At 45.4% G+C, this 144179-nt stretch overlaps 2 protein-coding genes across 5 annotated transcripts in view; both read left to right on the forward strand.

Annotated features, from left to right (window-relative positions):
• The first annotated feature begins 32081 nt into the window (after positions 1–32081).
• On the forward strand, positions 32082–98267 carry SLC6A5 (solute carrier family 6 member 5). Of its 3 annotated transcripts, none has more exons than XM_045484778.1 (16): positions 40896–41186; positions 42598–43158; positions 45802–45940; positions 48643–48774; positions 49120–49293; positions 57637–57778; positions 60287–60419; positions 68204–68338; positions 70068–70171; positions 73091–73215; positions 78145–78257; positions 79004–79135; positions 80071–80170; positions 87610–87710; positions 92251–92418; positions 94628–98267. In XM_045484778.1, the coding sequence occupies exons 1-16, from the start codon at positions 41184–41186 to the stop codon at positions 94781–94783; spliced, it is 2418 nt and encodes an 805-aa protein (XP_045340734.1). In that variant the 5' UTR covers positions 40896–41183; the 3' UTR covers positions 94784–98267. The 3 variants fall into 3 exon arrangements, with proteins under 3 accessions (XP_045340736.1, XP_045340734.1, XP_045340735.1); XM_045484779.1 differs by lacking the exon at positions 40896–41186 and adding an exon at positions 42297–42520; XM_045484780.1 differs by lacking the exons at positions 40896–41186; positions 42598–43158; positions 45802–45940 and adding an exon at positions 32082–32191.
• Positions 98268–111420: 13153 nt separating this feature from the next.
• NELL1 (neural EGFL like 1) overlaps positions 111421–144179 on the forward strand; it is an 879943-nt gene continuing 847184 nt past the window's right edge. Inside the window, exons 1-2 of one of the 2 annotated variants that reach the window (XM_045484781.1) lie at positions 111421–111664; positions 120130–120258. In XM_045484781.1, the coding sequence (XP_045340737.1) occupies positions 111610–111664; positions 120130–120258 (184 nt within the window). In that variant the 5' untranslated portion in view covers positions 111421–111609. The remainder of the gene's footprint in view (positions 111665–120129; positions 120259–144179) is intronic. The other variant, XM_045484782.1, reaches the window with a different exon arrangement.

Genomic DNA, 144179 nt, shown 5'->3' on the forward strand with positions numbered 1-144179 from the left:
ATCCCAACCAGAGTTTGCACTGTCAGTGTAGAGCCCGACATGGGGCTTGAACCCATGAACCATGAGATTTTGAGAAAAAAATCAAGAGTCAGATGATCAACTGAGCCACCCAGGCGCCCCATGAGAGGCAGTTTATATTTAGTCACGTAAATCAAAGGTTCTTAAACTTGAGTGTGCACCTGAGTCACGTGGAGGGCTTGCTGATACACCCCCTGCTGCACCTTGCCCACAAAGCCTCTGATTAAGAGGGTCTGGGCTGGGGCCTAAGAGGTAATGTTGATGCTGCTGATCTGGGGCCACATTTTGAGAAGCACTACTGTAAATTAACACCCATACTACCTCTTGCCAACTAACAGAACTAAACACGAGCAACTTCTAACAAATGTTTTCCAGGTTGCTTACCGCAAAAGTCAATTTCCAAAGTCTTTTGGTTGAAATGTTTTTACACCAGGTTGAATGTTAACATTACGTGTTCAACCTTTCTCTTTATTGAAAAATGAAAAAAAGCAAAAAAACACCACTGTAATTGTAGCCTCGCCCCACAGTTACGTCTGGGTGAACAAATGTCAAAGCCCTGTAAACAACGCTAATGGAACCTTTGAAGGGGAAGATGAGTGCCTGACCTCCAACACGGCAGTGGGCGCAGACCCAGATGAGGGACGTGCTGTGCTGGCTGGGGAGGGGGTTGGTTTGGGATGATCCTATCATTCATGGCAAAGGAATTCTGTTCCTTGGAGGCTGGGGAAAGGAAAAACTGTCAACCATCAACCACTGATATATTTTAATACAACATCATCATACAAGAAATACGTGAATATATTGCCATTCTAAACAAACTAAAGCGGTAGAGATAACGCCTCCTCAGTGCTCGTTCTTCTCTTCCTTTCTCCAGAACTAATTTATGTTGTCAATTGGCGTTTATGTTTTCAGACCCTCTTGTATGCAGTTTCTATGGGAACAATTGATTGTGGTTTCCTGTGAAGGTGTCATACTCTGCATTGTTCCACAACTTACTGTTTTTTTCCCACTCATTTGTATGTCCTATGGATTCTTTCATGTCTGTACATAACTCCACCATGCTCTTCTTTTTGCATATTTCTGCAGAATACAGAACTAATGAAGTTCATTTATAGGCAGACATTTAAGCTGCTTCCTCTTCTGCCAATTTTGTTGCTATTTTGTTCTGGTTTTTAGTACCTACAAGCAATGCTGGAGTGAACATTCTTGCATGTGCCTCACCACAGGCAGGTGTGGGTGCTTCTTAAAGGCACATATTGGGAAGGAGAACCACTGAGGCCCAGTATTTGTTTTACGTTTTAACAGATAATTGCCAGATCGGGTCCCTAATCGCACCCACAGGGGTCACTGGCTTCCTTATACATATGCCAATAATTGGTAATCCCAAATGTCTTTCGGGCCACCATCCTGGTGGGCGAGAAAACAGTATTCCATTTGTGTTTTAATCTTCATTCCCTTCATTGGTAGTAAATTTGAGCATATTTTCATATTCCAACTGTCCACTTGATTATCTTAGCTATGAATCACCTAGTCATGATCTGCTCATCTTTCTTTTGGGTTAACTTTTTCTTATTGATTGGAGGCATTCCTTATGTAAACATGAATCTTTTGTCTCTGTGTGTTTTGCAAATACTTTTGCCCACGTGTTTTCATTTTAACTTTTTGTTTATGGATATCTCTTCTAGGATGGAGAAGTTTTCATTTGGAAGTAGTCAAATTCATCATCCTTTTCCTTTTAAGGGCTTTGCTTTCTGCATCTTGATTAAGAGATTTTTATTTCCATCTGCAACTATCTTGGACCCACCTACGTGAGTTACCTTTCATGTCAGTGAGTTGTAGAGCCAAAAGTGGTCTTACAAATGTGGCAGTCTAAAGCTGAGGAAATGAGGCATGAGCAGGGGATGGGGTGTGTAATGCCAACACCGTGCCGCCGCCCTGTAGCCGAGTGACGGAGCCAGGCCCCAGCCCAGGTGTTCAGACCCCAAGGAAGGTGACTCTAAATCTGTCCTTGATGCATCCACCATGACTTTGAACAAGCTCACACAGAGAGGCCTCTGACAGAGAGCAGTCCACTACAATTGGCACCAGGCACCAGATGGTCAAAGGGCCTGGGGGAAATGTAAGACCCTCCCCAGAGCCAGGCTGCCTATCCACTCTGTTATGGGGATTCAGCATGTCTCCACTACCTACAAGCTGCATGACCTTGAAGAGGTGACACGCTGCCTCAATTTCCTTGTCTGCATGGTAGAGACCAATAATAACACATATGGCAAAAGGGTATTGTGAGGTTAAGTGAAATGATTTATCCATAAGGATTTAGCATGTAATTCATGTCCAATAAATACTAGCTATTATTTATTAGTAGCAATGACAGTGTATCATTATTCTTGCTTGTTTCTAGAAATTTCTCTAAATCAGAGAGAGGCCTCACCAGCTCATGGGTGTCTGTTTTGGGCACCTCTTGTCTACTCTTCCAGATCCCGCCAGCCCACTTTGGACTCCAGCCACTGTGTGGTGACCACTTGAACATAGACTTTGGCCTGCTTTGAGCAGGTGCATCTGTCACCCCTTGGGCCACCTCTCTTGGGCCCCTTGGGCCACCTCTCTTGCCCCAGGCCTTCTATGACTTCCTGGGTGGGACTCCTGAGAAGTTGCTGGAAGTGCTAGGCAATTAAAACCCATGGGTCACTGTGACCAATGGGGGACTGAAGCTTGCCCCTTTCTTCCCTGGGCAGACAGTCCTGAGATGATGCCACTGGACTCACAGAAGCTCCCATGCATCATGGGGTGGCTGACCCAACAATACATCCTTTTATAGTGATCCTTCTATGTTTCACTTGTCTCTCCCTCCTGCTTCTTGGGATCACATTCCCAAATAAACTAATTCCATGTAGGCCTTTATCTCAGGCTCTACCTTCAGGGAGCCCAGGCTAAGACGTAATGGGATAGAGGTATCTGTCACATATCAGTCTCCAGCACAGGACCTCAGGCTCAGCCCCCTAATCCAGCACCTTCCTCGTCCTGCAATATTTCTGGGATTCCTCAAGGTCAGCTCACTTGTTTCCATGCATGAGTCTCCCTCATGTGTTCTTTGTCCCAGGACCCTCACTGATGGTCACTGCCTGAGAAGCCACTTAAGGTACTATATTGTCCCTTCCGGTCCTGCCTGTGCCTGGTGAGGATGCATTCCTCCTTAAAGCACTGTGTTCTGGTGTTCCCAGACCTCAGCCCGAAGGAATGAAGGCACCATTTTGTTCCTGGAATGCTCCCTCAGTGGAACCACAAGAACATATGGGAAGAAGGACAGGCCCTCTGACACTCTCGTCACCTGTCGACCTTCAGCAGGCCGCTAAGGTCCCCAGGTCTCACACAGTCCCTCATGAAAATGGATCCTCCAGCCTCCATCTGTCCTCTGTACAGCTCAGACACAAGTCTTTGGGACCAGGCTGGGGACCAAGAGCCTGGAAGATACCCTACTCCCCTCCCCAACCCTGACTTTTCCCCTAAACTCCAACCACTTTTCAGGATTAGGAACCCCAACTCATCTGTTTATCTCACAGATGTCTGAACCCCATTTCAGACTATAGCCAAGACCTCTGGTATACTTGAAAGATGAAAGGCTGCAAGCATTTTATTGGTGCTGATGTCTGCATTTCAGAGAGAATCATTTCACTGGGCCTGAGACATACCTGGTAATTTTCATTCACTGGGACTTGGTTCAGCTGTTATGGCCCTTGTACCCCTCCTCCAGGCAAGGTTTAGAGTTCCCTTTGATATCAGACAGAACCCTATATGGGATCTGACTCCTTTCTGACTATGTTGCAATCATTTATAGTGCTGACACTCCTACCACATTGGCCAAATCTTGAAAACAGATGGTCTTGCTTGCCTTTAAATTACCAGTTTACAGGCTGGCACTTCTAGGCACTCAGAAAATGTCTTTCAATTGAATGAATAAGGCAATAATACGTTGAGATCTTCTGGGGAGTGGAACTATCACTAACAACTGGGTTCAGATACAGACCAGCTCAACAAGGCAACAAGGCAGGGTAGCACAGAGGCATCTAAATGCTTGCTTGTTGATTGTCCCTTCCTCTAGGCTGTATGTTTCATGAAAACAAAGAGTCCACATTTACTGCTGTATCCTCATATCTAGAAGAGCTGGGAACATATATGCCTCCCATCAATATTTATTGAATAAATGAATGAACTATAGATATATTTCCATCTGTTTTCTCTCTGGATGCACTAATGGTCTTGATTTTCTGGTTTTCCTCCCCCCCCCCCCCCCCCGGGAGGAAGAGAGCATGGAGCTAATCTTCCCCCTCCCAACACAACGGTGTACTGCAGATACATTTTTGCAGATGTAAGCTTGAACCTTAATGTCAGGCAAGCCAGAAGTGCACCCCAGAGAGCCAGGGTGAGCAGTCATCCAGAAACACAGTGCTATAGATGGGCTGAGGGAGGGCAGGTGAGAATCTGGCCAATGAACTGAAACTGTAGGGCAGAAGGTAGTGGGTTTTGTGGTATATTTTTCTTTTAATTTATTGCTTTTGTAAGAAGTGGCTCATGTACCCAGAGAGTTATGAAGATAACGTAAAAATCAGTACAAATCCTGCAATCCTGAGGGAAACACTGTTAACATGATGAACATCCTTGAAGGAATTTCTGTATGCGTGTGCACACCCACATGTTTGCATGTGTTAGGTTACATTCGCCTACAAATGACAGACGACCAAAATAATGATGATGCAAACATGACCAGCTCATTCCTCTCTCACATGGAAGTCTGCGTAGGTGGTTCAGGATTGACAAGGTTCTCCCCAGCTATCAGTCACCCCGGCTCATCCCGTCTTGTTGGTGTATTGTATGTGGCTTCCACCTCATGGTCCCGAGGACAGCATCTGCATTCTAGAAAACAGAGGAAGGAACAAAAAAAGAGAGGTTGTGAGAGAGGCCAAAGGAATACAAATATTTCTGCTTATATCCCATTGGCCCAAACTAAGTTACATAGCTGCAAAGGGCATTGGGAAATGTAGTCCTTGTTTTTGGCAGCCATATGCCCAGCTAAAAATCCTATTACCATGAAAGAAAGGAGAAATGAATATCCAAAGGTATCCGGCAGTCTCTGTCAGTGTTCATGCAGTATTACGTAACAGGATCAAAGAGACAGTGTAATACAGATTACAAGCTCTGGAGATAACCATGGGCTGACATCTGGCTTAGCCACTTGCTCTGGTTTGCTTGTCTATAAACTCGGGGATTATAATGGAACAAATCTATTTCATAGGACTGTTGTGATGACTGAATGAGCTAACGTATGTAAAAGGGCTTAGCATGTTGCCTGACAATAAGCTCTCAGTAAAGTGGCCTGTTAATCTGCTTTTTTTTTTTTAACACTCACCAATATAGCTTTGCTTATCTTATCCTTTTAATGGCTGCCTAGGATTCCATTATGTGGAAAGAACATAATTTATTTAGCTAGTCCTCCCTTGATCACCATGTTCCTAATTTTTGCCATTATCAACAATACTTGCATCAACATTATTTTGTACTTGCATGATTATCTTCTTAGGGTAAATTTCTATATGTGGGACAGCTGGATCAAGTTCATGCAAGCAATTTTTACAAGTAATGACATATCACCAGATGTGAGTATTGTTAACAGCTAGCGTCTGAGGACATGGGAGCGTTCCATTATAACCAAGTTTTGAGCACCTACTCTATGCTGAACCTTGTACTAGTTGCTACAGAGGGTCCAGAGATAAATACACCATGCCCTGAAATCCAGGAGGAAATAACCAGTCAGGATTTGTGAATACAAAATTCGGATGCTGTGAGTTGACCTGGGGCTCGAGCGAGGGTGGGAGTCTGAGAGGGTCTCTGTGATGAAATGCTATTTCATCTGGGACCTGATTCCCAAAACATGTGTGGGTGTGAGGAACAGGAGGATTGGAGCAGAAAAGCATATTCCAAGGTGGGGAAAGAATGTGTGTTGAAAAGGATAAGATAATGGTTAAGAGCATACACTCTGAAGCCAGAGTGTCTGGGTCCAAGTCATGGCTCTGCCACTTGTTACCTGAGAATGACCTCTTTATGCCTCAGTTTTCTCATCTTTACAATGGGGGTGGAAGTAATAGTAGGGCTATTATAAAGATTGAATAAGTTAATGCACGGAAGTATTTAGAAGAGCTCCTGGCAGCTAGAAAGCACACTGTACCAGCTAGTATTTTTCAAAAATTTTTAAGTTTATTTACTTTTGAGAGAAAGCAAGAGCATGAGTGGGGGAGGGGCTGAAAAAGGGAGAGAGAGAATCCTAAGCAGCACGGAGCCTGATGCTGGGCTCCAAGTCAGGAACCTGAGATCATGACCTGAGCCAAAATCAAGAGTCAGACGCTTAACCGACTCTACCACCTAGGCGCCCCTGTGTCAGCTAGTATTAATGCTTTCAGCTTCCCACCTCTGCATAAAAGTCAGCTCAAAACTGAGAGTTCATCAGTATTAAAGCCACTTATTCATTTCCCCCAAGGGTTTCCTCTTTTCACTCTTTCAACATGTATTACTGAACACCTCCTAGAGTGTAAGCAAAATAGTCCCAGGCCCAGGCCTCAAGAAACAACCGTCTGGTGGTGAGAGATATCAGTAATAAAAAATCTTACACAAACAGAAGCCCAGTTACCTAGGAACCAAGCTGTGTTGTGCAGAGAAGCACAGAGTGAACTGTGAAAGGCAGGATCCAGAGGATTAGGGGGTTAGGAGACCCAGTAGACCCTCAGAGGGAGCAGCCAATGATGGGAGGACCCAGAGGAGGGCATGTCTAGCCCATGAGAGGGACTGAAAGAAGCTAGAGAGGGCAGAGGCACAGAGGGAAGTGCAGTGGGAGGCAGGGGCTGGATCACAGGAGGTCTCCAGCCCCCAAGCAAAGACAATCCTTGTAGTCTCGGAGTGAGCAGGCCAACTGAGTCCTAACATAAACACCTGGGTAGCCTCTCCAAGGTCTTCATTTTTACCAACCGAAAGGTACCCTCCTTCCAGCCAACAGTTTCTCAAAACTTTCCTTGTACTTGGCTCCCAAATAATCCTGAAGCCCAGCAGAGAAGTCCAAGGAATGCTTGGACCAAGGAATGCTCTTAGCTCCTAACCCATCTTAGCTCATTTACTGCCTGATAATCCATGCAATAAGTGGTATTACCTTCTTTTGATAAATAAAACAGAGATCCCGAGAGCATAAGTAACTTGCCCAAAGTCATACAGCCTACCAGACAGTAGAGTCAGGTCTCTGAGGGCAAAGTCTGACCAAAGTCAGACCATAGGGCAGGGATGGTGTTTCACGTGGGCGTGTTAGAATGTCAGGAAACCACTCCACTGTGCAGTATGATACGGTTTCAGGCAGCAGCAAGCTGAAAATTATAGAAACCTCTTTTCAACCAAGTGTAGAGTTCATTAAGCTGCAGGGAGCTCTTAATATCTTCGGCATTTCAAGGCAGCTCTATGCTCCATGAATAAAGGAAAGAACGAATACCCTCCCTAAAAAGGTGAATGAAAGCTTCTGCTAACTAAATACTGCAGATAAGCATCTTCCCCATTTGGCCGCAATTACCTCGGTTGGTCCCAAGTTACATCATTGCTAGTGAAATGATTAACAAAATAATGGTAATGATACCGACGGTAAATTAAATGCAAATAAAAGGAGCTCAGTGTACTATTCAATTTCCCACTTGGGGACCACTCCTAAGTTGTGTTCTTCAGCTTCCCACTGGGAATTTCCACATGTAAATAAATATGCCTGGTTGAAACTGAAAACTTAGACCTCTGTACGGGGATAACACTGAAATCTACCCCTGGGATTGCTTCTTTCTCATCCCAGGGACAGTTCCTGAGGCTAATGTCAGTGAAGATGGATTCCCCCTCCCCCCAGAATGTTCCAATGAATTATGTAAATAGAGACAAACACCTTATAGGACTGACCTCTGTCACAGAATTTGACATCCTCGTGCCCCAGCCAAACCAAGTGGAAAATTGGATTTAAAGAAAATGAATCAGGACTTCCACTGCAACCCAGATGCTTTGTGGTATCTGGGTTCTCACCACCACAAATCAACACAACCCCACCAAGAGAAATTACCAACAGATGTGACAAGAAATGGGCATATCACTTGGGGTCCAGTTCATGTCATCAGCAGGTTCCTATCTTGTCAGAAGCCCTTTTTATTAGGGTTTCAGCCATAGTCATTAGTTTTTTTAATAGTTCACCCTACCAGAAGAATGAGAGCCCCGGGTTTAAAATTTAGCCCTGCCTCTTATTAACTGTGTGATTTCAGAAATGTTACTTAAAAAGCTTTTTGAGAACTATTTCCTCATCTTTAAAATAAGGATAATAATAGTAGCTATTTACCATGTGGCTTTGAGAAGTAGAAAGAGAATACATGTTGCAGTGCCTGACTGAGACTAATTGCTCAAGAAATGAGGTCTGTTCTTATTACTATTAGCCTTCAATTAAAGGGTGATTCCATTTCAGGATGAGCATAAATTTGGTTTTAGACTCTGATTTTTAACATGACTTGAGACCCTCTTAGGTCTTGAAGTTACATTGATATCAGGTTGTATAAAATTAAACTGTTTTTTAAAAAATTACTTACCTGACATGGGGCGCCTGGGTGGCTCAGTCAGTCAAGTCTCTGACTTTGGCTCAGGTCATGATCTCATGGTTTATGGGTTCAAGCCCCGTGCTGGGCTCTGTGCTGACAGCTCAGAGCCTGGAGCCTGCTTCGGATTCTGTGTCTCCCTCTCTCTCTGCCCCTCCCCTTCTCATGCTCTGTCTCTCTCTCTGTCTCAAAAATAAATAAAAAGATTAAAAAAATTTTTTTTTAATTACTTACCTGACACTTATTAGCAATGCAATTTGGAGCAAATCCTACCTTCATGGGGTCTCAGTTTCCTTTTTTGCTCAAGTGAAATTGAACAACGATAGATAAACTTATAAGACTCTTAGAAGATAAAATTATAAGAGAAATGAAGTTATAAGACTCTCAGAAGAAAACATAGGAGTAAACTTTATGACTTTGGATTAGGCAACGATCTCTTAGATGTGACAAAAAGTGTACAAGCGATAAAAGAGAAGATTTACCAGTTGGACTATATCAGAATTGAAAAGTTCTGTGCTTCAAAGGACACCATCAATGGAAACCAATTTGACAATAAATTTCATATATTGAAAAAAAACAAAGGACACCATCAAGACAAGAAAGTGGAAGGGCAACCCACAGGATGGTAGAAAATATTTGCAAGTCATATATATTAGATAAAACTTGTATCCAGAATAAAGAACACTTACAGCCCAACAACAAAAAGGCAAACAAAACAATTTTAGAATGGGCCAAATTTTGAATAGATGTTTCTCCATAGAAGACATGCAAATGGCCAATAAACACACGAAGAGATGCTCGATCAACACCATTGGCCAGCAGAGAAATACAAATGAAAACCATATGAGATAGTACTCTGCACCTATGAGAACGACTGTAACGAGGACAGACAATAACAAGCATTGGTAAAGATGTGGAGAAATCAGAACCCTCATACATTGCCAGTATAAAAGTGAAAAGGTGCAGCTGCTTTTGGAAAACAGTCTGACAGTGCCTCAAAGGATAAACACAGAGTTACTTAGTCACCCGGGAGTTTCATTCCTAGTAGCCAAGAGAGATGAAACCGTATGTCCACATGAAAACTCGTGCAGAATGTTCACAGCAACATTATTCATAATAGCCCCAAAGTGGAAACAACCCACAGGTCTACTGACTGATGATGAACCTTGAAATCATTAAGGTAAGTGAAAGAAGTCAGTCACGAAAGACCATCTATTATATGATTCCATCTTTATAAAATGTTCAGCATAGGCAGATGGGTGTAGACAGCCTCCACAAGGCTGGGAGGGAGAGGGATGGGGGAAAATAGGAAATGATTGCTGGTGGGTATAGTTTCTATTTAGGGGGCTGATGAAAATGATTTACAATTCGATTACGGTGATTGTTGGTCAATTCTGCAATTCAAAAAGCATTGAATTTACATTTAAAAAATTAAATGGTCTGGACAAGATGAGTTATTTGGATCTTGCCCAATTTAAAATTTTATAGAATAGAAGCAGATCTTGAAATGACGCTGGGTGCTACAGGAAAAGAACGAACCGCTTCATGTTTGGGCACAATGAAGGCTGAGGAGTGAACTTAGCCCGTGCACAGTGACAAATCCCACCACCCTACTACAAAAATTTGCTAATTCACAGGTTAGCTGCTGCTTATGCAAACCAGTGGTCAAGCGCTTACTCGCCACTTATGTTTGATGGGATACTCATCGTATGCCTGGTCCTGTTCTAAGCACTTTCCATGTATCTCATTTAATCACAGCAGCCCTGTGAGGGTTCCAAGATACTGAGGCTCAGAGGGCTGCAAAGATAAGAAGTTGAGGGGTTATGTGCAAATGCAAACAGCTTGACTCTAAGGCCTGTGGCCACACTCCCTTCTACCCTGCCTAGCTTTCTCCATCCATCTACCTGGGTACAAGGAAACTGTGTGCTTAATCAGCAGTGAGCAAATAACTACGTTAAAAATAACCTTATCATCCCTTGCGCTAGTTCTTAAACGCGGGTGGTATGATCATTTCGTATTTTAAAACCGTGAAGTCAGCTTTCCCGGATGCTCAGGCAGGCACTGTGATTTGCTTGCAAGGCACACACTTCCGGCTTCCCTGGGCTAGATACGCGCCTCTTATCTAAACCAGGCTGACTGTTCTTTTTAATTTTTCCTTTGTAAATGTCTGTAATGGAGCGGCTTCCCAGAGGGCTCCTGGAGCTCCGGATTACTCTACAGCTGGGAAGTAGAAGCTACAGGAGCCCTAAAGAAGCCAGATTTCAAAGTGCCTGTCCCACAGTCCTTGATTCCTCCATCATAAACACAGGATAATGACTCCTGGAACTTAGCGGTCTGGAGGAGGCAGCAAATTCTGAAGCCCCGCCTTTACCGCAGGCTGTCGGGCTGGGCCGGTGGGGGCGGATGCCGCTTGGGCTCGTGCCCCTCTCGGACCTCCTCTTCCTGCGCGCACTGGAGGCTGGGCCTCGCGCTGCTGCAGCCTCTTGTAGCTCAGGCCCAGGCCCAGACCCGGGTCTAAGGCCAGCGGAGGCTGTCCAGAGAGCCCGACTGTCGGCTTACTGCGTGCCTATAACTGAGAAAGCTCAATTGAGCTCTGGATCTTACCATAGATAAACGGAAGGTTGGAGCCCACCGTGGGCGAGAGCCGCCAGGCTCCACATGTGCACCTGGGCCTCCACCATGTGCGTGACCCTGCGAGGCAAGGCGAGGATGCCGTCCAGCCCGGGTCCCTGCCAGGGCCCTTGCCTGGTGCACGTGGCCTGTGGCCGAAGGAGATCAGGCAACGGTGTCCTGGGTGGGCTCCCCAGTCGCCAAGGCCCAGTGGGCTGCTTTGGGCGCCAGAGGCTCCATTGGAATGACGCTTCCTTAGCAGATAACCAGCGCTTGTAAGAAGTTACAAGGTGTGTGTGTGTGTGTAAGAGTTGTTTTTTTTTTTAATTTTTCATGTTTATTTATTTTTGATAGACAGACAGTGTTAGCAGGGGAGGAGCAGAGAGATAGGGAGACACAGAATCCAAAGCAGGCTCCAGGCTCTGAGCTGTCAGCACAGAGCCCTGTGCGGGGCTTCAACTCAAGAACTGGGAGATCATGACCTGAGTGGAAGTCGGATGCTTAACTGACTGAGCCACCCAGGCACCCCAAGGTCTGTGCTTTAAAAACAAGAAAAACCCACCCAAACCCTAAAATCCAGAGGTGTATGATGGCCTCACCTGGAGTGACAAAACAGCCCCAGAACACTAGATCCCTACCTCCTTCCTACCCTCACTTCCAAGGAGGGCTCCCTGGGGGTGCTGAGTCCAGCCTCTGCATTCCCTGTCTACAACCGATTTACAGGAGGGGCTAGAGAGGGCCCCCTCCCGGCATGGCCTGATCTCCCAGGGTCAGATGTACTGCTCTGATGGATGTTCGTCTCTTCTTTAATTGCTGAGGCAGCCCAGAGAGTGGGAAGAGCCCGACAGGATGCAGAGCCAGATCAGGTTGCCAATCAACTGTGTCCAGTCCCTGCGTGGAGAAGCAAGAAAGCCCTGAGGAAGGGAATGCTCTGGAGAGCATTTAATTTTCCGGGACTTCAGAGAGGTAAGGTAACACAGGCACATGCTTTGATAAACCGCTTGAAGTGGGTGCAGGTGCTGAAACCTCCCAAACTCCCTTGCCTGAGTCGCACCAGGTAAGTGCTGCCTTCTTCCCTGGGAGGGTCTGTCAGGTTAACTGGAGAGGAGGCAAGTCTCGGCCAGAGCTTCTTGAACAAGGAGGATGGAGCCTGAGGCCTGGTCTCTGTGTTCATTTCGGCCTCTCCCTTCCCAGGCTCAGTCTCTTCTCTAAAAGATTAAAGAAGGTCCGATGGAACGCATCTAGTTATGAGGCTTCCAGGATCCCCCAGACCTGGTTAGCTTTTGTGGCCTGTCAGTCTTCCCCTCCCCCCACCTGTGTGCAAACGGCGCTTTCTGCATTTGTACAATGTGGGGCTGGAGTTGCAGGGTCAGCCCGTGAGCATGTGTGTGCCTCACAGTGAAACCCAGAGTAATAGAGTCTGAAGCTCTTCCTGTACATTTAAAAAAATTTTTTTAATATTTACTTATTTTTGTTTTTTGGGTTTTTTTAAAAAATATAATTTATTGACAAATTGGTTTCCATACAACACCCAGTGCTCATCCCAACAGGTGCCCTCCTCGATGCCCAGCACCCACTTTCCCCTCTTCCCTACTCCCCATCAACCTTCAGTTTGTTCTCCATATCCAAGAGTCTCTTATGGTTTGCCTCCCTCCCTCTCTATAACTTTTTTTTCCCCTTCCCCTCCCCCATGGTCTTCTGTTAAGTTTCTCAAGATGCACCTATGAGTAAAAACATATGGTATCTGTCTTTCTCTAAGTGACCTATTTCACTTAGCATAATACCTTCCAGTTCCATCCATGTTCGTTCTTTCTCATTGTCAAGTAGTATTCCATTGTGTATATAAACCACATCTTCTTTATCCATTCATCAGTTGATGGACATTAAGCCTCTTTCCATAATTTGGCTATTGTTGAAAGTGCTGCTATAAACATTGGGGTACATGTGCCCCTGTGCATCAGCACTCCTGTATCCCTTGGGTAAACTCCTAGCAGTGCTATTGCTGGGTCATAGGGTAGATCTATTTTTAATTTTTTGAGGAACCTCCACACTGTTTTCCAGAGTGGCTGCACCAGTTTGCATTCCCACCAACAGTGCAAGAGTGTTCCTGTTTCTCCACATCCTCGCCAGCATCTATAATCTCCTGATTTGTTCATTTTAGTCACTCTGACTGGCGTGAGGTGGTATCTCAGTGTGGCTTTGATTTGTATTTCCCTGATAAGGAGTGACATTGGGTATCATTTCATGTGTGTGTTGGCCATCTGGATGTCGTCTTTGGAAAAGTGTTTATTCATGTCTTCTGCCCATTTCTTCGCTGGATTATTTATTTTTTGGGTGTGGAGTTTGGTGAGTTCTTTATAGATTTTGGATACTAGCCCTTTATCCGATATGTCATTTGCAAATATCTTTTCCCATTCCGTCGGTTGCCTTTTATTTTGTTGATTGTTTCCTTTGCAGTGCAGAAATTTTTTATCTTGATGAGGTCCCAATAGTTCATTTTTGCTTTTAATTCCCTTGCCTTTGGGGATGTGTCAAGTAAGAAATTGCTGTGGCTGAGGTCAGAGAGATTTTTCCTGCTTTCTCCTCTAGGGTTTTGATGGTTTCCTGTCTCACATTCAGGTCCTTTTCCATTTTGAGTTTATTTTTGTGAATGGTGTAAGCAAGTGGTCTAGTTTCATTCTTCTGCATGTTGCTGTCCAGCTCTCCCAGCACGATTTGTTAAAGAGACTGTCTTTTTCCCATAGAGTTCCCAAAACTCTTTCCTGCTTTGTCAAAGATTAGTTGGCCATACTTTTGTGGGTCCAGTTCTGGAGTCTCTATTCTATTCCATTGGTCTATGTGTCTGTTTTTGTGCCAATACCTTACTGTCTTGATGATTACAACTTCGTAGTAGAGGCTAAAGTCTGGGATTGTGATACCTCCTGCTTTGGTTTTGTTTTTCAACATTACTTTGGCTATCGGGGGTCTTTTGTGGTTCCATACAAATTTTAGGATTGTTTGTTCTAGCTTTAAGAAGAATGCTAGTGCTGGGCGCCTGGGTGGCGCAGTCGGTTAAGCGTCCGACTTCAGCCAGGTCATGATCTCGCGGTCCGTGAGTTCGAGCCCTGGGTCAGGCTCTGGGCTGATGGCTCAGAGCCTGGAGCCTGTTTCCGATTCTGTGTCTCCCTCTCTCTCTGCCCCTCCCCTGTTCATGCTCTGTCTCTCTCTGTCCCAAAAATAAATAAACGTTGAAAAAAAAAAAAAAAAAAGAAGAATGCTAGTGCAATTTTGATTGGGATTGCATTGAATGTGTGGATTTCTTTGGGTAGTATTGACATTTTGACAATATTTATTCTTCCAATCCATGAGCATGGAATGTTTTTCCATTTCTTTATGCCTTCTACAATTTCCTTCATAAGCTTTCTATAGTTTTCAGCATACTGATCTTTTACATCATTGGTTAGGTTTATTCCTAGGTATTTTATGGTTCTTGGTGAATGTTTATTTATTTTTGAGAGAGTGAGAGCAGGGGAGGGGCAGAGGTAGAGGGAGACACAGAATCCAAAGCAGGCTCCAGGTTCTGAGCTGTCAGCACAGAACGCCACACGGGGCTCAAACTCAGGAATAGTGAGATCATGACCTGAGCCGAAGTCAGATGCTTAACCAACTGAGCCACCCAGTCACCTCTCTTCCTGTACATTTTCAAGATGTTTTCTTGGGTTGGTTTGCTCCTCTGTCTCTGATTTTGGTCTGAAAGAGCTAGGCCATAATCAGATGATCAAAGCCCCCGGTGTAAGACGATTGCTTTGATTTGCTGTTTGCTTCAAAATCCGGATTACCAGCCTTTCTAATGAAGCCACTGTGAGCGCAGGATTTAAAAACTCCCAGGTATCAGCGCCCTGACAGTCATTAGTCCTTCCCCATCTGTCTCAAGACCCCCTTTCTCTAAAAAATATTTTATACACCCTCTTTACTGTCCTGAAACTCGTAAATAATATAAGCAATCCATATACATGATTTTAAAAAATCATCCTCATACCCTTATTATATAGGAGCAATTAAAAGAAAGTAATTTATTAGAAATAATACATACTTTAATATAGGCATGTTTGGGTACAATCCAACTAGAGACATCAGGAAGAAGTCAGAGCCTATACCAGCCATGAAATCATATATATGATTCAGTGTATATACCTGTGTAAGCTGTACATGGATGCAAGAGTGTTGTATTGGTGATGCGGACACCATTAGTAGTGTCAGTTTTCCAGAATGAGTTCCAAAAGAGCTTAAACAACTCTTGATTAAAGTAATAGTAATAATAATAAAGTAACCCAACAAATCCTACCCTAAGTACGTGTTCAAGAGAAATAGAAACACATGTCCATGCAAAGACTTGTACAGCAATGTTCACAGCAGCGTTAGTCACAAAACAGAACAGGGGAACAGTCCAAATGTCCATCAGTTGGTGATGGACTGAAAAGAAATGTGCAGTACACTTCAGTGGGATACTATTCAGCAATAACAAGCAGCAAACTAATGATCCATGGCACAATACACATGAACCTCTGAAAACATTATGCTAAGTTAAAAAAGAGAAATACAAAAGACTACATATTGTATGGTTCTACTCATGTAAAATTTCTAGAAAAAACAACTCGATTGAGACAGTAATCAGATCAGTGGTTGCCTAGGGTTGGGGTGGGAGTGGGAATTGACTGCAAACAGGTGCAAGGGATGGAAATGTTCTGAGTCTGCATCATGGTGATGGTTGCACGACTTACCAAGCTTACCAGCACCACTGAACTGATTAAACACTTAACTGATAATGCTTTAAAAATGAGTGAATTTTATAGTATGTAAATCACAACTCAATACAACAATTTTAAGATGTACTCTACCCTTGATTTATATGATAATTCCATTTTTCAAAAACCTGATGTATACCAGTTGTGCCAAAAATGAATTGTGTTCATATTTAAAGCAGAGCTAGATTTCAGCATCAGGTAATTATGAGCAAATTTTTCCTGCACATGAGTGTCCAGTAGGACATGGGACAGATGTGAGGGACAGTTCACTGTGAGGGACTGTCCTACATGTAATAGATTATCTACCATTCCTGTCTCCTGCCCACTGACTTTCAGAAACAGCCTCTAATCACAGTGACACTGAAAATGTCCCTATAGAAATACAAATCGCCCCCTAGGAAGTGGTTTCATCCCCACCAACGATTCCTGATGTAGCCCATCATCACATGGGGAAACTAAAGCCGAGTGAGGGGTGAAGACTTGCCCAGGGTCATAGAATGAGTTAGTGCTTAGTGGCATTCGACCCAGACATTCTAAACCACACTTCAGAGCTCTCTGGCCTATATCGGATCTTATCAGCCTTGTTTTTCTTTCCCTCCAGACTGCTCCATCCTTTGGTACCTAGCGTGTAAAAAGCTCAGCCTCATTCAGAGTTATGGAAGAGGCAGGTAGGGGTCCAGAGATTGTCAGTATTATACTAGCACAGGAAATTCACCTTCAGGGAGCTGTAATGGGGGCAGCTGGTTCTGTGAGTCTCAGATGTGAAGCTTCAGCCAGTTTATGAGCCCAGGAATGTCAAATATCCACCATACAGGCTGCAGTTCCAACCTTTCCTCCTATGGCAAACATGACTAATTGATTATGGCACGCCTGCCTTCTGAGGCTGGATACGGACTCTGCCTCTTTCTCAAGGCAGCCATTGTTAATTAACTGAAATTTTCAGAAGAGGCAAATCGTTATTGTCCTAGAAGTGCTGGGCCCAAAGAAAGGAAATGGGCTGGATGCAGGTATGAGACAAAGAGCCACTCTATACTCCGGGAGGAGGAGAAGGCTTCTGGGTGTAGTAAAGAAAGGAACAGACCAAAATGAAAGACTAGACAAGGACACTGGAAACAACATTTCAGGCTTTGGTTCAGACAGAGTCCTCAGAGAGCAGATGCTTAGTAACTGTGTGATGAATGACCACTGAGAGAACAGGAACTGTCTGTCCTGGTTGTAGAGTAATCTCTTGGTCAGAGCCCAAGTAGGTAGGCGTGCGCTGCTCCCCAAAGTGAGGCTGAAATCCAAAGGTCTCTGAAGCTGAGCTCATAGCCTAGGCTCCCTGGAGAGTCCTTGTTTTATATTTGAGGAGATTCATCCTTGACCCAAGGAGTTCTCCAGCACAGAGAGATGTGAACACAGGGACAGGTTTCTCTTAGAGGGAACCAGAGACCCATGCAGTGTCTAAGATTTGGGGAATAGAGTCTAGTGGCCAAGTACCTGAGCTTTGGAGTCAGATAGACATGGGTTTAGATTCCAGAGCTGCCAGTTACTAGCTTTGTGATCTTGAGCAAGTTGCTTAACTTCTCAGAAGTCATTTTTCTCATCTCTCCATGGGATCTAATTCACAGAGTACTGCAAGGATCAAATGAATGGACATTCATCTTGCTCTTACGTTTATCTCTATGCCCATTTGAAAGTAGCCATTGCCATTTAGTAAGGATGGCCTGCATCCCAAGCTTCAGGGATAGGCCATGACTGATCTAATCACACAGGACCATCCCAGCCCTGTTGCTCCACTGATGGTTCAGGGATGAGTTACTTAGGCTATGCCAATCAACATGTGGTTTTCTCCTAGTTAGTTCAGTCTGGTTTTGTTGGAATAAAGTTTAGAAATGGTGTGTGGTAGTAGGAAAAGGGCTGACTCTGTCTCTTTCTCTTTGTCTCTCTGTTTCTCTGTCACTCTTTTTCTTTCTTTTCTCCTCCTGGATATGAATGAGGCATTATGTGGCCTCAGTTTCTGCCAGAAGCTATTTTGCATCCATGAATTAAATCTGGCCTGTGGAAAGTCAACATATGGAATAGGGCAGAGCTAAACCACAGAGAAACCGAGCCAGACCCCTCATCAAACCTCACGTGACTCAATCTGAACTGTCCCTGGACTCTTAAAGCAAAATATGGATTGGGCTTCCTGTTACTTAAAATGTAAAGGGTTAGCACACTTAAGTGCTCAATAAATGCTAGTAACCAAAACCATTTGTATTTTGATCAAAATAATTACCAATTAAAGACCCCAACAGGGCTTGACAGTTTCATCCAGAGATACAGCACAAGTTCCCAATGGTATTCATTTATGCCACAAACTTATCAAACAAATTCATCAACAAATGATGATCCAGTTCCTACTGTGTGACGAGCCTCGTGCTAGATGCAGTTACGGTGGTGAGCCAGACACACTTGGTGCTGCCAAACGCACAGCCCCATTGGCCTGGGAAGCCCCACCCCGTCGCCACCCCTCGGAGAGGTCTCCTTGCTGAGCTGAAAGGGTGACCTGAACACTCACAAAAGTGTGCATACTTGAAAGGAAAACCTTGGAAAGTGATTATACATGTGGAATCTCTGTGTGAAATTCAAATGGTTTTTAGTGTGGGGAAGGCAGGATTCACTCTTCTTTATTTTTAATTTTGTTTCAATGCTTATTTATTTATTTTGAGAGAGAGAGAGAGAGAAAGAGAGAGAGAAAGAGAGAGAGAGAGAGAGAGAGAAAGAGAATCCCAAGCAGGCTCCATGCTGTCAGTGCAGAGACCAGTCTGAGGCTCGGTCTCACAAACTGTGAGATCATGACCTGAGCTCAAATCAAGAATCAGATGCTTAACCGACTGAGCCACCCAGGCGCCCCCACTCTTAGTTCTTCCTGCCCCCACATACTGCAATTCAGCCAGGTATACCCTCCTCCCCTTCCTCTCCCTCTTCACCTTCATCTGCCTTCAAGACTTCAACAGAAACTCTAGAAGAGGCTCCCTGGCTGAAGCGGTTCACTGTTCTCCTCTTGGAACCTCACATCTGTTTCCTTTGCATCTCACACTTCTCTGAGCCCTTAGTCACCCTGGGTCTCCTGGCTTCCAGCTGCCCATTCTTCCAGCTGTCACCTTGCCTTGCCCTCCAGGCTCTGGCCTTTTTTAGTTTATACTTAACCTGTGATTTCCAGCCCACTGCTCTGCCCCAAGGGCTCACTTTTAACCTGCCCAGATTCCCACTTGCCTACTGGTGGCTTCTAGGGGTTCTGAAGATAATTCCATGGTGCCTAGATTGCTAACTTCTATTGTAGCTCCTGGCCACCAGCCTAGACTTGCCTGGTACCTAAATAAATTCCTACCTTTAACATAATGGGGACAGTGCCTTGTCCTGACTCAAAAACTACATTGCGGAAAAGAAAAAAAAAAAATGCTACAATGCTGTCCCATTTACCCCAGCCTTGCTTTTTCTTTTGTTATATACACTTAAACAAACAAGTAGCACATGTTTAAGGGGGAAAACTCACATGATAGCATTTGATAAAGTAAAAAGTGAAAGCCTTCCATCTGCTTTCCCTCAGTCCCTCTCCCCAGAGGCGGCCGTGCTACCATTTGGCTGTGTAGCTTTGACCCAAGGTAGTCGTGGGCTCTAGAGGCAGGTCACCTGGATTCAGATCCCAGCTCTACCACTTATTAGCTATAGATGTTGAACCATCTAGCTTACTTCCTTGAGTCTGGGTATACTTACGTGTAAAACTAGGATAATAACAGGACCTCCTCTTGAGGTTACCCAGGGTGAGGGTGGGGGAACTGAAAATAAAAAAAGCAGTAAAACACATAGAATAGTGATTGACATATGGTTAAATGCTTCATAAATGTAAGTTATTATCTACCTCATTTTTAGTAACAGCCATGTAGGGTTCCATAGTTGAATGTCTTTTATTATAAGCCCATGCAGTTTATAGAGTCACTGACCAGTTACTCCAGACTCGTGCTCCAATGCCAAGAATGTGTATTTGGAGTTGGGCATGCTTGGAAAACCCAGAATATATGGTTTTGGTTTTCTTGTTTGGAACCCAGTGACATTGTTCATCCAAGCTTCCAGGTGTTCACATCCTGGCTAGAAGGTATGAAGAGACCATATTTAGCAAAGGTCACTTCTGCTTTCTTCTAGACATGTTCTTGAACCACACACCCTTCTTTCCTCCCAAGGTCTGTGTCCTGGGTAGCCAGCACCCTGGATGGCGAGCTCTGCTCTGAGCCGAGCTTACTACCAATTAGAATTAGAACAGTTTTTCTCTCTGCTCTTCAACATGCTGGGCAAGGCAACACCCTGGCTTCCTAGCAGGTTAAAGCAATCACAAGGTATCTTTGAATAGTTCTTTCCTGGAGAAAAAGAAAGGGGAGAAGCAACAGACCAGATGGATCTAAATTGAACACACTTTTCGCGGCACTTAATTTCCCTTACACTGAGCACAAGAGTCATTTGGCGGCCTTTTGGGAATACTTCCCAAGCAATGCCTGGAGTTTTAACCATTTGACAGCCGTTAACCATATTGAACCTCACAGGGCTTAGCTCCCCACCCGCCACTGAGGAGCATGATCAGAAACTACCATTTACCCTGAGAAAACGTCCTGTATGTGGCACCAACCAATCTTCCCCAATACAAGCAGACCACAAACAGTGCTGACAACCATGCTCAGCAGAACCTTGATGTAGGGGAGAACAAGAAGGATCCGGGATAGCCCCTCAGAAGCACATTTTTCACCTTCCCCAATTAAGATGTCCATGCCTCTGTTGTCCCCTTTTGTCTGTGGTGCTATCCCATGGTCGTGGGATTCACAGTCATTGTTTCTTTTTCACCTCTCATATCCAGTCAGCCAGCTGGCCGAGTCTACTCAATGATGCGTCTTACATCCATCCCTAGCTTTTGCAGCTCTGCCATCTATTTTCTCATTCAACAAAGCCTATTGGAACTACCAGGGGCTTTGTTAATACTCAGCTGAGAGAACAAATGTTAGCAATGCTCCTTATTAATTGTGTGACCTCCAGAAAGTCCCTTCACCTCACTGAGTCTTGGTGGTCTCATCTGTTAAAGGGGAAACCAATGCCTAATGCAGTGTGTTATTGTACAGATTAAATGAGAGCTGCATTACAAGTGCTAATATCCACTAGGTCTCGGTATATAAGAAGTGAATGGAGACTTGCAGTTGAATGTGATGGAATTGACTTGAATGTCTACTTTTATTTCTTTCCAAAACCATAATAAAATGGAGATAAAGGGATAAAGAGAAGTGTAGCCTTACAGGAACACATAGAACAAAAACAGCTTAGCCTTGACTTGTGATCCCTAAATACACAGGAAATAAACGAGGAAATTTCAACGTGACACCTGTGTATCAGTTAGTACTTGCATAACAAACCACAACAAAACTAATGGCTTAGTACAAAAATCATTTTATTTGTTCACAAGTGTGTAAGTCTGTGGTTTGGGCTGGGCTGAGGTGGGTGGCGCTTCTGTTGATATGAACTGATTTCACTTTTTTGCAGTCAGCTGGTAGCTGGTGTGACTGAGGGCTGGGATCTGCTGGGATGGTTAACTTCTCCCTCCCTATTGTCTTTCACTTTGCAGGAGGCTGGCTTTTGCTTCTTCACCCTGTGGTCTCGGGGTTCCTAGCAATCAGAGAATAATACCCAGTTATCAAGCTTCTGCTTGACTCATATTTGCTAATATCTCATTGGCAAATCACAGATTCAGTGTGGGAGGGGGCTACAAAAAGTCACAGATACCTTGATTCATTGGGGGACATTACTGCACAACCTCTGAAGCATATCCCCCATCTTTCTCAGTTAAGACGATCATGTCTTTGTTGCCTCTCGATAGAGATACTCTCCAGTGGTACTGACAGAGTCAAAAGTAGATTGAAAGAGATAAAAGCAGGTGGGCAAACGAGATCGACTTAGCAGACCAGAGAAAATGGAAAGCAAAGCCTAACATGGGGGACACCAAGAAGGTAACTAGTTCCTGCTATAGATTCCCAGAGATTCAGAAATTGAAGGCACCAAGTATATCTGGAATTCAGAGCTCAGGTGGGGCTACCAACAGAAGAACGGGCTGAAAGTCTGTGTAAGAGGAACTATTGTGACTCTCTGTGTCTTTGGCCCTGCCCCACACAATCAAGTGAATACCTGTCCATATCCCAGAGTTAAGATGTACCCTGGGAGAGGTGAAACCAGAAGGATTCATATCTTGGAATACGAGGCACTGCTCAAGGTAGGGGCACCTTATTAAACTACAGGAGGATTACTCAGTTGACAGTAAAATAGCAATATTAAGAAAATTAGATGATACCACAAGTGATTAACAGAAATACCATAGAGAAGGGGCGCCTGGGTGGCTCAGTTGGTTGAGAGTCCGACTTGGGCTCAGGTCATGATCTCTGTGGTCTGTGAGTTCGAGCCCTGCGTCGGTCTCTGTGCTGACAGCTCAGAGCCTGGAGCCTGCTTTGGATTCTGTGTCTCCCTCTCTCTCTCTGCTCCTCTCCCGCTCATGCTCTGTCTCTCTCTCTCTCTCCATCAAAAATAAACATTAAAATAAAAAAAAATACCATAGAGAAAAAATAAGTGAAGTAGTTATCAAAGACTTCAATAAATTTCCATAAAGTTTCTCAGAACTTAAGGAACTGAATTTCTAAATTGAAAAGGCCCACTAAGCACTTTGCAAAATGAAATTTAAAGGGAAAAAAATAGAACTAAGGCAAATCACTATGAAAGTTCAGGATACTGGGAATAGAGAAAATCCTAACAAACAATCAACAGTGAAAACATGGTAGTGAAATACACATGGCATCAGACTTAGTGGCCACAGTAGATGCTAGAAGATAATGGAGAGATGCTTTCAAAATACTGTAAGGATATACTCAAACTGTAATTGTGATGGTAGGTTGATGATATTTTAGACATTAAAGACCTAAAGAAAATTATCTTACACGCATCTTTTTTAGGAAGTTGCAACAAATAAGGAAGACATAAAAAACAGAAAACAGGACCTGCCCGTTATTAGCATATTGTCTCACAACTGCAAACTCATATTTCTAATACTCTGCTACATGATGCTGAGGTCCAGACTCTGAAAATCCCTTCTGCCTTGGCCAGCTGGCTCCCTGTTAAGTTGTGCTAATGAGGGAGGGGCTTGCTAGAAGGAAACTGGAGGGCTGGAGAAGGAACAAGGGACTTGCTTCTTCCTGTTTGCTTCCTGTCTCCTTGCAGTTCCTGAGAGGATCACACTGGCCACTTCTTCACCCTGGCAGAAGAACCTTTTTCTTGAACAACAGCTAAATCCAGTCTTCCCAACACTTGTAGAATCTACAGTGCCCTCAGAGATACCAGCACCAGCTGAGCCACGACCTTCACCCCCACCCCCCTCAACCCCGTCTTCCTGCGTATGCAGTTAAAATCACTGCTATGGTTTCAGAAACCTGATGGTAGTGAGAGGAAACCCCAGCACAATGGCTATGCATCAGACTGCTGAGTTGCTTCAGTTGATAGCCCCAGTTTGTGACCTTCCCATATCTGTGCTCTTTGCAGACTGACTTTCAGAACCTTTCACTGAAACTTGGAATCTGTTCTACCCTTTGATTCTAGACTGCCATTGTGACTTGTTTGGCCAGTAAAATGTGATGGAAGTCATACCAAACCAGTTCTAATCCTATCCTCGAGAGGTCTTGGTTAATTACTTCCTCTGTCTATGCAGCCCTTGTCTCCACCACGCAATCTGGGCTAACCCACTGGAGGATAAGAGATCATGGGGCATACCATCCTATAGCCAGCTACTCCACCCGTAGCCCCATAAGCAGGGCTGCAGTTAACTGCAGATGCCTAAGGAAGTCCAGCTGAGCCTAGGAGGACCAGTGTGCAGAGCTCAGCCCAATTCACCAACCTGCAGAATTGAGCTGAATAATTGTTGTCTTTAACCACCACATCTTAAAGCAATTTGTGGTGCAGAAATAGCTAATTGGTGCACAGGCTTAGTTAGAGAGCAGCCAGTCCACATTGGAATAGGAGGACTGAAGGCTCACCAATGGATGTATTCAAGAAACAAAATGATATCATTAGATAAGCTAATATGTTTGGATATATTAAAACAATATTTACATTTCTAGGGGAGAGTTACATAATGATTTACTTTTAGATCATAGAAAGCTACGCAATTTATAATAAAAAAAGTTGTAAAGGAAAGAAAATGCATCATAATGTTCAACATGTCTCCCCTATGAATAATATTCACACAACCATAATAAACGCTGAATATTGTTTTAACCCCAAATTATGATACAGTGATATTGGGATATCATTGTGAAGCTTGGGGGCTGGATGTGACATGTGCACATGTGTGACGGAAGATGGAGAGGTAAAACAGGGAGAAATCTAAATCCTGTCTTCAATAATTGGAAGTCAAGAAATAGTATGATTATGTTGAAATCATAGAGATAGATTTCAGAAGAGACAACTAAATTAAGTAGGTGCCTCCATGGAGTAACAATGTTAATGGGGTGAGTTGGGATTCTTATTGTAAGCCTTGAGGAACTATTTAATATGAGTGTCTGTGTGTGTGTGTGTGTGTGTGTGTGTGTGTGTGTGTGTGTAAAATAAATTTCAAATTTACAAAACTGAATTACCTTTGTGGTTTTCTGTCTGTAGTAATTGCCAACTCACTATTGTGAACTTGAATCCCAAGGCTTGGTTTCAGCAGTTCTGTCTTTTCATGAAAGTGTTTTTACTAACAGAAATACAGATAATATCCCTCACAGTTCTCTTGTGCCCCTGGGCCCTTGCTCTCAAATCCAATCATCATCTTTAGCTCTCCCTCCCAAATATGGCTGCCTACCTCTCTCCACCACCATGTATGTGCAAGAGCTCAGGACATCTTCCTAACTAGTTTCCCTGCCTCTCGTCTTTCTTGTTCCCTTCAAATATTCTTAACTAAGCTGCTAAAAAATGATAAGTCATCTCAGGCCATGCCCTGTCCACAATTCTTTATTGATTTTCCTCAGTCTACAGGACAAAGTGTATACTCACTAAGATGCCATGCATGGTCCTTCATGGTCTGGGCTCTCACCTTCCCAGCCTCACCTCTTGCCATCTGTTAAGCTTATCTCCAGACACACCAAACTTCTTCCCACCCCTTGTTTTTGTCATGTTCTGGTTTTCTGCTTAGTTTTTGCACTTGGGATTCCCTTTGGCAGACCCTATTTGTTACCAACTCAAAATTCGCCCTTCCTTTTCTTTTTCCCTAACAGAATCCTAGAAATTTGTTGGTCTCAGGGAAGGTGGGCCCTTGTCCTAGTCCAGAGGTGGGCATATAACCCAGTTCTGGCTAATGATTTGTAAGAGGAAGTTGGTATAGGACATCTGGAAAGATTTTCCCTTCTTGATAAGAGAAAGGTATGCAAGCAAAAAGTCTCAGCCTCTTGTCCCCCTAGCTTTCTTTTCCAGAGATCGGCTAAGGACATGGACGTGTGGTAGAGCAGTGGGAGGCCCCTCCTGGAACCCAGACTTCCTACACCCTCTGCACCAATGCTAGAAACACCTCCAGACGTTTTACTATAGAAAAATAACTCCCTCCTTGTTTATGCCACTGTTGGCTGAGCATTACTTGAAGCTAAAAGTGTTTATGTTGGATATACTTACACTTACCTGACTAAATCCTGCTCATTAAAGAGCTCTGTCTGCTGACCTTGTGCACCTAGAGCTTCTTTAATTATAGCATAATGGCTAAAAGCACCAGCTCTGAGGCCAGACTGCCCAGGTCCATCACCCAACTCGACTGCCTACTAGTTGGTAACCTTAGACAAGTTATTTATCCTCTCTATTAAATGGGGGTAAGAAATTATTAACTTTATCTAATGTTCATAGGGGGTAAATTAGTTAATGTATATTAATGCCCTTTGTAGTTCGCTCCCGATAATCATTCCATTAATGTTTGCTGTTTTTAACACAAGCTCCATCATACTCCGTCACAATAGCCTTATAATCCTCTTCCCTGATAGGTTGTAAAGTTAATGAAGTCAGGGGTACATCTGTCTAGTTTATTATATTCTCAGGGATACTTTGCCTAGAGAAACTGCCCAATAATTATTTACTGAATAAATAAACATAGTTCATACAGTGTGAACAGTGTACAGAAAGTAAACCAAGTCAAACATCAACCCAATTGGGAAGTCTTTTTCACATGAAGTCAGTGAAAGGAGTTATAAATTGGCAGCTTTGTGAGTTCTAGAGGGCTACTGTGGGAAAAATTCCCATCGTTGCTTCAAAAGACAATACACCCATGTGCTTATAAGACCCCCAATGAACAAACGTGATTCCATTAAGAAAAACCACAAGATCAGCCAAAAGATATTCAACAGCCTGTGTTGGGCCAAGTGTCCATAAGCAATTGCGTTGACCTTGTCCACATTTGGCTTTCTAAAGATGGAGGCTGTAATCAAAGACAGGAGGTAGGAACTAACAGTAGTTTAAAGGACATCAACTCCAGATAACTGTTCCTCCAGTATCTTTCTTGATTTCTTTTGTTTTATCCTGCTTTTCCTTGCCACTCACACCAGTAGCAGAGGAACACCCACTGTCTGGGCTTTCAACTCATCCTTATCCCCCACTTTAGTTGGATTGTCCTGACAAAGTTATCCTTTACAGTGTGTGTGTGTGTGTGTGTGTGTGTGTGTGTGTGTGTGTGTGTGTAAATATAGGAGAAAGATCTAGCACAGGAATGGTTGCAATACAAGTATTTTCTAGCTAGTATGCAATTTTTCTTAAAATTTTTTAATATTTTATTTATTTTTGAGAGAGAGACAGAGTATGAGCAGGGGAGGGGCAGAGAGTGAGGAAGACACAGAATCTGAAACAGGCTCCAGGCTCTGAGCTGTCAGCACAGAGCCTGATGCGGGGCTCGAACCCACGGACCGCGAGATCATGACCTGAGCCAAAATTGGACCCTTAACTGACTGAGCCACCCAAGCACCCCATTAGTATGCAGTTTTATTCCCTCGTGTCTCTTGACAGGCAAGACAGGGGAAAATACTTCCTGGGCCTTCAGAAAGCTTCTACCGTCTATCCTCATGATAATTTACTTTCTTACCTCTTTCTTTTCCCTTCACCTTGAGCAATTATGGCATCTTTCTTTTCAAAAGCTCAGTAATTGGAAAACTGGTTTATGAATCTGGTAACCCTTTCTTCCCTAAAGGTTATCCCCCACCCCCATCACACAGAGAGCTACGGAAAAGAGAAAAGAAAGGGAGGTGTATGTATTTTGTGAGATCTAGAAGGATGAAAATTGAATTTACTTAATAATCCCACTTCTTGCTTTTTAGGAAGAACTTGGAAAGGAGCACAAGAATTTGTTTGGGTAACAAAAGGGCTGAAGCTACATGAGACATTTTCTTCTGAAAAACATGTATACTTTTGGGCTGCCTGCGTGGCTCAGTTTGTTAAGCATCCAACTCTTGTTTTAGGCTCGGGTCATGATCTCACGGTTCATGAATCTGAGCCCTGCATCAGGCTCTGTGCTGACAGCGTGGAGCCTGCTTGGGATTCTCTCTCTCTCTCTCTCTCTCTCTCTCTCTCTCTCTCTCTCTCTGTCTCTCTCTGCCCCTCCCCTAATCTCTCCCCCCACCCCATCAAAATAAATAAACTTTAAAAAATTAAAAAGATATGTATACTTTTTGTTTTTTAAGTAAGCTCTAGGTCCAATCTGGGGCTTGAACTCATGACCCCGAGATCAAGAGTTGCATGCTTTACTAACTGAGGCAGCCAGGCATCCCCTCTTAAAAATATTTTTAAAAGTTTGGTAGTCTCTGAATTGATCAGATTTAAACCACCATCACCAGACGGCATCAGCTCTAGAGGTCACTCCATAACAAAGAGAAATAACAAAAGTAATAATATTAGCAACAGCTCATATATATCAAGGACTATGCTAAGCAGTTTTTATATATTACTTCATTCATTCCCAACAAATACATGGCATAGGTCCTATTATCTCATTTCCCAAAAAGGGAACTAGAGCATAGAGAAGTTAAAAATTACTTGCCTGAAGTCATAGCTAGTAGTAGAGGAGCTAAGACCCCAAACTAGGTCTGACTTGAAAGCCCACACTCTCAACCAGTATAGGAACTTCTATAACATGCATGACCTGTATAGGACAGTCATCTGAACCCGTTGTAAAACTGCATCCAGTTTTCCCAGGGCTTCTTCCTTCTGCGTGTTCATGCTTTGAGAAGCCTGGTTTTCATCAAAGAGGTAACCACAAAGAGTGGAGAAAGGAGGTGCGAAGTACAGCTGGCATGTGTGCTTTTTTGCTCTAGAAATATTTTTAAAGACAATATTATTAGGCAGGTATTTTTCATTTGCAGCAACAGTCTCCATACCTTTCTGGGACCTTCCATAAACCCAGAGAACATCTGTGGAGGGGGTCCCTGCAGTCAGCCTGGGGGAACATCACCCTCATCAGCCTCTCACTGGCTATATGATCTTGTGCAGGTTCTTTACCACTTAGTGCCTTTTTCTTATCCGTAAAGTGAACATATCAATAGCATGTGCCTCAAGTCATGGGCCCAGATGCAGCACCTCCAGCCATAGAGGATTGTTCCCAGCCTTGACACCTGATGGAATTTTCACTGATGGGTTTAGAAATTTTGAAAGGTTGACCTCTTTCTTCTTTCCATCTTCTCCCTTTTGGAATGGGAATGTCTATAACCGTCTGCCCCACTGTTGTATTTTGGAAGTAGATAACTTGTTTTCTAATTTTATTGGTTCCAGGATGGAAAGGAAGTTAGTCCTAGGATGGATCATACAGTTTCATGGAGATGATTTATCAATGATGAGATTTGGGACTTCTGACTTGATATTTAGATGAGATTTTGGGTTTGAGCTGATGCCTTAATGGGTTGAAATTTTGGGGAATGTTGGGGGGGGGTGACTTTATTGTGCATGCCATCTATGGCAAAAAAAAAATCCCCCCAAAACAAAAAACCTCTTTGCAGATGTGATGAGGTTAAGAACTTGGAGATGTTAAGATTATCCTGGGTTATCCAGAGGGGTCCAAAATGCAATCACACGTATCCTTATAAAAGGGTGACAATTTTCACACACAGAGAAGGTGATGTGGAGACAGACACAGAGATTGGAGAGATGTGGCCCCAAGCTAAAGAATGCTAGCAGTCTCTAGAAGCTGGAAGAGGCAGGAATAGATTCTCCCCAGAGCATGTGGAGGGAGCACAGCCCTACGAACACCTTTGCTCTAGCCCAGAGATATTGATTGCAGACTTCTGGCATACAGAACTTTGAGAAGATAAATATCTGGTTTTAAACCACCAAGTTTATTGAATATTTATTAGAGAAGCATCCCACTTCCAAGTACCAAAATCTGTATTAGCTTCTTGTGGCTGCTGCTGTTACTGGAAACATTAAATGATTACATACACGTAAAGCCCTTAGAACAGTGTTTTAAAACAGTTCTTTGTTTTTGTTAGGATTGTCATTATTATGGACGTTGGAATGTTTTCAGGAAACGGAACTTTGCAGTGGTCCTTCAACAGGGGTCCGTGGATGAATCCCCAGAATTTGTGTGCAAAACTCATGGTGTATGTGCATATGTGTAGTTTTATATCATTTTGCCGGGACCACAGATTGGGTGGCTTAAACAACAGAAATTCGTGGTCTCCAGCTCTGGAGGCTAAAAACTTGAGATCAAGGTATCAATCAGTAGGGTTGATTTCTTTGAGGGCCGTGAGGGAGAAATCTATTCTAAGCCTCCTTTGATGGCCATCTTCTCTATGTCCCTTCACAAGATCTTCTATGTTTGTCTGTTTCTGTGTCCAAATTTTCTCTTTCCATAAGGATACTGGTCTTATTGGATTAGGACCTACCCTGATGACTTCATTTTCACTTGATTACCTCTGTAAAGACTTTCCTCCCAACAAGGCCACATTCTGAGTTACTGTGACTTTGGACTGCAAAATATTTTGGGGGGAGGACACAATTCAACCCATAACGGTGTGAATGTTTCCATAGCTTTCATCAGATCTCAAAAGTACCCAGTACACATGCTCATAGGTACATAGTCACACTTGCTCACAGACATTAAAAATCCTCTCACAGTATAAAAGCCTAGAATGGTTTTGGGGAGGGACTAGTGAATGGTTTGGGGGAAGGACTTCCAAGCCCTAGGATTCTCATCTCAATAGGTAGATGCCAGCTTTACTTAAGCAACCTCAAACCATACTTGGAAGTAGGCATTTTATTTGAAGGCAGTTCATGTAGTAGAAGAAGCACAGGCTGTCGACTGAACCAATCCACCTTGACACCTAGGCTCTGTATTGCATCACTCAACCTCTGAGACTGTTTCTTGGTCTGAAAAATACCACCTGCCTTAAGGCTATGATATGAAGTACCAAACTCAGTGTCTGGATCCTAGCAGGCACACAAATACCTATTCTCATGAGTGGGGTACAGCTAACTAATGGGAGCCAGCTCAACAGCACACAGAATGACGGAGTATTCTTTGACACATGCTCTGCCCTTAATCTGATATAGACATTGCTTGCCTCTTGTAGGTGACCTTGGCAGGGCAGGCTGACAGAAAATGGCTTTTAAGAAAAATGGCCCATTGGCCTTCCAATCAACCAGAATGGCAGGTAATCCTGTTGTCGGTTGCATGGACACTGCCTCAACTTGACAGAAGACTCAAGCTCCCACCTAGGGCAAGCTCAGTTTCACATTGTATGGAACACGCAGCGTGTTAGGGTAAAGTGTAAGTTGCTATAACAAAGAAACCTGAAAGGACACCCGTTTAACTAGATACATTTATTTGTCTTTCGTGTCCTAGCTAAAAGATGGTAGGCTGCCTGGCCATTCTTAATATATAGCTTTTACTTGTGGGTCTAGAAGTAGTTGCAGCTCTCATCATCTCTCAGCCAACAGGAAGGGGGAGCATACGCTCAAGGTTTTTAAGGCAAGATCCTGAAGGTGCACATCATTTGCTCACACCTCGTTGGCAGAATTTAGTGACAAGGGCTCATTGAGCTCTAAGGAAGATAAGGATATGTCATCTTTAACTGGATTGCTATGTGCCCAGCTAAACCCAATTACTATGGAAGAAAAAGAGTATAAATAGTGGAGGATTCAGCTAGCAGATGGCCACATCTGGCTCATGGGATCATTTTCTTGTTCTAGGTCTATCAGTGGCCCTATCCTTAGGATAAGTGACTTTCTCAGTCATGCTCCTCTTCAAGAAACACCCTTGTCTTGCAACACACATACATACATGGACACCTGTGTGACTCAGAAAGGATCTATGGGCCTCAGATCCATGAACAGTGGAATAGCAGATTCAGGTTCTTAGGACTGCATGGTATTTCACAATTGACTAGCTCTCTCCATTCTGTTATCTTATTTGATCTTCACCTCCGTTTTGAGAGTTGGGCAAGATTTATTATCTCCATTTTACAACTGTAGAAACTTTTTCCAGCACTATGGAAACCTGCCCAGCTCCAGTGCAGAGTGCCCACAAGAACTGGGGATTAACAGCCTCAGGAACAATCTTCAGCCAGGAAGCGATGAGAGTCTGTGACAAATTGCCTCCTACCTTCCTTGTCCCTTGGTGGGAGAATTCTGCCATTGTTCCACATGGTGCCTCAGAGGGTCCCCAGTGGGCCTAAACTACAATTTCCCACAGTGGTAACTCACTCACTCATTAGTGCTCTCCTTACTGACTCTTTTCCCACCCCTGTCTTACTTTCCTTGCTCCCTCATCTAGGACACCCTCCCAAATTATCCACCTACATCAAAGGCCTTGTCTCAGGGTCTGGCCTTTTGCAATCTTTTCCCAAAACTTCCCAAACTGAAGTAGAGATATAGCTTTCTCTTTCCCTGTAGATGATAGTCTATGAAAATGGGAATTAGAACTCTGGATAGCATGACTTCTATGCCATGACAATCTGAAAACATGTGGCAGATGGACCAATGGGGTCCAAGACTCAGAGCGAGGATCCTGATACTGTGGGCAGCCTGGGATCCAGCCCACCTTGAAGTCCATTCCATTTGTACCTTGACCTCGCCATTACTTGGTACCTTGTGCTTCAGGTAATTTTGAGTTTGTTTCTGTCCCTTACAAACAAAAGAGTCCTGGTGAGATGATGTTTATTTTCTTCCTTATGCTTATATTTTTCTATAGTGTAAAACAAAAAACCCATTTTAATGCCCAAAATGGCAGAATAAAGTTCCAAAGGAGAAAACAATTTTTGGAAATGTCTTTGACAATGTCACCTTGAATAACCCATGTGGGGGCACAATCCACATTTTTCTCTTAGTATCAGTGAAACCAGGCCTTCATGAAACAATGGAATCACTGAACCATGAGTTGTCATAGGCAATCACACTCTCCAAATGCTCCCACAGTGCTGAGTGACAGAGGGCCTTTCCTTTGTCAGCTCCACCAATCACCCAGACTCTTAGAATGGTTTAGATGTAGCTTCTCATTTGGCCCCAAAGCTGTGCCCAAGTTAATGACTTGGAAAAACATGCCATCATCCATATAATCTGTAAAAAACAGAGAGAGCCCTGAATCAGGCATTTCCTGCAGAGGAAGGAATGCAGAGGAAGCATTCACAAATCCTGCACATTTCAATGATGTTTGCATTATTTCTCACAACTGTTTAATTAAATCCTGTGTAAACAGATGGGCTTATCTGTTTGGTCCTAATAGTTGTAAAATTTGGATATTGTGTGATACTGACAATTACAAATATTTGTATTTACCAAGTAATATCCTTTCCATTAAAAAAAACCTCCTTTATGCTAAAGAGAAACTGATTTAGTCTTTATGGAAGCATACTATAGCTTTTTGTTCCCATGGCCTTTTTATAGCCAGAGGGATTCACAGATTGCTGGGCATCTCTGGGAAGAGAAATGGAAACAAACCACAGAGCACTGTCACCCTCTGCTCGGAGCTTAAGTACGTCTTCATAGGCAGCTCCATGTCCGTGTCTTGGGGTCAGACATAAAAAAAATCTGGTCCAGATAAGATAGGTCCAATTTTCAAAAATATGCAAGTCCTTTAAATAGTAATTTATATATAACTTATATTAAATATTGGAAACAATCCAAATGTGATGTAATTATTTTTTAGTTAAATTGTGGTGTACAATGAAATCTGTGCAGCAATTAAAAATGGTTACAAATGATAATGTACATTTTATGGTAATAGGGCAGAGATATATCAACTCTATAGTATAAGTGAAAAAAAAAGTCACAAAAAAACTATGAATAGCATTATCTAAGTTTCATAAAAACAAAAGCCATCTTTCTACACATGAAAGTCTAGAAAATCTTACAGCGAAATGTTAATAGGATGTATTTTTGGATGGTGGAATATATATGTTTATATTCTTTGAGCTTTTCCAAATTTTCTGTAATAAACATGTATTATATTTGTAATGAGAAAAACAAAAATGAAAACTAATAAAAACACAAAATAATATGTTTTAGAGAAAGCAGTAAGGTGACATATAAGAAATTAGGAGGCTTGGGGCACCTGGGTGGCTCAGTCGGTTAAGTGTCCAACTTCAGCTCAGGTTGTGATCTCACAGTTTGTGAGTTCCAGCCCTACATCAGGCTCTGCGCTGACAGCTTGGAGCCTGGAGCCTGCTTCAGAGTCTGTGTCTCCCTCTGTCTCTGCCCCTCCCCACTCAGGCTCTGTCTCTCTCTCAAAAATAAAATAAAACATTAAAAAAACTAAAAAAAAAAAGAAATGAGGAGGCTATTCTAGGATTTTTAAGGCACTCATTCAAAAGCACTAAGTGCCTACTGTGTGTCAGTCCAAGTAGAAATACATAGGCTTTTAAAAAATCAAGCTCTTCTGCCTTTGAAGTGTTCACAGTTTAGAATAGCACCATCTAATAGAATTTTCTGCAATGATGGAAATATTCTCTGCACTGTCCAGTGCAAGTTGCTTTTGGGTACTAAGAATGTAGTTAGTGTGACTGAAGAATGGAATTTACACTTAATTTTAATTTAAACCTAAGTATCCACAAGTGGCTAGTGTCTTCTGTAGAAGAAAAGACATACATAGAAATAATTAGTATTCACTAAGTGCTAGGGAAGCACACGGGATGGAGATATTAACTCTGTTCATTAAAAGCCTCTGAGAGGAGATACATTTTTGGCAATGGGTCTAAAGGTGTAGTTAGAAATTCACCCTGGAGGGAAGAGCATTTTGGGTAAAGGATACTGCAGATGCAGAGGGAGAGACATGACTGGGCCTGACACTTGTAAGAAAGAAAAAAAACAAAAAAACAAAGCAAAAAGGCACTAGGCAAAGTTCATGTCCCATCAAGAAAGATAGGAAGAATAAAACCTAGACAACAATCCAGTAATATTAAGATCTACAGAAATGAGTCCTTTTCTTACTTGTCCAGGGGAATAATGTCACAATTCAGGTAGTAACTTTCAAGTCCACTAAAACTGGATTATCCCAAGGGAGGAGGAGCTCTTTGAGCCAAATACTATTACAGAAGCTTTCATATACTTTATCTCATTTAATCACTACAAAAAACCCATTTTACTGAAAAGGGAAGCAAGGCTCACAGGATAAGTAACCGCCCAAGAACACACAGCTAGTAAGTGGCTGGACTTAGGTCTAATATTAAATTACCATAAAAAGATCAACATATGTAAACATATCATGTTAATCCCACCCAGGAAGACATTGAGATTGAAAATAGAAAGACTCTATTTTTAATAGAATGTAGAATGTAGACCCTGAGAGATTATGTTAAAAGATTTCATGGATCATTTCTAAGCTCTAATGGTGATATCCCAGGAGACAACTACCATCATGATAAATTAACTCTGGGCTGTCTGTCAAAGATCGTAGACTGAGCTGGCCAGTGTTTTATATAGCCTCATCTTGTATCGAATGCTGCAGATTACTAAAACCAACAGTACCAAATTTGATGCCAATGTCCATGGCCCCTCTAAGCCCAATTTACAAGGGTACCACCAAGTGACAAAATTATAAGGTCCTGAAACTTATCTGTGTTGCCTACTGGTGTATAAAGAGTCTTGAGTTTTCAAAGTCCCACATCCTGGACCATTCTCTTCACCATTTCGCCTTTCTGAACCTTGTTCAGATTCGACTCAATAGCCTTGGTTAACTCCATCAACTGCTTTTATGGTGATGCTTCCCAACATCTGTTCTGCTCTACTTGTGGGAATTCCTGCTAGGTTTGCATGACGTTGAACTCAATTTTTTTTAATCTCCCTAACTAGGACAGCAACAGAAGGCTAGGGGAAGAAAGAACATTCAAGAGAAAAAAGAATCTTCTTTACTAACACTGTAAACATAAAATAGCAATTTTCTTGTACTTCATATATTAGAAATTTCTTATTTCCAGTAATGTGAGAGTTGACCTCGGCTACAAGGCTGATATCTCCCATTTTGGGGTTTGAGAAATTTGAGCAGATGAATAAACATAGAAGACTTGAACCTGGAAGGAGAATACTAATTAGTAAATGTATACAACTAGTAAAGCAGTTGTATAAAGGACTAGCCAAAGAATGACCAGAAAAAGGGACAGAGGAAAGAAATAAAGATGTTGTTTACCAGAAAACCATCTATGTTGTCATTATGGAAGGATTAGAAATCAAATTTTCTGATTTAGTTTAGTGTAATTTTAGTTTATTTCATAGTTTAATGTACTCTACAAGGATGGGGGTGGGAGACTGAAGATCATCTTCGTATTCCCCAAGACCATGTTCTTTAAAGGTTCTACCCAACAGAGCTAGGAGATAGAAATGCCAGGACTTTAGGAGGAAGACTAGCCAAATATTAGTGGCTCAGGTCCTTAATTAACTGAATTCCTTTTTCAGAGCTCTGCTCCTCAGAGGAGGACAGTAAAATAGATGGAGGCTGAGTACTTCCTAATAAAAGTAGCCTGTTTGGTGAATATCCTCATTAATTAAACTAGTAGTTTCTAGCACTGAATTAAAAAAAATTGTTTATACATTTTTTACATAAATTTATAAATATGACAATTACAACACTGATCGCCAGTCTGTGTGCCTTTCTCCCTCTCTCTCTCTCTCTCTCTCTCTCTCTCTGTCTCTCACACACACACACACACACACACACACACACACACACACACACAATGGGATCATATTATACACACTTTAATGCATCTGGCTTTTCTCACACAATGAAAATTTCTCACACCTCATAAAAATCCGAGCCAACTGTGTGGCTCTAAATCACTCTTTTTAACAGCTGGAAATCATTCCATATTTTAGCTATACTATTGATCTAATGTGGATATTTCTCCCCTAGTCCTTTGTTTATCAACCATGCTATAATAAACATTCTTGCACCATGCTGTTGTTTCTTTTGGGTGAGTTGCCAAGAGCGAGATTGCTGGATCAAAGGGTAGCATAGTTTTTTTTTTTTTTCTTTTTCTCTCCCTTTTAAAGAATAGATGCTACTATTTGTTTCTAATTTGCAAGTAACCTTGAGCACTCACTTTTCCTCCCTTGACCTCTGTTTTCTCACTGCAAAAGGAGACGTGTGGGACTATAGATGACCTTGAATGTCCTTTGCAGCTTGTTCTAAACTTGTCTGCTTCTGCGCCTGCGCCCACTGCCCTGTGTTTTGCTGCAGTGTAGTGAGAATCATCACTACTGCTGACTCAGGAACAAACGCCCTGCCTGTCTGAGTCTCAGGATTTGAGACCTACATTTTGCACACAGACTAGTCACTTCACTGAGCCCTTGATTTTCAAGTTCAGACTCTGCTGAAATGCCTTGGTGAGGGAAGCTGCCTTTGATTAGTTGGGTTCTCCCTGACACCCAAGGTCCAAATGAGAGCTGGACAGCAAAGCTGATTACACAGCTCTAAGCTTCTGTCATTTTTGTTGAGATTTACCTTGATCTAAACAAAAGGTGTCTCAGGACACATCCATAGCAGCCTCTGTGTTTGAGCACTTTTTCAGAATGCTCCCAATTTTCCTTTAATGAAGATAAATACTGGATTATTGTGTGACCAAACTACTGAATGAGAAGGGGAAATGTTGCAAAATGATGATCTACTCTGTAAGGCTTTCTGCTCCGTGCATGTCTATCCATTTTAAGCCATCCGGACCAGGGAGAAACAACGATTTTACTTGCTAAATCTGAGGGACTTCACACAGATCATTTTTCCAGACTGAATAATAATAATTGCTTATTGATAGCAAACCAGGCAGCTGACCTCACTCTAGGCACTTCACATGACTACACTCAATCCCCAACCCGTGAGGTAGGTTAATATTCTTATTATCCTCATTCTACAGATCGAGGATCCCCCCTTCCCCCTGCAAGGTCACAGAGGCTAGGAGGTGGTGCAGTCTGTCTGCAGAATCCATATTCTTAGCACAAAACAACACTGCAGGGGAACTCAGCAGTAGTGGGCAAGTGGGACAAAATTACTGCACTGGGCTTCTTAACTATCTTGTTAATGTCACCTGAAACCCACACTGAGAGCCCTCACATCCACCGTCTATAGAAGTTTAATGTGTTCACGGCTCAAAATCAGCTGAACACCGACACAGGCGCTCGCTATAATTATATCCGGAGTGGTGGGGTGGACCAGAGGCAACACAGATTTGGGCTCAAGTCCTGGCTCTGCCCGCTGGCCTTGGGCAAGTTTCTTCCTCTCTCAAATTAGTCCCTCAGCTCTTTCTCACCTGCTGCCCTGGGGAGGCGAGGAGGCTGTAGGGTACCGCCAGCCAGGCTAACCCCAGAGCAGACGCGTGTAAAGGGCCGGCTCCTCTCTCTCCAGCCCCGCTCCCTAGTGCTGTGGAGGGCAGCACCTGGAATGCGCAGGGCCACCTCCAGGCCCTCTCCCTCTTGGGTTCCAGTTTGCCCCCCAAATGTCGTGGCACAAACACTGGGTCAGGACTGCCACGGGATGGCCTCTTCTTCAGTAGACTCCCCACCCTCATCCAGCAAATGCCAGAGAGACATGGGTTTTCGAAAACAGCTATTTATTTGCTTATCTGCAAGGAGCGGGGGCAAAGTGATCGAGGGCGAAATCAATTACTATTTTTCATCTTTGACAAAGTAATTAAGGCCACAGTGACTGGTTAATTCCGACCGAATGGCTGCGCGGTGATGGATGCGGATTTATGGCCTCTTCGGCGGCCGCGCGCGGGCCGGATTATCACTCCAAACAGGCGGCGGCGGAGGGCGGGGGCGGAGACCCAAGTCCGGAAGATTTGCGCTTTTTATTCTAATTCTTTTTTAATGCTGCGGCTCCATCCCGGCGCTTCCAAGCGTTGACACACAGCTGTACGCACGACGAGCTGCCCCGGGCCACCAGCCTCTGAAGGCTGGCTCTCTCCCGCCCTGCCACCCCCACTCTGCTGCCCGACGGTGCCCGACCCCGCGCCGGCTTAGGAGCTACCCCTCTTGGCCTCCCCGCCCGAGACCCCCCGCCTCCACTCGGAACGTAGCCTCTCCTTTCTAGAATCTTGCGTCTAGAAGTAGGGTGAGGTGGGGAGCTCAAGCAGCGTCTCCACCACCATTACGCCCCCACCCCGCAGCTTTCCCTGCGCGTCAACCTCCTCTGAACTGCCTGACGCGTGACGGGCGCCACGCTGGAACTCAAGTGCGCACTAGGCCAGGGAGAGCCCGCAGGCGACACGTCAGGCCTGGGGACCGATCGGGGACGGGAGCGTCACTTATGCTCAAGGCTGCAGTTCACCTGGCTCCCCCACCTCCAGCCTGGAACGTCAGTGCGCCCCGGAATGTTGGGGCGGTGGACGCTCCACCCGCTTCCGCACTTGGCGGGGGCGGCTCAGACGCACGAAGAAAGGGCAGAGCCTTTCCAAGTCGTGACTGTCCACGGTGGAAGTCTGCCCAGGGCCTGCGGGGGGGGGGGGGCCTAATCCGACCCAGGGGCGCATCTCTTGGCGCGGAAGTGGGGGCTGTCAGGCCTGCCCTTACCCTTCTTCTCCTATACTCGTTTGGCTCGTTGGAATCGGGTCTGTTTCGGAAGAAGCGCCCAGCAGGCTCCCTCGGCTTTCCCGGTGGTTCCCAGAGTCTAGGATGCTTCCCAGCGCCCACCAAGACACGCGCCCCTGCGGGCTTCTCGGCCCCGCCTGTTGTGCTGACCCTTTTCCAGCCAGAGCCCAGCCCGATCCCACACCAGTCTCCCTTACTCCTCCTCCCCGACCCCGCCTGACTTCCCTCGGAGCGGGCCTCCGGAGACAGTGCAACTGGGCCCCCGCGACGTCCCTATGGGCAGGGTGGGGAAAATTTCCCGGGTTTGAAAGCGACTTTCTAAACCCCAGTTTCCCGGGCTTTAGAACTAGGAGTTTGTCAACGGTTGTTACCAAAGCTAAATGGGGTAATTCATGGAAAGCTCTTGCACAATGGTTCAATATTGAGAGCTTAATAAATGTTAACTCGGAACTACAATAAAAAGCGGCCTGAACCCCGCAAGGCGGCTCGCCAGGAAGGCTTTATCAAGAAAACCTACGCATCGTTCCATCCTAGTGCAGATCGCGGGTCCCCAGGTGGCTGCCCTCGGAAGGGCCAGACTGGCGAGCCGGTGAGCGGCGGCACCCGAGCTCTCTCGAGCAGTTAGGAAGGAGGCGGGAGGGGGCCCCCCGCAGTGCCCCGGGCGCTCACCGCAATCTGCCGCCGCAGCCTCCGCCTGCGGCCTCCGCGGCTTTGTCCTCCTGCCGCGTGGGGACGGCCCAGCCAAGTGCAACGGAGCCGACCCCGAGGCTGTGGGCCGGGCTGCAAGCGTCAGGGAAGGGACAAAGTGCCCTCCTTGGCTCCCCACCTCCGGGGCGAGGCGTTCCCCGAATGAAGCTGGCCAGAAAGGAGACAGGGGAGGTGTTTTGTTACCAATCCCCTTGGAGTCTCCAAACCAACCCTTCTTTGCAAAGGTGTTTTCCCTTTCTTCTGATTGTAGCCATTGCTTTATACCAAGAAAATCCATCTTTTTATCTTTAGGGCCACCCCTCACTTGCGCCGCAGTACAGTAGAACGTCCTCCTGTGGCTTCCCGGTTGGCCATCCTGCCGCCTGGTTCTTGAAGATCGCTATCTGGAGGATCTCTCAGACCTTGTGCTTCCACATCTGGCCTGGCTGTGGTGGGTTTTTATTGAGAGGGCTATGAAAAAAGAATGGGTTTCCGTTTGACTTTGAAAGTGACCTAAGAACGAGATCACTGTTGGAAATAATGTCCTCTTTGTCGAAAGTATTTTCAGAGTTGTCTAAAAAATACAATGAGAACAGTCATAATTTTACTCAGAATTTCTTTTGTGTTAATAGAGATACAATAGGAATGCAAATACTAGACCTCAATGTATAAGCGAAACTCCTAGTTTTCTGGAAGGGCTGTCTAACAGCCCTCTAACAGTGGTTGTCTGCGAGTAGAGCTGTGAGGATCTGAAGCCCACATACGCTCAGGCAGGTACACCATTATAAATGTTATAAACGCAGGACCCATGAGCACTGGCCATTGCAGAGCTGTGCCGTTACATGCAGACCCTCGATCTCAGGGTAACATTGCGGAACCCGCTGCCTGCAGATTCAGAGAGACAGCCAAGGGAACCAGAGGAAGAGAAAGACAGAAATATGACAGTAATTTAATTCCTTCCCCCTCGCCCACCTCGTAGCCCAATCCGCTCTGTTGGCGGCTGCGCCTCGCCTTGGGTGCAGTGGGACGTGTCCCTCCCATGTTTCCCTTAATTAGGAGGAGGCAAACTTCTGTCATCCCCTCCCGCCGGCTTCGGTTTAGTAATCAGACCCATATGAGTCACGCCGAACACGCAGCCCCCTCCTGCCCGAGGGACAACTGGCCAGCGTACTCTCTGCTGTTGTCCCTTTAAAACTCGAATCCAAGGGGGTAATGATTTATCAAACTTGTATTATCAAGAAAATGTCAAACGAAGGGCACCTTGCTTTGCACTGACGCAAACCTGGCCTTTCCCAAGGAGATATAGAAAGCGCCTCTCTTGTTGGAGTCAAACCCAGTCTTCTCAATAGCTGGTTTCACTCTCTGCCCGTTCAATCTGTTGCCCGTGTCAGACATGGTGAGTGTTTGCTTTTGTTCTTTTTAGAGGAAAGGGAGCTGCGGGTGGAGGAAGGGCAGATTCGTTTAGAGTACTTCTTTTTGAAGTGTTCTATGCATTTTGGAAGAGGAAGGGAGGGCAATCTTCACAGCCGTAGGTATTTGTTCTTGTGAGCATCACCTGAGGTCGGAAAGAGGTTTCTGAAGCTCTGTAGAACGGAGATCCCGATCTTCTGTGATCCCAGGCACTGTCCTCGGTGCTGAAAATCCAGGTGCCGGTACTGAGGCTAGTCACTGAGTCCTAGAGGCTTTTGAGATAACAATGCTTTCTTGAGACAAGGTGTTTAGATTTGGTGCAAATTAATGAGTTCCGACCTGTGCATTTATGAAAGACGGTTAGACGAGATGCATGAGGTCGAGGTGAAGGTAATATGGTCATTCTTACAGTGTAATAGTAAATATTGGTGCTAATATTCAGGAAGCCCTGAAAGATTACACGAGTGGAGAAAGCAGATGGAAAGACCATCACTTGCAGATCTTTTAATTTGAAACTCAGTTGAGAAAAAGCAAATGAAAATTAGTCCTGAGTTTTGGTCCCCAAGCATGAAGGGCATTGGACACTCTTGTAACTAGTTACTGGAGGGGGAAAGAGAACCAAAAAACTTTGCATGTTCTTTTACATATCTGGAAATCTGGGAGTGAATGTAGGTTGTGTAAGATAACAAACCTGGTTACTGTCTTGTGTTGTACATCTGGTTTGTTATGGTTATTGTGTGGTCGTTGTTGTTCTTGTTTTGCTCGGGATCATTATTCCTGCCTTTGCTACCTGGAGGGCGAAGATGGGGTTGGAAATGCTGGGATTCGTTCAACCCATTTGGCCTGAAACACTCGTAGGTGCCAGGGCATCAGCTTTGTGGCCGCAGCTTGCCTATAGCTTATTAAAAAAAAAAAAAAAGGCAATGTGCATTATTGAATGACAAAGGAAATGGGGCGGAAAATTAAAGAATCTTTCTACTATGGTGATGGGGAGGTGGGCACCCTACAGCCGTGATGTGAAATCCAAAGAGGGCGGGGAGCTCATGGCTGTAGGGTTATTTCTACCCTCCTTTGCTACCCCCTACAAAAACACATTTCTGCCTATTTTCTTAGTTCTCCCACCATCAGGGAGGAGAATATTAACTGCTGTATGCCATCTGGTTATTGACAAGACAGGCAAATTGAAAAATACAGTTTTTCTTGGAGAAGGAAAAAAAAATCCAGATGCCAGTTTATTCCCGAGATATTGGGACTTGAGTGGTGAACGGACCCGAGTGGTGTCTGTACCTGAGTGGTGAACGTCTTTACATGTAGATACAGGTATTTTTAGAGCTACCGTGACTTTCTGTGCGTGTGTGTATGTTTGTGTGTGCACGAACTTCACGTTGTATTTGCAGGATTGCGGTGCTCCCAAGGAAATGAATAAACAACCAGCCAACAGCCTGGGGGCGGCGATGGCGCTGGGCCACCATGCTGGCCCGTGCGCGCCCAGGACGAGCCCGGAGCAGGAGCTTCCCGCCGCCGCCGCCGCCGCCGCTGCCGCCGCCGCCGTGGCGCCGACGCCGCGTGTGCCCAGGTCCGCTTCCACCGGCGCCCAAACTTTCCAGTCCCCTGACGCGCGAGCCTGTGAGGCGGAGCGGCAGGGAGTGGGGGCTTGCAAACTCAGTAGCCCGCGGGCGCCTGCGGCCTCGGCAGCTCTGAGGGACTTGAGCGAGGCGCGCGGCGCGCAGGCCGCAGCTCCTTCTGGGGCCCCCGGGCCCGGCAACGCTCTGCATTGTAAGATTCCGGCCCTGCGCGGCCCCGAGGGGGATGCTAACGTGAGTGTGGGCAAGGGCACCCTGGAGCGGAACAATACCCCGGCCATGGGCTGGGTGAATATGAGCCAGAGCACCGTGGTGCTGGGCACGGATGGAATCACGTCCGTGCTCCCGGGCAGCGTGGCCACCGCTGCCGCCCAGGTAAGCAGGTTGTGCTCGGCCCGCGCCGCCTCCCGCCCCCTAGGTGTGCGAGGCGAGCCGGGCCGTGGTGGGTGCACGTGTGCTGATGGGGAGACCGGTTGGCAGTGCCAGGTAATGGACGCGGGAGGCAGCTTTGGGGCTTTGGAAGCTCGCGCTGCGCTAGGGTCCCCAGTTCAGGGCTCAAGGGCTGTTGTGACCCTGCCAGAGGAATCACGATCTCAGGAGCCGCCACGACCTGTCTCTTCCCAACCTCAGTAGTCGCGCAAATTCATGCAGGCTCATGAAGCGGTTGAGACAGATAGATTATGAAAACAGGACTCCCCCTTTTGTCCATGAGTGAGTCTTTTCTTTAAAATATTTTTCCTTAATTAGAAAAATTAAGAAATACAGAGGAACCCTCTTCCCCTCCCCCTGCAGGGAATAACAGTTTAAGTGCAGTAGTACCTTTGGCTTAGAGTGAAATTATCACATGAGAACTCATTGAGGAGAGGTGGGTGTACATGAAGCTACTACTGAAGCTTAAGCTTCAGGGCTCTTCCAAAACCCAGTACCTAGTTTTTCATCATAACTTTGTATATGTTGTTGTTGTTGTTGTTGTTGTTGTTGTTGTTGTTTTCTTAAAGAGAATCTATCTCTTTAGCTCCATGCCTGGACCTGCCTCTACATTTGATCCTTTACACTTAATGAGAGGCATGAAAAACTCACAGAGCAAATCCCAATCCTGGGTTCAGGATAAGGCAACTACTACTGCTTATTATTACCGTCTCCCATACAGGCTCTTGTCTTCCATTTCCCTCCAGTCTCTCTGCTTCCTCTGATCTCTTCCTTTCTCTGTCCTGTCTCACCTACTTGAGCTCTTCCTTTTCCATCCCCTGCCTTTCTGCTGTCTCCTCTCCTTCCCCTGTCTGGGGGGCTAGGCATGTGTTGAGCACCTGAATCTAAACATCTGCCTATGTGAGATTTCCGGTTTATACAGCCCTTCTGTTTGGTGACACTCTAGTATTTACACACACACACACACACACACACACACACACACACACATCCACAAGCCCACACCTCAAGAACCCAGCTGTTGGAATAATAACTAGAAATGAACATACACTTAGACCTTCCCACTTGCCCCTGTTTTTGGTGTCCACTTCTGGAGCGTTTGTCTGTATATATTAACTGCCTCTGACAGCATGTGCCCAACAGTGTGACCCCAGATGGAGGCAGAAGATTGTTTCAAATACCTTGCTTAACCTCCGCACTGCGGCAAAAGCGCAAAAACGGCTGAAACTCCCACCCTTTTAGCCTGAGAAGAATTGGAGGGTGGGTGGGGCTGGAGGTGGCGTGCCTGGCAAAGGACTGTGGAGGGGATGCTGAAAATGTTCAGAGTAGATTAAGCCCTGCATTTGCCTATTCTCAGCTCTGCCCATTTTTCTGTTCTTGCCTTCCTGACACCTACCTCAGCCCTCCTCCCTTCCAGAGACTTCCTCTTCTCTTGACAGCTCCTTTACTCTCCACAGCCTGTGGAACAGTGTGAGACATACCAGAGTGCTAGAATAGCAAATGGAGTGTGACGGAGGAAGTAGAGGCCGGGCAGTGGCTTGGGTCCTTGGAACCTTGGTGTGGTGTCCAGGCGTCCTGAACATTTAGAATTTGTTGAGGTGGTTTCATCTTCTTCCTTTTCTGCTTAGTAGTGAGGCATTCCAGAAGGAGATACCGCCCCTAAGAGAGCATCTTAGTGTGAACTTGGAGAGGCAAGCCTCAAAGGTCCATAGATGGTTGGAACTGGAAAGCGCCTCAAGGGATAGTTCTTCTCAGCCCCTCATTTTATAGATGGGAGCACAGAGGCTCAGAGAGCATGTGGCTTGCCTGGGATTATCCAGATGGTTAGTGGTAAAGTTTAGACCAGAACTCAACGCTTTAGGTGTCTCGTCTTTTGCCATATCTACCTTCTCTGTTCTGCCTCTTGTTTCACACCCACACCTCTCTCCAGCCCATTTCCCTTGCCATGGTGTTGAAAGGTGCCCCCCCCCCCCCACCTTACACTAGCAAATCAGGTAGGTTCTGCCTATAGGCTTTGGCAGAGAACATGAAGCAGGGGCTCTGGCTGGCTTCAGGCATTGCGGCTCTATTTCTGACCTAGCAGACTCCAGAGGGAGAAAGGGCTGAGGAAGGAGTGTGTTGAGGGTTTTGGGGAGAGAGGGGTTGGTTAGGGATCTGCTTGCTGGGGATTCTAGGCATGATATTGGGGAACTGCTTGCCAACCGAACTCTTGGTCAGGGGTTGGGGATGGAGGGACTTGCTTGCAATCAACCAACAGGTTCAAGGTTTGGGGAAAGCTGCTTGCTGGTGTGCCCTGACTGCAGGATTTGGGAAGGAGGGGTCTAAGGGTGTGTTGAAGATGAATCTTCATATCAGAATTGGGGGCCTGCTTGCTGAAAGACTTTCAGTGCAGGGGTGAGGGGTAAAGGCTCTGCTTGTAGATGCATCCTCTCTCTTCAAAATTGGGGTCCTGCTTGCCAATGCATCCTCAGTTGGAAAATGGGGGCCTGCTTGCTGGGAAAGACCCTCAGCAGGGGGGATGGGCGGAATGGGGCCTGCTTGCCGGTGGCCCCGGGGCTGTTATCCGACAATGTGCTTTTCCGCCCCCAGGAGGACGAGCAAGGGGATGAGAATAAGGCCCGAGGGAACTGGTCCAGCAAACTGGACTTCATCCTGTCCATGGTGGGGTACGCAGTGGGGCTGGGCAATGTCTGGAGGTTTCCCTACCTGGCCTTCCAGAACGGGGGAGGTATGGCTTTTCCGGTCTTTCCGCCTGCGGAGGGGCGGGGCGGGCACTTGCGGGTTGGGGAGGCACCAGGAGCCTCGGAAAGGGCAGGGAGGGGAGGCTGGGAGCAGCCTCCTCGCTCCGGCTCCATCCCCCGTAGGCATCGGTGCTTAGCCAGAGGGCAGGGGCCACCGTAACGGTTTGGCACTAGATCCAGGAGGCTTTTGTCTGAAGATGGAGCTCAAGAGAGAGGGGGTCTCCATGACCCCCCACTGGTCCAGCTTGGGGGACTGGGTCCCGAGCCAAGCGGGCATGGCCGCATTCAGAATTCAAACTCTGATTTAGCCAAGAAATATTCTCGTAGCAGCGCACTCTGTGCACTTAAATGGCAGTAGCTGTGTGGTCCTGGACACCAAATTAAGGGCGGTTTAAGATTATAACCTGGAAATCTGAGCCTACATAGGAGACCTTGCAAATGGGTGTTTGAGTAGTGCAGAATGCAGGGTGCTGGTGACCCAGGAGGGGGGAGTGCAGAGGGGCTGGGGTCTGTACTCTCCAGAACCTCTCAGAAGTACCCACACACATACATCCCCTTGGGCACAAGCAGGACATATTTTGATTTTAGCCAAGTTGTTTGGCAAAAAATGGTTTTCGTTTTGTTTGCCTTCACTGGGTGGAAGAAGCTGCTTTTGAAGGAAAACCATTTCTGAAATGGTGAGGATGCCAGTTAGGTACATACCAGCTGCCAGGCCCCTTGGATCCAGTGTACCTCTTATGTACACACTGAGGAGGAGAGAGCCCGCCCATTCAAGGTCCTCTTTGCTGGCGCTCTCCACCTTGAGGCACCTTGGCCAGGGCCTCGCCCCCACATTGCCTAAACTGACAAGTCCCCCTCTAGGAATAGGAATTTGCAACTAGGACCTCCTCCTAGGACCAAAGAGACCCCCTCCCCACCAAGTTAGGGTTTTTTTGTTTTTTGTTTTCTCTTGGGTGGGCTCCAGACAGCAGACAGGTGCTGCACCACCAGATGATTAAAACGGAAACATATGCCTTCTCCCCTCCAATTCCAAATTAGGACACATTGACAAGTACTTATGAGGATGGCCGATCATTTGCAAACGGAGGTGCCCTGGAAACAGAAGAACATGTGCTGGCCACACAAAAATAGGAACCCTAGCTGGGTTTCCGCTTGGTTTTCTGTAAGAATCCCAGTCCAGGGTGCAAGAAGTGGGCCGGAGATGCTATAATAAGGCTTCCAGTGACAGGTAGTGGTGGGAGGTGGGGGAGGAGCTAGGGAGGGCCTTTCAGCCAGGGCAGTTTGGCATGCCAGAAGTACCCATGTTTTGCTCCCCTGGGGATCCGCGAAGTGTGGGTCTGCATCTGGCCCAGTGGCCAGGTTCCTGCTCCCGGTTCCAGGAGCTCCTCACGTAGCCATGCACGGGGAGGGGGAGGCAGACTTTTCTACACTACGGCTCCCAGCTCCGCAGCCCACAGCACTGGGTGGAGAGCTGGCCTCCTCCTTCTCGGGAGCAGGGGGAAGGATTGCATAATCCACCCTTCTCCAAAACCCCATCTGGAGAGGCTAGAGCAGGACCCCCCCCCCCCCCCCCCCCCCCCGTTTTACTCCCCAAGAGCTTGAGGCCCCTGCTGGGCTTTCCTGGAGGGGCCCAGGCAGGAAAGGCCTTTCAACCCAGACAGGAAGTTGGAAGAAGGGTGACCAAAAAGAGTAGACCAGAGAAAAATCAGCTTTCCTTTCCTGGAGCACAGCGTTCTGGGTTCTGGCATCCCTAGTGCCTGAATTGGCTCTGACCCATGCAAGAGTGCTTACTGGTCCAAGTCATTTCAAAGATCATGGCTGTTCCCTAAGGCCCTCCCAAACGATCTTAATTCTTGAAGGGAATGAACCCCAGAGAACCCCCATCAGTTGAGGCAGCCTCCCTACTACTATTGTCCTGTTTGCAGGGAGTGGGGGGGGGGCATTCCAGGGAATAAAGAGATGAAGGGCTGACAACCTCTGGGGGCTCCAGTCTAGGTAAGACACTATGTAAATATTGGGAGGTGCTCAGTGCCTAGGGAAGTATTGTGGGAGGACAGAGAAGGGAGGCTTCTTGAAGGAGGAAGCATTTGAGTTGACCTTGAAGGATGGAAGGGATTTTCATGTGGAGAAGAAAGTTGAGAAGTGTGTGGTGGCTGGGGTGGTGGAGAGAGGGATTTTCTAGCCACTTGTCTGGCAGAGCAGACCCAGCACTGAGTGGCAGGAGGTGTGCAGGTGACTCAGGGTATTGCACAGGAGGGCTCCTGGAGTCTACCTTAGTAGATATCAGGTCCTTGGAGGGTGGAGATGCTGAGAAGATTTCACCAAATATGACTCTAGTAGTGAGTCACGGGTGTGGATTTATTGAATGCTGGAAGAGCTTAATTTGGAGGACATTGAAATGCTGTAATAAGAAAAGGAAAAGAAGAGAAAAGAATAAAACCCCACCATGACACAACCCCTAGCAACCCATCCAGGAGGGAATTGGGAAAAGTAGTGTGTTTGTTGGGTACTCTGGACTGAACTTGGTACAGGAGGGCTGTTAAATGCCCCGGGGTCCCTGTGGTTGAGCTGGAATGTCAAAAGTTTCTTGGAAAATGAGGGGGAGCCAGCTCCCACCTCAGAGGGTGAATGTGGGCCAAGGTGGCCTTGGCCTCCGAGGGCTTCTCACTTCTCACTCTGTCTTTCCAAGGTGCCTTCCTCATCCCTTACCTGATGATGCTGGCTCTGGCTGGGTTACCCATCTTCTTCCTAGAAGTGTCACTGGGCCAGTTTGCCAGCCAGGGGCCAGTGTCTGTGTGGAAGGCCATCCCGGCCCTACAAGGTGAGTCCGCCCTGCCTCCCAGCCTCCTCAGCCGTCTTCTGCTCTCTCTGGCACCATGCAGCCCCCAGGAGGGGACCTGCTTTTGTGAACAGGATAACTCACGTTTTCCTTTATTTGATCCATTCTACCTCTGGGACCCTCTGAAGAATGGCCCAAGATTGCCTCTGGCATTGGTCTGTTCCTCGCAGAATGCCTCAATCTCCCTGATGGACACAGAATCCACTCCACTATTTGTGTATCCATCTGTGAAAGAGAGCCAAGACCTAGGTCCCCTCCCTGTGCCCAACTGTAAGAATTCCCTAGGACTTGGACTGGAATGAGTCCCTGGAAATCTTGCTTCCACAGGCTGTGGCATCGCAATGCTGATCATCTCCGTCTTAATAGCCATATACTACAATGTGATTATTTGCTACACACTTTTCTACCTGTTTGCCTCCTTTGTGTCTGTGCTGCCCTGGGGCTCCTGCAACAACCCTTGGAACACGCCAGAATGCAAAGATAAAACCAAACTTTTATTAGGTAAGTTTGGATATCCCTACGTTAAGTGGTGGGCAGAGATGAAAACAACCAAATATACTTAATTCTAACATTTAAGGAGCTCATGGCTCAGAGGAGGGGTGATGACATTTTTGTTTGCCCATGACTAACTGGAGTGTTTGTTAAAAATGCAGACTTAGAGGCTCACTGGGTAGTCTGATATATTAGATTTGGATGGGGTTGGGAAATTCGCATTTTAGCAAGGTCTTCAGGTGACTCATATGTACTGTACAATTTGAAAGCAGTGGGGTCCTAGAGTCTAGGAGAGTGATGCCTGTGATCCTGGATCCCACTTCACAAAATACTGCTCAGTGCATGAGGTAACTAGGAGAACAGATACTTGAGTGGCAGACCTCTGATAGAGATTAGAAACGTGCATAATGTAGTACCTAGAAATGGAGAAGTCTGCCTGGGGAGTCAGGGAAAGTTCCTGACGGTTCAAACCTGAAATCCCCTAGGACGTGAGGGCTTGTGGGGAGCTGTCAGCTTGCTGGGTCAAAGGCAGGTGGGTGGAAGTGAGGAGGAACAGGGCAGACTTGTCAGCAAGGCTGTCTGGCCTAAATGACATCTTTGCCCTTGATGGTACATGGGTCTCAGGCAGGTAACCTTTCTCTCTGGATCTGCATTTTTGTCACTTGTAAAGTAGGAATAATAGTGTTCTTTATCCTACCTACCTCACGGGATTGCTGTAAGAAAGCCAGAAACAAAGGATATGGGAGCAGCTGGAAAAGTATAGCCTTCTACAAATAGAAAGTGCCTCGGTCACCTTTCTCACCTTTGAAACCTCTCTGTCATTTCAGTGGGCACCAATAAGCAAGTAGTTTCTTCTTTTTCCAGCAGATCTGTTATTCCCCTTGAGGTCAATCTGTGCTGAGGTCAGAATCTGTGATCTCTACATGATTGGCTCTTAGTGTAGGCCCCCAAATCAGCTCCTTTGCCCTTACAGCCAGCACATTGCAGAATGAGGGCATTATTTAACCCTTTGAGTGTGTTATGAGAGAAAGATTAATTCTTCCCTGCCATATCCTTGTAGACATGCACATACCTAAAGGCAGTAATTCACACTGGAGTATTTTCACACACATTGTGCATATACATACATGCCATGACCAACCTCCACCTAGAGTGGCTTTGACTAAGACTGAAAAAGAGCTAAAACTAAAGACATGTGCCCATGGAAGTCAAACCCTGTGCACCTGGAAGTATTCAGGAATGGGGGATGGGGTGTGTGGAGGTTCCCAGGTGGGTGGCTCGACGAGAAGCGTCCGTTAGACTCTCTTTGCCTCAGTGTTCTCACAGTCTCAGTGTTGGTGGATTCTTGGCTTAGGGCAGCAGTTCTCAGCCCAAGCTGCTATACATCAAATCACCTGGGGAACTGACAAATCAAGACATCCCTTAGGGTCCACATAAGACTAATTAAATCAGACAATTTAGGGATAGAGTCAAGGATCCGTAGTTTTGAAGTGCCCCAGGAACCAAAGAACCACTAGGTTGGAGTTTGATCACACCTCTTATTGATTTAGATGCCCTTAACCATTTTTGGAATGGAATGCCCCCTCTCCTTGCCTGCATTTCTGCCATCCCAGTGGTCACCTCTACAAAGCTGCTCTCTGGGAGAATTCCACTCAAAATCTGTTCATGGATTCACAACTAACAATTAGCTGCTGGAGTGCCCTCCTGGAACATTTTCTAAGATGTAGAGTCTAGAATGCAGAAATACCTCAAGGTCATTCCCCAGACTTGCCTGTCCTTCCCAGATTGTGCCCGGGAGGGAGGTCACTTTTCAAGGGAGAACCTGCTGGAGGAGGACTGCTGGCTTGAATCAGGCTCCATGGGAAGTTTGCCTGGGGACTTCCATCAGGAACCATAGATGTCATGGTGATCAGTGTCCCACAGCTGTCCTCCAGGAGGGGCAGTAGTTCAGAAACAACATTCTCTTCAACAAACATATCCACTAATATTTGTGTGGCACCTTCACACTTAAATAACAGCTAGCACCACTTTTGACATGCCAAGCACTATGGGAACCCTTTTACTTGTATTACCAACACACAACAAGTCAACACATGGCTTCTATTATTATTCCCATTTTACAGATGAAAAAGCTGGAGCTCAAGGTCATAGAGCTAACTCTGTGGTAGACCTGGGATTTGAACCCAAGTTTGCCTGCCTCCCAAGGCCACAGTTCTAAAGCATCATGCCAAATGCTCCCCAGTCTACAAAGCAGCTTCATAAAAGATGTCCCTGCTCTTCCTAATAAGAGCCCTAAGAGTTCCAAGGGGCAGGTGACATGATTACCATTTTGCAGTTGAGGAAGTGAACTTGAAGAGAGTGGAAGGGTCAGGCTGTAAATCGAAAGGTAGAACCAGCACCGAGATTTAGATGTCATGACTCCTGATTGCCTGCTCATCCAGGATTCCCGAAGGCTCCTTGGTCCATCAGGTTCTGCCCCATCAGTCCTGGCAGAGTGACATCAGTCCATGTGTTCCCTAACTGTCTGTTAGGGACTGAGATTCCCTGGGCTAAAAAGAAAGCTTGTCTGAACAGTCGTTTGACTTAGTAGATCCACTTCTGGGGATCAATCTTAAGGGGGGAAATCAAAGACCCAGATAAGACTTATACATGATTATTCATTGTAGCCACATTTACAGTCTTGGAAAACACTAGAAACACTTAAATGTGTGACCAAAATGCAAATAATTCTTGAATAATCCCATAGTTCAAATAAACTGTACAGCATCCATAGAATGAAATATTCTGTAGTCATTAAACATGAATATTCATAAAACACGGGGAAATCCTCCCCCAAATACACAAAATGTTTACTGACAGATTTGGGACCATATTTTCTTTTCTACCTTTTCTATCATGGACACATTTATTTTATAGCCAGAGTGTGTGTCTCTGTGTATATATACACACTTATATTCATTTGTGTGTATTTTTTTTTTTTTGAAGCAAGCTGAGCATGTTGTCTAGACCAGGAATGTGGGAGAGGGTGTTCCTGGATTTGTAAAGTTTCCAGTCTGGCAGATGATAACATTAAAGGCAGAGTAATGGCATTTTACAGCTAAGCTCCTAGTTGACTGGTACAAACCATAAAAACTATGCAAGCTCTGAGCAGAGAGAGACAATGGACATTTTTCACTCTGATTATTCCCTGGGAGCATATGAACAGGCTGGACAGATTTTTATCTTATTCTTAGCAAGTGCTTTAAATTCCACCCCCATTGAAAACAATTTTTTTTAATGTTTATTTTTGAGAGATAGAAACAGAGCACGAGTGGTGGAGGAACAGAGAGAGAGGGAGACACAGAATCTGAAGCAGGCTCCAGGCTCTGAGTTGTCAGTGCAGAGCCTGACATGGGGCTTGAACTCATGAACCACTAAATCATGACCTGATCTGAAGTCGGACACTTAACTGACTGAGCCACCCAGGCACCCCAATCCCCCACTTTTTAAAAATTTTTTTGACGTTTATTTATTTTTGAGACAGAGAGAGACAGAGCATGAACGGGGGAGGGTCAGAGAGAGAGGGAGACACAGAATCTGAAACAAGCTCCAGGCTCTGAGGTGTCAGCACAGAGTCCGACGCGGGGCTCGAACTCACGGACCGTGAGATCATGACCTGAGCCGAAGTCAGACGCTTAACCGACTGAACCACCCAGGCGCCCCAATCCCCCACTTTTTTAAAGCAAGTTTCCAATCTTCACTCTTTCTCTGTGCAGTCCCTCCATCTGTTCGCTGTACTGTCTGCACATGACTGTGTTCCATTAGTGAGGCCAGGCTCTCCCTTGTGGAAGTATTGGTCCTTTGGGGTCCTGGGGTGACTTAGAAAGGGCGGTGGTGGACTGACTTGCAGCAGTCAGGCTGCTCTGATGGACAAGTCATGAGTTCAGATGGTGGATATCCCAGACCCTTTCCCAAATGGCCATTCTGAGAAATGTTTAGAAGATGGAAAAATCCCTTCCCCTAGCGCAGTGTTCCACAAATAACCTCCAGGCTCAGCCTCTGTCCTATAACTGCCCTACCATGTGATAGCGGGCCACTGGTCTCAGAGGAGGAATTGGATAGCTCACAGTTATGACTTTCAGTCATAGAGAGGAAGTGTTTATCCCATGGCTGGCTCAGCATTGCTAGGGTCATATCACTCCAGGAGCCTGACTCACCACCGGGATGCCAGGGCCCTGTACCCCAGCCCCCCAAGCCCTGGCTCTGTCCATTGTTAGAGGCTGGGCTTGCAGCATGTTTCTAAGGTGTAGGTTGTAAGACTGTCTTCCTTAGGAGGACTCAACCTTTCAGATGTCTAATGGAGAATAGCTAATCCATGCCCTGCCAACTGAGACCAGCGACTGTTCTGTGAAATTAGGAGCCGACTGGGTCATTTGAAATGGGAACAACAAAAATACCATTTCTATTCCTGGAATGGCTTAATTTTCATTAGAACTTTAATTAAATGATCCCTTTTCTCTCTGGTCTTTTGTGTGCTTTCATTTATTAATAATTGCCCGAGTAAAGAGAATCCCATTCGAACAGCTTCCAATTTAGCACGATCGTTATCGCTGTTCTTTGTTCAGGGTTGCTGGGCCGCGGAGGTCTGATGACACGGCCCATCCTTCCTCCACTGGCCCACCTGAAGGCGCTGCGCGCTGGGAAGCACGCTTCTGCCGCCCAATGGTGGGAAGGGACATTGCAGGAGGCTGGAGGCCGCAAGGAGCCCGCTGCAGTGACGCAGGAACAGCGTGACTTTGCACTGCCGCTGAGAGTAGGGATCCAGAGACGTCCAGGGAAGCTCTCTAGGGAAGCTGCCCGCATGATTCACAATGGCAGTTCTGGAAGCAAGCGATTTGGCATTTGCCCGCGTGTTAGCGGTTTCTTCGGTCTTAGGGGATGGACGTACTTTTTGGCAGGAGGACAGGAGATAACTTCTGCGCTTACTTACAGAAAAGGGCTGTGGATGGTCCTTTGTTGTCTTCATTCAGATTGCTGCTGGGGGAAACAAATGCTCCCTTTGTAAATATTTGATAATTAGGTCAGAATCCCTCCGGAACTCTGTTATTTGATTAGACTAAAGATAATATTGAATTAAAAGGTATTTTGAGGACTCTAAAATCAGCGGTTCTCAACTCCGAGAGATTTTTCAGGAGACATTTGATAATGTTTATAGATATTTTGGGTTATCACAACGAGGGTGGTGGGGTGTTGATGGAGGGGTGGAGATGCTCCTGCCATCTAGTGGGCAAAGGTCAGTGATGCTGTTTATCCTGCAATGCACAGGAGAGCTCCCGGCAACAGAGAATTAATTATCTGGTCCAAAAAGTCAGTAGTACTGCTGTTGAAAACCCTGGTTTAAAGAACTAATCAGAGGGAAGAGGGGCGCCTGGGTGGCTCAGTCAGTTAAGTGTCTGACTTCTGCTCAAGTCATGATCTCACAGTCCGTGAGTTCGAGGCCTGCATCGGACTCTGTGCTGGCAGCTTAGAGCCTAGAGCCTGCTTCTGACTCTGTGTCTCCCTCTCTCTCTGCCCTTCCTCCGCTCATGCTCTGTCTCTGTCTCTGTCTCTCTCTCTCTCTCTCTCTCTCTCTCACACACACACACACAAATAAATAAACGTTAAAGAAAAAATAACTAATCAGAGGGAAGAGAGTCTTATAATTGTTATTTAAAAGTTTTTATATGATATAATGAGATATTCTGGAGGAACGAGCGGGAGGTGGTAGGTGATTTATGGCTGGCCAGTGAGATTGTGGGAGATGTCACTGAGGACTAGAGATGCCCACCCCATAAAAATGTATGACAATGATGACTGAGTTATGGCTAAAATTTATTGAGTCCAGCAGCGCTCAAGGCATTGTGAGATTTTTTTTTTTTCATTCCTGGTATCACTTACTTTGGTTATTGCAACAATCTTGTAAGCTAGATATAACAATTATCAGACAACAGAGGCTTGGACAGATAAAGGGACTCCTCTAACTCCTCTAAACTCTCAGGGCAGAGGAGCCTCTGAACCCATAGTCTTATCCACTTTACTGTTCCACAGGTAGCATGCATTAGGAGTCCATGCACCAGATTCGGGTGGCCCTGTCCTCTTTTTTTTGTTGTAGTTTGGTCCACGATATCTAAAAATAATTTGACCTTATTTCCAACATTTTAGAATGGAGAGATTTCAGGGCACCTGGGTGGTTCAGTCAGTTGAGCGTCTGACTCTTGGTTACCACTCAGGTCGTGATCTCACAGTTCGTGAGTTCAAGCCCTACATCAGGCACTGTCAGTGCCGAGCCTGCTTAGGATTCTCTCTCTCGCTCTGCACCAACCCCCCCCCCCCGCCCACTCTCTATCTCTCTCTCAAAATAAATAAATAAACGTAAAAAAATAAAGTGGAGAGATTTCATGTAAATATCCAAATTTTCTGCATCTTTTGCCAGAACACAAGGAAAAGGCATGGCCCCGTTTGTCTGGAGTATCCTCTGGTTTGCCAGAGTCCCCACCTCTCCTTATCACCCTCTATTTTATGCCTTCATCATTTGTGTCACCAGCCTGGTTTATGAAGGTGTTCGAATCTATGATCCCTGCTCTCTGCTTCACAGTACAGTGGTTAAGAGCATGGCCTCCAAAGAAAGAATGCTTGTTTGCCTCCTGGTTTTGCTGTATGACCTTGGCAAGCACCTGCTCTTCTCTGTGCCCGTTTCTTTATCTGCAGCATAGACAATGACAATACCTACCTCATAGGGGTGATGTGAGGCTTGAATCAGTCCGTGCATATAAAGCACTTACAAAGGTACATGGTATGTACCCTGTGTTAGCCATTGTTATCGTTACTTTTCACTCCTTTGTAAAATAGTATCTTTGGGGATAAAACAGTATCCCGGTGGACTCTATTTAAACTGCCAAGTGATGGGTATTTATAAGGCTGTCAGAGAGGCATTGTAATATAGTCAGAAAGATTTCAGCTTCTTCCTATTTGAAATGAGCATACTAATATACACCTCCCAAGGTTGATGAGGATTTCATGGGATAGTCCTTGTTAAAGTGTCCAGCGGAGTGCCTGACCTACTATGATCCACGTGGTGAGTCCCCCCTCCCCATCCCACCCTAGGTCAGGCCTTCTCAGCCTCGAAACCCTGGACATTTTGACTTGATAATTCTCTGTTGTGGGTGGCTGGCCTGTACATTGTAAGATATTTAGCAGTATCAGTAGCCTGTACCCGCTAGATGCCTATAGCATCCTATTCCCTAGATATGGCAACTAAAAACGTCTCCAGACATTGCCAAGTGCCCCGTGGGGGACAAATTCATCCCCAGTTGAGAAGCACCGTGTTAGGTCTTGTTGCAGGTTTACAAGCACATGGCATGGTCTCTGCCTCCTCAAACCCATGTGTGTGTGTGGGAGGCAGATGCAGCATGTATCTTAAGGCACTTACCGTCTGTCAGCCATGTGCCAGGCGGCGGGTTCAAGGTGAACTCATTAGTAAGCCTCCTGTGGTAGTCCCTCAGAAGGTTTGCTTATGTCTGATTCAATTTCAGATTGCAGATTTGAATTTTCAAATTTCAGTTACAGATTCGTTTCTGCAAGCCATTTGTTCCTAGGATCTGGGTTTGAATCCCGATGCTCTTCCTTATTGGCTGTGTGATTTGAGTAGAGTTATTTAACTCCTCTGAGCCTTTTTCCTCACTTTAAAAATGGAGGTAATAGGGGTGCCTGGGTGGCTCAGTTGGTTAAGCCTCTGACTTTGGCTCAGGTCATGATCCTGTGGTTTGTGAGTTTGAGCCCGGCATCAGGCTCTGTGCTGACAGCTCAGAGCCTGGAGCTTGCTTCAGATTCTATGTCTCCTGCTCTCTCTGCCTTCCCCAACTCACGCTGTGTGTGTGTGTGTGTGTGTGTGTGTGTGTGTGTGTGTGAGAGAGAGAGAGAGAGAGAGAGAGAGAGTGAGTGTGTGTTTGTGTGTGTCTCGAAAATAAAAATAAACATTAGGAAAAAATGGAGGTAATAGCACTTACCCTTAGGCTGTTGTGAACATTAATGAGACAACCATGCAAAATGTGTAGCATGGCTCCTGCCACGTAGGGAGTTCTCCGTAAATGACAAGCTTTGTTAGCACAGGGCACTGCTGTGGGTCCTGGGGGCTCTGGGATGACTAAAACATAATCCTGGGGTTCATCTGCACCTGACAGATGCACCTTTGTTCAGGTAACACTTTCCAGGTTAGTCTCTAGCATTTGGCAAATACTTTTGGCTCTTATTCTTCAGTTGCTAGAGAGAGGAGAGAGATGTGTGTAATTTCTGTACAGATTTCACTGTGTTTCCGTCCCATCTTCTTCTAAACAGATTCCTGTGTCATCAGTGACCATCCCAAAATACAGATCAAGAACTCCACTTTCTGCATGACTGCCTATCCCAACTTGACAATGGTTAACTTCACCAGCCAGGCCAATAAGACGTTTGTCAGTGGAAGTGAAGAATACTTCAAGTAAGATTTTTTTTTAAAATAAACTTTCCAAGGGAAACCCAGTGAATTAATGAATTTTCAAGGTGTGGTCCAAGGTGTGGGTGGTCCAAGGGATGAGCTGCCTCCGTCTGCGCCCTCCGTACCTACTCGAGTGATCTGGGAGGAAGTCTTCTTCCCTGGTTGGACTTCTGAGAGCAAATTGTTGTGTTTCTTGGCTTTGGAGAGGGGACGTGATTGCATGCTCTTGGGAACAGAACTGGTATTGCTGTCACTCCTGGTGTTGGTGACAGAACACTGCAAAACCTTCAGCCAACGTGACTGAAGCAGACCTTCACTGAACTAGGTTTTGTTTATTTTACTTTATTATTTTATTATCTATTATTTTTATTTATTTTTAAATATAATCTATTGCCAAATTGGCTAACATACAGTGTATACAGCGTGCTCGTGGTTTTGGGGGTAGATTCCTGTGATTCATCGCTTACATACAACACCCAGTGCTCATCCCAACAAGTGCCCTCCTCAATGCCCACCACCCATTTTCCCCTCTCCCCTGCACCCCATCAACCCTCAGTTTGTTTTCTGTATTTAAGACTCTCTTATTGTTTGCCTCCCTTGTTTATTTGTTTTTTTTTCCTTCCATCTAAACTTGGGAAGGGAGGCAAAAAGAGAACAAGTCATAATTTAGTTTAAAGAAGAACACACTCTCTCTCTTTTTAAAAACAGTTTTGCCTTACTTTTGTACTTTTTACATTCTTTTTTTTTTTTTCAGTCTTTGAGGATTGAAGTTAAGGAATAGTAGGAAATCCTTAGCCACCATAGGAGGATTTAATAAAATTTATGGAATCATTTATTAAGGGAGATAAATGTAGACAGGGTTCAGTGGAGGGTAAGCAAGGAATGTTCTCCAGTTAAAGCTTTATGTCGGGGTTGTAAACTCGGATGTGCCAGGGGGCTTGGCAGGGAGGTTTTAAAATACAAACTAGATGATGGAGAATGGTGGGGACGGTGGCAAACTGGAGAGCCCGTCTGCCATGTGAGAGGGAGGCCGCTCCGCTCCAGGTGACAGTGTCATTTGGAAAGGCAGGCCGGTGCTGCTAGAGCTTGCATTCTGTAAGACAAGTTGGAAATAAAATCTGAATTTCTTACATGTCTCTCCCATTTTAGAGGTTAGCAAATTCATTCGCATAAAACACTGGGGCCAAATGAAATCCCCATATCAGTGGGCCCCTCGTTTGTGGCCTTTACTTAGATAGTAAGAAGTGGTCTCCGCTACCTCTCCCAATAGCCATTAATTCCGATTCCAGGTTCTCTCTCCTGTGTGCACTCAGAGGGGTCATGGTTGTTTCCTGCAGAACAGAAGTGAGAGTTAGACTGAATGATAACCTAATCCCTTTTGAAGATAATGTAGGAGCAGAGAGAGTGGGTCACCCCGATCACTGGGAAACTGAGTCTTGACTTGGTGGTTAGGTGAAATCTGATCACATAATCCATGTGGTTAGGTATATGGTACAATGATTTGTGAATATGCTTTTGGTGGTCTTTACTTATTCTCTGGGACTAGTCTTTATTTCCAAGAGGATTTGTTATCAGGAGCCATTTGGGAGGTCCCTCGTTAAAGCATGGGCTACTTGACATGGCCAACATGCTGTGGAACGGTTGCCTCGATGGTTTACCCATCTGGGGAGTGGGGACATGGGGGAGGACTTTTTATTGCTTGGGAGACATGGTCCCTAAGTTTGGGGGGGCCTAGGCCAGTTCCACACTTGGCCACTTTTACCAAGCTCTTGAGCCCAGGTTGCCCCAGGGGTTGAGACCGAAAGAGGCTGGGGCTGTGCCACCATGGAGTATGGCCATCTCTGTTCCCAAAAGCAGGCTATGCGCTGCCAAATAGTCTCCCAAGTGCATACCCGCTAGCTGCCAGAGGGCACCGCTGCCAGCTAGGCCAGGAGTGGAGCCACCACCTTCACGTCCCTGTGCAGGTCAGGACACTCTGGGTCGACATTTCTGCAGTCCCGTCGAGTCTGGATTCTGGCTGGCCCTTTGTTCAGGTCACAGAAAGCTACAAGCGCAGCAGCTTCATCCAGGGTGCAGGACTTGATCATTGCAGAGCTGAAGGGATTGTCTGAGTCATGACTCAGTGTCCCTACAGCTACCTCGTGTCACCAGGAGGGGGGAGGGGACTGCTTGTGCCAGAACCCCCAATGCCCTTGGACTTGCACTTGTACTGGGGCAGCTCCTGATGGCAGTAGAGCTGACTTAGCCTTGCTCAGAGGCTGCCAGGGCCATAATGGGCTTCCCACAACATAATTAGAAACCCAGTAAATCCAACTGGCCTCTGTGCTAATGTATGGGCTTGAACCCAGATCGCCACATCCCTCACCCTGATCTCATCAGGTCTCTAACCAGGACGGTGAGAGTGGTTGGGGTTTATTCAAGGCTCCTGGCTCTGCTGGGAGATAAAAGCCTGCAGACTCTCACCTCCCTCCCTCCTCCTTCCCCTCCCTGATCTCTCTTTCCACCTCTTAGGTACTTTGTGCTGAAGATTTCTGCTGGAATTGAATATCCTGGGGAGATCAGGTGGCCACTAGCCTTCTGCCTCTTCCTGGCTTGGGTGATTGTGTATGCGTCCCTGGCAAAAGGAATCAAGACTTCAGGAAAAGTGAGAACTTGTATTTATCTTAAAAAGTCTGGGACTCCCAGGGGTGGTTGTGTTATGGAGCCGCAAAAGAGCCAGGAGACGTGGGGATAAATTCTGACTTTGGCCCTGAGTGGCTCTGGGACCTTGGGCAAGTGACTTCACCCTTGCCTTTAAAATGGCATAAATAGCATGTTTCTTTCAGGGCTGTTTTAAGGATCAAATGAGACAAATACACACAGAGCTCCTGAGTGATGGTGTGGTTGCTGATTAGTTTCCTTCCTCTCCTGTCGGGGGCTGCCACTTTGTTCACCAGATGGGATCTACCTCGCATGATTGAGTCACTCTCCCTAAACTCCAGAATTAGTGCTGCTGGCTTTTTGCTTCTTGGCCTGGCTGCCTGGTCAGTTATTGCTTCTGCTGAGAAGCTGGAAAAAGATCAAAATTGTGAAGTGGATTCCCTCTCCTCACTCCCACCAGCATATTTTGGACTTTTCACGCCTTTTTGCGACCCTCAGCCCAACACTCTTCCACTCCGCGTGCCCAGAGCACTAAATGGGGACAGTCCTGACGGTGAGATTTTGGTTGAGCGAATCCTTGGCCGCTCTTGCTGATTAGTGGCTTGGCCAGCCCTTTGGAGACATTGGAATTCCCACCCCGAGCTCAGTTCCAAGGCACAGAAGGCAAGGAGTCCAGGAAACCTCAGGACACACTGGACGTTCTTGTAAGGGTCATGTTATTTTCCCTCATTTTCCTGCCGCTTTGGGAAGAACCCCATTAAACAGTTAACCAGTCACTCAATGATAACCAATGATACTTAGTCATCCTCAGAGTCCATTTGTGTGGCTTGGGATGAAACCCGATGTGTCTTTAAGGCCCAAGGAATGAGAATGTGGTGGTGGGCTCAGACCATAGGTTGTGGAGTTGATTTGGTCTGGGTGTCCCAGCCAGGGCTTACGGTGGTGATATCCAAACAACCCACTTTGGAAGGATCAGGCCTCAAGGGCACATGAGTCTTTGTCACCTCCCACCTCCCAGGCAGGCCTCACACCCCCCACCAGGCACCCAAACTTGGCACCCATCAGTACAGAGGGGAGTCTGTCTTCTTCCTGGGTGCATGGTCGTGCTCATAGGTACCTTTTGATAACAACTCTTTCTGCTGCCCTCCCTGTAATCTGGGACCACAGGAACTTGAACTGTAGACCCCCCACAGGATTGTCAGGATTACAGAAGGTAATTGGTACACCTAAAATCACATAAGGTTGGGGGAGAAGCAGACTGGGGGTGAGGAGACCTGGGTTCTAGTCCTTTGGAACTTCTCATGGTGTTTGCTGTATAGGAACATCTCTGCTTGGGCTCTGGCTGAGGTTCTGATTTGCTCTTAGCTTTTATTTGTTTTTCTGCTAAAATGAAAAGCAGAAACCTAACTATTGCAGAAGTCCTCAGTTTCCCCATTTTTAGAGTAAAGGCAGTCAGGCTGGGTGATGTCTAAGACATCTGTCTGAACACTTGCTAGGTGAGCTGACCTTAGTTTTCCCCTCTGACCTCAGTGTTCCCTTCTGTAAAATGAGAGTTAGGATCAGATGACTCCCAAGGAGCCTGCTGGGTTAGACTAGATTGTTCTTCTAGGGCAGCAGGAAGATGGGGGAAATGTTGACATGACCCTCACAATGGCCAGCGTGTCCTGAGGTTCCCGAACTCCTTGCCTTCTGTGGCTTGGAACCAAGCCAAGTGACTGCTTAGCAAGAGAGGCCAAGTATTTTTCAAACAAAATCTCACTGGCAGGATTGTCACTTACAACTCGAGACAGGACAACCTCAGCTTGGTTGAAGTGGCCAGACAGGTCTCTAGCAGACAGTCTCTAGCAGGATAAGCTAGAAGGGGTGACTGCAGGAGAAGAGGTGATGGGTGAGGAGGGAGAACAGTGGCCCTGTTGGTGACCTGGGGAAGGATGGCCTGCTGGCTGTAGAGTCAGATCAGTCTGAGTTCAAATCCTGCCCCTGTAGCTTTCTCATTGTGTAATTCTGGACCAACTGTTTGGCCCATGGAACCTCAGTTTCTGCATCTGTAAATTGGGAAAAACAGTACTTACCGCATAGGACTGTTACAAGGATTAAATGAGATCATATATGTATAATACCTGGTATCTGGTCAGCTCTTCACTAGCATTAGCTTTTCTCATCTTTGTTATTATGAATGACTGATGTCTTGAGGGGCCACTGCAGCACTCTGACATCCTGGTAGCTGTGGTGGGGAAATGGGAAGAGAAGGGGAGCTTTGTGGAACACTGTGTGCCAGGCACTATGCTAACTGCTACACACGCATTAGTTCATTCGATCTGCACAACAGCAGATTGAATAAATAAGGACATGTATTCCCATTTTATGTATAGAGAAGGTGAGGCACATCAAGGTAGAGGAAATTGCCTGAGGTCACACAGCTTTTAAGTGGCAGTGGTGGGATTTGAACCTACCTCCGTTTCCCTTTAAAGCCTGGACTCTTTCCACTACACAACATCATTTCCCCAGGAGGGGCAATGTTAGGAAGATATGGGAATGCAGAATTGTGGAGCCATCCGTTTGCACAGAGGGGATAAAAGTCCCCCTGCTGGGAGCCAGGACCCTTGTACTCCCACCCCATCTCTGCCACCATCAGCTGTCATTGCCAGGAGGGCAAGTCACAGAGGCATCCAGGCCTCAGTTTCCACATCTACAAACTCAAGGGTCAGATTGAATATTCTCCAAGACCCTGTTAGCTTTGTTAGTCCATGATTTTTTAGGACAGTGTTATAGCTAGAATTTAGTCCTTGGTGCTAGATTTTACAGGTTTTCTGGAATGGGAATTTTTGAGGAGCCCTGAGCAGGTAAGCTTTTCTTTTAGATCTGCTAACTTATCATTCTGCTTCATGGAGAACAGGTGCCAAGTAAGGATCACTGATCATTTTTTTAAAATGAGAAATGCCACCAGAAATAATGAATCACAATTTATTACCCTGCCCTGGGGTGTGCAGACATTGGTCATGGAGCATCATTTGGAAGCCAAGGTGAATGCTGACGCTCCTCATTAGGACAGGCTCCTTTGTGATTGAAATTCCACGAAGACTGTCATTTCTAAGCAACAGAGATGTCCACCTTCTCCCGCAGCAAGAGGAGCTCAGTTCCTCTTGTTCAGGGCCGTCAGAGACAAGAATGGTCTGCTGCTTCCTAGGAGATCTCCTAGGAATGGGTCTCCCATTGAGGAGCTAGAATTCCAGGGGCAGGGGTGACAGCAGGCAGCCAGAAGGTCAAATGCATCCCATCTGACCTTGGGCCGCTCTGCGTGAGAGTTATGGCAACAACACAAAGTAGCCTAATTAGCTAGCTGGTGGGACCTTACCTGACCACCTGGTTGGGGCTCCTGCTGCGAGGCGGATGCTGCCAGGTGTCTGGGCGGCAGGCTCAGATCAACTAGTCATTGCCACTCCTGCCAAATATAACTCGTTACCGTTGGAGCTTAATTCCTCTGACAATACATCCTGAAAACAAGTGTGTTCTGAGCCCCCTTCCCCCAACACAAGCTGTGCATAAAGCCTCCATGTACACCTGACTCACACGTGGGTCGAAATCCCCAGGATGTATAAACCAAACTGTGGGCCCTTTCAGTTCACCCTGATCACCGTCTCCGCAGTGACGTCATCCTCCCACACACCAGGGCCTGGAGCTGGGTGAGGCCCGCAAGTGCCTAGGGTGGCAAAATTTGAGGTGGCGCTCACTCTCAGGCTCCTGCGTGTGTGGGATTGGCCCCTGAGAGTGAGTGCCTCCTTAAATATTACACCCTTAGTGCTTTCTCTTGCCTCAGCTTAGTCCCGGCTCTGCCCCACCCACTTGTGATCTTGTGGCCTTCGAGAGAAGAACAAAGGCTTTGGAATTAGAAAGCTTTAGCTGTGGATCTTGGCTCCAGCTGGGAGACCTTAAGTGAGATATTTAACCCCTTGTGAAGTACTTAATCTGAGTCTCAGTTTCATCTTCTGCAAAATGGGACTACTAACAGCTGATTTGTAGAGGGAACTCCAGAAACAGTCACGTCTGCGCAGTCTCCCGTAGTCAGATGAGAGCAGGTGTCTCAGCTGGGTAGACTGCTGCCAGTCTGGCGGTTTTCTTCTGCCGGCCCCTGCTGTCCAAATCACCTCTTCTCCCCTGCCTCCTTCCATCCTCACTTCCCACTAGCCCCCATGGTCAGGAGGTGAAATGGATATTCCTTAGTTGTGGACTGCCCCACTGTCTTGGTGGCATGGGGAGTTCAGACTGGTCAGGATCATCCCTGCACCCAGCCCCATCCCATAGCCTGGAGGACAGTCCAGCCCTCCTGAGGCAGGCGATTTTCTCCTGAGATGTCAGATACCTTTGGGTTTCACAATGGTCTGTGTGTGGAAGGATTTTGCTTCAGGGGAAAGAGAGAGGTGCGTTTGTTGGGTTTGGGAGGAGGTGGGCTGCCCTCCCCCATAGCCCCCTAGTAATCATGTTGTCCAGGCAAGGGCAGCGGGGAGGCCGCAGAGGCCCCCTGGTCAGTGGAGGCAGCAGTGCAGAAAAAGGACACCCGTCCCTGGTGTGTAGCCAGAAGGAAAGAGTTGACCTTGATGGTAGGTTGGGTTTAGAGGAAGCAGTCGCTTCTGCTGTTTCCTTAACCTACAGCTTTTGGACAGTGGCAGCTCTACCCTTTCAGCTCCTGAGGCCAGAAACATTGGGCTCATCCCTGACTCCTCTCTCTCTTCTCGTTCCACACTGAATCAGAGGAAATTCTGTAGCTCTTCCAGCAAAATAAAATCTGGTGTCTGAGCATTTCTCCCAGCGGCACTGAAACACCCTGGGTGGAGTCATTACGGTCCCCGGGACAAGGAGTACAGCCCAGCCTCCTAGCTCCTGGCCAGGCATCTACTCTTGTGCCCTGCTGTATACTCGAAGTGTAGCAACTGGATGCTGCTGGAAATGTTAGATCTGTTACCCCTCCATCCAAATCTCTGCAGTAGCTCCCCATTTCCCACAGTAAAGGCCCCACGAAGCTCTACATGATCTGTCCCCACTCCCTACCCCCACCTCTCTGACTTCCTCTCCTACTTGTGCTCCTGCCAGCCACACTGGCCTCCTTGCTGTTACTAGAAGTCAGGAACACTCCTTACTGCAGCCGTTCCCTCTGTCTAGAATGCCCTCCCACATGTCCAGTTGGGTCACTCTCACTTCCTTCAAGTCCTGGCCAACCTCTCAATGAGGCCTTCCCTGCCCATTTCAAAATGGCCTTCTTCCCAACCGTCCTCCCCAGCACACCCCACCCTCCTTCTACCCTGCTCTACTTCCTCTTTTCTCCAGTACACTCACTACCTTGTAACCTGCCACAGACAATATAATTATGACCACTATTGGCTAGGGAGATCCTGGCTAGAATGTAAGCTATTTGAGGCCAGGGGTCTTTGCTGGATTTACTGATCTACCCAAATGCTTAATGAAATGACCCTGAGAGAGATCGGGGTGTGTGTGTGTGTGTGTGTGTGTGTGTGTGTGTGTGTATTTAAGTTTATTTATCTTGAGAGAGAGAGAGAAAGCATGAGCAGAGGAGGGACAGAGAGAGAGGGAGAAAGAGAATCCCAGGGAGCCTCTGCAATGTCAGTGTAAGAACTCACAAACCGTGAGATCATGACCTAAGCGGAAGTCGGCTGCTTAAGAGACTGAGCCACTCAGGTGCCCCAACCCCAAGAGTTATACCTTAATCTCAATCCTAACCTTCCCTTGGGGCGCATGGGTGGCTCAGTCGGTTAAGTGTCCAACTTCAGCTCAGGTCACGATCTCACGGTTAGTGGGTCCGAGCCCCACGTTGGGCTCTGTGCCGACAGCTCAGAGCCTGGAACCTGCTTCGGATTCTGTGTCTCCCTCTCTCTCTGCCCCTCCCCCACTCACACTCTGTCTCTGTCTCTTGAAAATAAATAAATGTTAAAAAAAAAAAATCCTAACCTTCCCTCAACCCACCTCTGCAAGTCCCTTAATCAGTCCTCATCCCCTGAAAACCCAGTGCCTGCTGGTCCTGCCATTCTGGAGCCCCCTGCCAGGTCCTGGAGTCTGTGCAGCCAGTGTGTGGTGGTGTCTTTGTTTCTCTCCCAAGGCACAGGGGTCCCAGGTACCCTGGGGGGAGGGCTACAGGTGGGAATGTGGGAATGGGGAGGCTCTGGACCAACAGTGCTTGCCTAGCTGGCTGTATGCACCCACGTCAAGGATCAGAGAGGGTTTGGGGGGAGTCTCATCCTTGTAAGATCTTTTGATGCATTCTGGGGACTCAACTGGCTTGTGAGCAGAGGGTTGTCAGTGTTATTAAATTTAGGATTGGCATAATTCCCGAGTAAGACAGAAGTGGTGCTTCTGTTTCCACTACAACTTTGTGTGAATCATCCCATTGTACTCCTCCAAGAGTCCCATGAGGAATATGCTGACATTATCACCGCTTCACAAGTGTGGGCACTGAGACTCAAAGGGGTTAAGTCATTTTCCAGCTGGCTCAGCTCATAAGTGATGGGGCTGGGATTTGAACTCAGGTTCGTAGGATGGGATCCTGATCCCAAGCTCTTCCTTTACCCAGATGTTTGATTGACAGATAAGCCCCATCCAAAACCACAGTCCCCATGTTCTGCTGATGTTACTTCTAAATGTTTCTTCACTCTGTCCCTCCTTCTCATCCAGAATGCGGGAGTGTCCTTCGACTGACATTCAAGGCCTCCCATGGTGTGGTCTCCTCCCAGTGCCCCTGTGACTCTTAGCCCCCACTCTGTGTCGTCCTAATAGTGAGTCACTGGACCTTTGCCCTCACACGACTGCCTTCCCACTTTCCCCCTCCACCTTCCACCTCATCTCACCTCCTTAAGTTGTATTTGGCCTCCAGATCTGGCTCAGGTGTCCTCTCTGTGAATCTTTTAGTAAACTCCCAGGTTGAGTACAATGCTTCCCCCGGAATTCATAGTGTCCCAGGTGAAATGGTGTGGCCCACTGTGCAGACATTGTCTCTGGGTCTTGCAGGCCCTCAGTCCCTTCATCTTTATGCATCTAACATCTGGCACAGTGCCTGGTTCATAGTAGGCCATCAATAAATACTAGTTGAGCTTCACTGCACTGAATGGCCATCCATTCTCAATCAGGCTATGCTAGTGGCTATGCTAGTTAATCCACAAAGTAATTTTTTTTAAAGAAAGGTGTTATTGTGTCCACTTTATAGTTGCAAAAACAGATTCAGAGAGCTTATGAGCTTGTTGAAGGCTACTCAGTGCCAGACGTGTGATTTCATTTGAACCTAAATGTTTCTAAGATCATGCTCTTTTCACCTGGCCAGGCTGCCTCACCTAGGGTGTCTGTATAAACAAGGATGGAAAGCTGAAGCTAAAAGATTCATCTCTAATGGTGGATTTAGTTAGGGTCCTCAAGTAGAGGGTGGGGTTGGAATTAGGGAGGAGGGAGGCTCCTAGCCTTCCTCCCTCGGTAGTTCCTCAGAGAGGTGTCCCTTCAGCAGCTGGGCGGGGTAAGGTCGCCCCAACTTTCCGCACTGCAGCCGACTCACCCACAGCCTTCACTGTCCCCCCACAGACTTTATTTCTGGTCCTCTCTGATCTTGGGTCCCGGTGCCTTCCCCGGGTCCCCAGCCCTGGCAGAGTTTGGGGACAACTACCGTGACGCCCTCACCGTCAGGTGCTTGTGTCCAGATGACAGATCACCCTCCACTTCTGTTGATGCTTCTTTGGCATGGACACGTCTTGCAGGCATGCTCATTCTGGTCACTCTGTCGCGTGGTTCTTCCAGGTGGTGTACTTCACGGCCACGTTCCCGTATGTCGTGCTTGTGATCCTCCTCATCCGAGGAGTCACCCTGCCTGGAGCTGGCGCTGGGATTTGGTACTTCATCACACCTAAGTGGGAGAAACTCACGGATGCCACGGTGGGCTTATGCTTTCATTCACACCCCAGGGATGAGTCTCACTCTGGGACAGTTTGACAAAAGGGGTCAGACTTCCTCCCCCAGGGTATCTCGCTGTCCGCGTTTACAAGGTCCTGATAACCTAGGACCATTACACACTCGGGAAGTCTTTAATGAGAAGTGGGCAGCTGGGGTTTTTTTCTGATCCCTGGAGTGGTTGTCCTACGTAGCTGTCCTGTATCCGGGGTTGAGGTGCAGGCGAAAATGAAGAATGCAATGCCCGTAATAGCACTGGGCCACCTCACACGACTCATTGGGTACTAATTATAGTGTGTTGGGAATGGAGTTTTGCTGGGTGGAAAATAACAGCACTTAGGCAAACCACAGCAATTATAACTTAAAGGGCTCAGGCACATTTGCAGACTTCTGGCACACCCACACGGAGCCAGCACACATTTGGACTTCCTCTTTGCATATTCTGTACAGGCATATCCTATTCTCACATTCCCAACCCGAAAACCTCCAAATGAGGGGGTGATTGGCTGGTAAGTGAATTTCCTCACCTTGAAGAAAAATCGGCTTATACACAGTATATTAAGAACCTATAGCTTGGATTGGGTTTGGCTGCATGTAACAGAAAACCCCAGGTAATGACAGTGTGAACAAGACAATTTTCTTTCCCTTTGATGCATGGAAGTGGCCCAATGTACATAGTTAAGCACTGGTTGGCTGGCTTCGTAGAGTCCCAGGCTCCTCTCTCTCTGTCCTCACGTGACTCACTTCTGTGTAGTTGCTAGAACCCCTGCCATCATATCCAGCATTCCAGGTAGCGCAAAGAGAGTGCGGAAAGAGGTGGAAATAGGTACCCTCCCTCTCTTAAAATAAAGGAGAAACCCCAGAAGTTCCACATGATACTTGTTTTTCACATCATTGGTCAGAAACTAAATCATAGGATAATCTTCTCGTAGCTGCACTTCCCCTTGATGCAGGGAGGGGGTCCTTTCACTCGATGAATGGCTGTCTTTACATGAGACCACAGCTTTGTTACTCAGGAGCGTGGGACAGTGGGTGGTGGGGTAGGCGCACACTTGCCAGCACAGGCTTGAACTTTCTCTTTGCACATTATAAGCACAATTTAAACACTGGGTTTAATTTATAAAAATGATGGGAGGTCTATTGTACAAATCACATAAACCTCTAGCTCTGACTCCTGAGTGGCCATCTGGAGTTTTATGGGGACAATTAAGAGAGATCACCAAGAGAACCAAGAGGCGTTGTCAGCCAAGTTCGAGGAGGATGTGGCACCATGCAATCCACTGTGCTGAGGCCCAGATGGTTTTACTAAGGCGAGGAGCTGTAGAACTCTAGAGTTTTAATACCAGCTGTAATCTGTAAGGACATCAGTTTAAGAAGGTATTTCTTTTGTACCCATGGCTACGTTTGCTGTTCCAGTTATTTATCGAGCACGTATGCAGCTAGAGAGAGGGCTGTCCCCTTCTGTTCAGTTCTACGTGGCAGGACGTACAAGCATGACCTGTATGTGTAGTCTGGTTTCCTCTCCTTCGATTAGAATGGAGGTTTAATCTCCCAGGGAATTTACTGCCCCTTTTTGGCTTCCAGCACAAATGATGTATGTTTCTCATTTGTGTTGGTGTGCCTTTCCCCCTGGGGAGATGATGTGGCCCTGACTTTGGGAGACTCCCCTCCCCTCCTCCAGTGACCTTGGATCTTCTCCCCCTTTGCCTCCCAGGTATGGAAGGATGCTGCCACTCAGATTTTCTTCTCTTTGTCTGCTGCATGGGGAGGCCTGATCACTCTCTCTTCTTACAACAAATTCCACAACAACTGCTACAGGTACGTGGAGGCACTTGATAACCCAGAGGTGGCTGCTGAGTGGGAATAAGGTCTGGGAACAAATCAATGGACTGGCTCATCAGACTCCTAAGGCCTCACACTTAACCTGAGGTAGACCCAGAGGGTTGCTTCTGGCATAGATGGAACCACCTGCCAAGTCCTAGCTGCTGGCTTCTGGTGGCCTGGACCCCAACCTGCAGGGCCGACTCTGACACATGAGCTCAGTGGCTCTTTATGTGATGGGGTTGAGCCTCCCCAGAGGTTGCTGTGCAGCTGGCTGTGTCCCAGGATAGTCATTTGTGAGCTATCTAGTCTATGGATACAGTTGTATGCTGGTCCCTGATGCAGTGTGGTCACTGTCCCTTGGCAAATACATTGCCAGAGACCCCAATAAGAAAGGCAGCAAGGTACAGGGTAAAGAGAACTCTGTTGATGAGCATGTTAATTCACGGAAATGTTAGTAGATGTGGTGGGCATCTTTTCACAATGTATATATGCATCAAATCATCAGGTTGTATACTTTAAATATATTACAGATTGTATTTTTAAGTTATACCTCAGTAAAGCTGAAAAAACAATGCAAGATTTGAGTCCCTTTCTAGATCTATTAATCAGAATATTTGGAAGTGGGGTGTGCCCAGGAATCTATATATCCAGAGAGGATCCTCAGGAGATTCTGATACATAGTGACATTGAGAATATTTGGATGGTGTGATGTTAGGGAAGCCCAAAGACCTCCACCCAGGAGAGCCTGGACAGCTCCTGGAGGAGATGACGTCTGAAAGTTAAATACATCTACAACAAACAATAAGAAAATACAGTCTATTCTATTGTTGAGCTGATCTAAAATAGAAAAGAAGGAAGAGAGGAAGGGAGAGAGGAAGGAAGGAAGGCAGGAAGAAAGGAGGGAGGGAAGGAAGGAAGGAAGAGAGGAAGGGAGGAAGGAAGCAAGCCAGCCAGCGCTAGAGTCAGATGGAATTGGATTTGAGTTATGACTTCATTTACTAACACGTGAGACGTGGGCAAAATACCTCATGTCTCTGAGCCTCTTTTCTCTCATCTATAAAATGCAGATTATATATATATATATTAATATATATTATATATTATATATTATATATTATATATTATATATAAATGGAGAGGTAAGAGATGATGTATGCAAAGTTTGTAGAACAATATTTCACACATAGTAGGTACTGAATCAATGGAAGCTGCCATTATTATTATTTTCTAATAATGTATGAGATATTTTGTGAATGAAGAGGAAAAGATTATAGTTAAGCTGTGAGCTGAGGTGGTTGGGATGGCTTCATGGAGGTGAGATCTCTACTGGGCCAAATTTCAGCAGGTGCAGGGGAGGTGGGAGTTTATTTCAGGTGGCAGGAACAGCTAGAGGTGGGAATGAGACTGAATGTGATGGAGATGTGAGGTGGGAGCAGGTCTGTGGGACTGGAACAGAAGGTGTGTATGCAGGAGGCTAGAAGGAAATGGGCCTGAGCTGGGCGGAGGCCAGGTTGGAGACAGTTGTTGTACTAGCTTGCTAGGGCTTCCATAACAAATACTGCAGAGTGCGTGGCCTAAACAACAGAGATTAATTGTCTCACAGTGCTGGAGACTAGAAGTTCAAGATTGAGGCGTCGGCAGGGTTGATTTCTTCTGAGGCCTCTCTTTGGCCTGTAGATGGCCTTCTACTCCCTGGGTCTTCACGAGGCCCTCTCTCTGGGTGTGCATCTGTGTCTTAATCTCTTCCTGTTAGGGCACCAGTCATTTTGATCAGGTCTCACCTTAATGACCTCCTTTTAACCGAATTACCTGCGTGAAGACCCTATCTCCAAATATAGTCACATTCTGAGCAGCTGGGGTATTAGAACTTCAATATATGAATTTGGGGGCACACAATTCAGCCCATAATGGCCGGAATGCCAGCTAAGGTATGTGAACTTCTCTGGTCACGGCTGCTCGTGAACTTATGACCCGAGAATCAGTCTGAACACTGTCCAAGGGGATGCATGGCTCTGTGCTTTGGTAGAAAGGAGGCTCTGTGATGTGGCAGAAAGAACATGGGCCGAGGCAGTAGGTCTGGGTTCAAATCCTGACCCACAATTAATTAGCCCTTTTCTTTCCCTGTGCCTCAGTTTCCTTATCAGTAAACTAAGGGGCCAGATGAGGTGGGTTGTTTACTGAACACTTGCTCTGTGCCAGGTTCTACGCTGTGCAGAACATCACATGATTCTCTCCTCACAGCCACCTATGAGAAAGGTGGGGTCATTGCCACCATTTAAAATCACTGTGGAAGGAAATAATTTGCTCAAGGTCACGTGACCAACAGGTGGGAGAATCAGGATTTGAATTCTCTCTGAGGTTCCATCTAGCTTGACCTCTCTTTTGAGTCTGGCCAGGTTGGCTGGACAGGCAGGCTGGGAAACTGCAATCATATTGCCAGTAGAGGGCGCCGGGGTGAAGGCAGCGGGCTGGTCTCCTAGCCTGCCTCAACCCCTGGGCTTTTGTGTGCCCCACCCCAAGGTGTCCTCAAACCCTGGTGGCATTTCATGGTCCCACCGCCTTCTCTTCTCTCATATATGATTCCTGTCCTGGAGTCCTTGAAAGGCTCCATCCCATCCACTTCTGTTCTGATGGACAGTCTTGCCTCTGCTACTTTGATGAGGGCAGCCCTGGTTCGAGAGCATGTAGAACTAGAGTCTTGACCCAGGGGCCCTGGAATAGGGCAGTTAGGAGAAATCTTTGGTCAAGACTGGTTGTTCCTTTCCGGCCCACAGTGAAAACGTGTTTAGAAATGGGCACGTACACACATACACATGTGCATTCAAACTCAGGGGCACACATTTGTGTGTCCTTCTCCTTGTCCCTTCCTGCTCACAGAGCACACCTAATGGCAAACTCTTGTCTCTTCCCCAGGGACACTCTCATTGTAACCTGCACCAACAGTGCCACGAGCATCTTTGCTGGGTTTGTCATCTTCTCGGTTATTGGCTTCATGGCCAACGAACGCAAGGTCAACATTGAGAACGTGGCGGACCAAGGTACGGTGCGTTTGTCACCCCGCTGGTGCAGGACAGGCTCCAGGCTCACCTCACGAGCTCCTGACTTATGCTCCCCTGGGAAACTGGCCTTCTGGAATAGGAGATGGTGGGACAGCCCAGCACCGCCTTGTGGAGAGACTCGGACAAGCTTGAGTAGGAAGCTCATGCAGGGTCAGAGCTGGCCAGTTCCCAACCAGAGGGGCTGGTAGAGAAGCCCCGTTCCTGCTTCCTCTCCTCTCTTTGGTTTTCCCTTTCCTCTCTTAATGCAGCTCCAGCCTGAATAAGTAAGATCTATGCCTGTTATGCCTGTCAGGGGCAGGTGGAGGATTCTTTGGGCAGCGCCCAAAGAGGATTCTCCAGCACCCTGGAGCTGATGTGGACACAGCCCGCTGCACGATGGCATCCCTCACAGAGGGTCTGTGGCAACCGAGTGCTCATGCCTACTACCCGGAGCACCGACTTCAAAGCAGCTTTTCCTGACAAAGCATTTTCTGTTTGTTAGGTCAGGTGTGCTCTCAGGGCCTTCTGCTTAGTTAGCAATGCAGACCTGCAATTTTTTTTTTTTTTTTTCCCCAGTGAGTGGAAAGGTTGGATGGTGGTGGTGGGAAGGATGTAGAAAAAAATGTTTACTCTCCATCCAAGTGATCCCCATATTAATGGCTAACATTTATATGGTACTCGTGAGTTTATAGAGAGCTTTCATTTTCATCTCAATCTGTATTTCCAGCACAGCGTTTTTGTAGATAGTGTTTAATATTTTTATTTAACTCTTTGTTTCCTCCCAGCCTTACTCCACAAAGGATCCCGTGATTAAGGGATTTCATTGTGGCTACTGTCTGTCATTTCAGTCATTCTCTAACCAGATGTTCGTGGGATGCCTTGGTGTTGGAACTGCACCGGGACTGTGGGGACAGGACAGGGCTTCCTTCAGGGAGCTCACTGCCATTCCCAGATCATGCTCCAATGCGAGCACTTGAGGGAACTAAGCCCTAGAAATGTCACCTTCTCCTCGGGCTGCTGCTGGGCTCTCTGCTGGCTCCCCAAGGATAATTAATTAGGGCTTCAGTGATGCTGCTGGTGCACAGTGGGCCTCAAAGAGTTAAAGAGCTGGCATACTCCAGGGGAGTAATTACCTATACCAGGAGAGAATGTTAACCCCCCAGGGTGTTTGGTTCTTCAGCACTGCATTAAATTAGAGTTGCTGAGTGAATGCTACCCCCCTGCCCTCCTTGAAACCTCTCAAGTCCCCGGGGAGCAGGGAGGGGAGGGAGAGGAGAGAAGGCCTTGTCCTGGGGGGGGGGGGGTGCCTGTGCACCCCAGCTGTCCTCATTTCCTCTAAGCAGAGTAGCTGGAGCAGGGAGGTTCTGGCTCACTTTTTAGCAGATCTGAAGTGTCTGTGAGTTTTGTGACATTCCTGAGCTCATCGTGAGCCAGTGGCCATGTTGCAGGGTTATGATTCCTGAGATGTGTGGCCACTTTAGCTAACTCTTCTGAGCTCTTTCCTGCCCCAGGAAAAGGATTTGGAGGCACCTGTCGCTAAAACCCAAACACAATTTTGTTTTTCCTTTATAAAGAAAGACTAAGACAATTGCCCATGCTTCTTTCTGAAAACTTCCCCTTTCCAGATTTTTTTCACTTCCTCTGATTAAATGGGGAGAAGAGCACTTCTTACAGGTTCTAATGTGTTAAATCTCTGGTTGTCACTGGCACAGGGACAGAGTGCCTCATTCCGCATGAGGGAGTGGGCACTGGCTCATAAGGCCTCCTCTCAGACCCCCTGGGGCAGCTATCCCTTCATCTGAGTTTACACACATTCTTAAATGTGATTGGCAGGATGTCTGATTTTCTCAGGTATGATGGATGCTATGCAGAATCCAGGAGAGACATCTGGGGTCGGGCCCGCAGTCACTGTCAGCCCCACCCCCTCCTAGCTGGGCCATGTTGGCATGCAGACATCGGGTACATTTTTGCTGACCCAACACTAGTAACTGTGTTTTGGTCTTTACTCCAAAACAAGTTATCTTTAGTGACCTAACAATATTCTATTTTGTTTACCACTCCCTTCTTAGGGAGGCATTTTTGTCAAAGTCATTGCTGTACATCTCAGCCATATCGGTTTGGGGGAAGCTGAGGATGGGATTAGTGATGACACCAGCTGTCCTCTGCTTTTACAATGAGCATAGGGAAGGGGGCATGTTCTCAGTCATCTACCCCAGAAAAGCACCTGCCTGGGAAATCAACCTTTAGGGTCACCTGCCAACCACCTTCTTTGCTGCCTGTGGAGCTGAAACTCTTGGTCAGAATCCAACCAGAAGCTCTATCAGCAGCAGAAATGCTCATCTACCCTCAGATAGACTGGGTTAGACTAGAGTAGATGAACACAGATGTGCATATTGGATTTAGAGTTCCCAGATCTAGGTCCCTAATCATTCAGAGACACTGCTGATCAAAATGAATACTCTCAAACAGGACTGACCATCCATCCAACTGTCTGTCTATCACCTGGATGCCAGTCCTTCCTTCCAAAGGCACAGTTCAGGCAGTGTACCCTCTGAGAACTTTTCCATTCGTAATAGGCTTCCCAGCAGAGTGGCCGTATCCAGTGTGTTGTGATCAGTTGTATTGCATTGGCCAGAGCCCTGGTTGTGTTTTTAGAGACTCTCTAGGATAAAGCAAGACAGAGACCTCCTGTCCAAGTTGCTGACATGCAGAACCTCTTTGATCCCCTCTCATAGGAAGAGTATTGACGATCTTTGCGTACTGAGTTCTCACTATGTCCAGGCATTGTTCTGAGCCCAGTGTGGGTACTATTATCCACATTGGTAAGGAAACTGATGTCTGTCCAGAGAGAACAAGCCTCATCTAAAGTCCCACAGCTGGCAAGAGGAAGAGCCAGTTTTTCAGTCCACAAGGGAAATGGAGTATGCCCTCCAGCCACTGGGCTATACTGCCTCCCAGTGGGAGAGGAGAGGAACAGGACTCGGACTCTATGGGACATAAGGGCCTCTTTGGGGAAAACTCTGCTGGGGCTCAGTCAATCCATTTTTCCAGTGGGGGAGAAAAAAAAAACCCTGAACTCTACAAAGTAATATAAAAATGTATTTTAAAAAAAATCCACTTCCCAGCCACCTTAGATACACTGAGTTTGCTGAAAGTGATGCCTTCACCTGTGTACTTCAGGGAGGCAGATGTAATAGAAGCAGGCTGAATATTTTGAAATCATTTCCTGCCCCCTGAAAAAGCAGTAAAGCCCAAAGGGCCAAATCCTGTTAAAGCAATCAACCAGGTCCTCGTGTCGTGGCCGTTTCAAGACCTTCTTGTCCGCTTTATGGGCCCGGCTGTCGCCAGTGCACTAAACTGGATTCCTTGGTGTTCTGCATTTGAGACCTATTTTGAACTGTAGTTTAATACAGACTTTTATGGTTCACATAGGAAGCCTTCAGAGGCTGGCTGTGCCGTCTGTTCAATAAATGCATAAAGCGGGGGTATCTTAAGCATTCAAGGCTTTATATTTTAAATACCCCAAGGCCCTCGGCAACATTAGGAACTAACAACCTGATAAATTCCAGTTTAAAAAAGTGCTGTTATGCTTGAGTTATAAAAACTCCAGGTGCTGCAATATCTGATTTCCAAACGTGCGGTGGCTGTGGATTAACCTGGCATTCGCTTGTCTCTGCCACTATCATTTAGTTTTCTATTTACGAGGAAATCTGTAACTGCTGGGTCTTTAGCGATCGTGGGTCACAGTAATCTTCCCAGTGAGGCTATGAGGCAGGTAGGAATGTCTGGCAGTCTTTGTGAGAGCAGAGAAATGGCAGCTCAAACCTCCTCTGCCAAGGCCACGTGTTGTATTTGCTGAAAACCCTGAATCAGAACCGCTAGTTTCCAAGTTCCTTGTCCACTCATAATCACAGTGAATAATCTGTGGGTTCTGATGATGTGCGAGGCATTGGTCTCAGTGCTGTGCCTGTGCTGTCTCATTTGTTCCTCATAAACACCCTGTGAGGTATTTTTGTTATTCCCATTTGACAGATGGGCAAAATTAAGGCTTATAGAAATGAAATGGCTTATCTTGAGTTACATAGCTGGAGTCCTAGAGTCTGAATTTGGACCTGGATCTGTCTGACCATTAGAGTCCAATTTCCTTTAACCTTTACACTGTGTCTCACAGCTCCCTTTCCCCAACTAATTATCTGTGGATTGATGTAGCCCTGTCTTTACCAAGCCTTTGAAGGCAAGATAATAAAAGCAGTAGATGGATTCATGATTTATGCAAAAGGTTTCTCCTGGAGGAGTGACTAGGAGGAAAGACTGTGAAAGGCAGGAAATGATGTCATTCGTGGTGGTCTAACCTAGTGCTGGGTTTCTCAACCTCAGTGTTATTGACATTTGGGTTGCATAATTCTTTGTCATGGGGACTGTCCTGTGCATTGAGGGATATTTAGCAGCATCCCTGGCCTCTGCCCTCGAGATGTCAATAATCATCCCCCACCCCAGTAGTGAGAGTCAAAATTGTCTCCAGATATTGCCAAACGTCCCCTGGGTCAGGGGTGGGGGCCTAAACTCACCCTTGGTTGAGAATCACTGTTCTACAGGGTAATTATTATATACGCTCCCCCAACTCATCAACACAGAGATGGGGGGTTTTGTGGCATATGTGTGGGATACAGCCTGGCCTTGGAGTCTGAGTTTCTGCTGTGGCACTATTTTTAGCCCACCTCTGAGTTCACTGAAGTGTGGGCCTGATTCCCTTAGTCCTTCCCTTCAAGGAGTTTGAGGTCTAACTGGGGAAGTGAAAGGAGATGAAGAAAAACAACCAGTGGAAGCAGCATATAATATGTCTGTGGAGAGGCCCCTGTGGGCTTCCTTCCAGGAGGAGGGGGTCTGGAGCTGGGCCTGTGTGCAGTCATCTGTCTTGTTCCTTTTCAGGACCAGGCATTGCATTTGTGGTTTACCCAGAAGCCTTAACCAGGCTGCCCCTCTCTCCATTCTGGGCCATCATCTTTTTCCTGATGCTCCTCACTCTTGGACTTGACACTATGGTGAGCCGCGTCCCCTTATCAAAGGAAGAGCCTGCCCGAGGCCCTTCCTGAAGACCCCCTCGCCTGCTTCCTCTGTGCAGCCTGTGGCCAGGTTGGCCTTGGTAGTTTCTGAATGTTTCCCCGAGCAATGTAGGATGGTGAGGTACCTGTCCAGGGCTCAGGACAACTTTGTATTCATGGGTGACTCGTGGGGTCGTGCAAAGAAGCCGTTCCCTCTCCTTCCCTCCACTCCATGCAAGTTTTAGCCTGTGGACTTCCATCTTTGGTGTCACTTTGCCAATGCAAATTCTGTAGGGCTGGATAAGGGGGAATAATATGAAGTCGATTTTAGGGAGATTGCCGTGGGGCTGAGACTGCCACAAATCTTGCTGGCAGGGGCTCAGACTTTAGTGGTTGGCGCAAAGAGGGGTTTTCCTCAAGTTGAAGATCAAATTCGAGGTAAACTGGAGGAAAGGAATTTACATCTCATGAATACCAAGTGAAGCTTCACATGTCCTGACGGATGAGTGTGTGCAGTCTCTGGGGGCTGGATATGCAGTTTCTAGAGCTCACATCCTTTTGGATTCCCCTTGCTGGCCTTGTGGGTTGGACCCCAACAAAGCCTTTTAGACCCATCAGGGGAATGCAGTCCTAAGAACCAAACCTCATGAAAATACCTCTTTCCCCGGTGGGAAACACAAAGGACCTTGGGAACCTTTTGGGTTGGGTGGTTTGTCTCAGATGCCCCTCTCCTGGCACCGTTCCAGTTTGCCACCATCGAGACGATCGTGACCTCCATCTCAGATGAGTTCCCCAAGTACCTGCGCACACACAAGCCGGTCTTCACTCTGGGCTGCTGCATTTGTTTCTTCATCATGGGCTTCCCGATGATCACTCAGGTGAGCTGCCTGCTGGCCACGTGCTGGGGTGGGGCACGTGGGGGCCCGATGGCTATCTGCTCGAGACTCAGAGTAGTAGCCGAGTCACTGCCATTCCAGTGTGGACAGCACCCAGTCATGAGGGATTCTGGCCACAGATAAAAACCCGTCACCTTGGCTACTAGTGTTGCTTGTAGCATCTTCATAATTGAGATGTTGCTTCCCTGAGCCAACAAGGCAGGTGTGTCCTACTTTTAAGAAAATAGAATACATGAAAATCCAAATTTACTGACCAGAGAAATTCCCAGTTGGTTACTCCTTACACACGGGAGTCAAACAGCTATTGGATTCCTTCTAGTCCTGCACGTTAGCTCGCTCAGTATACGTATTGCTTTTGCTCGCTCTCTCTCTCTCTGTGACCTTGAGCAAGTCACTACTTTGGGCCTTAGTTTCTTCATCTGTAAAATGATGAATTGGCATAAGATTGTCTCTAAGCCTCATCTGTTATGGAGAGGCACAAAGAGCCAGGTAAAGGTGCAGGGGGATGTGTGAGGAATGCCCAATGACACCTAAAGGTCATATGAAGGTCAGGGGAGTGCAGATTTAGGGGTAGAGCTGTCTATTGCTTAAGGCAAAAATGAAACCATCTGCCTGCTTTCACATATACGTCTTCAGATGTTGACCTTTGCCTTTTAAGAGTGAGATGTTAGATCACTTTTCTGTGCTTGTTTTATTGATTGGCTCAGAGTCTCTCGAGGAATTGCTTTGCTAACATGGCAAGGCCCCCAGCCTGCATACTAGACTGGGATTAGGTTACCACTGTGGAGGGGAGGGGAGAGCCTTTGACTCCTGCTTGTATCTGACTCTCCTCCCCACAAGGCAAGGATTGGCTGTTCTAAGTGGGAAGAGCCAGGATCCAAGCCCACTGGTGTTGATCGTTTTCTTTTACCTACCAGGGCGGAATTTACATGTTTCAGCTTGTGGACACGTATGCCGCGTCCTACGCCCTCGTCATCATTGCCATTTTTGAGCTTGTGGGGATCTCCTACGTGTACGGTAAGGAGATCGCCATGCTGACTGCCAAGGGAGGACTTAGTGTCATAAGTCATCCGTGGCAAGTGGGTTTTCCATATTTAATAAGATAATGACAGGTTTAATTGCGGCTCTTTGGGAAACATAAGAGGGCTGCACCTTTATTTCCAAATTTGCCTCGGGACCACCGTGACCCGAATTTAACTGAGAAGCAAAAGGTGGCTGATGGTGAAACTCAGAAATCCCTCTTTGTTTCAGAAACTCCTAAGACCATGCCTTTGGGTATGGTCTGACACGTGATGAGTTAGGATCTGTGGACGTGGCCAGATGAGGGAGGAGGAAAGCTGCTTTGCAGGTGTGAAATTATTTCCTGGTCTTGCAATCCTCATCGAGCTTGAGGCAAGAAGTAGCTTCAAGGCTGGGTCTCAGATACCACAATGAGAAAAGAGGCCACGAGGCTCGCTGGTTTTAGGAAACTTTATTAACATAATGGAAGTCTGTGATGCAAGAACTCAATCTGAGCTTTTCCCAGGAATGAACTTCCAGTTTCCTTACAGTTTAGTCTGTCCTATTATCACCATGGCAACCTGCATCCCGTAATTAATGGGGGCTATTATCAAGAACAATAGGAAGGTAGGGCAGCAAATGCCATCTTTGCCTTTTGTGTGGAGGTGCTTGTGCTTGGTGGGGGGGTGTCTCACCAGGGGATCTCCTGGCCCCCTTGTGTGCACTGCCAGTCACACAAGCAAGCCCTACTGGGTTCAAGGCACTAATGACTTCTCCGTACCTGGAAGTCTTAGAACCATCCACAGACTAAGGCCTCCCTAACATAGATAAGGTCACCAGAACCAGGAATGTGAACAATGCCAGTAGAGACTATTTGTATATTAAAACCAAAAAGACATAGCAGCATGCTCTAAACTAAAAAGAAATGCAGGGTATCACTTGGAACACACGATACACATAAAGGACAAATGTCTGGAGGAAGAGGGGTCAGGCCAGACAACTCTGCAGAACTCCCCCTTTTAATTAAAGCTGGGGGCCCAGAAAACTTCACTGTACAGCCAGGTATCTATCGTTGGTAGGAGCATCTTGCTTTTTGTTAATTTCCTGCCTGACAGGTGCTCAACAGCTTCTTGCTCTCCTGAAAACTTCATTAAAATGGAGGGGTGGTGGTGATGATCACGATGTGAAAAGGAAACGTCTTGGGTGCAAAACTTGGGTGCCCTAGAAACAGGAAGATACTACAGTCATTTGGGTGTTGGTGGAAGGGACATTGGTCTCAGTCTAGAAATCACATCCCCGTTGCCGGGAGAGTTTAGTTTCTGCTGGCCAGAGACATGGGGCCAGCACTTTGGGCGGAAAAGATAGCCTGGAGTCGGCAGTGAAGGCAGATTGACGACCTGCCGTTGAGTCAGGGTGAAGTGTCAGAGAGCCTTCTACCTGAGCAGACACTGGCAGGAACCCAGTCAATGTACCACTGTGAATCTTAGCTCTGTGCCCAGACACCAAAGGCTTTGCCACAGAGAGGCAAGAAGAGGCCCAGAGGCCCCCTTTTGGAGACACAGCCCCTCGTGGTGGTCCGCTGGCAGAGTCAGGACGGAACTTCATTTGCAACCTTGGACCAAGTGCAGAGAGCTGTCTCGACCTCCTCTACTCTGTGTCCTTACTGCCGACTGCCACAAAAGGCACACTTGCACAATTCGATTCTATAAAACAGTGCTTCCCAGTGTGGATTACATATATCATTAAGATAGAGGCCTTTAAAATTTTCTGTTTTTAGAAGTGAAATTGCACCCCCTCCCCATTATAAATCTGATAGTAGATTTCTTGGTTCGGAAGGAAAAATAAACCCTGAGTGCCTTAGTCCCTGAGCTGTGCTAATTTTTCTGGGACCATCAAGAAAATTATCTGGACTCTAAGAGAGCTGGCGCTTAGCAGCCTCCAGAACCAGGCCGACTCTGTGTTGAGCTCAGGGTGAGCACAGTAAGTGGGCATGAACCTCTGATTTGGACCTGGATAGAATTTTAAGATTTTTTTTTAAGGTTATTTATTTATTTTGAGTCAGGGAGGGACAGAGGGAGAGGGAGACAGAGAATCCCAAGCAGGCTCTGCACTGTCAGCATGGAGCCCGATGCAGGGCTCGAACTCACGAAACTGTGAGATCATGAGATCATGACTAGAGCTGAAACCAAGAATCAGATACTTTACTGACTGGGCCACCCAGGTGCCCTATATCTGGATAGAATATTAAGAAGTGAATCTTAGAAGAAAGGAAAAGCCTGAACATATATATAATTTATACTCCAGAAAGTGGTATGTTCTTTACTCAGACGATGAGGCCAGACTAATGCAAAGTTAGTCTAAGGCCATTTAACATAGACCTGTGAAGAATGAAAATGAACCTGACTGATGTGAGGCTCTCCCTTCCTGACTAAGCAAGTGAATGGCAGAGATTTGTGTTTTCTTTTTGGTTCTGATAGTCTCTAGACTCAAGATTCCAGAGGAGGAAGAGGTCATTTGAACACATAAAATATGGTGGGTGTACTTTGCAAGTTTTATCTTTGGATTTGAGTAGCTGATTCAGGTTCTGCAGTCAGGATTCCTCAAAGGCCAATATCTGGGTTTGAGGGATCCAGATTGAAAAGTGGAACTCCCTATGTTCTGTGTAGGTGAGATCCCTTTAAGAGATTTTTAAATAAATAGAGTCACTTGGAAAAAATGATTTGTACCTTCCTGGAGCTCATCAGTTCAGGAGACTTCTGTCTGGGGGACCTTGTACCTGAACTGCTATCACAAAGACCTCCTGTCTGCTATCTGCTAGACTCTACATTGTGTGTTTCCTCTAAGTTGCAATATGTTAAATTATCTTGCTTGTGTTTTCAACTTTGGTCAGTTACTTGTTTCATATCTCAGCCCCCAGACTGTCTTTCTCCACATCCTCATGAGGGATGTTAGATTCACACCAAACAGTGGCTTTTACATGATGGAATATGTCCTTCTTCAATTCTTGTTACCCATCCTGCAGGCCGAACTCATCGAGGGTTTTGTAGTACAAAACAAAACAACCAAGTCTCTCCAGAACTCTACGCATGCAAGCTTAACTTTGTTCCTCATGACTCCACCTTCTTTAAGAACATTGTTGACTGAAATGTCACTGTCTGCCTCTCATTCAGAGTGCAAATTCCCCCAGCAACATTTGCTGGGGCTCAGTAAACATTAGGAAAGACAGGCTGCAGTCCATTAATAACTCACACAGGTAAATGTGTGAGTAAATGAACAGGTATTTATTAGGTGCTTACTGTATGTCCTGTGTGCTCCTAGGAAGGTGGGGAGGGATATTCAGGTGACTTGCCAGATAGCTCCAGGAAGAGTAAGGCCACTTCACACTTAACATTGAGAGGAAGGTCAGGACTAAGCTGCACATCCCTGGTCAGGAGCGTTCGCTGCCCAAAGATAAAGGAGGGCCAGAATAGCCAGGAAAAATCTCAAGAAGGTACTGTCTGAGAGAGAAAAAGATATAAAAGAAAATAAAGACTGAGATTTAGTGAGTGTTGAGCTTATTGGTAACCAAGGTGGGAAAAATATGAGCTAACACATAGGGTTTTGGCTTTTAGAGATGGGGCCTTCATTATGAAGGAGCAATTTGAGGTACACACAGTGCCAGAGGCCTAACTTGTGGGACCTAGTACAAAGTGAAAATGTGGAACCCCTCATTAAAAATGTACTAAGAATTTCAAGATGGCAACCAAAGGCCATTAATCCAGGGGCAGCACCCTTCTGAGTGTGGGGCCCTGTACAAGTGCACAGCTCACATGCCTGGAGGCCAGCTGTGGCTGCACAGGAGGGAGAGCAGCCCCCTGAAGATCATGTTTAGACCAAGGGCAAGGGTATGGTTTATAAAGACAGAAGCCACAAAGCTGCATGGGTGAAAATGATTGGTTGGTTGAAACAAGTTTTTATTTCTCAGTTTAGGATTGGATGGTTATAAGGAGCTTGTGGGAACCAATTTCTGAGCCCCAAATCTGTTTGTTGAGTCTAGAATAGTAGCCATGATTTACCACATTTTTCCTGCTGTTTTCCTGCTAACTCAGTAACAAGCAGTTGCTCAGATCCCTTTTGGAGCCTATCTTACCCCTCCAGACTCGAGATCATGCAGCAGGCAAGTCCCTATGCATATGCCCCAGGCTCCATGAACAATTCTTTTATCAAGAGTTAGGCCTTGGTGACTGGGTGGCTTAGTCGGGTAAGCATCTGATTCTTGGTTTCAGCTCAGGTCATGATCTCAGAGTCTTGAGGTCAAGCCCTGCATTGGGCTCTGCACTCACAGTGTGGAGCCTGCTTGGGATTCTCTCTCTCTTTCTTTCTCTGCCCCTCACATGCACTGTCTCCCTTTCTCTCTCTCTCTCTCTCTCTCTCTCTCTCTCTCTCTCTCTCTCTCTCAAATAACAAATAAATTTTAAAAAAAGAAGAGTTAGGCCTTGAGGGTGAGGGGGATTTGGGTCAATGGAAAGAACAGAGCAGGAAGAGGAAGCCACATAAACAACGGCCTGAGAGGAAGGTAGCCATTGACACAGTAAGGGACCCAGGTGGGGACTTGGGTGAGTCGGCCATGGGATGGGTATCGCTGGACTGGGTTTAGAGCCAGCACAGGGTAGAAGGGTTGGAGAGCCTGATCAGGAATGAGCGGGAGGCAGGAGGACGAATGCCTGGTGGCTCTCAGCCCATTCTCCTGCGCTATACCTGCAGGGCCAGCCCACAAGTTGGCAGAAGGGGCAGAACCATCATGGGACCTGGAGCTAGTGGGAGGCCAAGGCCAGGTGTCCAGAGCCCTCATGTGAGTCCCAGAGAGGGACATGACTTTCCGGACACTGAGCTGGCCCTGGAACCCAAGCCTCCTCCCTCACCATCCCAGCACCATGCTCTCTGCATCAAACTCTGCCTCTTGCTGAATCTGAGCAGCCCCCATCTGCCCCTTCCTACAGTTCTGTGTCTAGCTCCTTCCCCCTCTGGGAAAGCTGGAGTGCTCTTTACCACCATCCCTCTCCTCCTATAGGAGGCCATCTCTGTGTCTTCCTCGGGTCTAACCCTGCGCTCCATCAAATCAGTTTCCCATTCAAGCTGTACATCATCATCTCTTGGGGATGGTCTATTGGAGAGCAATAATCTGGTAACAGAATTGAAAACAATAGCAGAAACTTCTAGAATCTTTTTTTTTTAAACACTCAGGCTTCCTTCAGTGTCTTATGTCTATTTTTCTGGGCCTTAGCTTTGATTTCTATTCCTTTGAGTTTCTCCCCTCACTGCTCAGAGAGGCCACTCATTTGAAGGCATTTGGTAACACTAAAGAACATGCACCAATAACAAATCCAAAGAGGGCCAGGTCAGCTGCTCATGGCATGAAGTTCTTGCCTGTGAATATAAGGAAGCAACCTGGAGCCTCTTTGTGTCATGGATTGACCTCTCCAGTCCCCCAGCAAACCAACAAAGGCTCAGAAACAGAATACCTTTCCTGAGATCACACCATGAATTAGAGGCAGAACAGGGGTTCAATTCTTAGATCCTAACTCCCCATCCAGCACTCTTTCCCTTGTACCACATTGTGATTGACCCTGATCAGGGTTTAAGATAGAATAGGAAGCTCAGCTGCGACCTGAGAAACTTTAGAGTGAGTTGAGAACAGCTGTCTTTGGTGAACGTCCCACACCGTTCCCAGAGCAGGCTGCTCTATAGCTAACCTCAGGCTTGGCTGTCCTCCATCATGGCTGCTGTCAGCAGGGCCTAGTGATTCATGATCATGAGAGTTAGCTGACATTCTGGGTCTGGGCTTGGCATGGAGTAGAAGCAAATAACAGGAGCTGAGGACTATGGAAGGTCTCAGGATCTATTATTTTGAGGATGATGGCTAGAGTGGACTTTTGAGGGTAAACTTTAATATTGAAGTATAGCATCGTGTATACAGGAAGGAACACAAAACTGAGTGTACAGCTGAATGAATTTTTACCCCCAGGTAACCAGCATCCAGATCAAGATATAGGATATTATCAGGCTCATTTTTAAAAGAGGGGTTGAGATGAACTATTTTGTTCCCTGAAGGAATACCAGTCTGCTTTCTACCCCAGCAAGAGATTGCTTTTTCATATCACATTATTCTTTCCTGCTGCCATGCAGCACAGAGCAGGCATTGAGGGGACAAGGCTAGAGGATAACTCTGGGCTGAGGTGGGGACAGGGGCACAGGTCAGGTGAAGGCAGCTCGTACAGGTGCTACATAGGGAGGGGATGGCCAAGGGTAAGAGATAGCAAGTGAGGACTGGAAGGGGAGCCCCCAGAAACTGAATCCCCCTGCTCCTCATGGGGCTAAGGGCAGAGGACCCAGAAACCTAAGGGGGTTGGGAGAGCCCAGGAACTGGAGGAACAAGTGGCCAATGTCTCAAACAAAAAGGTCTCAAGATGTGCAAGGGATTATTCCTGAAAGGAGGAAGCATAGTGGAAATGGGGGCTTTCCCCGAGGAGTGCCTCTGCTCCTCTTGACCTGCAGGGTACCCACTTTTCACATAAATGACCAGAGGATGAAGGAATGGGGAGATTTAAGCTGAGGCTCCTGGGCCTCTGGTCAGAAATACTGACTCACTGAAGCTTGAATTCAGGGAGCTTTCCTGTCCCATCAGCATGGCGACCCACACTTGGGGGAAAGCCATGCTTCTGATGAGTTCAGGAAACAATGTGATAAGCTTTCCCTTTCCAAAACCTTCCTCAGTGGCCCCTCCGTCCAAGGAGTAGCTTAAAGGTCTTGATAAACTGTGAGTGTGTGGGGATGGTACTTATGTGCGGCCATGAGAATAACCATCTCCTCTGCTTGATACTTCAGTGAAGTTGATCAGTGACCAGGACAGCAGTCCTTTGAGCTCCAACAGAATGGGCAATGGCCGTTGCCATCTTACACAGAATGAAGATAAATTGGCTCATGGAAGAGTGTCCTTGGGAGGGTGGGGACAAAAACTAGTAATGTAGTGACTCTCACTCTAAATCCCAAGGCTTTCGTAATACACTGTGCTTATTGACCACGATCGTAATGGATTTTGCCGAAGTTGTTGCTAAGCACATAAGGCCAGCTGTGAAAACAGCCGCACAGGTGACTGTGCCTGGCTGTGGCAGTGCTGAGACGCCTGGGCTAGACTGCAACTGAGCTTTTTAGATATTACCTTGGGATGACATTTTTGACCCTCACTGCAGAGCATATTTAATATCTATTTAAATGTTCAGTTTGCCCTAATCTTCCTGGCAGCGAATCATTTGTCTGATGGTTTCTTGCATAATAGGGGTCATGCTGACACCAGTCTGGGGCCATCCCTAGCCAATGGCACTTACTTGAGCGAGGGCCTCTAGACCCTGTCCTCTACCCTCCCTTCCCCCAACCCCCTGCCACTGCACCTCATGCTGTCTCCACTTGTCTATTTACAGGCTTGCAAAGATTCTGTGAAGATATAGAAATGATGATTGGATTCCAGCCAAACATTTTCTGGAAAGTCTGCTGGGCGTTTGTAACTCCAACCATTTTAACGGTAAGGATTGCACGCTTTATCGTGTAGTTGGGTCTCGCCTATGTATGTGGTGCTTTACGTTTGAACCAGGTGTATTATTCTTGCCTTCCGGAAGAGGAAACTGAGGTTCAGAGAGATCTAGTGGCCCACCTGAAGGTGCTTAGCGGTGACTCATGCAGTTTGGAGCAACCTTACAGAACATTTCCTCATGTACTGTTAGCAGATTACAGTCACATTTCCTGCGTGCTAACCACAGTCCGGGCTCTGTTCAGAGAACTTTATGTGTGTCACCACATCTCTCCCTCACAGCAGCCTCGTGGGGCTGGCGTTGCAGTCGTCTCCATTTCACAGATGAGGAAGCTGACACCCAGAGGCTATGTGACTTACCTAGCACTGCACACCTAATAATTAGCAACCACTGCCTGGGTTCGAGCCCAGGCAAAAGGCTCCAGGACTCTTGCTCTTAACCAGTACTCAGTAGAGCTGCTCTACAACCAAGATAGCATAAATTAGACCTTTATGGTTCACTTTTATTGTTTTTTGAGAACTATCTCATCATCCTCAAGTGTGACGATGACATTTTGAGATCATCTGACATTCATCTTCTTAAAGATCAGAGCCCTTCATGTGTCAGTAAATCTGCATAGGGACTTGCATGCACATCCCGTCCCTTCCTTTATTGTGATACAGGCTGAAGGCTTTGCCTTAATTCACCCTCCAAGCACAGTAATTGACCGCGACCTTGCCTTTCCTCCGCTTCCCTGGCTTGTGATGGGTGCTATCAAAGCAAGGCGGCGGGAAGCTGGCTGTAGTTCTGGTTGCAGCCGGCAGGTGGCACTGGAAACCAGATTAAGACCGTTGATTAACTTCAGCACCAGGTTCTCTAAAGGAAAACAAGACAGGATGAAGTAAAATTGTAAAGAAAATATGTATTTCCTTTTTTTTTTTTTAATTTTTTATTTATTAAAAAAATTTGTTTTAACATTTATTTATTTTTGAGACAGAGAGAGACAGAGCATGAACAGGGGAGGCCTGAGAGAGGGAGACACAGAATTCGAAACAGGCTCCAGGCTCTGAGCGGTCAGCACACAGCCCGATGCGGGGCTTGAACTCACGGACTGGACCGTGAGATCATGACCTGAGCTGAAGTCGGATGCTTAACCGACTGAGCCACCCAGGCGCCCCTCTTTTTTTTTTTTTTAACTGTCACAGAGTGAATTTTAATCAAAACACCTCAACTGATTTCCGAAAAGACATAAGTTTAGACAGAAAAACCATTCAGCATTTATCTCCCTCTGCACTGACATGAACACCATACTGAGAGGCCCACATCAATGCTCACATTTTAGAGGCGATAATTTGTCAGAAAAGTCCCACTAGATCTGGGGCACGAGGGGTGAAAAGAATCAAAATGGATTTTCCAGTTTCTTGAGTTTAAGACTGAAATGTATATGAAGAGCTCAGATTTACCTGATTGGTGGGGGGTGGGGGGGGTACTTTGAAACTCTCCTGCCTGGGGACATTCTCTGGCTCTCCTGAGCTTCACCATTTCCCCCAGTCACCACCACATATGATTTATTCTTGGGTGAAATCAAGACCTGACTTTCCTTCCTGTCTTGGAAGAGATTAAGCTCCAGAGAATTTTATTATGTTTTGCAGAAACGTATCACATAAACATAAGAACCGGCACCACCATTTGTGGAGGTCTGTTTGGAGGAAGGCACTTTGCCCCTAAAGCTTCCGACCACTCTGCTTAGTGGGTGATTCTTCCCCCCATTTTACAGTTATGTAAGCTGAGGCCCGGGGAGGCTAAGGAGCTTGACCAAGGCCACAAAGCTTTCAGGAGGCAGAGCTAAGACTTGAATCCAGGGCTTGTAGGCCTCAAGCCCACACTCTAATAAATTTCTAGAAACTCAGTGCTTTCATTTCCAAGTGGAGTTTGGCCAGTTTGGAATTAAAATAATTCTAATCTCTGTGAGCAGAGAGTCAGGGAAAAGAAATTGCAGGGACTTGCTGTGTTTTTTGAGAAAGTTTCTCAACCATGCTGTGCTTTCTTGATTTCAATTATGAAACTCCCATCAGAAACCTGTAGAGATCCCAGAAAAGCTCCTGATCCAGATTCCCCTTCTGTGTTTGGGAGCTATGGACAAGTAGAAGCGGTCAAATCCATTGTCAACTGATGTACCTCTCTCCTTCCTTGGCTGCCATCAGCAAAACGTCAGGGTGGGCCTGACTCAGTGGTTAAATTATTCTCTCTCATGGCCAGGCTTGTCTGAGGCAGGGTTTTATCAAAGTTGGCTTGGCAGAGGGAAATTTATGGCAAGAACAGGTGTGCGCACATAAGTTTGATGTGGAATTTGTGCAACTGGAAATGGGTACCAAAGGACCAAGCCTAACACTTATTTTTTGCCACTTGCCCTTCTGTAAAGCGAGTATTTGTGGTATGCTGGAATGAACTGAGATTATGGGTTTAAATTACTTAGAAACCTCTGAAATGAAATTGATCATTTTTATATGTGCCTTCTTGGATTTATAGAGCTATAAATATTCCCCATGCAATTATTGTATACATAGTCAGATCACGTTACTGAATTATGTGCACACATAAGCAGATGTATTGCTATTTATATAGTAAATGAAATGGAGTAACTTACCATAATTACATTAGGCCATACTTCCAATAGACTGGTTAATAAAGTTTATAACTCTAAGGGCAAATGTTTAAAAAGGGGCCTAGAGTAAGGCATCTCTTTCCGTAGGAGCAGCGTTTTCAACAGCCGTCTTCAGGCTCATGTTGCTTCAGATCAATACATTGAATTATTGTTGCATTGAAATAATCACTTGGCCCAGCAGCCTGGGCTTTGCAGCAATAATATAGATATGCCTTACATTTGTATAGTGCTTCATGCTTTTCTAAAACACTTGCATATATCATCTTTGCTGACATAATTCCCTCCAATCATTTTTGGGCCATTGTTTTACTGCTTAAGATAGAATGAGATGTGTGGGACGGTGTGGGGGGGGGGGGAAGGCAGGACTTATGTCATCGTTATTAGGTACATTATTCTCGGCTGCCACTATATTGCCGCTATGAACACGGGCAAGAACACAGTTTCTCAGGTCAGTGCTCCCCAAAGGTGTGGCAAGAACAGTTAGAACGCCTGTTCTGTCTTTTCCAGTGCCTCTCTTTGTGTTCCCTGGTTCCCATGGGTGTTCCCTTGTTCCTTCTCAGCTGCTCTAAACTTGCTTTCAGAGGGTGCTCATTGCTCCTGCCGAAGTGTTCAGTGATGCAGATAATGGGCAGAAAATGACTCATCACCTCTCTTCAAATTGAGAGGGGACTTTTGAGTAAATATCAGACCATTGTTCCCAGAAAGCCCCTCTGTGTTGTGTACGCAGTGTGAAATATATCCATTTTGTAGCAGAGAAGTCTGAGACATGAGGGTCCCTCCTCTAGTTAGCAGTAGAACCGAGATCAGCCTGCTGGCCTCTTGGCTCTTGGCCCACTGTTGGGTGACACGGCCCGTTCATCTTGAGTCGGTTGAGAGTGCGCCGTGCACCCACTCTGTGCCCCATGGTTTATTATAGGACTCAGCTTCAGGCTCAGTCACTGCTTGCCAACCACTCCTGGCTTCACTCTGCCAGCTTTAAAGGCAGCGCCTGGATACGGGCCATTCCCCATTCAAGGAGAAGTCAAGGTAGATTCAACTCATTTATTTTTGTTTTTATTTTTTAATGTTTATTCATTTTTGAGAGAAATTGAGAGAGAGAGAGAGAGAGAGCATGAGTGGGCTGTCAGCACAGAGACTGACGAGGGCCTCGAACCCACAGACCATGAGATCATGACCTGAGCCGAAGTAGGACATTTAAACGACTGAGCCACCCAGGCACCCCATCAACTCATTTCTAAAAATATTAAAATACATACATTTAGGGGCACCTGGGTGGCTCAGTTGGTTAAGCATCCGACTTCGGCTCAGGTCATGATCTCACGGTTCGTGGGTTCAAGCCCCACGTTGGGCTCTGTGCTGACAGCTCAGAGCCTGGAGCCTACTTCAGATTCTGTGTCTCCCTCATTCTCTGCTCCCCCCCCCCCCCACTCAGGTTCTGTTTCTCTGTCTCTCAAAACTAAATAAACATTAAAAAAAATTTTTTTAAATACATACATTGAATGGATTCTTTCTCACAACAAAAGCTTGATTATCCACTATAGAAAGTACAGACAACCCTTTAAATACGCCCAGCTCCACGCATCAGTCCCCTTGATGTATGGCCCTTACAGTGTCTTCACAGCCTGTGTGTGTGTGTACCCATACACGTTGCTCAGTTCTAGGAGATGGCAAATGCAGCTGGCCAAGTGTGTGTCATCTTCCTCCTGAAATTCAGTTTCCTCATTTGGAAAATGGATTATTAATAATACCTCTTTCAGGGTTGGTCTGGATATAACATGGGATCATAGATAGGAAAGCAGCAAACTGATGGCAGGGGCTCAATACCTGGCTGTTAGGAATGAACACTTCACATCACCAGCCTAACACATGTGTTTCTCTTTTCTTCCTAGTTTATCCTTTGCTTCAGCTTTTACCAGTGGGAGCCCATGACCTATGGCTCTTATCGCTACCCTAACTGGTCCATGGTGCTCGGATGGCTGATGCTCGCCTGTTCGGTTATCTGGATTCCAATTATGTTTGTGATAAAAATGCATCTGGCCCCTGGCAGATTTATTGAGGTAATTCCATCAGCTCCTTTTCCCTGCCATCCCCTCCCGAGGGAGAAGCTCTCAGAGCTCCGTGCATTAAAAAACAACAGATTCGGTAAACTTATTCTCCAGGGAGACTTGGTGATTAAGTGATCACAGTTGCCACCGTTTCTATTAAACCCGTTTTTATTATGTATTATTCCTCTAATGGAGAGACTTAGCCGATCCGCAGGCCAAGCTGTTATGCTCTTCCTCACTGCCCTGGCAGCTCTGGGGAATAAGGGATCATGTCTCCTCTTTCCTGGAGTTCCCCTCCCCCCCTCCCCTTACCCACAGTTTACATCTGATATTTGGTTTTTAACCACATGTCAGATTCCCGCTTTCCTGATGTGCATCTCTGTCCAAGTCTTCTCCCTCCAAACATCTATTCCCATTACGTTTTAAATCACTACCCCTTCCTGTTGGACTGGTATTAGAATGGCTGAGGGGTCCAAGCTCATGAACATGTCACCATCCCCGTACAATGTAATGAGAGGTCCGGGGCATGGCTGGTGTGAGGTGAGACCTGTCCTTGTTAATCCCTTGATGGATACTTTCCTCATTTCTAAAGAAAAAAAAAAAAAAAATCCCCACCCTGACTCCAGGGTGTCTGGGAACGCATTGCCACTTGTTCAGCCACCAGTGAAGTGTCGTCAGGCTTTTGTTACTTATGAGAAGTCGCTGGCTCAGGTGTGCTAGGTATAGATCAGCACTGCCTCTGTCTTGAAAATCCAGAGGTTGGACCTTTTGGACCAGACCGGTGCTCCTCAGGGTTTGGCCCTGGACCAGCAGCATCAGCACCACCTGGGAGCTTGTTGGAAATGCAAATGAGCAGGCTCCAGCTGGCTCCACTGAACCAGAGGTGGGGAACGGGAACCACCCCCCCCGCTACCCCCCCCCCCCCCAGTCTGTAGTTTAACCAGCCCACCAGGTGATTCTGATGCACACTCAAGTTTCAGAGGCCTTGGGATAGACCAAGGAACACCTGCCAATAGAGGGCAGCGAAGAACAGGCGTATGGGCTTGGCTCTTGGTCAGATTGAGAAGAGGAAGAGAGGTCTCCGGAACATCCCACAGAGGGGGTGGCTTTTATTATCAATGGACTGAAAATGGAGACAGAGTTGACAAAGGGAATGTAGGAGTCTCCTTACTGAAGCGGTATTCCAGTTTGCATCCTCAGGAAATTGTCTGCTGTCCCCTTGAGGTAAATTACTGTGGGCCCCTTTACCCCCAGGGCTGTCTCCCTCTTGCCCCAGATGAACCTTCCACCAACTGACCCAGAAATCTCATTCCCTTTGAACAGAAGCTAGTGTAGCCTCTGCTACTTTTGTCTTAGGCCGAAATTCCCTAAACTGATGAGTTGGTTCTATAAATTTATTATGGTTGATTTGGGACACAAAGGTTGCAAACTGATGATTAAGGGGAGATTAAACTAACAGCTATAAGAAATAGCTTCACTTTAATAGGTAATAAACATATAATTGTTCCCCCTTATGGAGTCTGAAATATGTTTTCTTAACTTTTTTCTAGAAAATTTTCCCATCACATTATGTTTTCTGTAAAAAGTTCAGTTGAAGGATCAGAGACAGTCCCATTATTTCTGGCTCGCCTACACTGCTGAACCGAGTCAGGAGCATATATTTTTTGTCAACAGATAATTAAAATCTTTGCTCACTCTTGGCAGTGTGTTTTTGGGGTTGTGTTTTTTTTTCCCCGGCCATTTATATACTTTGGGGAAATATGCTAAACAAAATCCAATTATTTTGATGTAACAACCTACTGTTGGGACTATGGAACAAAAGTAACTGAGGTGAGCGCATGTCTTTTACAGACCGCGTCTGGCAGTGGAGAGAGAAGCTTGCGAATTCTCTTCATTCGGAAGGAAAAAATGTATCATTAAAATCTGGGTCCTTTATCCTCTGTTAATCTTGTGCAAGGCAAACTCTGAGCAATTGTTACATTGCTTGCAGGGCGATGTAAATAACTTCAAGGGAACCAAAGCACGTCTCCTCTTTAATGTCCCTTGACCTCGTTAATTAAGAGGGCTATCTTCCTAACCGCTTCTCTTGGCCGGGGACCTCTTGGCCTAAGGAAGGTTCTGGCAAAAGTGGTGTCAAGCAGTTTGGGGATAGATGGGTGGTGCCTAGGGGAGGGGTGGCGTGTTACTTCTGTGACCCTGTGTGTCTTTGGCTTCTTTGCAGAGGCTGAAGTTGGTGTGCTCGCCACAGCCGGACTGGGGCCCGTTCTTAGCTCAGCACCGTGGGGAGCGTTACAAGAACATGATCGACCCTTTGGGAACCTCTTCCCTGGGACTCAAACTGCCAGTGAAGGATTTGGAACTGGGTACCCAGTGCTAGTCCAATGGCATGGGATGGCCCAGACTTGATCCTGTTTTTCCTCTCTGCCTCCCCTAAGGTTTTCCCCGGCTTTCTTCCCATTTTCTTCTTTCTCCTCACGTCTTGGTTCATGTCCATGCATGAGAATGGTTATATAGAAAAGTAGGACACGGTGTCGCATGCTGTAGTGAGGAGCTAGACAGACCACTTGAGGCGCTTTGCCTGTGTCCATGGCGTCAGTTTCCAGAGGGGTTGGAAGCTCAGGCTTTACCAGGCAGGAGTGGATCAACTAGGTGAGTGGGCACTTTCCGGTGAAGTCACGAGTAGGTACGCGAGACCCGGTCGGGCGGGGGTATCCACTGTGTGTTGTCCTTGGTGGTGCCACGGAGGCTTATATAAAATGGCAGAATTACAAGACTGTTGTTTGGGCTCCATAGTGTTGCTGAGCTGAGCAATGTAGTGATTTCATTCAGATGCAGGAAGTTTAGGAGGGTATATTTAGATGGTCGGCAGGGGTCTGAAAATGGTTTAGGATAAGACAGACCAGTGGATGCAGACACCGCTGGGGTGTCCAATTGTAGATTTCCATTTACAATTGGGGATCTGTTTTCCCTCATTTGGGCCAACGGTCTCAAGTGTGCCAAGAACTCAGAGACTTGTCTCTGCACACTGTGAATCTCAGTGGAGAGTTTTCTTCCTTCACTTGTCTTCTGCTTTTTCTTTTTTCTGAAGTAACTATATTTGTGAATTCTCTTCATCATTTCCTCCGCCTGTGCACAAGGAGCCATCCTGTAATTTGCCTCCGTATGGTCATAGCAGATCTCCATTCTAGTTTCTACATGACATTTAACGCCGTGGTTCAGTGTCACAATCCCATGTTTCTTCTCCTCAAAATGTCTTTCTATGAGCTGTAGATCCCTGGTCTTCCAACCTCGGGGAAAACAAGACTTACCCGTTTGTGTCCATATATTTTCTATATATAAGACATAACCTCCTACAAGACAGAACACTTCTCAATTTTTACTCTTTTTCATTCACAGTAAATGCCAACTGTGGTCATAGAGATATCAAAGAAACGGAGAGTTTAGTTGAAAGCAACCATGATAGTCTATGTGCTGGTAGTACATTTTAGGTCACTGTATTTACAGAAATTTCTGGTAAATACAGCTTAGGTAAGTAGCAAGTGAGCCAGTTAAGACTATAGCTTTTAAGACTACATTTAGCCGATTCAATTTTAAGACTTCCCAATTCACATTACTCATAACTGTGCTCTAATGAGAGCGAATCATATGTCTGCAGAGATTGGCGAAGCCGTGACCTTTATTATCTTCTTGTATCCTGAACATGCATATATGAGATTTTTAAATGTGATATGTGTTCATGTAGTCTGTATGCTTAGTGGTGATTTCTGTCCTTATAAATATCTTAAGAATCACTGTAGAGATGGTGAGTTTAGAATAGTGTAGTCTGGATTTTTTTTTTTCCTTACAGTAATAATATCTGAACCTAAAATTGTTTTCTTTAGGGGATACCATCTCAATCACTTTCTTCTTTGTCGTCACGTTACAGGGTCTCAGGCAAAGTTTTCAGTTTAAATCTTGTATATTGATGTGACATTTTCATCCCGTTCAACAGCAGTGAACCCTAACAAAAGACCTTAATGTAACATGTTTTTACTTTAAATGACTTCATTGGTTTAAAAAGAGGTCTCAACTCATTTTACCGAGCTCTTCTTTTTCTAGGGCAAATATCATTGTCATTTGCCAACACTGACGTGATTTTCCCGTTTTTGAGAACTGCCTGTGGAAACTTTAGAAAAGGAAACGGAGTCTACGGCCATACCACCCTGAACGCGCCCGATCTCGTCTGATCTCGGAAGCTAAGCAGGGTCGGGCCTGGTTAGTACTTGGATGGGAGAAAAGGAAACAGAGATGGGTTTTGAACTGTAGGTTTTCATCTCTTTTGTCTGCAGTGCCTGTTTGTTCTTCCCCTCTTTGTTCTCCTTTTCTGCCTATTTCCCAAAGCTAGAACTTACTAGAATCTATCACAGAGACTAAACTGAGCTTCCCCTAGACACAGTGTTAGGAACCTGAGCTGCGGCCTCAAATGCCCCCATGTTTCCCATAGTGACTTGTCTGCCATGAACACTGGTCTCCCCAAGAAAGCCATATTGATGAGAGCCCCCCTTACTGTAGCAGATTTCACATAGTGGTACCGAAAATTAGCATCTCCAGGTGATAACTGGTGGAGCTGGAGAGGCAGGGAGGAAAAACTTAGGTTTGGAAATTATCTCTAGCTTTTCCAATTTGAAGCCTGAAGAAAAGAGCCAAAATCAATTAGCATTCTCTCACGGGACTGGTGTGTTTGTGTCAGGGCGAATAATTTTGGCTTCCCTCTCTCGCCTCTTGGCTAAAACTGGAGTCCAATGCTGGATGCCAACCCCATTTCTGCTGATTATTGCTGTCGTGATTAAAAGAAGTGGGGGGGGGTACCCGACGGCTGCTGCCAGGTTTGTCTCATATGAACTTGAACTGCAAGTTGACTTGTGAGGGCAGGGGCCTCCTTGCTAGCTACATTCTGCTGTGAATGTTACAGTTGGAGGCAGCTACATTTGTGTTTGTCCAGATTTGTCCAGGCTGAGACCCAGTAGCTGTTCCCTGAACAGCCAGAGTGTTTTTCCTTTCCCTACAATTGCCAATTTTCATGTAAAATTTGCTGAAAGGTGAAAGGTTCCGAACTTATCTGGAAACGGTGACTTTGTAAACTCTGTTTTTACCCATTTCTCTAGCCATGTTCAACTTTGAGGCTTTCCCTGGCAGACAGGTGTTCAGCATCCAAGCTGATTCGTCATCATGTATCAACCTTTGCCACATTTCCCCCGCACACTTGGCTGGGATGCTAACCAGGTGGATGTTTCCATGCTATGTGTTTTCTTCCACAGTCAATTGGATGAGAAAAAAATGAATGAGTAAGAAAATGAAGGGCATTGTCAAAAATGGCTCCTTGAGCATTCCCCTTCAAACTGAGTTAAAAACCAAGTTGCTGAGGAAAAATTTTCGTTGGTTTTTACTGGGCAGAATGGTGAGGTATTTTCCACTTGTGAGATAATTTCCTAACACCGACAAATGCCAGAAATCCATTCAGAGAAAAACAAAAGCCATATGTTAAAAGCAGTAACCTTGTAATATCCTTAAAGGAGAAAAAAAAATGTATATTTCTTAACTGTTGGTGTTGTGGCTTCTTATGCAAATATTTGTCTTGCGTATTAGTAACTTTTAGTCTCTTTAGGGCTGTGTGTTTGTCATGTACAGATGTGTCCAGTCTGGTTTTATTTTGTTTGTTTCTTTTATATTCATTTGTTGCATGAAAGTTGTGGTCAGTGCAAAATCTCGATCTCAACGTCTTTGAAATTTCCCATGTGTTTTTAATGTGTAAGAAATGTAACTTGTACTTCAGTGAGCAGCACTTTAAAAATAATTTAATACAATGATCTTTAAATGGCTAAGACTTGGGTTGTCTTTACGCTAATATTGCATTACAGTCGAGTTTTCCTTAACTAAGTCCTTATTTTGTTATCTACATGTGCCTCAGTGCTGCCTGACAACCTTCACCTGTCAGCATGGTCTTCCCATGCCTAAAATTTGAATTTTTCTTTCCTCTTTGTTCCCTTGGCCATCAGTCATCGTCCTCTTCCCAGAGACTTGCACAATAACGGTTGCTTAATGTGTGCTTGATGGCAACATCACACTGCTGCTGCCGTACCTGGATTTGGGTTTGTGACACTCATCTTTGAGGCAGCTGACTCCAGTGGGAGCATGCTGTATGGCAGGTTGTCCTGCAGGCACTGAAGGCCAAGGCCAGCAAAGGAACATTTCCTCTGTTTCACACTGGGTGGGTGTCATACACGAAACTTCCAGGCTGGGAGCAAAGGCTTGGGTGAGTTTAATCTCGATAGTAATTTCTCCATGAAGTGTCCCTGGGATTTCTAAAAGCAAAGCTCCCTATCATTCCCAGAGTTTGCTTCAACTGTACAGAAAGGCCAAGTAATTTTGAATTGTGGTCTTGGCTTGGATCACCTCTGAGCAGCCTGCAGCCAAAGAGAAAAGTATTTTCAGATTGGGCATGAATCATCTCTGAGAGCAGAGGTTTGATTTGCCTGCCATGGATTAAATACATCTTCAGGTAACCATTTGCCTTATAGGTGTATTTTATTGTTAGGATGATACTTAGTAATTGACTAGGAACTGTTTTGTCTTTTTTTTTTTTTTTTTTTTTTGCACTTTATTATGGACCTATCATGGAATAGGTTTATTCTGAAATTGTGTACTTGGCTAATGTCCTAAATGCAGGCATCGTATGTGGTACTGTTGCCTATGAATAAAGATGTGTTCCCTAATCAGGTCCTTATATTTTTTCATTAACTGTACATGAAGAAAATATATTATGTTACAAATGATGCATCATATATATATCTTACAGAGTACATATTATATACTGTGCATTATTCATTTAAAAAGTCATTATTCTTGAGGCCCTACCTCAAATTTTGTATTTATGTCTACAAATGCAATTTATTGTATTATATATTTGCCTATTATATACTAATATAAATTAGAATTTATCTTAATAATGTATGAGTTCACAAACCCTAAATAAATGTCAGTGTTTAAAACATGATGATAATAGTATTGTGTTTATTTGAAACCCATTACCCACATTTTTTCTTTCTTAACAAATGGCCTTCAGGTATCCCCAGGATTGATCTGTTTTATTGGGAGAAAGCTGGAACAGAAATGGAAAACTGACCTCCCGGGAAAATGAGATATTGTGCCGCTGCAGAAACAAATATCAATTAAATTGTTATATTCTTAATCATCAGAACACACTATTGTTTGCTGAATTATTAATTATCCCTCATAGGGAAGGAGAGGGAGGGAGCGAGAGAATCTGAGTGCATCTGAACACAGGGACTGGGCGAGTTAAATCCTGGGTGTGTTTGAATGACCACTTTGTGAGTCTTCAACTGTATTTCAACTCAGCAAACATTTACGTAGCTTCTGCATTGAGTTAGACCCCAGGCAAAACAGAATATGAAATAGAACAGCCCCTGATCTCAAGGAACTCAGAGCCCAGTGTAAAGACTATTCCTGTTAAATCAATGAATTCCATTCTCCCCTTTTAAGAGGGTGGAGACCCCATGTTCCCTGCCCAGAGATGGGCCCTGAGTTCCTGGGTCATGTGCAGAGACTGGTGGCTGGACATTCCTATCTGATCCTGCCACCCCAGAAGCTTGATCTATCCTTAGCTTCTGTGTTGGCAGGCTCCAGGGCAGGAGGGGGTGGGGGGGTGCTGGGCCACCTGTAGAGGGAAAAGAAATGGCCTTACAAGCTGACTCAAAACCTGCCAAGAGCATGCATGTCCGTCCTGTGTAATGAGATTGACCTACGCACTCAGTCTTGTCCATAACCATGCACTTCAGCAGGCAGACCAGGTGGCAAGTCCCAAATTCAGTGTAAGACCTTGTCTTGAGAGATGAAGAAGAGTGCCTGGTGAGATCAGAGTCTGGTGCTGGCTTGTCATCTTAGATTTCTTTCTCGAAACCCCATTGCTCAGTTGTGTTTTCTTTTGACTTTTTGTTTTGAAAATTCTCAAGCATATGCAAAAGTGGGGACTGTGGAATAATGAACTCCCATGTCCCTGTCATTCAGTTTCAATAATTATCAACTCATGTTCAAGTTTATTTCACCTGTCCCTGTTACCACTCTGAACTGTGGCCTTGTGGTATTTCTTTGGAACATTTCAAAAGATCCCCGAAACCCTAGAATTTTACTTGGAAATGCTCTGATGTGTTCGTATACCCCCTTTTAAATAGTCTTTCCCTAAATGGGAACAATGACAAGATGTGGGAAGCACAGAGCTCATGCATCTATGGCAGGACAGATTGTGGGCTGCAGAGTGTTGCAGGGCTCTGCCTGGAAGGAGCTAATATGGCATTTGCTCTTACAACTCTTCTGTCTTCCTCGACCAATCTATCTTATTGTTGCCATTTGTTTCACAGCTATTTGTCTCCTGGACTTTGCAACTCTTTTCTCACTGAGCTCGTTCCTTTGATACCCTCTGCTTTTGCTGATGCTTCCTTCCTCCTTCTCTCTAGATGTCTCTCCTGGAACCAGAGATTTAGAATCCACAGTTGCAAGGAGTTCCAAGGCCATTCGTTGCAGTCTCTGTGATACACAAGTTCTACAAACGGCTGTTTGTGGGAACTGGATTTACAAAGAGATCCATGTGGGATGAGTAGTCACTGCCTAGAAGATTCACCTTGGGGGCTCTTTACAACAGGAAACTCCTCCAGTTTACTTCTAAGATACTTGAACTTTACAAAGATTGGATTTACTTCTCTGATTTACACATTCTACTGTGTGGAACAGAGACTATGTGTGGTTTGGGATAGTCATTTCTTGTGTTTTACTGTAATTTTATGAGAATTGTGATATTGTGAGTCATTTAGCTCAGCCCCATTCCTGTTTTCTGGGAAACTTCCCCCAGACACTTGTAGGATTAGGAGAAAATAATGACTAGTATATAGTGTGGATCCACACTGAAACGGACTCACATTTTTGTTATTCATTGATCCATTCATTCATTCATTAATTTACTTTTAACTCTACCGAGGGTCTTAATTATGTTTCCAGTACCTAAGAGTTTGTGACACATAGTAGATACTCAGTAATGCGGTTCTTTAACGGAATGAGCAAATATTGAGTATTGGCTCTGTACAAAGGAACAGAGCTCTGTGTAACAATGTGCAAAGAAAACATGAGTAAGACTAGATCCTTCCCTCCAGTTTACTCAGAGTGAGTGGGGCTTTAAAGATGGGTATACACGTTGCCATAATATATAGTGGAAAGTACCAAGTGCCATGAAAGGATTTAGGATAAGAACATATCAAGGGGGTATGGAGGAAGAAATTCCTTCCGGCTGAGAGGATCAGGCAAGATTTCATGAGATAGGGACCTGGAGAGGATGTTGTTCGTGAGGAGGGTATTAAGATGAGCTCTCCGGGTGAATGAAAGCACGTAAGTGATGGCATGGGCATAAGACAGACCATTTCAAGAGAGTGATGGATGAAACTGGGAGTATAGTGTATGTGTGTGGGAAGTGGGAACGAAGGCTGAAAATGCAGTGTATGCTTTGACAGTCAAGGTCCTTCAATGCCAACACAAAGAGTCCAGATGCTGTCTGACAGGCCCCTGGGAGCCATGGAAGGTTGTTGAATAGCAGAGAGAGATTTCCTGGCAGAGGCAGCTCTGATGCCAGGGACAAAGCATTGTCTTGGAATCGAGTGCCAGCTCCTTTTCCTTATTCACAATGTCTCCGTTCTCTCACTTGTAAAACTGCAACATTTATACTCATCTCACACAATTGCTCTGAGGAGTCCACCGAAGTTTGTATGTGAAAATTTAACACTGTGGATGAATGTTGGGTATTTACTGTTAGATTTGTGCATTTGGAATATTGATCTGGTCTCTGTGTCAAGGATGGATTAGAGTGGGGACAAACTTGAGGCAAGAGCACTGGTTTGATTTTGCAAGAAACCAGCCTTTTCAAAAACGTCAGATGTGAACTCCGAGACACCAACCAGGTCATAACTCTAGAAATATAGGGGGTCTTTAGCAGGTAACCTCCTTCCTGACTTACATGACTGGGGCCACCAGAGGCTACATTTAAAAGAGCAATCAGCATGGAAATGGCATGAACCAATAGGAACAGACATGGTGGTGGGGCTGGAGAATGGTCCTGGAGACTCTTGCCCTGCTGAGGGCTGCCATGTTGGTTGCTGGATCTTGGCGAAGTCTGGAGTCCAGGGCAGGTGGCTCAGGTGGCCCAGGACAGCCTGGATATTTTTATCTTGCTACTTGTTTCCTCACGCCTTCTCCTCTCAGCTGGTGGAGGCTGAGGTCTTCTGTGGTTATTTATGAGGGATACTCATTTGCATGACTTACCTGCCACGCCCATCCCACGCTGGTGTTGTGGACAGGTGCAAAGAGAGAGCTTTGGGCCCTACCTTCTGAGGTAGCATGAATTTGACCTTTGGCTGAGAGCTTTGACATAGACCATATCAAACAAAAAACTCACTCTGCTCAAAAGTGGAGAGCACCGCTAATCACAAGCCCACGATAGTCTCGACGTGCACTCCCTCCCTGCCCTTACCTTCTTGGGAGTGTTTCCCAACTCTATACCCCCTGTGTCTTGAGGTGGGGGTGAGAAGAACTTGCATTAAGCCAGCATTGGTATTTTGCAAAGTTGGTAGAATGCGAGAGAGAATGGTGGAGACTGAATTTCTCTGGATTTCTGGCAACTTCTTCAACTTTAGGCTTGTCGCTCAGCCACATGTGACATTTCCCAGTCCCCTTGTAGCCAGGTACAGTAGATTGGCTACTGGCTCTACTTCTCTACCCAACCCTGAATCACATCTGGGCCATGTCCTCATTGTAAGCAGATTGTCTTTCTTGCTCCTTGAATTAAATAGCATGCAAACAGTAGTGACAGTGTGCCAATTTTGAATGTAGGCCTTGGGAGACCTGGCCTATTGCCACTTGCACGTTTGTGACCCTTTGTGCCATGAGAAAAGCATGTCCTGGCTAGCCCACTGGTCCAAGGCAGTTGAAAGGCTTGTGGGACAGAGCCACTCAACTGCCACACAGAACTGCTGTGAGAATTCAATCAGCTCAGCCACTGTGGCCTGAAGCACAAGTGCCTGGCTTTTGTAGATACGTGAGATCTCACGTGTAGATACGTGAGAATAAATACTTAGTGTTGTATGCCATTGCAACTTTGTGGTTGGTTGGTATGCAGTGAGAGCTAACAGATATATGAAGAGTGGCCACCTGACTAGGTTCTGTGCAAAGATAAGTAGAAGTGATATGTGGGACACTGAAGTATGCTCTTCTCTTTATTCCACGTTTGCTCTCTGGAGTATGGATGTAATGGGTGGAGTGACAGCAGCTATATTGAATCACAGGGATAAGAACGACATCTAGGGATGGTGGAGCAGAGATCTGGAAGGAGCCTGACTCCCTGAAGACTTCATAGAACCGCCAGATGAAACCTGGATTGCCCAGCTCTAGAATTCTTTTACCTTAGAGAGCATCAAACATCTCTTACTGAAGTTATTACCATTTGGGAGTTGTTCTGTCATACGAAGCCAGATGGAATCCTTACTGATACAGGTCATAAAATAAACTAGGATGACTAGAAAGAGACCCAGGGGGCCACCGGGACATGTGGGAGAGTTTAATGCTACTTTGTTGGCAAGGAGAATTTTTGTGGCCTGTGACTCTGGCCAGCAGTCTAAAAAGCACCGGAGAGGACGATTTCCGTTTCGTGTTGCTGGCAGAGCCAGTGTCCTGAATTGATGTGCTAGGTTGTCGCCTAAAGTAGCCAGAGCAGGCTATCCTGGTTCAGAAGTCTCTCTCTCACTCTGCCATCCCATGGCCCGAAATTCCTTCAGTGGATATTCACTGCTCTAGGTCATCAGGCCTGCTGGTGGCAGCCATAATTTAGTGAGGACTTCTCCATCTCTCCTAATTCCGTATGAGCATGTATCACAGGATGCCTTCCTCCTAACTTTCTTGCAGTGTTGAGCACATGGGACTTCTCCTCGGAATAAAGTATCATTTTAAGGCCTGGAGAAGAAGACTGGTACACGATTTTGTGGGCAGCCCAGCGACACTGGATGGTAGAAGGAACCTTCATGGAGGCAAGTTTGAAAGTTGATCAAGGGGCGTCATCTCTTCCCCCCACTTTTTGTCTCCATGGTGAGAAATGGTCCTCAAACCCTTTTTGCCTTTTATTCCACTCCCTGTTCTTCCTACTCCTTAGAGAGGATGAGCAGGAGCCACTGGTCCTCATTTCTCAATGGGTTCTCTTCAACTCTCTTGCTTTATCCATAGCAGCGGGAGCAGATGGCCATGTCGAGGTCCAGCCTAGAGAGAGGGCAGATGGTCAGTCCATCTGGAGTTCCACGGTAGGCTATGCTCTTCCAGCATTGTCTCTGTAGTCATGAAAGTCAGGCTCTGCTTCCTGCTAACTCTTTTATTTTATTGACTGGTCAAAACTTATGCAGGGAACAGAGCTGCTATTGATTCATTTCCCACAGTCCTCAACAAGGAGACCAAATTCACCGGTTTCATCCCAGGAGAAGAAGTGTAGGGTAACAGTTCAGGGCACAGATTCTGCAAGCATACTGCTTGGGTTTGAAGCATGGCTAAGCCACTTATGTAGCAAATGGCTCAGTTTCCACACCTGTGAAATGGGTATAATCATCCCACTTACCTAATTGGATTGTTTTGAGGAGTAAATCCAGGGAAAGCAATTAGAGCAGTGACCCACCCAGAGTTACATGTAATAAATGGAGCCATTTTCATACTGGGCAGGCTTCAGGCAAGGTCTGCCTCTAGGGGGAAACTATCCTGTTTGAGGGTAAACTGTCTGCTTTTCCCTGGTCTATAGGAATGGACAACATGTGCTGGTACAACAGTTAACAAAACCTGGGGCTGTGCATACCTTGGTTCGTGTCATCAGACATTTGAAACGCATCCAAGATTATTGGTGTTATAGATTAGGAGGGTTTCATCTAGAGTATTATAAGGTGCCTTTATCTATCTGTCTCTCTCAAGATTTTTCTGTCTTCCTGCACATCTACATCTAGCTTTGTTCGAAAAAGTGTGGCTGCAAGGCTGAAGGACAATAGTTAACTTAGCAAAATAGAAGTCCCTCTAATTTGGATGTCAGTTAAGTCTGAATGTAGTCACTGGAAGTGACTGTAGAATTCATAGATTTATATCGAAACAGAAGTATGTGCATGGATGTATTCATTCAACCCCTCTTTATGATTGCATGCGTGTTTCAGGAAATGAAAATGCCCACGAAAAGGTTAGGGTTGCATAGTGAGCACTGGGGCTGCTACGTTTGTGAAGGAGACTGGGGGGTTTTGCATTTTCCTAGGCTCTGCCACCACATTGGCACTCGTAGTCATTTCTTTAAAAAAATTTTTTTTAAAAACATTTATTCATTTTTGAAAGACAGAGACAGAGGGTGAATGGGGAAGGGGCAGAGAGAGGGAGACACAGAATTCAAAGCAGGCTCCAGGCTCCAAGCTGTCAGCACAGAGCCCCATGCGGGGCTGGAACTCACAGACTGCAAGATCATGACCTGAGCCGAAGTCGGCCACCCAACTGAATGAGCCACCCGGGCACCCCTCGTATTAGTTTCTAGGGCAGCCATGTCATAGCAATTCAAACTTAACACAGAACGAGCTCAACACAACAGAAACTTAGACTCTCATAGTTCTGGAGCTTCAAAGTCTGAAATCGAGGTGTTGGCACCCCCCCCCCCCCGCCCCCCACATACACACCAAAGCTTCTGGGAGAGGATCCTTCCTTGCCTCCCTGCCTTCTGCTGGCTGCAGGCACTCCCTGGCTTCCAGCTCCAGCATTCTATTGTTTGCCTCCTTTGTCCCACAGTGTTTCAGAGTCCCTGTGTGTCTCTTCATTCACATGGCATTTTCCACTTCTTATAAGGCCATAGCAAATTAAGGCCCGCACTGATGACCTCATCGTAACTTAATTACATCTGCAAAAACACAATTTCCAAACAAGGTCACGTTCACAGGTATCGGGGGTTAGGATTTCAAATACCCTTTTGGGGGATGTGATCTAATCTGTAACAGCACTATATCCTCTGATTTTCTCCAGTTTTATAAGGAAGCTTGTTATGGGTCCATAAATGCGAAGGTAGTTGAAAAGCTGTTTGAACAAAGGAGAGGGGCTTGGGGGAGGGGACAAGGGCAGTAAATGAGATAGGAAGTTTCTCAGTCTTGGGTCTGCCTCTAGCTTATGGATTTACTTTGGATATTAAAAAGAGTCCTTCCTGCTTGCCCTTTGTGGAATCTGCTGCCCCCAAAAGAGTCAGCAATGGAGCAGCTCTGGGGGCCAGTGGGATGAGGTAGTCTGTTGCCTTGGTGATGGCCAATGAAAATTTGTGTTCTCCATGCAGTTTCCTGAGAGGGCATCCACTGATTCATTCAACAAACATTCATCGAGCTCCTAAAATGTGCTAGGTATTGTTCTAGGTGGAGAGATTTATTGGTGAACAAGAACGGCAAAAATCCTACTTCTTTGGAGATTGCTTTATATTGGGGAGACGCAAGAAATAAGTCAATGACTAAATCATTACTTTAGATAATGAGCACTACAAAAAAAAAAAAAAAAAAAAAAAGCAGGGTAAGGAGGCAGAGAGACCTGGGTGAAGTGAGAAGCTTCCTTAGGTGGGGCCTCCCAAGGATCTGACATTCAAGTGGAGATTGGAGTCATGTAAAAAGAGAGCCACACAAAGATGTATGGAAATGATGTTCTAGGTAGTGGGAGCAGTCCGTGAGGAGGGTGTGCACTTGGAATGTTTGAGGAATAGCAAGAAAGCTGATGCGGATTGAGCTAGGGGGAGATGGGGGAGAGAGATAGCTGGGAGGGTGGGCAGAGGCCTGGTAAGATGTTTGAATGTTTTCAAGATATTGTGGAAAAGTGCAGCGGGAATTTTTGCAAGGGAATGGGACCTGACACATGGTTTAAAAAGCAGACTATGGGGGTGCCGGGATGGCTTGGTCAGTTGAGTGTCTGACATGGGCTCTGGTCATGATCTCGTGGTTTGTGACTTCGAGCCCCACATTGGGCTCACTGTTGTCAGCTTAGAGCAGAGTCCCCTTAGGATCCTCTGTCCCCCTCTCTCTGCCCCTCCCCCACTCGCACTCACCCCAAAATAAATAAATATTAAAAAAAAAAAGCAGACTATGACTGCTGGGGGGTGGGGGTTTGACCGAATTGTAAGGGGGAAGAGAAGAGGCAGAGGGAATGATGGGAAATTGATAGCAACAGGCCAGGGAAGGTACTGGAGCAAGGTGGGAGTAGTCAGGGGCGGTGAGAAGTGGTTGATTTGGGGTTTTTCTTTAAAGTATACTGACAAGGGCTTGATGGCTTGGATGTGGGAGTATAGGGAAAGCAAGTCAAAGACGACCCCAGATTTTTTGGTGGGAGCATCTGGTGAATGAATGCTGGTACTCTCTCCTCAGAAGGTAGCAGGAAGCAAGTTTGGGAGGAGGGAAAATCCAAAGTCCTCATTTGGCCATATTATAATTTTTCCCCCATGGCCATTAAAGAAGTTTTTTAAAAACAGCTTTACTGGCATACAATTTACCTATTGTAGAATGAACCTATTTAGAGCATAGAGTTCAGTGGCTTTTAGTGTATTATGAATATCTGATTTTTTCACCCACCACTACAATCAACTTTAGAACATTTTCATTACCCCCCCTCCCCCCCCTCCAATAAATCTGGTGTTCTTTAGCTGTCACCTGCTAATCCTTCCTTCCCCTTCCCCTCAGCCCTAGGCAACCACTATGCTTTCTGTCCCTGGGGATTTGCTGACTCCAGACATTTCACATAAATGGAATAAGATGTGTGGTCCTTTGTCACCAGCTTCTTCCACTTAGTGTGTTTTCAAGATTCATCGGTGTTTTAGTGAGCATCAGTGTTTCATTTCTCTTTATTGCTAAATAATATTCCCCGGCATAGATATATATCATATTTTATGCATCCATTCATTGGTTGATGGACACTGGGTTGTTTCCACCTTTTGGCTATTGTGAATAATGCTCCTAAGAACATATGTGTATAACTTAGTGTGTCGACACATGTTCTCATTTCTCTTGTGTATGTACCTAGGAGTACAATTGCTGGACCATATAGTAACTTTATCCGAAGAACCATTTTACATTCCCACCAGTAGTATACGAGGGTTCTAATTTCTCCTCTTCTCTGTCAACACTTATCATCCGTCTCTTTGATTTTAGCTGGCCTAGTGGCTGTGAAGTGGATAGCTCATTGTAGTTTTGATCTGCATTTCCCAGATGGCTAATGATGTTGAGCATCTTTTCATGTGTTTATTGGCTTTTTGTATATCTTCTTTGGAGGAACATCTATTCAGATCCTTTGCCTAATTTCAGACGGGGTTATTTGTCTATTTGTAATAGTTTCTGAATAGTTCCAAGTCTCAATCAGATATATAACTTGCAACTTTCTCCCCTGTTTCTGGGGGTTGTCATTCCAATTCCTATGGTGTCCTCTGAAGCACAAATGTTTTTGATTTTGATGACGTGGTCATATTACATTGAAGACACCTTATGGTAGTTGGCTATATAAGCCTGGGGTTCCAAGGAGAGACTGGGGCTGGGGATACACATTTGAGAATCATCCATGTACTGATAGTATTGAGCACAGGTCCCGTTGCCATATCCCAACAACAAGAACATACACAGCCATGTGGTCCCTTCGTTGCCACTATAGATATCTGCTGGGTGTATTCTGTGAAAGTTACCTTAGCCAGACAGGTCTATACGTTCAGAACCCCCACTCAAGAAATGCACTTATAGGAGGAGATCGAAATAGTTATCAAGGAAGATTTATGACCTTGTTGAGATGAACTCTTGTTACTGTTAATGGATGTGATGCTGCGAAGCTTTGACAGAACATATGTCTTGCTTTATTTTTTAATGGAACACGCTAAAAGCCCCATCCCACAGGACCAACTAATTACCGAGACTTCAAGATAGAGAGCTCTAAAGGTCTTACCCAGACCACCTTTTCCCTTTGCTGGGGTCACTGTGACTTCCAGGGATCCTGGGATTTCTGAGATCAGTAAAAAGGTCTTTGAAACAACATTTCAAACCTACCAAAGGCTGTTCCTGTTGAGGTGTAAACAATCCAGAGGAGGCGGGGCCTGGCTCTCACAATACAACATGGTTTATGGGTATTCTCATTCACAAAGCCCACCTAAACTTGAGGAATCCTATATTCTACAAGATGTGTGATTTTAATGCTAGTTTTAGATGCAACTTGCTCCAGGTTGAAGGAAAAAGTCCTGACTCTGTAATGAAAACACCAGGTCAAGGCAGACAGATCCCCTGTGGGCTTGAGTTGAATCCCAGAAGAGCTGGAGAATCAGTTTAGCTTTGACATCAGTTTACCTCTTAATCTTTCAGCTCCACTACTAGAGAGCACAATACACTTCTTTGTTGACTTGCCTTCTTCCTCCTCAGCCATCAGGGGTTCGAATTTACCTGTTTGTTCACTTTCTTTTTCATCTGCCCAGGGACCACACTGTAAAGGGCCAATTGGCTGGCATACAGAAATATCCAGAAAAATAGGGCAGAGATCGTAAGAACATGTAGATAGAAGCTTCTCTCTTCTAAGCAGGGCTGCCAATTGGGTGACCTTCAGTGGGGGTCTCCTGGGGTCATACTTATGTAGGGGTTAGAAATATGGAAAGTGAAGGAGGTGGCAGAAGTGAGAAGGGCAGATCTTTATCAGTGAAGAGACTTTTGAAACGTTGGAACTGGTTTCCAGGAAATGAGGCAGGGCTGTGCAAAGAAGTTTCTTTCCTCCCCTGAGCCTGTAAATGTTCAAGGAGTGGGTGGGCTCACGGGAGCTCAGTGTGAGCGAGCCGAGGAGCTTTAAATCCTGCGGGGCGCATTTGGTCTAAATCAGAGGTTCTGTCATCTCTGATTTCACCACTCTGCATCCCAGTTATAAATAACATCCCGGGATAGAGAAGTGCGACAAAACCTGGGTGGGACATCTTTATAGGGAAGGCCCAGGGTCCGGAAGGGGGGTCACATAGTGGGAGGTAGACTTCTTACCCACAACAAAGTGTAACTTTGCTCCCCAGGGAATAGCTTTGGGGTGGGAGGAGGGCCCCAGAGGAACTGCAGGATAGGCCAAAATATAACTATGAAAGGAGAGTAGGGCTTTTGACAGAACCATCAAGAAAGTCACCAAGAAAAAAAATGGTTAGGAATTTCCCCTATGTGGCAGCATTTGCCCTGTAGAACCGGAAGGTTTGCAAACAGACTCCCCAAGCCCCCACTGTAGCTCACTCCAGCGCGGGGACCCTTCTGCACCCCCTGCCTCAGCGCCCTCCCCTCGCACCCCTAAAGCGTGTACCCAGTGACCGAGGCCACCGGAGAGAGCGGACAAGGCACAGGTGTGAGCGCAGACTCCGCCGCCAACCCCCTCAGTCCACTCGCCCCTCCCCACCCCCACCCAGTTGCAGAAGCAAATCCCGAGTAATTGTTTTCCGGGGAGGGGCTGGGCGCGCTCCGTGGCGCAGCGGGGGTCAGGGTTCCCGCCGGGAAAAAATCCACCCGCGAGGGCGCGGCTGCTCTTCGTCTCGGCCGGGATGCACTGTGGCAACTTCGGCAGCCCCCACAGCGGCGGCGAAGCAGAGACGGCGACAGCAGCAAGGCCAGCGCTGCTGGGCTGGAGCGCGTGAAGCCGAGAGGGCGCCTTGCGTCTTCAGCGTCTCCCTTTCTGCCGCGCGTCCCGGGACTCCAGTTCCGGTGCTCCTGGTAGTAGCGGCTTCCGCGCCGGCAGCCCGGGGCCTCGCAGCTCCGCGGGCGAAGCAGGAGAACCCGATCCCCGCGCCGAGCGCAACCTGCCGGAGTGGCGGAGCCCCGCGCTCCCGCCCCAGCTAGGAGGCGGGCGCAGCCGCAGCGGGGGCCGGGGCCCGAGCCCGGTGTAGCCACCGCCCGCGGTGGGGGGCGGGCTGGAGGCGGGGCGGCCGGGGCCGCCTTCCCGGGCGCGATCCCCTAGCGCAGCACCCAGCGCTGCCGAACCACCTCCCCCGCTGCCCGCTAGCAAGTTTGGCAGCTTCGTGCCCGGCGCGCCTCGGGATCGAGGCGCATTTGTTTCCTCCTGGATTCCGCGCGCCCCGTTAGGCGGGGACCCTCGGGAGCGATGCCGAGGGATGTGATTTTAGTTGTGTGGTTCTGCGTGTGCACCGCCAGGACAGGTAAGCACTGCTGGGCGGTCGGAGGCATCCCGGGGAAGTGGGGGGAGCCGCGCCGCTGTGCCCAGAGCCGGCACCGGCGTCGGGAGACCTGGAGACGAGCTCCGCGCTGGTCCGGGAAGGGGGCGAGGCGTGGATGGGTCCTTCGGATCTCTCTGCCCTGCAGCAGATAAAAGGGTGAGAAGTGGGACTCACGGGCTGGAAGATGTCCCCATGAGTGCCCCCTTTCTTGGAGACTCGGCCTCGCGGACGCTGGAGTGAGGGGCGCGGCCGAACCGGCGCACCCTCCTGCTGCTAGTAACCGGCTTCCGGGTCGAAACCCACAGCAAGTCCCGCCCGCAAACCCTACACCCCCGAACTTGAAAGGTGCGGTGAAAACCTCTCTCTCAGTGCCGGGCTGGGTTGAGAAGGGACAGCCGTGGGAGTTGCACCCGCAGAGAGAGCGCTTCTGGCCCTCGGGCGGGCGCGGCCGCGGCCGGGGAGGGCAGGGTGCGGGGTGAGGGCTGCGGGCGAACCCCGGGATTCCGCGGTCTCGCCTCGTTCCCTCCTGACTCTCCCCAGGGGAACTCCAGGAACATTCTCTTCCCCTCCACCCTTCCCTCAAGGGCTGGACGAATAATAATTCGGGTGAATTGGAACCGTGGAGACAATCCAGGGAGATTTTCTCAAGCTCCAAACCAGTTTTTCCTTGCTGTAATTGCGGTTTTGGATTGTGGAGGGAGGACTAGGATAACTGGCATAATTTCCGAAGTCCCCACTTGGTTCTGCCTCCAGAGACGCAGTTGTGAGGACTCCAAGCGCATCTCCTTCCATCCGCTCTCACTTGCCCCAGCCCTTATATCTCAAGGGGTTTGGAGACCCGTTCTCAGTCGTCTTCTCCACGGGTCTCATGGTAGAGGTGGGAAGATGGGGGTGGGGTGGGGTGGAGTAGGCACTTTATGGGCAAAAATACGGCTCTCAGATGCGGGGGGTGGGGGCGGGAGCGTGGCGAATTTTTATTCCCGGGCTAGCCAGCGTGAGAACGCGCTGTCGACTTTGCACCCAGAACCGGCGTGTAGTCACTACTCCCTTTATCTTTTCTTCTTTTGCCGCTCGCATTTCCCTACTCTAGAGCCATAAGCCTCCTTCCCAGGCCAGGTGGCAAGTTTATTGGAAAAGGGCTGGGGAGGGGAGCTCGGCTTTGGTTGGCCCGAAAGTTCCCTCCGCTTGCGCCCCAGGCGCCCCTCTTTGGCAGTTAGCCCGCCTGAGGATACAAAGTTGGGCGTCTAGGAGCTTCCTGCGGACCTTTTCCATTTCCCCAGCGGGTAGCAGCTTTCCCTTTGCTTAATGGAAGAGCGAGGGGTGTGGACTCTCCAGGGACAAAAGGAATCCCCATCCCTTTCGTATCTTCACCTGAGCTTCCCGAGGCTGCAGAGACGCCAAGGCTCAGTCCAGCCGAGAATAGTTGCTTCTTGGGTATGGGTACATCGGGATGAACTAGTCTTTTAAAACCAAGAGCACATTGGAAGAAATGCGCCCCCGGAAGATCAGGACGGGCGAGGCTAGTGCAGAACATGGGCTACCAGTCCTGTGCGCGGCAATCTGGTGCTGGTGGGCATCTTACCGAGGAACGGAGGGAGAGAGAGAAACTAGATGGGGGAGGGGGCAGCTTATCGGTCATTTCACATCCTCAAGTGCACATCATTATCGTATGCCTAAATCCTTTGTTCTCATTAATCTTTTGAAAAGTCCGCAGAAAGTGCTTCCATCCCAGAATGAGTGACTGTGTCTCTGGGGTGCATTGTTAGTGGGTACCTTTAAGAACACAGCCCTTTCCCCTTCCCCACACACCAGCCTCTTTTAAATCTTGTAATAATTCTGTTGTAGGAAGATTCATTCATTCATTCATTCGTTCGTTCAAATAGTGGAGCACCTTGCTGGGTGCCAGGATTCCTTGTGTATGCAAAGAGGAAACAACTTGGTCCTTGACTTCCAGGAACTTAAAGCTTAGCTGAGAATCTAGGTAGAAACTGGAAAACATTTTTATTCTACAGATTGATGGGAGTTAGGAGAGGGAGAAGTATAAGAAGTTTCAATGAAAGAAATACAGAGGAGGAATGGTAGGCTTGAATTTTGAGGAGGGGTGGTTGGTGGTCTGGGAAGGCTTTAATCAGGAGGTGACATTTGAGAGTTGTGTCTTGGAAGGCTTTAGGGAGTTTTCCAGGAGGGCAGACTGGGGAAAGCATACCAGGCAGAGGACACAGCCTGTACCCAGGCAGGGAAGCATGGTAGGATCTGCCCTATTGGTTGTGGCAGTTGCTTAGGGAGCTTGGGTTTTCTGTGCCACTTGGCACTTAAACACCAGAGGCCACATAGTTCTTCTGCAAAAATTATCAGAAGAATCAGGATTTGGGGGGGGGGGTGGAATTATATCTCAAGTGTTTCACTTATAATTTCTTGTGTCTTGAAGGGGCATGATCAGCAGTTTTCTGGGGACAGCCTCTTTGATTTGCCCAGGAACCATCATCCATCCTCTATGGCAGCAGAGCCTGGCTCGTGATTAGTTTATCAGGATCTGAACAGCCGCTTGGAAAGTTTATTTGTCAAGTGGGGCAATTGTTGTCTGGGCTGTTAACAGTCCAAGATGAAATAAACATGTGGTTCACTTAGTGAGCTTCTCAGATATCACCGCCTTTTAATGGAAATGAATAGATGATATCAGGCACATTTTAATTAAAGCAGCACTGCCTTGCAGTAGCAGTTACATATGAAAAGATCTAATGATAGGTGTCACAGGAAGCTGCTTAAATTGCTCATTGTTCAGCGCACTTGTTTTAGAGAGTTAAATGGAGTCAAGATAGGAGGTGCTGTTTTCCAGTTATTGTTATTTCTAGGTGAAAAATAATTCTGGGATTTTCAGGTACATCGTTGATAATTGATAATGCACATTTAGAAGACTGCAGTAATAAGGGTGATAAGATATTATGTCCGTGGCTTTTCTCCAGTGGCTTGGATGTGTGAATAATACAAAACTCTCTTTTGTAGTTTGTTTTGGTCACCAGGGCCCTGGTGGAGGGGATGGGCAGGGAGCCCCTGGGGCCCCTTTTGCTGCCTTTTGCTGCCACCTGCTGGAAAGGAGAGCTTTTCTTTTTGAAGCACCTCCCGGGCTATTCATTAACTCTGAAATCATAAAACTGTGAACAGAGCCCCCAACCTGCCATAATTATGTGCAGTATTTGCCTGACTTAGAACAGGCATAGAGCATATTCTTCAAAGATATTGCTTTTGGGGTATTAAGCATCTTTGTAGGAGTCCAGGGGTCCAAATCCGATCAACTGGTTGTGAAATCTTGCAGTTAAACGAGGTCTTGGAGCATCTCAACACAGCGTCTATTTCCACTGTGTTGATGAGGAGAAAGCAGCTGTCATCATGGACAATGAGCTGGATTAGATTGAAGTGAGCCAGGTCCAGGACGATTTGCTTGGGAGCTTAGGCCCAGGGTGCTGATGGTGTGCGGAGTGGGTTTGGGGCCTGAGTATTCCCTGGGCAAGGCTAAGGCCAGCCATAGCAGGTGTCCTGGGAGATTAGGGTGGAGGTTCTGAATCATAGAGCCAGGCCTCAAGTGCCTCTGTGATGGTGACACACTGCCTTCCAGGTTTTAAAAAATGTTTCTTCCCTAGAAGCTTTTTATCCTGCTTAATTCCAATTCCCAGCTTCAGACATTTATAGAGCAGTTATGGCTAAAGTAGAAAACTTTAATAGAGTTTCCTTGGAAAGGGCAGGAGCTCCATGCGTGGACAAGAAGCAGAAACATTAAAATAAAAAAAAATTATTTTTTATGGAACTGACACTCTCATACTACAGAAGGTTCAGGAGAGGCCACGTAAATGCTACCTTATTAATAGATTTTCTGATTCCCTCGGCAGTGTGTAAAGCGCTATCATTTGCGCATCCTGCTATCGGCACGAGGCATTTTCATTCTGAAGGAGACCAATTAAAGGGAGAGAAGAAAACTGTATCCGGAAGCCTAATTGATTTCTCTTGTTCTGTTTTTATGGGATGTTCTCATAACAAGAGCAATACCGTTACCTTAAAGCCGGGGAATCCCTTCACTTGTGGGCTCAAGGAGGAGGAATGAGTGTAGACTTAATATTGAGATTTCCCAAAGCACAGCCAGAGTGAGAAGCCCTTCTAGGTCAGTTGGGCATGTGGAGGGTTTGGGAGGAAGGGGGCCACCTGTATATTTTGTACAATTCTATAGAGTTGAAGACCAGGGAGCTGTCTTATGAGAGACAGATGTGGCAAAGCCCAGCGGGGCACCAGGTGTGTCCTAGGAGTGTTCCCACAGTTTATGTGGGAAAAAGAACCTTATGAGGGAATCTTAATGAGGCTGGGAGGCAGGTATGATCATCCCCATTTTACAGACGAGGGAACTGAGTCTTGGAGAAGTGAAGTGATTTTTCCAAGTTTAAGTAGGGGGCAGAGACAGGACTGAAGTTGACTCTTGGTTTAGCGTTGTTTCCGCAACGCTTTCTAGTTGGAGTGTGCCGTATTCTCACTTGGGGACAAGGAGCCAAGGGCACCTATGGGGTGTGCTGCTACTTCTACAGAATCTGTTTGGGTGCCTTGTAGGCTTGTCTAGTTGCAGGGCTCCTAGTCTGGGAGTATGTTAAGAACGACCGTTATAGTGGGTCTTTAGTCCCTGCTTAGGTCAACTGCTGCCACAATAATACTGCATAACAAACCATCCAGAACTCGGTGGCTTAAAACATTTATTCTGGTTCATGTGTCTGTAGGCTCTTCTGGTCGTCTTGACTCGTTTAGGTCAGATTTGGCCGGTCATGGTGCCAGACTCAAGTGGGGTGTCTCCATGTGTCTCAGTTTCCTTGGACCAGTGGACCAGTAGAGTCATGTTCTTTTCATGCTGGTGCAGAATCACAGGAGAACAAGCCCTACTACACAAGCACATTCAAGCCCCTGCTTGTGTAATGCTGCTAACATCCCAAGCATCCCAGTGACCCAAATAGGTTGCATGGCCAGGCTCAAAGTCCAAGGATGTGGAGTTTACTTTTACTCTAGTAGAAGGAACTGCAAAGCCACACGCCACACGTATGGGTCTGGAAGGGGTAAACATTTCACTCCAATAATTCAGTCACCCACAGTTTTTAAAGAACGTCTCCTTGGCCTGAATACCATCCTGTCCTCTGGTGGTGTCCCCAGATATGCATATTGCTCTGAGGTCATTGTCACCTAAAGCAGTGACACAGCATCCACTCGTCAGTTAATTAATTAGGTTCTAAATTCAGGGCGTACCAGTTGACAGGCCCTGTGTGAGGTACTGAGGCTACAGGGACATTTCCTCCTTCTTGTCCGGCTAAGGGCACATTCCCCAGATCGCTTTCTAAATTCCTAGCCAGAGAAAGGCCAGCTTGGAGGTTCTCTGGAGATAAGTCTTGATTTAATTTCTGCCATATAGGTGTACAACACTATAGATCAAACTGAAATATTAGTTCTTTTCCTGCCTTTTCAAGGTGATCACAGAACTGCTGATATCTGAGCTCACTTTGAGAAAAACATCACCAGTCTCACAAGAGGCTCATGGTGCTATGACTTGAGCCAATAGATGCCCATCAGCTCAGTGCTTCTTTGCACAGAGTTGGTATTCTGGGATCAGTTTTTGCCAACTGAGTCTGTGTGAGGGATGAGCAAGTAGGATGGGAACTTAAGTGATATCATGATGTAAAGTTGGAGCGTATCCTCTTCCTCCTCCTCTTAAACACACACCTCAAGGGGCACTTGGGTGGCTCAGTAGATTGAGCCTCTGACTTTGGCTCAGGTCATGATCTCGTAGTTCGTGAGTTCGAGCCCTGCGTCAGGCTCTGTGCTGACAACTTGGAGCCTGTCTCGGATTCTGTGTCTCCCTCTCTCTCTGCCCCTCCCCCACTCACACTCTCAGTCTCTCAAAAATAAATAAATGTTAAAAAAAAATTCACCCCCCCCCCCCAAGCCCTCCAATGATTTCCTATTGCAATTAGAATAATATCCATCTCCTTGTTGTGGCTCAAAAGGAAGGGTCTAGTCTTTGGCCTCATTTTCTACCACTTTCCCCCTGCCCACTCTGCTCTAACTGTACCAACTTTTCTCTGTTCCCTGAACATCGTTTGCAGTGTGCTGTTCTCCACACCTGGAAAGCTTTCTCCCCAGATCTTGCCATTACCAGCCCCTGCAGGCATTCACATTTCAGCTCAAAGGAACCTTCCCTGACTGTGCTTTCTAAAGCCCCACCCAAGTTGCTTTGTATTCCATCACTTTGTTTTATTTTCTGCATAGCATTTATTGCCATCTCAGATTATCTATTTTTTTTTTTTTTTTGGTCCTCTTTTCACACCTTACCCCAGGAATGCATGCTCCAGGAAGACGGCTCCAGTGCCCAGCCATGCATATTAGATAGTAAACACTCAGTAATACCTGTTGAAAAGGTATTAAATGAACGCGTGAATGCAGAGTGAGTAGAAGAAGGATTTGTCTTTGAGTAAACTGGTCTCATAAGTGGCTGCATTTGGAAGGGGCAAATTTGAACCTTTAGCTTAGAGGACAAGGAGAAACCTGACAGAAATGGAGAAGGCAGTTTACATTCTGTGCCTTCAGTTTAACCCTTTGTCCGCCTTGGCAATGACAGGCTACAGCCAGACCAGCCTTCTGTTGCTACAGCAGCTCCTGTTTTTCCTCATAGGAAAAGAGTAAGGAGAGGGTAGATTTCCTTCCTCAAATCTGTGGAGGAAGGGGTGAAGGTGAGAGAGCTGATGAGGTTGTAATAGCTCACGATGTCCTGATGAGCCTTCACTCAGCCTCTCTGGGACAAATCGGTGCGAGCTTTCCAAATCCTGCCTCAGCAACTGCATTACCAGCAGACAAAAGTTGACAGCTGTTGCTGATTAAAACATTTCTGACTGTGCGATCAGAATTGCACTGCTAAGATGCTAAGTGTAGATAGATGCTGCCTTTATGGCTTAAACACAGTCCGTTACAGTGGTCTCTAGCCTTATGAATCCATGTAATCGGAAGTCACTTTGCAATCACAAGCGTGCCATTGCACAGAAGGCCCCGTGGGTGAGAGAAAGCCTCAGGCATTTGCCTTTCTTAGGTAAGGCTCAGGGCCATGTTTCCCCGCACTAAGGTTCTCCAACATTGTTGTCAGGGTATTTAACTTTCAGGAATCCCCTTGGCGGGAATTCTCTGTTGTTTCTCTTTTTTGGCCACTCCCTCCAACCCCCATCTCAAACAAGGCAGGATTCCTCTTCTTCTTTTTTTTTTTTCCCTTTTTTTTCTTAAAAAAAAAAATTTTTTTTTAACGTTTATTTATTTTTATTTATTTATTTTTAAAAATTTTTTTTTTCAACGTTTATTTATTTTTGGGACAGAGAGAGACAGAGCATGAACGGGGGAGGGGCAGAGAGAGAGGGAGACACAGAATCGGAAACAGGCTCCAGGCTCTGAGCCATCAGCCCAGAGCCCGACGCGGGGCTCGAACTCACGGACCGCAAGATCGTGACCTGGCTGAAGTCAGATGCTTAACCGACTGCGCCACCCAGGCGCCCCTAACGTTTATTTATTTTTGAGACAGAGAGAGACAGAGCATGAACAGGGGAGGGGTAGAGAGAGAGGGAGACACAGAATCGGAAGCAGGCTCCAGGCTCTGAGTCTTCAGCCCAGAGCCCGACGCGGGGCTCGAACTCGCGAACCGCGAGATCGTGACCTGAGCTGAAGTCAGATGCTTAACCGACTGAGCCACCCAGGCGCCCCTGGGATCCCTCTTCTTTGTCCTCTTCTGAATCATGATGAATAGGGAACACTTTCCAGAGTGATGGTGGTGTCAGGGTTTGCTACTGCGTCAGTTTCTGAAGCAGGTAGATCAGGGCTACTATCCAGTATCCTCAGTCCCCAGATATGAAAAAGCTTGGAAGCACAAAGTTCCTTCAAAATTCGTATGACAGCAGAAGCTACTACCCCTGAGCTGAACTCATTTGGTGGTGAAACTTGACCTCAACTGATAGGAGGCTAGGTATGGTCTTTGTTTAGCCAACTAGAGGACAACTTCATAGTTTTTGCTCCAGAAAGACTGTGTTTTGATTGTGGGGTACTCATTCAGACTTTGCTTAGGGTGTTCCATCAAATGTATATAGGCCACAGTATCTGATATGATAATACATTCTGAATCTGAAATGTAGTTGGCCCTGAGGGTTTTGGATAAGAGATCATCAATCCTTAATGCATGGGGAATGAGTGACACTACAGTGTCACTGGGCCCTTGGAGCAAAGAATCGCCCTCCTTTCCCTCTGGAAGGTAGCATATGCACGCACTCATCACTGGCTTCCTGGTATACCGTGCCACTCTTGGCCTCTATAATTTCTGTTCCATATTGCTGCCAGCAGTCTGTATTTGAAGCCAAGACAGCTCTTTGTGTTTTTGTTCTTTTTTTTTTTTTCAGTGGTGGGATTCGGGACGGACCCTGACCTGCAGGTGGATATTATCGCTGAGCTCGACCTCGTGAACACCACCACTGGCGTCACTCAGGTGTCCGGACTGCACAATGCCAGCAAAGCGTATTTATTTCAAGGTAAAGACACCTCCTCCTTTGCACGGGGGCAGAGCTTGGGGAAGGAGGATCTGTCTGGTGAGTGTTCATATGGTGTGTGTTTGTCGGAAGATCATCTCTGCTATTTCTTTTGTGTTATTGTCATAAGGAATGTTCGGAAATGCCAAAGGTGTTCAGATAGTCGAGGGGGTGTGTTCTGTGGGTGGGAGGAGGGGCACTAGAGGCATGGTTGTGAAATATTTGGTTTGGTGGTGAAATATTTCCTTGGGTATTTTTTTGCGGGGGGGATCTAAAGTCGATTGAAGTTTCAAAGCCCTTGAAAGCCATTGGCCAGCCATATTATTTTTTTTACATGATACTTCTTTAACTGTTTATCTTTATCTGTACCTATACTATACCTACACCTATCCTTATTCATAGATCTCTCTCTCTCTCTCTCTCTCTCTTCCTCATTTAATGGGCATGTGAGCACAGAGGATGTTTTATGGATGAATTCTCTTAGGGGTGCAGCTTACTTGGTTCTCAGTAACCCAGGGAGTATAGTATGTTTCTTAAAAGCCCACTGCCTGAGATCAAATTCTAACTCTGCCACTTATTGGCTTTGAGACTTTGGGCAGTCCCTTAGCCTAACTGTGCTGATGTCCTCGTCTAAAATACTGGTACCTACCTCCTGGGGCTCTTACAAGGATTAGAGGAGCTAATCCATCGGAGTGGTTATGACAGCGTCTAACACATACCGTGGATCCTTAATAAGTACTAGCTGTTAGTCTGGAGCTCCTGCTCTGGACCAGGCAACATGCTAATAATAGGGTTACCAGGTACCAGTAAGAGTAAATAAGAAAGGTGCAGCCTCTGTTCTAAAATGTAATGAGAGAAACAGTCATTACCCAAGGAATCATTGAATGACAATTGCTGTACTTACTGTGAAGGGGATGTATAGCCTGCCAAAGAGTAGTACAGGGAGAAATGGTGGTGGTCAGGTAAAGGTTACCCTGAAAATTGATGTGTCAGCAGAGGCTTGAAAAATGAATAGAAAGCCCGGTGTAGGAAGGGGTGGGGGTTCAGAGCATTCTGTTCAGGGAAAAATAGTATGTATGAAGGTCTTAAGGCAGAAACCAATAGAAGGGTGGCTAGTATTGGAAAGAGTGGTCAGTGGCTGGAGAGGCAGGCAGGGGCTGGGTTATGCTGGACCCCGTAGGCAGATCTGATATCCAGGGGTTTAGGTACGCTGATGATTTATGGCCAGTATCCATTCTGATAGGTGGGAGGCCGTGTATACTTGTTAGCTCTTGTAATTATTACCCCTGCTTGGGGTGCTGGGTTCGTGGTCTCTTACTTTACTCTCAGTGCTGTGGGTGCCTTTGCAGAGCTTGCTGTAGGGGAGTGACCTGATTAGGTGTGATAGGCAGCTTCGGTATTCCTCTGTGAAAATTCCTGGCAGGGTTCTTTTACTCGGCCTTTTGTGAAGATAGCAAAAGGATCATTTTAGAATGACTGGACCAGTATTAAGGGATGAGATTTACATATTTACTGCAGAGATAACTTAAGCCTTGTTAATGACATGTAATAAACCTACAGACATTATATGATGATATATGAAAAGCCTATGGACATGTTGTTAGTTTCCATTTACTCTTACTAAAGAATTGGTGAAGTCCCTAAGGTGGGTATGGTTAAGAGTATACAAGATGGGATGACTTTTCTTTTTGCATTGTACAAGGTCGGTCCGCTCAATTACTGTTGAGAGGCCATGCTTCATGAAGGCAGAAGTCTTGTCTGTTTAGGTACCCCTAGATCTCTAGAACCAATTGAATTAAAATGTCCTCTGCCCAATATGCTCTGTAAAAGCCTTATTGCCTACTTTACTCACTGTTCATTTACTTATTTATTCCACAAGTGTGATCTTCCTAGGCAAGCCATCTGTTAATATGTGTACTCTTTGCTTTGGCCACCTACCTCTGGGACATCTAGCAGACTCCAGCCATGGGGAGGGATTTTCACTTCTGCGGGAAGAGTAACTTCATTATGGGAGGTTGACTGAGGAGGACTTTCCCTTAAGAACCCTTGTGGTTATATTGGGCCTACCTGGGTATTCCAGAGTAATCTGTTTACCTCAAGATCCGTAATTGAATCACAGGCTAAAATCCCTTTTGCCACGTAAGGTAACATGTTTGTGGGTTCTGGCAGTTAGGACACGGACATCTTTGGTGGGCCATTATTTTGCTTATCACACAGTCTGCCCTCTAGCCTCCAAAGGTTAATTTTTGTCCCACATGCAAGATACATTCACCTCATCCCAGTATCTCCCAAAGTCATAACCTATTATGGCATCTGCTCAAAGTCCAGAATCTTATCCAATCTTGTCAGCTGATGATCTAAATAATCTACATCAGGTATGACTGTGTCTCTGAGTATCCTACATTTGGGGACAAAACTCTTCTCCATATGTGGATCTCTGAAAAGTAGGAAACAGGTAATTTGTTTCCCAAATACAGTGGTTGTGTAGGTGTAGGGTGCCCGTTATAGACAGTCCTGTCCAAAGGAAAGAAATAGAAAGGAGAGGGGCCACGAGTCCCAAGAGATTTTGAAATCTAGCAGGGCCAGGGAATAATCCCATGTGGTCCTTGGCTCTGCCTTCTGGGCTCGTGACTCATTCCTTTGAGTTATTCTTCCTTTTTCAGGCAGAGTAGCATGGGTGTGTGGCTGAGTAGTTTTAGCAGCCTGTTTCCTGCCTGTAGTATTTTGGAAGTCTGTCAGCCTTTTCTCGTTTCATCCTGTCAGTTTTCTTCAGTCCAAGTTGGCAGTGTTTCTGCTGGTATAACATTCTCAGGAACATTTAGGGCCTCCGGTGCATCGGACAAGAGGCGCCCCCACAGATCTATCTTAGATACCCCCATCTCTGTTCTTGGCCTATGCCGAGATGACTGAGGGGAGCCATGAGTCACATACCCGATCTCTTCAAAGAGTCCTCCTGTGATTGTATCTTCTGAACTTTGATCATCAGAGGCATTAGCAGAAAGTTGTTCAGCTATGCCTGTGGCTTTTCTCCCAGAGCAGAATTTCCTGACAGGGAATCTCCTAATTTTATCATCTTTTGCAGTCCAAATAGGCTGAGAATTCTCCTACTCCTCGGGCCCTAGTTTCTTCTGCTTGTCAGCTCATCCCTCCGTCTCCCTTTCCTGTTGTCTTTTACTATAAGCAGCAAGGAGAAACCAGCCTGTACCTGCAATACTTTGCTTGGAAATCTCATCTGAATGTCCAGGTTAATCTTTTGGAAGTTTTGCTTTCCGCATTACTACAGGACACAATTCAACTAAGCTTTCTGCTACTATGTAACAAGGATCCTGTGTCTTCCGGTTTCCATTTCCTTTTTCGCCCTTACCAGCAGTATTTAAAAAAAAGTTTATTTATTTTAGAAAGAGAGAGCACATGAGCAGGGGAGAGGCGGAGAGAGAGGGAGATAGAGAATCTCAAGGAGGCTTCATGCTGTTAGCAAAGAGCCTGACACAGGGCTGGATCCCATGATCTGTGAGATCATGACCTGAGCCAAAATCAAGAGTGGGGCACTTAACTGATGCAGCCACCCAGGAACCCCACCAACAGTATTTTTAACGTCCGTGTTTCTCCTAATGGTCTGTTCACCATGATTTAAGTGTTCCCTAAGATGATACAGGTTTTCTGTACCATGCTCTTTACCTCATTCTGAGTCCTCACCCGTGGGGTCTTTAACATCCATATTTCCGCTAACAGTCTGTTAGCGGTCTAGGCTTTTTCTCTCATGCTTCTCAAAATTCTTTGAGCCTCTGCTCATTATTCAATGCCAGAGGCACCTCTACGTTTTTAGTTATCTGTTACAGTAGCATCCCACTTTCAGGCGCCACAGTCTGTATTAGTTTCTCATTGTTGCTGTAACAGATGGCCACAGATTTAGTGGCTTAAAGAGATTTATTATCTTATAGTTCTGGAGGTCAGAAGTCCAAAATGGGCTTCAGGAGGGCTAAAATCAAGGTGTTGGGAGAGCTGTGTTTCTTCTGGGGTCTTTGATTTATTGTCTTTTCTAGCTTCCAGAGGCTGCCACATTCCTTGCATCATGGCAGTGTCATTGCAAATTCTGCTCTGTTGTCCCATTTCCTGCTTTCTCTCTTTCTGTTGCCATATTGTCTTCTCTGATGTTAACTCTTCTGCCTCTTTTTCCACCCTTATAGAGACCCTTATAATTATATTGGGTTCACTCAGACAATCCAGGGTAATCTTTTCATCTCAAGATTCATAATGTAATCACACCCACAAAGTCTTTTTGCTATGTAAGGTAACATATTTACAATTTCACAGGATTAGGAGGTGGACGTCTTTGCTGGGGGAGGGGGGGGCGCCTCATTTTTTCAGCCACAGGATGGTTAACACTGTTGGGCAGCCCTGTCTAATAGCAACGCAAGATGAGGCCTATTTGTAATTTTAATTTTTGTGGTAGTCATGTTGAGTAAAAAGAAATGACTAATATTAATTTTAATTCTACATTTTATTTAACCTAGCATACTAAAAATATTATTTCAACCTATGGCCAATACAAAAATTTATTAAGATATTTTGTAAGTTTTTACAAAGTCTCCCAAAAATCTGTTTTGTATTTCATACTTATACCTTGATTTAGATGCTAAATTTTCATCTGAAATAATTCATCTATATTTAGATTTAATAAAATTTAAAATTGAAAAGTAGATTTGCCAAGCTGTTCCATACATACTCATGTAAGTGTCAGATATTAAAAATTAAACAGCTTTACTGAAGTACACTTGACATATTCTGTAATAATAAAGCGTACATATTCAAAGTGTACAATTTGGTAGTTTTGACATATGAATATACCCATGAAACCATCACCACAATCAAGACAATGAGCATACATATCACCCCAAAAGTTTCCTCTTTTTCCCTTTTGTAATCCCTCCTTCCTGCACTTCTCTGCCCTCATCCCCAGGCAACTCCTGATATTTCTGTCACTATAGAATAGCTGGCGTTTTTTAGGAATTTACATATATAGAATCATACAATATGATCTTGGGTCTGGATTCTTTCACTGATCATAGTTATTTTGAGGTTTAAATGTGGTGTGGCATGTTCGGTGCTTTTTTAATAGACAGTGTAGTTGGGTCTTTGCTTTATTTTTTCCTTTTTCCTTTGCAACCAGTAAAACAATATCTATATTTTTATCAAGGTATGTAGACTATTCATAGACTATTCATGTCATTGTTGACAGATTTAAATATATATATGTGTGTGTGTGTATAAATTTTTTTAACATTTATTTTTGTGTGAGAGAGAGAGAGAGAGAGAGAGAGAGAGAACACAAGTGGGGGAGGGGCAGAGAGAGAGGGAGACACAGAATCCGAAATAGGCTCCAGGCTCTGAGCTGTCAGCACAGAGCCCAAAGTGGGGCTTCATCCCATGAACAGTAAGATCATGACCTGAGCTGAAGTTGGATGCCCAAACGACTGAGCCACCAGACGGCCCAACATGTTTATATTTAAATAAATCTTTTTTCTATTTGTTTTCTACTTGTTCCCTCTATTCTTTGTTCCATTTTTTCCATTTTTTGGCTTCCTTTGGATTAATTGAAGTTTTTTGTTTAATGGTACCATTTAATTTCTGTTGTTGGCTTATTAACTATAACTCTTTTTTATTTTAGTTTTGCTTTAGAGTTTATAGTATACAACATTAGGTTATTACAGTCTACCTTCAAGTGAGAGTATGCAACCTTATGTATAAGAACATTTCAATCATTTGCTTTTTTCTTCCTGACCATTGTTTTGTCACACATTTTACTTCCTCATACGACATTATTTTACTATTATTATTATTATTTTAAGTTTTTTAATGTTTATTTATTTTTGACAGAGAGAGAGATAGAGCACGAGTGGGGAAGGGGCAGAGAGAGGGAGACACAGAATCTGAAGCAGGCTCCACGCTCTGAAATGTCAGCACAGAGTGTGATGCGGGGCTTGAACCCACGGACCGCGAGATCATGACCTGAGCCAAAGTCGGATGCTCAACCGACTTAGCCACCCAGGAGCCCCATCATTATTATTATTTTTATTTAATCAGTCAATTATCTTTAAAAAAAAAACTTATTTATTTATTTCTTAGAGACAGAGAGAGAGTGGGGAAAGGGCAGAGAGAGAATCCCAAGTTTGATGCGGGGCTTGAACTCAGGAACTGTGAGATCACGACCTGAGCTAAGATCAAGAGTTGGATCCTTAACTGACTCAGCCACCCAAGTGCCTGAACAGATTTAGATGATAAGAAAATCAATCACATATTTACCCATGTAGTTACTCTTTCCTGTGTTTTTCATTTCTATCTGGTATCATTTTCATCCTGTCTGAAGGCTTTCCTTTAACACTTCCTATTGTGCCAGTCTGCTGGTGATGAATTCTTTTGGATTTTGTATATCTGAAGAAGTGTTTTGTTTTTATTTTTTGAAAAATATTTTTTGCTGGGTGTAGAATTCTGTGTTGACAGTTTTTTTCTTTCAGTACTTTAAAGATGTTGATTCACTGTCTTACCACTTGCATTGTTTCCAATGAGAAATATGTATCATTCTATCTTTGTTCCTCTGTAGGTAATTTTCTTTCTCATGATTTTAAGACTTTCTCTTTATCATGGATTTTGAGCAGTTTGACTATGATGTATCTTAGTGGTGTGGTGTGTGGTGTTCTTCATCTTTTTTTCTGTGTGAGATCTCTTGCACTTCATCAAAAAATTTGGAAAAAATTTGGCCATTATATCTTCAAGTATTTTTTCTGTCCCTGTTTCTCTTCTTTAGGGACTCCAAGTCACATGTATGTTGGGCTCCTTAGTGGTGCCAGTTTACTGATATTCTGTTCATTTCAAAAAATCATAATTCTCTTTTCTCTCTATTATTTTCAATAGTTTCTATTGCTGCGCTTTCAAGGTCACTGAGCTTTTATTCTGTAGTTTCTTTTATTATTATAATTTAGTGCTTTTTAAAATCTCATATACTATAGTTTCATCTCTGTAAGTTCAGTTTTGACTCTTTAAAAAATATTCCATGCCTCCGTTTAACTCTGTGAATAGATGGAACACAGTTACGATAACTGCTTTATATTTCTGTGACAGCTAATTCTAATATTTATATCAGTGCTGGGTTAATTTTGATTGGTTAATTCTTCTTCTCATTACTACTTCCTTACATGGCTGGTAATTTTTGATTGAATGCCAGACATTGTTATTTACCTTGTTGGTGCTGGCTATTTTTGTATTCTTATAAATATTCATGGTATTTTTCTAGGACACAGTTAAGTTACTGGGAAACAATTTGATCTTTTTGGATCCTACATTTAAGGATCCTGCATTTTTGGTCCTACATTTAGATGGCCAAGAGCAGTGCTAGTGCTAATAGGTAGAGTAGAGCTAATTATTTCCCATCACTGAAGTAAGTCCTTGTGTGTACTCTACCCAATTCCCTATAAATCGTGAGATTTTTTGGCTCAAGTGGTGGGAATAGGCAGTGTTCTCAGTCCTGTGTGTATGTTGAGCACTGTTACCTTTTGGGCTCTGGTTCTGTGTTTTTTGGTAGTTTTATCACATGTATGCAATCCACTGAGTACTGATCTTAAGAGAGATCCATATTTTTTCTGTCTGCTGTCATCTCCTCTCATGTATATTGTCCTGTGAAATCTAAGTGCCTTGGTCTCCCCAAACTCTCAACTTCCTCACCTCAACTCAGGGAAGTTGCCGGGCTCTGCCTGAGTTCCTACTCCTTCTGACACAGCGTGGGGACTCTCTTGGAGCAATAAGCTTGGGTAATGGTAGCACTCATCTCTGTTGTTTTCCATTTCTCAAGGATCACTGCCCTTCACTGACTGACAACCAATGTCTGGAAAGCTGCTATTTCATTGAATATTCATTTTAAATTTAAATTCAGATTAATTCAAATTCAAATTCAAAATGTATTTCTTCAACCGCACTAGCCATATTTCAAGTGCTCAATTGCTGTATGTGGCTGGGGTTTACGATATTGGACTGTGAAAGTCTAGACAGGCTCTGAGCTTTTACTGTTTCACCACACCACATTTAATATGGGCATGTTACAAAATCCTGTCTTTCTTTTTTTTAATTCATATATATATATATATATATATATATATGAATTTTTAATTCATATATATAAATATATATATATATTCATTTAATGTTTGTTTATTTTTGAGACAGAGAGAGACAGAGACTGAGCGGGGGAGGTACAGAGATAGAGGGAGACATAGGATCTGAAACAGGGTCCAGTCTCTGAGCTGTCAGCACAGAGCCTGACGTGAGGCTTGAACCCACGAACCGTGAGATCATGACCTGAGCTGAAGTTGCATGCTTAACTGACTGAGCCATCCAGGTGCCCCTAATTCTTATATTTTAAAAAAATGTTTATTTTTAAGAGAGAAAGAGAGTGAGAGCAAGAGTGCAGCACAAGCAGGGGAGGGGCAGAGAGAGAGAGAGAGAGAGAGAGAGAGAATTCCACGTTGGGCTCTGCACTGTCACTGCAGAGCCTGACTCAGGGTTTCATCCCACGGATCATGAGCATGACCTGAGCCAAAATCAAGAGCTGGATGCTTAACCGACTGAGCCACTCAGGTGCCCTCAAAATTCTGTCTTTCAATATGAATACATGATAGTAACTGGCAAGCTACTTAAGCTCACTGCCTTAGAGTACTTCCATTTACTCGTTGATAAAATGGGATCATATATATATACATTGTATGTATATGTATATTATATATATGTAGTATATAGATATTATATATATGTAATATGTATTATTATATTATGTATTATATATTATGTATATTATACATTATATATGTAATATGTAATATTATATATATGGTATATATGGTTGTAGTGAGGATGAAATAAATTAATACATATAAAGAGCCACACCTGTAGTTGGTACATGGTGAGCTCTCATTAGATGTGAGTTCATACATTTTTAAATAATAGAATATGACTGTGGCTGCCTTCTCCTATGTATATCATCTGTCTTGTGCTTTGTTAGCGTCAGATTTTAACGTGCAGAGGTATATTGGGATAGTGGGAAAAGCAGAGGATTGGGGAAGGGGCAGAAGATTAGGGCTCAGAACTTTATATGTAATAGTTTATATCATCCTCACTGCAACCACATAAGGTAAGTACTTTTATTGCCCCATTTTGTCAATGAGTAAATGAAAGTACCTTGAGGGAGTACTTAGGGGTACTAGTGGATATGTCACTTAATGTTCTCAAGGGTCAGATTCCTCAGCCGGAAATGGGAAGAGTACACAGACTGCGTGTAAGAATTAAATGACAAACTATAAGAAGGTACTTTGAAATGCGTAAAGTGTAAAAAACAAACTCATCATTCTTTCCTGCATTTATTTTTATTCCTCCTCCTATTTCACCATTCTAAGTCTAGCTCTGAGTTGATGTATATTAAGGGAGTGAAAACCTTCATTTCATTTGCTAGCCTGATAATAATATTGATGAATTTAAGTAGGAAGCTTGCTTAACTGGAAACGCTTCTATCATACCGGCTCCAAAGCCTGATAGGATTATTTGGGGGCTAGCTAGCCTTTTACGGTTGTCTTTGTCACTGCCTTCTTTGTGTAGTGCAGACAATTGAATAAGTACGATTTTTATCCACTTCTTACTTGAAACCAATTATATTAGGAATTGGGGTTGGGGGCAGAGAGAATGAATGGCTATGTGTAAGACTGGCATGGATCTTTTCTAAGCTGAAACACACCCTAAATACCAGCTTTAGAGTGTCAAAGTCATTTTGGAATACCTCTGCTTTGTCTTGAATGGGACTCAGAGAAGGCCTGAGGGTTTGGAACTCTACTTCTCCCTGACTTGACTGTACCTTGGTGTTACCTGGTGGGGAGGATGTGTCTGTCCATTGGTGTCTCATTTATAAAAGTGAATTAGAATATGCATGGGTGAAGATTCTTTAATGTGTTGGTTTTTTTTTTCTTCTGCCAGTAAACTGCTACCTTACAGGAATTCTATCTTAGAACTGAGTTTCTAAAGAAAAAAGTATCTTTCAAGTAGCATGTTTTCTGCGACGAGATAGAACAGAGGCTAATGTGGGATACTTCCAGAAGATGGAGGCATTCTAGGATTTGTGCTAGATGTTGTGGGAGACACAGACACGAAGGCAAAGATCTTGACCCCAGTGAGGTTATAGCCAAGAAGGGCAAACACAGAATGCCCTTGGACACTCGAATGGAGAGGAGAAGAGAGCTGGATTGTCGTGGGTTATAGAAAAAGTCCCGAGTACGTTGAAGTGAAACTTCTCACTGGATGACCTGGGGAATGCTCCCTGGAGGAGGTGGCATCTCAAGCAGACCTTGAAAAATGGACAGGAATTAAATATATGCAGTTTGTGTTCATAGGCGCACTGCTCATGGGCACTCATTTTCACAAAAAGGTACTTGAAGCTTGAGTTATAGCTCTTGATGCTCGGAAACGCTGAGGAAGATGGAGTTACCCAAAGGGTTTGTTTAATGCTGATGGTCCGCCTTTCCTGCCACCCACTATTGCCCAAGTCTGAATTGTTTTTTCTGTTGATTGGATGCGCCTAGTCACTAATTACCTCTGGGAGCATTTACAAAGCAACCTCACTTGGAGTGGAGTGATTTAGTATAACTCTGCATTTAATCAATTAGTGGAGTGATTCAGTTCACATATCAGCATCTCTCAAATATAGGTATTTTTGCTCTTGCCAAAATAAAACTCAAGCAAGCTGTGGGAATGGAGAGGGTTTTTCAGGTTCCTCTCTAGGCAAATTAACACCTGCACTGGCATATTTGGGAAAATCATTCAGTGGCTGTGTGACTAAATGTATATCAGAGAGAAAATAAATAATTTCCTAAATCTTCACACTTGTTAACATCTGCACTTAAATCTGTTTTCTCAGTCATGTTCCTTCTCCCATCAAATAGTACATTAAGGAGAGCGGAGAAGGAGAGAGACAGCAGAGAATGTAAAAAGATAGTAATGCTTTTAGAAACTGCTATGTATATGCACCACTTCCAAACTAACATATTGACCTTGGGCAAATTACTTTACCTCTTGGGATGTGTTTTCTCTCTGGACATTGGGTAATAATGGTAATGTCTATGATACAAAATATTTTAAGGGTAAATTTAGATAACATAAATTCATTGTTAGCAATAACAAATTTAAATGTTAATCCATATTATTATTAAGAGTTCAGCAAGTATATACTTTGTCATTAAGTATTTAGCAGATACCTACTATGTGCTAGGCACTCTTTCAAGTATAAGGAATATAACGGTAAGCAAATTAGACAAAGTCCGGCTCTTGCGGGGAAACAGACAATAAGCAAGTAAGTATAGAGTAATTTCAGATAACTTCATTTATTTAAGTTGAGATAACTTTAAACAATTTATGTTTTTAATTTTTTTTTTTCAACGTTTATTTATTTTGGGGACAGAGAGGGACAGAGCATGAACGGGGGAGGGGCAGAGAGAGAGGGAGACACAGAATCGGAAACAGGCTCCAGGCTCTGAGCCATCAGCCCAGAGCCCGACGCGGGGCTCGAACTCACGGACCGCGAGATCGTGACCTAGCTGAAGTCGGACGCTTAACTGACTGCGCCACCCAGGCGCCCCTAAACAATTTATGTTTTTAAATGCAGGAAGATATTTCTGTGTTATTTTCTCCCAAAGAGTGTTTGCGATTATCTATTTACTTTGTAACGAGGATGGATCAGTTGTCTGAACTAGATTTTTTTTTTTTTTTTTACTATCTCAACCCCTAAAGTTTACTTGTCTTTTAATCCTTCCATCAACCCTATTACTTTTGTACTATTTTCATATCCTTCGAACAGATGAAGAAATAAGACCTAGAGAGTTCTAGTAACTCACATTATCTGTAGGGACAGACAAGGGATTTGAGTTTAGGAGTCTATACCTGCAGAGTCTGTGTCTCAGCCCCGCTCCACCTCCAGGTTTTCTTTCCCTAATATATCAGAGTAGGAGTGGATAAATAAATGTAATGTGATAAAGATACAGCTTGTCTTAAGAGGAAGCAAAGGACATCTGCCAAAATCTCTTTGGCAGGTGTTTTCAATCCACTAGGACAGATGGTGGTCTTGTCAGTTGGTGAATTCCATTTAATAGAATTTTATGATTCTTTCACTGGGAGGGGCCTGCTGAATACCTGCAGATGAATACCTGGTGATCCGTTTGGCAGCCCAAAGAGAACTTGCAAAAGTCAGAACTAACCAATGGGGCTACACTTAAATGTGTATCCATTTAAAATGTAGTCTCTGTGGCCTTTTGACCAGGTTTTCTTTAAAAAAAATTTTTTTTAACATGTATTTATTTTTGAGAGACACAGTGTGAGCATGGGAGGGGTAGAGAGAGAGAGAGAAAAAGACACAGAATCTGAAGAGGCTCCAGGCTCTGAGCTGTCAGCACAGAGCCTGACGCAGGGCTTGAACCCACAAGCTGCAAGATCATGACCTGCGCCGAAGTCGGACGCTTAACCGACTGAGCAACCCACGCGCCCCTTGACCAGGGTTTTCTTGAGAGACCCTTGTGGGAGAATTAGATCAGCATTGACAGCAATGCTGTCTGATGCATGCTGTGATTCTTAATTGGGATTTGTTTTAACATATTGGGACTAAATTCCTTTCTGTGGGAACACATCTCTAAAATTAGAATGTAAATCAGTGGAAAAATATGATTTGATATGCAAATATTTTATTTAAATACAACTTTTCATGGATGTAGCCAGTGCATGAAGTGGAGCCAAGATGTGCTGATAAGCTAGGCTGGCTCAGCCCTCATGCTTACATCCTGGTAAAAAAATACGGCCCATGAGCTGCCTGGCAGCACAGGGTTGCACAGTAGGCATAGGACCCCGTGCCTGGGGATGCAGGTTCTAGCATGGTTCCCTCACTTGACTGCTGGTATATTACGTAACTACTCTGGGCCTTGGGTCTTTAAGGTCATAACAGTGTTTTAACTTGACTAGGAGTTACTCTGCCAAACAAAAGAAAAACACGTACAAGCACAAAGGGTAAAAGAAGCAACGATGCTGTCACTGTCCCCCAGAATCAGATGTTAACATTTTGTCTATTCGCTTAGAACCTTAAAAAAATCTCAGAATAATTTGAAATCTCTGTGTTCCCCTCTCGGTGCCTTTCTTCTTTCAACCTTTCTACCAGCCGTCACTAACATGGTTGATGAGTACTCAGTCCGTGTGTGTGTGTGTGTGTGTGTGTGTGTGTGTTACCACATTTATATGTGTTCACATATGAGAAATATAATAAGGAGGGCATATGTATAGTGGCTAAATGTATAGTCTTAGGAGCCAGACTGCTCAGATTGAAATCCTAGCTCTCACTGTTACTAGCTATATAATGTTGGGCAAGTTCTTTAACTTCTTTTTGCCTCATTTTTTTTTCCCATGTGTGATATGGGGATAATAAAGCATCTGTCTCCTGGATTGTTCTCTGGATGACGTAAGTGGATTCATTATTGGACATACAGTAAACATTCAGTGAATGGTTTGTGAGTTATTGGTTCGTGTGGCTTAAAAATTATATAAATGGCATCATTCAGTATGGATCTTTCTGGAACTTTTTTCATTCACAATTATTCTTTTGAGGACATATAGATCTTGTTCATTAGTTTGAACTGATCCAGAACATCTCAATGCACTCATCCGTTTGTCTATTGATGGAGACTTGGCTTGGTTCAGATTTTTCAGTGTGCGTTTTTGTGCATGCCTCCTTGCCCATGGTTTTTAAATTCTTAGTGTATATATACCTTTCCATAGAGAACATTCTTTAAGGGAATCCTTAATTGTCCAACAAACCTTTAGTCCAGTCCTGTGGTTGGTCACCTCCAGTGATGGAGATAACATTGTATCATGAGTCAGCTCATATTGTTTTTAGGCTACTTTCTCAGAAATAGTTTAAAGGAACACAAATTTTGGGTTAATGCAATGCCCTTCTATTGCTCCCACCTAAATCACTCCAGTCACATTGGCCACCTTTTGGTTCCATGAGCACACCAAGATTTTCCCTGACCCACACCATTCCTCCTTGCAAGAGGCCTAGAAGACCTCCTTGTCCCTGCACTTTCTGTACCTGGCTCTCATTCTTTTTTTTTTTTTTTTAATTTTTTTTTTCAACGTTTATTTATTTTTGGGACAGAGAGAGACAGAGCATGAACGGGGGAGGGGCAGAGAGAGAGGGAGACACAGAATCGGAAGCAGGCTCCAGGCTCTGAGCCGTCAGCCCAGAGCCCAACGCGGGGCTCGAACTCACGGACCGCGAGATCGTGACCTGGCTGAAGTTGGATGCTTAACCGACTGCGCCACCCAGGCGCCCCATCCTGGCTCTCATTCTTAAATGTCACTTCCTTAATGAGGCCTTCTCCTACTCTCTTCCCTATGAGGCCCCCTGTTTTATTATCAACCACTACTGCCTGGTGTTTAGTCCTTCAGAGTTCTTACCAGTAATTGAAAGGATATATCTCTCTCTGTTTCGTTTAACTTTGTTTGTCTGCTAGTCTATCATAGATCAGTCCGTGTCTCCGCTTGTGTTGTTTTCTGTTATAAATCATTACCCAGCATGATGTCAATGCCTGGCACTTGTAGTTGGCACTCAGGAAAGATTCGTGCAGGTAGAGGCACTCGTGACCACAGAGTAAGTGTAAATCCTCTTCCCATGAAATAGCCTCTCAGGTATTTGCAGGCAGCTTTCAAGGTGTTCCATCCTTACTTTCTTCAGGCTAAACATCTCTGATTACTTCAGTAGTTCCTTATTATGGGCCAAAACCCCACAGAGGTTTGTTTGTTCTCACTTACTATGGCTCTTCTCTCAGTTCTCGGTTCTAGATCTTATGCAGTTGGTTTTTTGGATTCATGTTTATATCCTTGTGTTCCTTACCATTAGATTTTATTACTATGTAAAAGGGAGAGGCTGGGTTAAATCACCAAGGTCACTTGCAGTTCTTAAAAATGGAATTGGCGGGGTGCCTGGATGGCTCAGTTGGTTAAACCTCTAACTTTGGCCTAGGTCATGATCTCGCCGTTCCCAAGTTCAAGCCCTGGGTCGGGCTCCGTGCTGACAGGTCAGACTGTGGAGCCTTTTTCAGATTTTGTGTCTCCCTGTCTCTCTGCTCCTCCCCCACTCACACTCTGTGTCTCTCTCTCTCTCTCTTTCTCTCAAAAATAAAGAAACATTAAAAAAATTGGAATTGGCTATTCCAGAACAGCATTGTCCAATAGAACTTTATATGATGATGGAAATGTTCTAGATCTGCACTGTCCAAGACAGTAGCCACAAGCTGCATGTGGCTACTGAGCACTTGAATTGTGGCTACTATAACTGAGGAACTGAATTTTAAATTGTATTTAATTTGAAGCATTTTAAATTTAAGTACCATACCATATATGGTTAGTGGCTACTGTATTAGACAGCACAGTTCTGGAGAAAAACTTACAGAATTTTAAAAGATGAGATGGTGTGTATAACGTATTTAGAAAAACCAACATGGGGATACACTGGCCTGTTCAGGGTCAGGATTCATTTACTCAGTGGTCTTTTACTTAGTTAGTAGATTTTTTTCTTTCTTTTTTTCTTTTCTCATTGAGCATCAGCAACGTCCTAGGCACAATACTAGGTGCTGGAGGTTTAGCTGTGAAAAAGACGGTCTTCGCCCTTGCTCTCATTGGACTTTCTATCTGGTGCAGTGGTCCTCAGCCCCGGTGTCGTATTAGAACCATTTGGGGAACTTGAAAACATTCTTATGCTGAGGACCAACCTTTAAGAGATTTTGATCCCCTTATAAAATAAATAAGTCATGGGGATGAAAAGTACAGCATAGGGAATATAGTCAATAATATGTAATAACTTGGTATGGTGACAGATTGTAGCTCCACTTATTATGGTGAACATTTCATAACATAGAGAATTGTCTAGTCACTAAGTTGTATACCTGAAACCAATATAAATAAAACATTGTGTGTCAACTAAAATGAAAAAAAAAATAGAGATTATTATTTATTTGATCCAATGGGGGGCCCACGTTAGACTTGGATAGTCTTGTAAAAACTCCACTGGTGAACCTATTTGGTAGTAAGGTTCAGAATCTCTGGTCTAGGGGAAAGTAAGTATCCTTCTTGATAAATAGGGGAGAGAGTCATGCTTAAGTTTCCACTTTGATGGGGAGGTTTGCTGCATATTTTGAAATCTCCCAATTGATGCCCACTTGACACAACCCAACCCTCCATCCCCACCAAAAGAAGGCCTTTAGCGGCCTGAAACATGGTGCTCCATGAGGTCAATTACATGGGCTTATTTGTTGTGTAACAGTGTCAAGTCTGCAAACTATTCTCAGTCTGTAAACTCTGTCTCCTTTCAAAATGTTATTATTAGTCTTCAAACTGGATTTCTCTGGAGCTTTTTTTTCTTTAATATGTATATAATATATATAATATATAATATATATAATATAATGTTTATAGTATATAATAAAATATTATAATATTATATATATTATATATTTTTATTTTTATTTTAATTTTTTTAATTTTTATTTATTTATAATTTTTTTTTTGTAGATGCTCGAACTTTTTATTTCAATATTGGATACAATATTGAATACTTTTTAATCAATATCGAATTTATTTCAATATTCAATATTTGAACAGGAAAAAGGCATTTATGCAAGTCACAAGCAGTAAAGGTGATTATAAAGTTTTTTTTTTTTTATGCTGGTGTAAACAATTTTTTTTTCAATATATGAAATTTATTGTCAAATTGGTTTCCATACACCACCCAGTGCTCATCCCAAAAGGTGCCCTCCTCAATACCCATCACCCACCCTCGCCTCCCTCCCACCCCCCATCAACCCTCAGTTTGTTCTCGGTTTTTAAGAGTCTCTTATGCTTTGGCTGTCTCCCTCTCTAACCTCTTTTTTTTTTTTTTTTTCCTTCCCCTCCCCCATGGGTTTCTGTTAAGTTTCTCAGGATCCACATAAGAGTGAAACCATATGGTATCTGCCTTTCTCTGTATGGCTTATTTCACTTAGCATCACACTCTCCAGTTCCATCCACATTGCTACAAAAGGCCATATTTCATTCTTTCTCATTGCCATGTAGTACTCCATTGTGTATATAAACCACAATTTCTTTTTTTTTTTAAATGTTTATTTATTTATTTTGAGAGACAGAGACAGAGCATGAGCAGGGGAGGAGCAGAGAGAGAGACACAGAATCCGAAACAGGCTCCAGGCTCTGAGCTGTCAGCACAGAGCCCGACGCGGGGCTCGAACTCACAAACCGTGAGACCTGAGCCGACGCCAGACGCTCAACCGACTGAGCCACCCAGGCGCCCCATAAACCACAATTTCTTTATCCATTCATCAGTTGATGGACATTTAGGCTCTTTCCATAATTTGGCTATTGTTGAGAGTGCTGCTATAAACATTGGGGTACAAGTGCCCCTATGCATCAGTACTCCTGTATCCCTTGGGTAAATTCCTAGCAGTGCTATTGCTGGGTCATAGGGTCGGTCTATTTTTAATTTTCTGAGGAACCTCCACACTGTTTTCCAGAGTGGCTGCACCAGTTTGCATTCCCACCAACAGTGCAAGAGGGTTCCTGTTTCTCCACATCCTCGCCAGCATCTATAGTCTCCTGATTTGTTCATTTTGGCCACTCTGACTGGCGTGAGGTGATATCTGAGTGTGGTTTTGATTTGTATTTCCCTGATGAGGAGCAACATTGAGCATCTTTTCATGTGCCTGTTGGCCATCTGGATGTCTTCTTTAGAGAAGTGTCTATTCATGTTTTCTGCCCATTTCTTCACTGGGTTGTTTTCGGGTGTGGAGTTTGGTGAGCTCTTTATAGATTTTGGATACTAGCCCTTTGTCCGGTATGTCATTTGCAAATATCTTTTCCCATTCCGTTGGTTTTCTTTTAGTTTTGTTGGTTGTTTCCTTTGCTGTGCAGAAGATTTTTATCTTCATAAGGTCCCAGTAGTTCATTTTTGCTTTTAATTCCCTTGCCTTTGGGGATGTGTCAAGTAAGAGATTGCTACGCCTGAGATCAGAGAGGTCTTTTCCTGCTTTCTCCTCTAGGGTTTTGATGGTTTCCTGTCTCACATTCAGGTCCTTTATCCATTTTGAGTTTATTTTTGTGAATGGTGTGAGAAAGTGGTCTAGTTTCAACCTTCTGCATGTTGCTGTCCAGTTCTCCCAGCACGATTTGTTAAAGAGACTGTCTTTTTTCCATTGGGTGTTCTTTCCTGCTTTGTCAAAGATTAGTTGGCCATACGTCTGTGGGTCTAGTTCTGGGGTTTCTATTCTATTTTTTAATCTACAGTTTTCAGTTGTTCAGATTCTCGAATTTGAGACTAGAACTCAGCCCCAGTAGGCTGAGAAGAGTGAGGAACCAAATGTTGACAAGGCGGAAGGAATGTTGACTTGGAACGGTCAAGGAGAAGATTTATGGTTGTATCACTTGACACAGTGTGGGGTTTGCTGTGGCTAGTAACAGCAAGGGTTGGCTTCTTTCTCCGTGTTTGTCATGGAACGTGTGGGGCTTCTGGAACAGGCTGACAGAGAGCATCCTTTATGTGGAACATTGCTGGTTGTTGTGACTGAGGGAAAAGAGGCATGACAAAGCATGAGCTGACTTTCAAAGCTTCTGCCTGGAAGTACATCACTTCTGCTCAAAGAAAATTTCACGACCAAGTAAGGAAGTGACCTTCCCCAGAGAAAGACAGTAAACATTTGTGAACGATAATACGGGTTCTTATAGTCTTCCCTTCTCATCCCAAATATTGATTCAGCCTCCTTTTGGCTCCCAAACACACTTTTTCCCCCTGCCTCTCTCTAGGGAGACCAGACAGAAATTTTATCCAGTCATGTAATAGAATCAAAGCCTAGGATCCTGTGATGGGTCTTTCTATCAGATATTCATTTTGCTCCTCTTGCTTCAGATACTTATGAACAAAAAAGGCAAATTATTTGCTTCCCATGTACCTCATATATAATGTTAGATCAGGGGGAGAATAACTTACATAAATACTTTTTTTGGAAAGGGGAAGATTGGGAGATACACAGTTATAATAATTCTGGGAATTGATGGCGGGAGATGTTAGAAGGGTCCCTTACTTAGGAATTGGACATGTTCTTTTGTTCCCTGGAAGTACATTTCCAGTCCATTGTTTTCTATGGCTCTTGGTTTCACTTTGTTGGGTGTCCCTCCTCTTCCATTATCCTCCTTGGTGGCTGAAAAACTCTGTCACTCCACTTCTTCCCCATAGAAGGTTGGGGGCCAAGTGTTGTTTTGTTGCTTAAAGTTATAGTTTCTTAGTTGGAGCTAGTGTGGCTCTCTGGCTGTGAAACAAGAATAAAACTTGGTCATTTTTGTCATTGATTTAATTCCAGTCAGCTGTATGTACCAAGAGCCTCACTGACAATTTATTCTATTACATTAAACTTATCAGATTTTCATGGAAGAGCCAGACCCTTTTCTCCATTTCTCCATTTTGTCCAACTGAAAGGACTCACCGGCACTGCCTTAATTTGTTCAGATGTTTTAACAACGAGTGGGGCGTCCAACCCTTGATTTGATTCTCATCTCAAGGTGGACTTTTGATTGGCCTGCTCAAAGTATTTCTGGGTTTTATTTGTCATTGTAGGAAGATGAGAAAAAGTTGTCTCTTCCAACCCTGGAAGCCCTGGAATTTCTGACTCTGTTCCCTTTCATTTCCATCAGCAAGGTGGCCAATTCTTTTCTCTTTCACCTTGTGCTAATTTGCTAGGGCTGCCATAACAAAGTACCACAGACTGGGTGGCTGAAACAACCGAAATGTGTTGTGTCTCAGTTATGGAGGCCAGAAGTCCAAAATCAAGGCGATGGTGGTGTTAGTTCCTTCTGAGGGCTGTGAGGGAAGGGTCTGTTCCAGGGCCCTTTCCTTGACTTGTTGACGGTTGTTTCCCCTCAGTGCCTTTTCATTTTCCTTTTTTTTTTTTTTTTTTTTAAATTTTTTTTTTCAACGTTTATTTATTTTTGGGACAGAGAGAGACAGAGCATGAACGGGGGAGGGGCAGAGAGAGGGAGACACAGAATCGGAAACAGGCTCCAGGCTCTGAGCCATCAGCCCAGAGCCTGACGCGGGGCTCGAACTCCCGGACCGCGAGATCGTGACCTGGCTGAAGTCGGACGCTCAACCGACTGCGCCACCCAGGCGCCCCTCATTTTCCTTTTAAGTGCATCTTTTTGTCTGTATTTTCCCTTTTTACAAGGACGCCGGTCATACTGGATTAGGGCCCACCCTCAGACCTCATACTAACCTGTTACCTCTGTAAAGATCCTATCTCCAAAAATTTTGAGTTACTGGGAGTTAGGGCTTCAAATTTGAACGTGGGTGGGGAGGGATATATTTCAATGCAAAGCACGTCTCTTTCCTCTAGTTCTTGTCAAATGCAGCCAATAGTAATCAAGGCACATACTAACTTTCTGTTTTTCAGGCTCATCAGCTACATTTCTCTTCTAGTTTATTTCAGATGACAGTTTTACCAAATGTTTCATCACTGCATAATATGAATAAACATCTTTCCAGTCTCTATTAATACTTTCTGCCCACTGCCAGAAGCAATGCCACATATTCTTACTTTGTTGTTGTTACACTGTTGTTCTAGCACCCCAGTTCTTGAACCGCTGTATGTATTGATAGGAAGCCTAGACGTTAGAGTAAGCAGCTCTTAGTGATTTATAATATCGAGAGTTTGTTTCTTGCTCATGCCACAGGTCCATCATGAGTTGGCTATCTTTCTCTCCTTCCCATTTTCCTCTCTGTGAGACTGGGTGCAACATCTACCAGTAGCCTGGCCATTGCTGTGACAAAAGGAAAACCAGAATGGTGACGCATTCACTGGTTTTTGAAGCTGAAGGTTGGAAGTGAGATGTGTCACCTCTGCTCCAGTTTCATTGGCCAAAGCGAGTCATATAGTCAAGAGTTTAGTCAAATGAGATGGAGAATACAGCTCTCCTCCAGGCACAGACAGTAAGTACTTCTGAGCACACAGACAAGCACATAGGCTACTTTGATATTTTTAGAGAAGTTGAGAGAGATACTAGACAGAGTTGACCTTTTGGGACTAGACAGGTGGGAAGACCCGAGTCAAGGGTGAGGAGAAGGATGTTGGCCTTGGCACTGAGATCTAACTGGAGTTCGCACCAGTGGAATCTGTCTTGCATCAGAGACCTGGCAGGTTAACATGCCAGTGTTGAAAGAGATGAAGGGAGCATCAGAGGGTTTGTACCTCAGATCTTCAAGTTGCAACTCTGTCATTTAGTGGCTACGTAACTTTTGTTGAGTTACCTGACCTCTCTGAGTCTCTGTGTCTCATCTGTCAGAGGGGACAGCAGTATCATCCTCACGGGAGTGCTCTGAGTATTTCATCCCCCCCATGTAGTAACCGTGTATCTTTGGACAAGGTACTTCACTTCTATATGCTTCGGTTTCCTCATCTATAAAATGGAGATGTAATAATATGTATTCGTAGAGTTGTTAAAAGAATTTAATGATGTAAACCATTTAAGCCAGTGCCTGCCTTGTAGAAAATGCTCAACAAATGCTGATTGTTCCTGTAATTGTATCAGCTGAGGTGACAACAGTGCCAGACACATGGTGAACTCACAACAAAGACGAGGTAATCGCTTTCTGCACCGACATTTTATTGAGGAGTAGAAGTCTAGGAGGCCAGAGTCAGGGAAATGAGGGCTGAAGCAGAGAAGGGGAGAGAACAAATACAAGAGCTCATTGCCAAGCAGGCCACAGTTTCCTGACAGACTACTCAGAAAGGTCACATAGTCACAGCTCCCCGTGGTCAATGCAGTGATGGGGGCAAGGAGAAGAATTTGTCTGTTGACTTCCAACTCCCTTGGATCCAAGTTCCCTCCATGAAGCATCTATGTCCCTACACTTCTGGGCTTCATGTGCCTGGATATGACATGAGAGCTGAGAGAGCTCCTGCCTCAGTGGCATCAGGGAGACCCCTAGAGCTTGAGATGAAGGGGTGTGGCATGATGCAAGGTTAGGAACTGATGGAGCACATATGTGAGTCATGAAAGTAACTGGGAGCAGTCTCCAAGGCAGGCTGGAGTCTGCAGTGGTGGTGTGGCAGCCACAGCCATCTGGCTGAGTCACCGTGGGAATAGCGGGAGCAGTTGCTGGGGCACTCTGGCCTGAAAGCCATGCAAATGTGTGAATCCGGGGTGTCCTATAAATATAGTCGGCAATTTTGCCTCCTTCTCTCACTTTACAGGTGAGGAAACTGATACCCAGAGTGGGAAAAGGCTTATTTAGGGTGATATAGCTTGTTCGTTGCAGAGTAAAAACTAGAATCCAGGTTTTATGAAGAGTTAGTTCTGAGGTTTACTATCTCTGGATTTCTGATTCAGTTTTAGCCCATATTCATCCATCCATCTGACCATCCATCCATCCATCCATCCATGCATGCATGCATCCATCCATCATCTCTGTGCTTGGCATTTATTAAAGACCTCCTTTATATCTCGTGCTGTGCTGCGCTGGGCACTTCTCACACAAGAATGGGGCACTAAGAGAGGGGAACTGTGGGTTGCCTCTTTCTCCTCACTTTATGGCCTCTTTTCTGCTGTGGCGATTGGGAAGGCAAGCTGTCTGTGGAGTTGAGCCAACAGGGAGGAAATTGGATGCACTTAGGATGCTTGATAGATGGAATGACTAATGTTTTCTGGGCCAGGGAGAAGGGAAGACAATGGTTCCATCTCTGGCTTGAGCTCCAGTGTATTGGCAGTGGCTCTGCAGTGTAGGGGGGAAGGTGGATTTCCAAGGAGGACATCTGGCTTCTGTGAATCCCCTAGGAGCTTAGACATAGCCTCCCTGTGAAACCTAACCATCAAAGAGGCTTACTGGCTCACTAACTGCCAGGCACTGTGTGGAAACTGTGAATTACAGACAGGTCCATGTTATGATTCCTATCCTTTTTCTTTTTCTTTCTTTTTCTTTTTCTCTTTTTAATTGAAGTAGGGTGGGCACACAGTGTTACATTAGTTTCAAGCGTACACAGAGTGAGTCAACAAATCTCTACTATGCTATGCTCACCACAAGGGTAGCTACCATCTGTCTCCATACAATGTGATTACAGTATCACTGACTATATTCCCTATGCTGTTCCTTTTATCCCTGTGACTTATTCATTCCATTCCGGAGGTCTGGAACCTCCCATTCCCTTTACCCATTTTGCCCGTACCCTACCCTCTCCTCCCCTCTGGCAACCAGCAGTTTGTTGTTTGTATTTATAGGTCTGATTCTGCCTTTTGTTTGTTTATTTGTTTGTTTTGTTTTTCAGATTCCACATGTAAATGAAATCATATGCTAAAGGAAATGTAAGTGTAGTTGGAAGATGAGCAAATCTGTAAAAGATTATTAATAACACTGCACCATTCATATTAATAACTAATAGTTATTGTGCTTGGCTAGGAGGGTCCTCTTGTATCTCAGTGACCTTGATTTTCACTTCATGGACAGACTTTGTGAGCCTGTGGACCTCCTAAATTGCATTTGTACCTTTTTCTTGGGAAAAGGCCTATTGCTTGCATCACAAGCCCAGACTTGTGTGTAGTCTCTCGCAAACACAAGCTCTCTATGGCATTTCATCCTTATAGCAGCCCCATTTTTCAGATGAGGAAACCAAGACCTGGAGAGGTTAAGTGGCAGAATCAGTACTTGAACCCAGGCCTCTTTGACCTTAAACTCCGTGCTTGACCCGCTCTGCCATGGTGTATTCCTATAGCATTAGTAAGGGGAAACTGAGGCACACCATGGTTGGTCCCATCTCCCAGCTCCTATT

Source organism: Leopardus geoffroyi, chromosome D1 (assembly GCF_018350155.1).
Source record: "Leopardus geoffroyi isolate Oge1 chromosome D1, O.geoffroyi_Oge1_pat1.0, whole genome shotgun sequence".
In the NCBI taxonomy this organism is placed as follows: domain Eukaryota; kingdom Metazoa; phylum Chordata; class Mammalia; order Carnivora; family Felidae; genus Leopardus; species Leopardus geoffroyi.

What these genes read in the sequence shown, in the direction of transcription:
- SLC6A5 (XM_045484778.1), top strand. An exon ending in GCTTCCCGATGATCACTCAG is followed by an intron (nt 79,136 to 80,070) that starts GTGAGCTGCCTG and finishes TTTACCTACCAG; the next exon opens with GGCGGAATTTACATGTTTCA. An exon ending in TAACTCCAACCATTTTAACG is followed by an intron (nt 87,711 to 92,250) that starts GTAAGGATTGCA and finishes TTTTCTTCCTAG; the next exon opens with TTTATCCTTTGCTTCAGCTT.